The sequence below is a fragment of the Spinacia oleracea genome, chromosome 4 (genome assembly GCF_020520425.1).
Source record: "Spinacia oleracea cultivar Varoflay chromosome 4, BTI_SOV_V1, whole genome shotgun sequence".
Taxonomy (NCBI): domain Eukaryota; kingdom Viridiplantae; phylum Streptophyta; class Magnoliopsida; order Caryophyllales; family Amaranthaceae; genus Spinacia; species Spinacia oleracea.
In genome coordinates this window covers 161,442,674-161,586,852 of record NC_079490.1, presented here as the reverse complement: position 1 = coordinate 161,586,852, position 144,179 = coordinate 161,442,674, and the positions used below count along the sequence as shown (strand labels likewise).

General features: G+C 36.1%; 7 protein-coding genes and 1 long non-coding RNA gene across 13 annotated transcripts; 2 read left to right on the top strand and 6 right to left on the bottom strand.

Moving 5' to 3' along the window:
- Positions 1–8,427: 8,427 nt before the first annotated feature.
- LOC130460001 (uncharacterized) lies at positions 8,428–9,692 on the bottom strand. Its single transcript, XR_008919797.1, has 2 exons — positions 9,651–9,692; positions 8,428–8,656 (listed from the first exon to the last, which is right to left on the bottom strand). It is a non-coding gene; the product is annotated as an uncharacterized lncRNA (long non-coding RNA).
- A 21,622-nt stretch (positions 9,693–31,314) lies between these two features.
- On the top strand, positions 31,315–32,352 carry LOC110799634 (uncharacterized). Its single transcript, XM_022004917.2, has one exon. The coding sequence runs from the start codon at positions 31,315–31,317 to the stop codon at positions 32,350–32,352; it is 1,038 nt and encodes a 345-aa protein (XP_021860609.2).
- A 4,417-nt stretch (positions 32,353–36,769) lies between these two features.
- LOC110793684 (uncharacterized) lies at positions 36,770–47,473 on the bottom strand. Of its 4 annotated transcripts, none has more exons than XM_056841468.1 (8): positions 47,318–47,473; positions 46,639–47,122; positions 45,081–45,426; positions 39,709–41,291; positions 39,436–39,546; positions 39,088–39,239; positions 38,122–38,247; positions 36,770–37,060 (listed from the first exon to the last, which is right to left on the bottom strand). In XM_056841468.1, the coding sequence occupies exons 2-7, from the start codon at positions 47,083–47,085 to the stop codon at positions 38,199–38,201; spliced, it is 2,688 nt and encodes an 895-aa protein (XP_056697446.1). In that variant the 5' UTR covers positions 47,086–47,122; positions 47,318–47,473; the 3' UTR covers positions 36,770–37,060; positions 38,122–38,198. The 4 variants fall into 4 exon arrangements, with proteins under 4 accessions (XP_056697446.1, XP_021854278.2, XP_056697445.1 ...); XM_021998586.2 differs by having other exon boundaries at positions 45,081–45,456; positions 47,318–47,472; XM_056841467.1 differs by having other exon boundaries at positions 45,081–45,456; positions 46,639–47,327.
- A 7,016-nt stretch (positions 47,474–54,489) lies between these two features.
- On the bottom strand, positions 54,490–60,940 carry LOC110793683 (putative BPI/LBP family protein At1g04970). The gene is made up of 6 exons (XM_021998585.2): positions 60,395–60,940; positions 59,184–59,323; positions 58,615–58,966; positions 57,014–57,262; positions 56,322–56,447; positions 54,490–54,855 (listed from the first exon to the last, which is right to left on the bottom strand). Exons 1-6 carry the CDS (start codon positions 60,803–60,805, stop codon positions 54,625–54,627), a joined length of 1,509 nt encoding a protein of 502 aa, XP_021854277.2. The 5' UTR covers positions 60,806–60,940; the 3' UTR covers positions 54,490–54,624.
- A 3,110-nt stretch (positions 60,941–64,050) lies between these two features.
- Positions 64,051–75,017, top strand: LOC110793681 (uncharacterized). Its single transcript, XM_021998581.2, has 15 exons — positions 64,051–64,629; positions 65,063–65,239; positions 65,337–65,461; positions 65,550–65,688; positions 66,211–66,360; positions 66,458–66,511; positions 68,022–68,117; positions 68,195–68,254; positions 68,376–68,450; positions 68,685–68,738; positions 70,491–70,592; positions 70,693–71,223; positions 71,386–71,517; positions 73,799–73,906; positions 74,628–75,017. The coding sequence occupies exons 1-15, from the start codon at positions 64,204–64,206 to the stop codon at positions 74,775–74,777; spliced, it is 2,379 nt and encodes a 792-aa protein (XP_021854273.1). The 5' UTR covers positions 64,051–64,203; the 3' UTR covers positions 74,778–75,017.
- Positions 75,018–77,929: 2,912 nt separating this feature from the next.
- Positions 77,930–91,931, bottom strand: LOC110793682 (phosphatidate cytidylyltransferase 4, chloroplastic). Of its 3 annotated transcripts, none has more exons than XR_008932062.1 (8): positions 91,638–91,781; positions 89,727–90,108; positions 86,793–87,094; positions 84,999–85,189; positions 83,047–83,171; positions 82,505–82,638; positions 78,714–78,824; positions 77,930–78,376 (listed from the first exon to the last, which is right to left on the bottom strand). XR_008932062.1 is itself a non-coding variant. In XM_021998583.2 (8 exons), exons 2-8 carry the CDS (start codon positions 89,982–89,984, stop codon positions 78,285–78,287), a joined length of 1,218 nt encoding a protein of 405 aa, XP_021854275.1. In that variant the 5' UTR covers positions 89,985–90,108; positions 91,788–91,931; the 3' UTR covers positions 77,930–78,284. The 3 variants fall into 3 exon arrangements, 2 of the variants coding, with proteins under 2 accessions (XP_021854275.1, XP_021854276.1); XM_021998583.2 differs by lacking the exon at positions 91,638–91,781 and adding an exon at positions 91,788–91,931 and having other exon boundaries at positions 78,714–78,829; XM_021998584.2 differs by having other exon boundaries at positions 78,714–78,829.
- A 1,269-nt stretch (positions 91,932–93,200) lies between these two features.
- LOC110793680 (uncharacterized) lies at positions 93,201–102,367 on the bottom strand. The gene is made up of 6 exons (XM_021998580.2): positions 101,500–102,367; positions 98,612–99,244; positions 96,830–97,435; positions 94,853–95,388; positions 93,744–94,289; positions 93,201–93,655 (listed from the first exon to the last, which is right to left on the bottom strand). The coding sequence occupies exons 1-6, from the start codon at positions 102,152–102,154 to the stop codon at positions 93,581–93,583; spliced, it is 3,051 nt and encodes a 1,016-aa protein (XP_021854272.2). The 5' UTR covers positions 102,155–102,367; the 3' UTR covers positions 93,201–93,580.
- Positions 102,368–109,427: 7,060 nt separating this feature from the next.
- Positions 109,428–115,732, bottom strand: LOC110793685 (ankyrin repeat-containing protein ITN1-like). Its single transcript, XM_056842537.1, has 6 exons — positions 115,546–115,732; positions 112,874–113,263; positions 111,300–111,638; positions 111,147–111,250; positions 109,657–110,202; positions 109,428–109,535 (listed from the first exon to the last, which is right to left on the bottom strand). Exons 1-6 carry the CDS (start codon positions 115,730–115,732, stop codon positions 109,428–109,430), a joined length of 1,674 nt encoding a protein of 557 aa, XP_056698515.1.
- Between the last annotated feature and the right edge of the window lie 28,447 nt (positions 115,733–144,179).

Below are 144,179 nucleotides of genomic sequence, written 5' to 3'. Positions count from 1 at the left end.
TATCGGAATTCGTGTATTAATTAAATCCTAATCCTAATAGATTAAATTTATTATTTAGAGTTCAAATAGGATTCTAATTAATAAATCCACATCCTAGTAGGATTATAATTCCTTTTCCATAACTCTATAAATAGGTGCCTAGGGTCATAATTTATAGATACAATTGAAGTATTCTAAAGGTAAGATTTTGAAGCAAAAATCAGCCAAACACTTGCACCATAATAACCGAAATTCCTAAGCAACCTTAAGGGCGATTCTAGTTGGTCAAGCTTAAGGCGGATCCGGACGTGTTGTGGACTATCTACGGAGGGACGACACTTGTAGTCCTAAAGACTTGTTCTTGTTCGGTTCGGGCGCAGCTAGGGAAGGCACGCTACAAAGTGTATGCATCTAAACTATGCTAAATGATTATGTGTAAATAATATGTTTCCTGGCTTTATGGTTTTTCCGCATGATTTATGTTTTGTCATATGTATCATAACCTAACAGCTGCGACAATGGTGGTTGAGCAGTGGTGGTGGTTCGATATTACAGGAAACAAACGGGTGAAATTGGGTTTTCATTTTTGATTTTGATTTTTGGTGATTGAATTTCACATTCTGAAATCCATTTTGTAGATGAAGAAGAGGAGAAAGAAAACTTGGAGTTTTCCATGTACGTGGATCAATTTCAGGGAAGGAGAGAAGAAGTTAACTTCTTCTTCCTCTGGTTCACGTGAAAAGCAGGAAAAAGGAGAGAAAAAAAAATGGAATTTTGTTCTTGAGGGTAATTTGGTCATTTCATAAGATTAGGTCTAAATTTCCGAAATTTGTTGCTATTTTTGGAAACTACTAAAAATAAAAATGTTTAGCTAAAATAATTCTTTATAAAATGTCGTTATCGAAACCTAAATAAATAAATTTTCGTTTATAAATTTATCGTTTAAAAATAAATCGTAAAAACGTTTAAATTAACGAAATTCGATTATTCGTAATTATTTAAAACAAAATCAAGCTAATAAATATTTTTAATTTTAATAAATCGAGTTTAAAAAAATTCGGGGTATTACAGATTTAATCACATAACCTTGAGATTATGAGGCCAAATCTTTCCCACTGGGCCAAGCCTTGCTTGGTGCTTTTGGGACTAGATGTTGTAGATATATTAGAAGTTGACCAAATAATTAGCCGCAAATCGCAATGGATGTAGTACTATACGTAAAAGACAAGCGGGATAAGATTATATTATGAAAGTAAGAAAGGTACTTATATAAAATTGTCTGCTAAAAATGGTAAAGTGATGATTGTCTATCTTCCTAAAATCCCACTTGTCATGCTTCAAAGGCTTAGACAATCCACTAATTACATATTGTTCTACCCTCTTACCTCTTGGGAGACCATCTTACTATACAACTTTCACTTAGTAAGACACAATCATTTACCCTATTTTACCTCCTAATCCTAGCCATTTCATTGTATCCCTCATACTTTTATCATAACTTATCATTACATGCTTTTTCGACACTATTTGTTAGGATCATAATACCTCTGTTTTGAAATAATGGTTACACTTTTTTATGACTGTTTTCAAGATTCCAACGCATAATAAATTATTTGACCATGAATATCTCAAATTACATACTAGTAAAAACATTTGATATACTTAAAGAAGAATTAAATAAGTTTTGTGAAGGTGATGTAAAACTCATCTTATGACTTGCAGGCCACAAGTTCGTGCCTCAGATGTCAGATCACTGTCTGCTTGTGCGTCGGATGGTGTGAGTAAGAGTTCACTTATCTCCCCCTACCCTCAAAGCGTTGACTTGCGGGCTAGGTGGTTCACCTGTGAAAGGTTTTGATTCAATAAAGTCCTTCTCCTTATCAATTTTAAATATACTCATATTTTGATGTTTGTACAACTGACAATATTTGGCCAAAATTTTCAAACCTTAAACCGAGAAAGTAAATTAAAGTGTAACTATTGGTTAAATAAGATTATTACTTCGTATATATATAAACTAGTCTTATATGCACGCGATGCGTGCGAATATACAAAACATATTTGTGCTATTAAATTTAAATCTGAAATAACATGTAAAAAAAATTATATCAATGCGATGCATGCGAATATAAGAAACATATAAGTTAGATAGAGCCGTACGCATATAAACAGATTGATTAAAATGGTAAGAATTTATTTAAGAGGCTAGATTGGTTAAAATGTTTTTTGAGTTTTTCCTATTGGGTAGGTTGTCATTATATTCTCTATTCTATATGTGTGGAGGGTATTTTAGTAATCCAATAAGAACACCAAAAGTGTATTTACTAAAATAACCTCACCTCTTCACTTATATAATAGTGATAATCTCAGTAAAAAGAATGAGTTATTGATCATTAGCGGAATCATTTGCACAATAGTTGAGCTAATAGAGTGATAATTGACTAAATTTGTTTGGTAATATTGAGTTAATCATACAATAATACTATCGGCAATGTATTTGATTTATTATATCTTCACATAAGTTAAATAAAAAATCATACACGTAAAAAGTAATTAAGCTTAATTTTGCTGCTGCGTTCACTTTGAAAGATCAATAACTTATGGAGTAGATGTATTTTTTCTGAGCAATAATTAGGTAGTTCTAGTAACTACCGAAACTAATTATGAATTAACTTTGTTTAGGCTATGTTATATTCAACATTTTTTGTCTGAACTTATATTAATTTATCTGTATTTATATACCAACCGGGGTTGGGCTGAGTGCTCAAGGGTCTCGAGATCGAGCCTTGAGTATGGAAGAAACCTCATATGAGAGGGATGCTGTCAATCGAGGCACCCATGAAAACTCTCGCGGGAAATTAGTCCACTCGACAAATGCGGTGAGAACTCCCCGTGGTATAACTTAATTTAACTTATCTGAACTTATTTTACCTGAAGAAACAAAAAACTTACTCCGTATTTTGTATGAAAAAACTTATTTTTATGAACTTATCTGAACCTATTTTATCTGAAATAAGTCAAAATAAGTTGAACAGAACAAAGCCTAATATATAGTCTTACACATAATTAGACATATAAGCTAAAAAAAAGTGGTAACCCGCAGACACATGCATTTTAACATCTACCTCGCCAAAATCAACGAAAAAATCTTGACTTTGTGGTCTTTTCACCAATCTTTAGAAGCTAACTAAAACCTGCTGCTGCTACTATAACGGTATATATGTGAGTAGACTCGTAGGTGTAGCTTGTTTTCATTCGCTAAAAACAGAATAATTTAATTAATTAATTCTATACATCATTTGAAGTACTCCGTAATGAATTAATATTTGAGCTTGTAATTTTATAGGTTAATCGTCAACAACTTCCTAGCTAGAGAATAGAGATATTTCTTACACATAATTAAGTTAAAGTAGAAGTCACTCCCTAGCTAGTAATAATGCATTAATTTTGGAACTTATGTCTAAGAAATCAACGTGATCATCATCATGGACTTAATTCAGCTTAATTCTTGGATTGGCTTTATGTCTAGTTTCAATTAAGTTGATCACAACAATAAAACTTGATAAAGATATACGTTGTATTCTAATTTGGCTGATTATAAGCTACTTCCTCTATTCTCACTACAAGAATTTGTATCTTTAATGACAATATAATTACGACGGGTTAAAAATTCCGTCACAAAAGCATTTTGCGACGGGGCTAACCACCAAAAAAAGACGGAAACAACCATCGCAAATGTCTTTTACGACGGGTTAACGACGGTCCCTTTTATGAGGGGTTCGCGATAGAAAATCCCGTCATTAATCAACGATTATTAGCCTTTAGCGACGGGATATCCCGTCGTTAATGGTATAGTTTCTTGTAGTGTCTAGAAACATATTGTTCCTAGTTAATTCGATTAACTAAGAAATTGAATACTTCGTATAATCGTATTATATATAAACAAATATAAGTAGATTTTTTTTTTTTTTTTTACTTTTTAGATAGAAAAAGTCAAAAAGAAATTGTTTAGTTTTCGTACATTCGTATTATTCCGTATTAATGTATAAAGTTGGCCTATATGATCGAAGGTGTAAGATGGAAATGGGACTACGACAACAAAACAATCGATCTCTCATCACAAATTCACAATATGATCGAAGGTGTAAGATGGAAATGCTCACCAAGACACCTTTACACTTCCTAATTCTCACTATGAGATCACATACGAAGTATTACTATAAGTATACATAATGCTTTTAGGTCCCATTACTTAAAAACGAATTTTCAACCATGCATTCCCACTACCCCTTATCTAAGAGTCTTTTACACACAATGGATGCAACGCAAGATCTGGCAAAACGTATATCCACGGTTTGGGTCGTATTTGATTCTGTGTCGATTTCATATTTTTCATCAAATGTATAAAAAATATGTAAAATTTATGTAGAATACTGACATATATAACACGACAAATAATTTTATATTGTTCATAGATTTTATTTTTATTTTTTTATAATTAAATTAATTCATTGATGAAAAAAAAATTATACTAACATCTAAAATAAGATTTAAATCTAATAAATTAAATATACAAAAGTACTACGTTCATGACAAACTGCTCGGTGGGTTTTGGACTCAGGATGCTTGTACACATTGCTTGAGGAAATTGCCAACTAAGATAGGCCTTTAATATTGTTATTATATGCATCAAATTATTTTTAAAGAGGGTAGACATTTGTCTACCCTATTTACACCATAGATACGCCCCTAAATAAATACAAAAGTACTACGTACATGACAATTGAATCAATAAATTTTCCTTTCACTAAAGCTATGATCGATCGTTGTTGCATATCGGACATTCTATATATGTTTTATATCGATGTGATTTACAACCTTCTTCAACAAACCGTGATGAACATGATTCACGGTGATTCATCTGATTATAGTCGAATGATTGATCGACCTCTTTTTTTTTATCCCGCATAAACCTTTAGCAAAGAAACAAATTGTACTAAACTAAACGCACTAAACTTAATTAGAATCAAACTCCAACACATAGAAACTCACTGTACTTAAACTATGTTGTTTTATTAAAATTAACAGTATTAAAGAGAAAATATGTTGTTCACACATACGTTCAGATATATTGAGAAAGCAAAAAAAAAAAAAGTAAAAACCAAACTCATGATATGATGGCATCATAGTCGATCGACCAACAAGCAATTCAAGGCAAGCATTGCAGCCTTTGAATGGTGTATTATTGTATTGCATATTTGCATGTACTCCTTTCATTATTTCCCTGAATTGGTTTGTGACTTGTGAATAGAAGGAACAAATATTATGTTTTCTTTTTTGCTTTAATAATAAAAGCAAAATTAAAGCCTTAATTGTTTTCTATTTTTTTACCATGCAAATATATAACGTATTTATTTAGAAACTTTATGTAAGGGGCATTATTTTGGCCATGAGAATATAATTATTGTTCCTTTTTAATTCACCGCTCTTTTTTGTTTTACCTTTGGTCAATTTTTTTTATTTTTTTTGGAAACATTTGTTAATTTAGTTCTGATGCTGCCGGTTGATACTTTTGTTAGGGCCACCGCTTTTTGTCTGCCCCCCACTCAATTTTTACGGAAAAACTAGTATCTTCAGATATGTCCAATTTGTGCATCACAATTTAAAGAATAACTTATCATGCATATATCATCATTTATAGCCTATTAAAAGAGTTAATTAATAGTATAATTAAGAGTAAAAAAATTAACTTGTCACATATCATTGGATTCGTTTCAATATAAATTTTCTAAATATAATTTTTTTATAAATTTTCTAAATATAAATTTTTTATAAATTTTACTAATGTAAAATTAAAACTGTTAATAGTCAATTAAAGTAGTGTATTGAGACCACGCATAATGGAAAAGTGAAGAATATAATGGAACTGAGGGTGTAGACAATATATGATATTCAGACGATTTTTGTCATAAGAGAATTGCAAATTACAGTTGCATAAGGTAAAGAATCGAAGCTGAAGGATCTATTATACAGACTTTTAGTCTTTACCGTTAGACTAAGATCATACAGACTTTTAGTCCCATTATGATTTACGATATTATAAATTAAAGTTTTACCGGCCCTAAAAATGTGATTTGTAATCCTTATAGAATTGAAGTGGACTTTGAAGAAATATTAGCCATTTTTGTTGAAATATAAGTACTTTCTAAACTTAAATTAACACTTTGAGCCCTAGCTAGAATCCTTGTTCCCCAGTTTCGGTAGCTTCTCCTCAGAAGAGGTCCGTGATAATCGGCCGCTCACGTGAGTCTAGGCCGTGACGTGTGTTTTGGTTTCTAACTTCTTTAACTACCAACTAACCCCAATATTAAAACACTAATTATATACTCAGTTTAATCAGTTGGAGCAAGATTCAATTGTATGCCAATTACGTAGTACTTTATATGGTCAATGTCCAATGAGATTAGTTCCTTTTTGGCTTGCTTAATGATTTCATCTGGTCCAATTTTCAAATCATGTCATTTAATCAATTGACTAACTTTTTTTCCATTGATTTTATTTGTTTTAAATCAAACACGTACTCCATAATCCTCATGCAATTAAGAAGCAAGTTAAATATTAGAGTTCAACAGATTTATCGTTTAGATATGTTGAAGACTATATATTAACCCAAAAAAAATTAAAATCTTTTAGGACCTAAAAGGAAATTGGTCAGTCTTCAAAGGACATAGAAATTATATGAAAAGATTTGAGTATGTATGTAGATTTGTTGTTTAGTATGTGATGTGTATGTAGATTTGTTGTTCAACATATGATGGATGTGGGATATTAACAAATGAAAGAAATAAACAACCTTTTAGAGACAACTTAAAAGAACAATATATGTACGTGTCAACCTTTAAACGACGGAAAGAATAAATGAAAAGCTTGTGACTCGTGAGTTTGTTGTACTTTATTTCATGGTCGGTTGTTCGGCCAAAAATATTGTATAACAGAATCTTTGGAGCGTACAACTCACGTATACTGTAGTACAATTGACTAAATCTGGTGGTAATTGATAGGACTGTTTGACTTACAAGTTAGAAATAGAGTCCTTTAATTGGCTCCTTGAACAAGTGTTAAGTGTCAAAGTAGTGATGGATTTAGAACAAATTCTTAGTGGGAATAGAAAATTAATAAATTTTAGTTGGTACAAGTAATTGATTTTATAACAAATTCTCAAATCTTATAAGAGAATTTCTCGGAACTTCAAATTTAAGTGGAGTCTATTGACTCCGCAATTACCGTGGTAGCTTTGTCCCTGCCAAAGTATTAATAATTTTGTAAAGACATACGAAGTAAAACACTATCCAAAAATATGTTATTTTTTTTATGCAAAGCTTGGAACTAATATCCTACGTATTAGATATGTTAATAGAAAATATGTTACTTTAAAGTTAAAAGATTACTTACTTTTACCTATTGTTTTAATTAGTCTCTTAAAGTTAAAAGATGTTCGCTAGCAAATTCGTTAAGAAAAAGTGGAGCTTGTTATTGACTTTTGATACTAAATTTGCTAAATGTAAGAATAGGGTTTAGTGTTTTGATTTAATAGCAGCGCAAGTGAAGACTGGGTGGACAAGATCGAAGTTCAATTCATACTCGTTTGACAAATAATTAAAAATGTACTCTCTTTGTTCTAGTTTTATAGTCTGTTGGTTTACAGCATTGCCAGCATGTTGCTCCATCATTGCACGTAGGCAATGCAGCCATACATCAGCACATCAACAACAGCAACAACCACAACAAAGCTCTAAAGTCCAAGCAAGCTTCTAGAAGATTTCCTAACTGATTTCCCTTGAAAGCAGGAGGTTGTTAGAGCTGCATATTTATGATTCATGTAATGATATCTTGTGTATAAACTTAGGTGTACAAACCAAGCATTCCTATTGGTTTAAACACATCACTAAATGTAGTTAGCAAAGCTGTATATATACTCATTGATCATTGTAATACATTTCAACATTCAATACAAACGTTTTCATTCTCTCTCTTTCTCTCTTTCTCTTAATCTTTTCTAAAATAGATCCTGCTCAAGTTTTCCGCAAAATCTCTTTCTATTCTCTGATTAAACAGCTAGTTTGATTCAGATTGTTTCAAACAGCTGATTTGCTTGATCAAATTCTTGAAATTGTTCGAGCAATTTTGTTTCAGTTTGATTCAAATTCTTGAAAATTCACTCAAGAATCTTCAATTTCACTATGCCTGATCAAGAAGAACCTTCAATCAATCCTAATTCAGCTTACTACTTAAGCAACAATGATCTTAATGCATCCAAATTAGTCAGCATCTGTAACACCCCGACAATTCTCTCTTTTCTAAAATAACCTTTTCATATAAAACATAGAGAATTATCAAGGCATTATCGCCCGTGTGAAAACGTAACGGCTTATTCAGAATTTTGCAGCGGAAAACATAAAACTAACTTTAGGTTTATAAATAATCGATTACAGGTTTAGTCTCAAAAATCAACCAACGAAAATAAGGAAATATAAATAGTATGACAAGTTTAAAGTCCATTTAAACAAACCCAAGTCAACTTAGCAAATCAAAACTAAATACAAGCTCTCTATTCCCGATCCCAATGATGCAACATCTTCAAACCTGCAGATGGACAATGCTTATTGATCCTTAGAGACTGCTCACCAAAGATTGGGTCATCACAGGATCAATAAGGCATAGCCATGATCAACATGCACAAGCAAAAGCACGTAATCAGCAAAGCTGAGTACTACATACTAAATCAATAATAATCCTAACATGATTCTATTAAACGAACAACCCTAACATGATACTAATGAACACAAACAAGGGCAGACAAAATATGATAGTTTGACGACCATACTTGACCAGACTAGACTAGGCTAGACTTTTAGCAATAATATTATTTTAGTTGAAATAGACAATGGACCGAGTTGACCGTCCAGAAGTCTTCACTAAGGAAGACGAGGTACGGGCGCGACTCCGTAACCTCAGTGACCTGCGATATCGAGGAACGTTTTAATAAAAATAGAACACGGTGATCAATCCGGTCCCAGAAAAGGCCATGGGCTACCACCATGAACCCCAACTCCTGTTTGTCCGTCACTTTAGACGTGCACAGTCTAAAGCTATTGCTACTCAGTTTCACTTTACATGATTTACAAATTTAGACTCTGTTATGACTCAACAACCACATAAGGCATACAATCCACATTTGTTCACAACTGTTTTTATCTTGAAATTAAGTAAGTGATCATAAAGGCATCAATCAAGACTCATTCCAATTTACCCAACCTTTCCTTTAACCATGATCAACCCTGTATATGGGTATAAAGTTTCAACTTACTAAACAAGGTCCACCGCCCTCATAAAGTAGTGAAAAGCTAAGAAGGGAACAATAATCAATCGATCCAAACCAACATATAGAATAATCTAGTGTTCCCAACCAACATGTTTGTATCAATCATCCATACTAACATGTTACAATTCTCATAATGCAATATAAGTTTAATATGTTCATCCCACAGTATCAAACATGCAATTTCAACGTGACTAAGTTCATCAACAACATTAACATAACCAAGTTCATCAACAATTCAACATGGTTTCAACAATTAGCACACATTCCAAGCACACAGGTATGTACGTACCTTGTGTAAACAAACTGATAGGCCACTTTAACGAATTCAAAAGTCACCCACAAGGAATTCTTCGCCTAAAAACAACCAATAAAATTCCCCAATCAATATCCAACAGTTTACAGCAATACTATAGTACTCTAAGTACACCCTAAACATATTTTGAACCATCCCCAATATCGAAACTTAACTAAATAACCTCCAAGCATAATAACTATTAAACTAATGATCCCAAAACGTTCTAAATTTCATTAACACATCCCTTTTAAAATTTTCAGCAATATAAAATAATTTCAAACGTCCACAAAACATAATCAATGTTCTTAAAATCATAAAAATAATAGCTTTAATAATATATAACCATTCTATTATGATTTAAATCATTAAAAATCTTAAAAATTCACACTTTAATAATTAAAATCATTATTTCATTTCAATTACCTAATCTGAAAATTAATAATTTAATTATGCAAACCTAAAATTCTGAAATCCACAATTAAATCATAAAGCTTATAATTTAAATTCAAGAAACGCAATTTAAATTATTAAAACGTTATTAAATTCATTATTTAAACATAATATGTAAATCTGAAAATTCTAGTTAAATCATAAAAACATATAATTTAGATTCAAGAACATAATTTAAATTCAAGAGCATAAATTCAAATTAATAAACTTAATTAAAATATTTAAATAACTTAGGGTTTAAGAAATAACCAAAAGGAGAGGAGGAGGAGGAGAGGGACTGCCGGCGGCTGGTGCAGGCACGGCGACGAGGGAGGCGCGGCTGGTGGCGACGTGACTGGGCGGCGCGACTGGTGTTGGTGGTCGCGGGTAATTGCAGGTGGTTGGGACTGGCTTGCGCAAGGAGTAAACAAGGAGGAGGAGGAGAAGCAAGCGCGGCTTGACTGCAGCGACGCGACGGTCGACGGGAGGTGCAGCAAGGTGGCGCGGCAAGGGCGGCGCAGCACCAGTGATTAGGTGGTGACGACGGTTGTGGTGGCTGAGACAAGAGAGGGCAGGGTTGTGCGTCGTGGATGTTGAAGCAAGAAGAAGGAGGTGTTTGAAGCTGTTTTACGTGAAGTGGAGTAGAGGGTTGAGATGGGTTTCACGTGAAGTTGAAGCAAGGGTAGGGAATTATGGGCTTACTTATTTTGGGCTTTATCAATTTGGGCTTGGCTTAGGATTAAGGTTGTTTGAATCCAAAATGATTAGGATTGTTTTCTAAATTCAATCGATCGTGTTTTCGTAATTCGAATTCGTTTTAACTTAAAATTCTAAAATCATTTTCAATTTCGTAAATCGTTGAAAATATTAAAATGTAATAAATAAGTATACGTGAATTATATATTTATTACTCAAAATTCCTAAATTCTAATTAAATATAAATAATATACGTTAAAATGTATTAATAAAATTTATAAATTTACGGGGGATTACAGCATCATCTTCGATGGAAAATGCTTCAATGACTGGAAAAGGTCTATGATGATAGCACTCTCAGCAAGAAACAAGCTATGTTTTGTTGATGAAAGCCTCAATCAACCAGCTTCAAACTCTGCAAATTTCAGAATATGGAACAGGTGCAATGATTTGGTGATTTCCTGGATTTTAGCTTCACTAGAACCTTCCATAGCAAGAAGTGTGTTGTATCTGAAAACAGCTAGAGAGATATGGTTGGATTTAGGGGAAAGATTCTGTCAATCATTAGGACCACAGCTTTTCTCTGTACAACAGAAGCTATATGACTTGAATCAGGAAGATGATGAACAGATTTCAAGTTTTTTCACTAAGATTAAACTGTTGTGGGACCAACTTGATGGCCTAGATCCTTTACCATCTTGTGTTTGCACAGGTTGTAATTGCACTCTAACTCAGAAACTTCTGAAGTCTCAACAGGATCAAAGACTTATTCAATTCCTGATGAAATTGAATGAAAAGTATGATCACTCCAAAAGCACCATTCTGATGATGACACCTTTTCCAACAATATCAAGAGCTTATGGACTTCTTCTTCAAGAAGATAAACAGAAAGAAGTCAACAGGAGTAGAAGTCATGGTTTAGAGTCTACGATTTTTGCTGCCAGAAAATTCACTGAAAATAAAGCATACAAGCCACAATATACTTCATCTTTTGGTTCACAGAATCTAAGTGGAGGAAATTCATCAAGAAACTTCACCTGCACAAGGAATAGCTTATACTGTGAACACTGCAAAATGAAAAACCACACAGTTGACAAGTGTTGGAAATTACATGGCTATCCTAAAGATTTCAAGGGAAAAGGGAAAAGAGTGGCAGCTGCTGCACACTTAGAAGAATTTGCTGAAAAGGATGCAACAGGAAATGCAGAACAAGGCACTATCCATGCAACTTTTACACAAGAGCAATATGATCAACTGATGAATTTTCTAAGTAATCAGAAGGTTGCTAATCAAGTTGAACATAATGGCTCTGGTTCTCTTGGCTTAGCAACCAGCACTCATTTGAGAGGTACTTTTTGTCTTTTGTCTAATTTCAAAACTAAGTGGATATTGGACAGTGGGGCAAGTGATCACATGTGCTCAGATTTGACTATGTTTAGTAGTATTGAATCAGTAAATGATAAATTGCACACTATTACCATTCCTGATGGCACAGAACTCACAGTTACACATAAGGGAGAAGTTGATCTAGGCACAATCATCCTAAAAGGTGTACTGCATGTCCCAGGGTTCCAGTTCAATTTAATTTCAGTTTCCAAGCTGTGCTGTGATGATCAATGTTCAATATCATTTACAACTAATGAATGTTTTGCACAGGACCTTTCCAAGAACAAGCATACTCTGCTTGGTAGATTGGACAAAGGCCTATACAGTTTCAATAAAGATTTGCTAAATTCTGACAGCAATTCAGTGATCAATAATCAAGCCCTCTCAACTGTATCTGAAGTGGAAGAATCAAAATTATGGCATCTTAGACTTGGACATATGTCATTTGGAAAAATAAAGAACATCAAAGGAGTTGATGTCAAAGGATGTTTAGCTGAGTGTTTTTGTCAGATATGCCCCTTAGCTAAACAGTCCAGATTTCCCTTTTCTGTAAGCAGCATTAAAACAGTCCAACCTTTTGAGTTGTTACATATAGATGTTTGGGGTCCATATTCTGTGTATGATACTGCTAAATGTAACCAATTCCTCACCATTGTGGATGATTACACTAGGATGACCTGGACTCATTTAATGAAAAATAAGACTGATTCTGTCAAGATAATGCATGATTTTCTTTTGTATATATGTTGAGAATCAGTTTGGTTATACAGTTAAGAAAATCAGATCTGATAATGCTCTTGACCTAACTGAAGGAGATATGAGACTTCTGTTTTTAAAAAAGGGCATTGTGCATCAAAAGAGCTGTAGTTACACACCACAGCAAAATGGTGTTGTTGAAAGAAAACACAAACACCTTTTGAAGACTGCAAGGGCTCTTTCCTTTCAATTCAAACTCCCTGACAAATATTGGAGTGATTGTGTTCTCACTGCCACCTATTTGATCAACAGGATGCCATTGAAAAGTATTAATTTCATCACTCCTTATGAAAGATTGTTTCATAAACCACCTGATCTGTCTCATTTGAGGGTGTTTGGATGCCTATGTTTCATCAGCACTCCTACCATTCATAGGTCAAAGTTTGATCCTAGAGCAGTTCCATGTGTGTTGCTTGGCTATCCTCATCAAAAAGCTTATAAGGTTCTTAACCTTGTCACAAAGAAATTTGTTGTGACTAGAGACATTATTTTTCATGAACACCACTTCCCTTTTCATTTTTCAACTACACCTGATCTAGCCTATTCTAATCAGTTTTTCTTACCTGTTGTTACTCCTTGTACTTCAGAATTGTGTTCAACAGACATCTCTCAACCCCATCCACATACTCATACAGATTCTTCTTCACAAAATCTTTCAGAAACCAATCAACACTCTTCCAGTACACCCTTATCTTCTACACCAGATACATACAATTCTGTCTCACCATCAAACCATGTTTCACCAACACATAGTCCACCAGCACCAAGAAAATCCACTAGATCATCCAAACCACCATCTCACTTGAAAGATTTTGTTTGTCAAAAGCCTACCAGACACTGGTGCAATTTAGTTGCTTATGACAGTTTACCTATGCATCACAAAATGTTAATTGCTGCTCATATGGAGTTAATTGAACCAACTACTTATTCTGAAGCTGCAAAGAATTCTCAGTGGATTGAAGCTATGGACAAGGAGATCACAGCTCTCCAAAACAATAAAAACATGGGACTTTGTTCTGCTTCCTAAAGGAAAGAAGGCAATTGGTTCTAAATGGGTCTACAGGATAAAGAAAAATGCTGATGGATCAGTTGAAAGATATAAGGCTAGGTTGGTTGCTAAGGGTTTCACCCAAAAATATGGCATAGATTACCATGAGACTTTCTCTCCTGTGGTAAAAATGTCTACTGTCAGGTGTTTGATTAGTCTTGCTGCTAGCAGAAACTGGAAATTGTTTCAGCTGGACATAAACAATGCTTTTCTCCATGGCACACTTGATGAAGAGGTTTACATGAAGGTGCCTGAAGGTGTGACAGCTCCTCCTGGTTTTGTTTGCAAGCTTAATAAATCCTTATATGGTCTTAAGCAAGCATCAAGACAGTGGTTTGCTAGACTCCACCAAGAACTCAAGTCTCAAGGTTTTCACCAATCCAAGAATGACTATTCATTGTTTATTAAGAATACTTCATCAGATATCACTGTGGTTGCAGTTTATGTTGATGATATTATCATCACTGGGTCCAATGAATCTGTCATTACTGATCTAAAGAACTATCTTCACCTTACTTTTAGCATCAAAGACCTTGGTGTTCTCAATTTCTTCCTTGGGATTGAAGTTAGTCATACAACTGAAGGCTACATTCTCACACAGAAGAAGTATACCAAAGTGTTACTTCAAGATTGTGAGTTGGATATATCCAAGTCTGCTGTCACCCCCTTTCCACTCAATCTTAAGCTTTCTAATGAAGGTGAAGATTATCCTAATGCTGAACTCTACAGATGCTATGTAGGCAAATTGAACTTCCTAACTCATACTAGACCTGATATCTCTTTTGCTGTTCAAACTCTCAGTCAATTCATGCATTCTCCCAAGTACCAGCATATTGATGCTCTCTCTCACACTCTTAGATACATTAATAGCACTGCTGGTCAAGGGATTTTGTTGAAAGCAACTGATAAGCTTACACTCCAAGCATTTTCTGATTCAGACTGGGCTGCTTGCCCTACTACAAGAAGATCTGTCACAGGGTATGTTCTTCTTCTAGGCAACTCACCTATTAGTTGGAAATCCAAGAAGCAATCTACTATTTCTAAGAGTTCCCCTGAGGCTGAGTATAGAGCAATGTCTCATGCTGCTGGTGAAGTGACTTGGATTATTCGTTTACTTGAAGAACTAGGTGTTACTGATCTCAAGCCTGTTGTTCTACACTGTGACAACCAATCTTCCATACACATAGCTACCAATCTCATCTTTCATGAAAGGACAAAACACATTGAAGTGGATTGTCATTTCACTAGGGATAAGGTCTTGGATGGTTTACTTCAACTAAGTTATCTTGCCACTCAAAATCAACTTGCTGATCTCTTTACTAAAGTTCTCCCTGGTGCTCAACACAGAAACCTATCTAGCAAACTAGGCATGGTTCATACTTTCCCTATGTCTAGTTTGAGGGGGGGGGGTGTTGGTTTACAGCATTGCCAGCATGTTGCTCCATCATTGCACGTAGGCAATGCAGCCATACATCAGCACAGCAACAACCACAACAAAGCTCTAAAGTCCAAGCAAGCTTCTAGAAGATTTCCTAACTGATTTCCCTTGAAATCAGGAGGTTGTTAGAGCTGCATATTTATGATTCAAGTAATGATATCTTGTGTATAAACTGAGGTGTACAAACCAAGCATTCCTATTGGTTTAAACACATCACTAAATGTAGTTAGCAAAGCTGTATATATACTCATTGATCATTGTAATACATTTCAACATTCAATACAAACGTTTTCATTCTCTCTCTTTCTCTCTTTCTCTTAATCTTTTCTAAAACAGAATTCATCCTGGAAGGAGAATTCTGACATAGTCCTATACTCCTATTTGATTGAAAAACACGAGTTTTAAGAAAAGTAAATCTAGTATATAAGAAATTGGAATATACTCCCTCCGTTCCTAAATACGTGTCCACTTTGGACATGTACACGGTAATTAATAAAATTGAATGGTGTGTAAGAGGTAATGATTGAGAATGTTTTTTTTTTGGGAAAGGAAAAAATAGATAATTGTTTATTGATAAAGTATAAATAAAAGTGGAGGTGGTGATTGAAAAGTGGGAAAAATGTAGAATCACTACAAGAATTTGTATCTTTAACGACAACCTAATTTCGACGAGTCAAAAATCCCGTCGCAAAAGCCTTTTGCGACGGGGTTAACAACCAAACAATGACGGGAATAACCGTCGCAAATGTCTTTTACGACGGGTTTACGACGGATTTACGACGGGATTTTCTATTAACGACGGTCCCCTTTTATGACGGGTTCACGACAGAAAATCTCGTCGTTAATCAACGATTATTGGCCTTTCGCGGCGGGATTTCCCGTCGTTAATAGTACATTTTCTTGTAGTGAATGTGTAAGAAAAGGTAATAATGATGTATAGAAAAGTGGGAAAAGTGTATGGAAAAGTGGGAAAAGTGTATAGAAAAGTGGGAAAGGTGTATGTCTAAAAACAGAAAGTGGACACATAAAAGGGAACGCCATAAATGAAAACTGGACACGTATTTAGGAACGGAGGGAGTAGTACATAATCACTAATGATTGAATTGTATGAAAAAGAAGAATACAGTACTTGTAAAAAGGAATAATACACAGGAAAGTGGAATATAATACATGGGGAAAGGTTTTCAATGCATTTTTAATTATTATAGTACAAGAGAAAGTGAGAAACTTTATGGCCAAAAATAGAAACATGACTAAAGATTTTGGGACGCCTAATTTAAAAAACAGTATTATTATAAATATAGGAAGGAGGGAGTAATAGTTAGGTAATTAAAATGGTCAATAAAGTGGTTAATTATGTAGACATCACAAAAATCCTTAAATATATAATTAGATCAAAGGTCAAAAATGATTTTATGATCCTTGGGCCCTCTCTTTTGTTTAAGATTTTTAATGGAATTCCGTGGAAATTTGGCAATTTAAAATAGGGCTAAACTTCTTCCAAATCATGGATATTAAGGAAAGGACCATTCAATTTATTCATTTTATTCAAATTTAACACCATATCCAAAAGGAAAGCAATAACTTAATGATATTTGGTAAAAAGGAAGAGAAAAATATGGTGGGGTAAGCCGGTAAGGTATCATAATTCATAACCTTTTTACCTTTCCTTTTGCTCTTTGTCTAATTCTATTGGGAGATAGTTGAATAACGTGAGAAGAAAATGTTATCGCGTACAATTTACTTATGAGAGTATATCATGAAAAAAGTTCACCGCGTCTCACCATATGCACAATAAAAATAATAATCGGCTAAATATATGCAAAGTTTAGAGCAACATCAGCATCATGTCTTAAGATTTGAATTTTGTTAAAATGACATATGTTTCGCCTAATTTTAAGAATAGACATATCAGTTTATAGTATTAAAGTAATTTTTTTTTTTGTGCAAATGAGCCACAAGGGCAATATAAATTACAAATGGGGACGAGGGGATTCGAACCTGAGACCTATTGCACACAGGCCCTCAGTCTTAACCACTAGGCCAAGACATCATTGGTAAAATAAAATAAAATAAGTTCTTATATTGTTTAAGATTTTTTAAATGAGTTTGAGGTTTGATGAGTCTGAAGGAGTCTTACTAAATTTAATTAATAAAATATTAGTAAAAAGCTGACATGGTATATAAGAAAAGTTTAAGATAAAACCCTCTTGAGGTTGCTCTTGGAGTTGTACTTCGTATATAAGTATTGAATAATTTTGATGAATTGGTATCAATTTAGTAGTGCAAATACTTCATCCGTTCTTACATATTAGTCATATTTTGAATTCTCAACATATTCCAACTCAATATTTAAATGTAAATATATCACCTGTATTAAAAATTTATAAAAAATTGAGATTGTAAAACTACAGATTGAGACGAATAAATCAAGATCTTAAATTGTAAATAATGTCGAAGATTCCAAATAAGACTTATAATCTTATATTCAAGAACAGATGAAGTATTGATTGATGCAATTAAAATTAAATTTAATATTTAATATCTCCAATTTTATTTTATTTTTAATTTATAAACATTCCCTGAATTGGTATATTTTTTAGTGATAAGACTCATTGTACATTGTAATCGACATGACTATTGAAGAAAATTGACACATGCAAACAAAAATCAACACGAAATGGATTAATTTTATTTGTTCACACCAATCAAGTCAAATTTTCTTTCTTAACTTAGACCCTTAATATTAGGGAAAGCAATTAGCTTTAAGCTAAATGTTTATGATGAATGGACTTGAAGATTTGACATATCCATATAAGTCCATATAATGATATATAGCATAAATATCCACAAATTTCAACTTGCAGACAATATAATAACGACAGCTTTTTTGTAAGACCGTCTTACTAAAAATACAACTTTGGTTGCAACTAATTGGTTTTATTGCTTAACTAATTGGTTTCAGTATTTAACTAATTAGTTTCATTGCTTAACTAATTGATTTCAGTGCTTAACTAATTAATTTCAGTGTTTAACTAAGTGATTTAATTGCTTAACTTATATGACACCAATGTGACAATGTGGTCTTTTATGTAAGACCGCCTTACATAAAAATTTGTAATATAATTTTCAGTTATGAATTGCATGAATAATTTATTTTAGAAAATAAGAGAATACTGATTCCTTCGAGATGGCCATTGTTCATGATCAAACTGGCTCTGGATTCCATCAGTTGAAAATATGACTTATCATAGGCCATATGTTTATGTAGGGAACCAAGAATATTAAGTAACTTGACAACAATTGATGAAATGTCTCAAACATGCACAACCATCCAGCCCTAATTTGAGTTAAGGTTTTTATTTTTAATAACTCACAAGGAACAAGCTAGTCAGTCTCGATGGAAAACAAAGAAAACCAAGAAAATCAACGCAACCCTGAAGAACAAGATCAACTTGCGAGATCAAACAAAAAACACAAACGCAAAATCACAAACTACATCTTCGACAAGTACACGGTCCATGATGATCAAGTGGTGGATGCAAGTCCAACAGAAGTAGACCACCAGAAGGATGTCCAACCAGTTATCGATACTCCCCCCATGTCCTTTCGAGATATGGTTCTTGGGACCCAACCCGCCCACCAAGTCATATCACCCTCCTTCATCGATGAGGAGGAAGACGATGACATCTCGGATGATGATGAGGCTCCTGACGAGATCGCTAACGATGAGCGTTGCCCTGCTATCCTTCTGACCAAAGATGAAAAACGAAGAATGCGCCATCCTTGGAAAAATTCACTCATCATCAAGATGTTTGATGGAAACATCGGTTATATTGTTAGGTTATGATACATATGACAATTCATAAATCATGCGGAAACAACCATTAAGCCAGGAATACATATTATTTACACATAATCATTTAGCATAGTTTAGATGCATACTCTTTGTTGCGTGCCTTCCCTAGCTGCGCCCGAACCGAACAAGAACAAGTCTTTTAGGACTCCAAGTGTCGTCCCTCCGTAGATAGTCCACAGCACGTCCGGATCCGCCTTAAGATTGACCAACTAGAATCGCCCTTAAGGTACTATAAATTTTCGGCACTTTTGAGCAAGATGTGTGACTGAATTTTTCTCTCAAAAACTCACTTTGAATACTTGAATAACTCGTTATAAATTGTGAACCCAGGCCACATATTTATAGGGGTATGGAAAGAGAATTGGAATCCTATTAGGATACGAATTAATTAAATTAGAATTATAATAAAACTCTTATTTAATTAATTTATCAAATAGAATTAGGAATTTAATCATTAAACGAATTCTGCACGTTTTAGGTTTCGTATGAGAACACAAACACTTACGCGAGCATGACCCGCAAGCGTGCAGGCCATGCCCGCGCACAGCCCACACGGCCGCATGGCCCACGCGAGCTACAAGCCCACGCGAGCTGCAGCAATGCTCGCAACCCACTGCTCGCAGCTGCGCGCGCTGCGCGCGCTGTGCCCGCTGCCACGGCCTGCTGGGCCTGGCCTTGCGCTGGGCCTGGCGTGGCCTTGGCTGTTCGTGTGGCGCGCTTGGCTTGCTGGGCGATGGCCTGGCTTCGTGCTGGGCCCTCGTCCGGCAAGCCTCGTCCGATGCTTATTCGTGATACGCTTCCGATTAAATTCCCGATTCCGGAATTTATTTCCGATACGAACAATATTTAATATTTTCGATTCCGGAATTAATTTCCGTTTCGAACAAATATTTAATATTTCCGTTTCCGGAATTATTTTCCGATTCCGATAATATTTCCGATTCAGACAATATTTCCGTTTCCGGCAATATTTCCGATTCCGGCAATATTTCCATTTCCGATACGTACCATGTTTCCGTTTCCGGCAACATCTACGACTTGGATAATATTTATATTTCCGATACGATCCATATTTCCGTTTCCGGCAATATCATCGTTTCCGGAGTATTCATTTCTTGCCTGTGACGATCTCAGCTCCCACTGAAACCAAGATCCGTCGATTCCGAATATCCATAGTTGGAGTATTTAATGCCATTAAATACTTGATCCGTTTACGTACTATTTGTGTGACCCTACGGGTTCAGTCAAGAGTAAGCTGTGGATTAATATCATTAATTCCACTTGAACTGAAGCGGCCTCTAGCTAGGCATTCAGCTCACTTGATCTCACTGAATTATTAACTTGTTAATTAATACTGAACCGCATTTATTAGACTTAACATTGAATGCATACTTGGACCAAGGGCATTATTTCCTTCAGTCTCCCACTTGTCCTTAGGGACAAGTGTGCATTTCCTAATTCCTTTGTCGCTCGATGCTTGCTCTTGAACATAAGGTAAGAGTTGTCATCCTTATTATGTCCAGAGGTGTTCCTCGGTTTCAGAGTTCAACTGATCAAATAAACAGATAATCATAGCCTATGATTCATCCGAGCACGGCCATGCATTTCACAGTTTCTAGCTCTCCGAGTGGCCTTGTACAACTTTTAAGCATCTCATCCCGATTTATGGGAGGACAATCCCAATCTTGTGATCTTGAGATTAGACTTCGTTTGATAGGTGATTACCTGAGCGTTGCCTTTATAGCCTCCTTTTACGGTGCGACGGTTGGTCAACGTCAAAGCAACCAGTTCTCAAACAAGTAATCCCAAATCACTCAGGTATTGAGGATTTAGTGTCTAATAATTTTAATGAAATTTACTTATGACAGATTTTCATCTCTTACAGTAAAGTTTCATAGGTCTTTTCCGATACTAGTCTTCCCAAAGTAAGTATCTATGCAAATGATTATGACATTGCCATGTCCACATAGTTCAAGAAACAGAACTACTAGTCATCTTGCATTCTAATCGTCTAACGTTTTCTATGCGTCCAATTTTATAGAAAACTCCGACTAGGGACCATTTTCAACCTTTGACATTCAAGTTCACTTGATAGACATTTCTTAGTCACAGGACTGGTCCTGACAGTCTATCTTGAATATATTATCAAATTGAAGGGACTCATCATTTAATAAACCACAAATTAAATGGAAAAATGAATTCTTTTCATTTATTGTGAATGATTAACCAATAATGTTTTACAAAGATTTAAACTCTAAAACTTTAAAACATTAAACAGAGACATCAAAGCCATTCTCCAATATGCTTGATTCCCATAGCTGCAGTGTGCGAGTTGTGCTTCGCCTGCGGCAGAGGTTTAGTTAATGGATCTGATATGTTGTCATCAGTACCAATTTTGCTTATCTCGACTTCTTTTCTTTCAACGAACTCTCGTAGAAGGTGAAATCTACGAAGTACATGCTTGACTCTCTGGTGGTGTCTAGGCTCCTTTGCCTGTGCAATAGCTCCGTTATTATCACAATACAGGGCTATTGGTCCTTTAATGGAGGGGACTACACCGAGTTCACCTATGAACTTCCTTAGCCATATAGCTTCCTTTGCTGCTTCATGTGCAGCAATGTACTCCGCTTCAGTTGTAGAATTCGCAATGGTGCTTTGCTTAGCACTTTTCCAGCTTACTGCTCCTCCGTTGAGGCAGAAGACAAACCCAGACTGTGATCTGAAATCATCTTTGTCGGTTTGGAAACTTGCGTCCGTATAGCCTTTAACAATTAATTCATCATCTCCACCATAGACCAGGAAGTCATCTTTGTGCCTTTTCAGGTACTTCATAATGTTCTTGGCAGCAGTCCAATGCGCCTCTCCTGGGTCTGACTGGTATCTGCTCGTAGCACTGAGTGCGTACGCAACATCCGGGCGTGTACATATCATAGCATACATTATTGAACCAATCAATGATGCATATGGAATCCCATTCATTCGTCTACGCTCATCAAGTGTTTTTGGGCACTGAGTCTTGCTTAGAGTCATTCCATGAGACATGGGTAGGTAGCCTCGCTTGGAGTCCGCCATCTTGAACCTATCAAGCACCTTATTGATATAAGTGCTTTGACTAAGTCCAATCATCTTTTTAGATCTATCTCTGTAAATCTTGATGCCCAATATGTACTGTGCTTCTCCTAGATCTTTCATCAAAAAACATTTCCCAAGCCAAATCTTGACAGAGTTCAACATAGGAATGTCATTTCCGATAAGTAATATGTCGTCGACATATAATACTAGGAAAGCAATTTTTCTCCCACTGACCTTCTTGTATACACAAGACTCGTCCGTGTTCTTGATGAAACCAAAGTCACTGACTGCTTCATCAAAACGTATATTCCAGCTCCTGGATGCCTGCTTCAATCCGTAGATTGACTTCTTTAGCTTGCATACCTTTTTAGCATTCTTTGGATCCTCAAAACCTTCAGGCTGTGTCATAAACACAGTTTCTGTTAAAACGCCATTTAAGAAAGCAGTTTTGACATCCATCTGCCATATTTCGTAATCGTAATATGCAGCGATTGCTAACATTATCCGAATAGACTTTAGCATTGCAACTGGTGAAAAGGTTTCATCGTAATCCACACCGTGGACTTGCCTGTAACCTTTTACAACCAATCTAGCTTTGAAAACTTCAAGTTTCCCATCCTTGTCCTTTTTCAGTTTGAAAACCCATTTGCTTCCAATGGCTTGATAGCCATCTGGCAAATCGACCAAATCCCATACTTGGTTTTCAGACATGGAGTCTAATTCAGATTGCATGGCTTCTTGCCACTGCTTGGAGCTAGGGCTCGTCATAGCTTGTTTGTAAGTCGCAGGTTCATCACTTTCAAGTAATAGAACGTCATAGCTCTCGTTCGTCAAAATACCTAAGTACCTTTCCGGTTGAGATCTATATCTTTGCGATCTACGCGGGGTAACATTTCTAGATTGACCATGATTCTCACCAGATTCTTCTAAAGATCTCTGAGTTTCATCCTGAATGTCATTTTGAGCATTCTCTAGAGTTTGTTGTTCGACTCGAATTTCTTCGAGGTCTACTTTTCTCCCACTTGTCATTTTGGAAATGTGATCTTTCTCCAAAAAGACACCATCTCGAGCAACAAACACCTTGTTCTCAGATGTATTGTAGAAGTAATACCCCTTTGTTTCCTTTGGATAGCCCACAAGGATACATTTGTCAGATTTTGGATGAAGTTTGTCTGAAATTAATCGTTTGACGTATACTTCACATCCCCAAATCTTAAGAAAAGACACATTTGGAGGCTTTCCAAACCATAATTCGTATGGAGTCTTTTCGACAGCTTTAGACAGAGCTCTATTTATAGTGAGTGCAGCTGTATTTAGTGCATGTCCCCAAAATTCTAATGGAAGTTCGGCCTGGCCCATCATTGACCTGACCATGTCTAGCAAGGTTCTGTTCCTTCGTTCCGACACACCGTTCCATTGTGGTGTTCCAGGAGGAGTCAATTCTGATAGAATTCCACATTCTTTCAGATGGTCATCAAATTCATAGCTCAGATATTCACCGCCTCTATCAGACCGCAGTGCCTTAATCTTCTTGCCTAATTGATTCTCTACTTCACTCTGAAATTCCTTGAATTTGTCAAAGGATTCAGACTTATGCTTCATTAGGTAGACATAACCATATCTACTGAAGTCATCAGTGAAAGTGATAAAGTAGCTGAAACCACCTCTAGCATTTGTACTCATTAGTCCACATACATCTGTATGGATTAAACCCAATAGTTCATTTGCTCTTTCTCCAACTTTAGAGAAAGGTTTCTTTGACATTTTGCCAAGTAAACATGATTCGCATTTACCATAATCCTCTAAGTCAAATGGTTCTAGAATTCCTTCCTTTTGAAGTCTTTCTAAGCGTTTCAAGTTTATATGGCCTAATCGACAATGCCACAGATAGGTGAGATCTGAATCATCCTTTTTGGCCTTTTTGGTATTTATGTTATATACTTGTTTGTCGTGATCTAATAAATAAAGTCCATTGACTAATCTAGCAGATCCATAAAACATCTCTTTAAAATAAAACGAACAACTATTTTCTTTTATTAAAAAGGAAAATCCCTTAGCATCTAAGCAAGAAACTGAAATGATGTTTTTAGTAAGACTTGGAACATGGAAACATTCTTCCAGTTCCAAAACTAGCCCGGAGGGCAATGACAAAAAGTAAGTTCCTACAGCTAATGCAGCAATCCGTGCTCCATTTCCCACTCGTAGGTCGACTTCACCCTTGCTTAACTTTCTACTTCTTCTTAGTCCCTGTGGATTGGAACATAAGTGTGAGCCACAACCTGTATCTAATACCCAAGAAGTTGAATTAGCAAGTATACAGTCTATAACGAAAATACCTGAAGATGGAACGACTGTTCCGTTCTTCTGATCTTCCTTTAGCTTCAAGCAATCTCTCTTCCAATGCCCCTTCTTCTTGCAGTAGAAGCATTCGGATTCAGAAGTGGGTTGACTGACCTTCCTCTTTACAGATTTGGCGCCAGTTTACTTAGTTGGGCTGGCCTTGTTGCCACCTTTCTTAGCATTCCTCTTCTTTCCAGATTTCTTGAACTTGCCCCCACGCACCATAAGCACATCCTGCTTATCACTTTTGAGCGTCTTTTCAGCGGTCTTCAGCATACCGTGAAGCTCAGTGAGCGTTTTGTCCAAACTATTCATACTGTAGTTCAGTTTGAACTGATCATACCCGCTATGAAGAGAATGGAGGATGGTGTCTATAGCCATTTCCTGAGAAAATTGCTGATCCAGCCGACTCATATTCTCAATGAGTCCAATCATTTTGAGAACATGTGGACTTACGGGCTCGCCTTTCTTAAGCTTGGTCTCAAGAATTTGCCTATGAGTCTCGAATCTTTCGACTCGAGCCAGATCTTGGAACATGTTCTTCAACTCACTGATGATTGTGAAAGCATCTGAGTTGATGAACATTTTCTGCAGATCCGCACTCATGGTGGCGAGCATTAGACATTTCACATCCTTGTTGGCATCAATCCAACGATTGAGGGCTGCCTGAGTGACCCCGTCGCCTGCGGCTTCGGGCATCGCCTCATCTAGGACATACTCCTTTTCTTCCTGCATAAGAACTATTTGCAAGTTCCTTTGCCAGTCAAGGAAGTTTTTCCCGTTCAACTTCTCTTTTTCGAGAATTGATCGAATGTTGAATGAATTGTTGTTTGCCATATTAAAAACTACAATTGAAAAAAATAAACAAATAAATAACCATTCACAGTTTCTCTTAATAAACTTAAATTCTAGCATACATGCATAATTCAATGTTTATTAAGCATTTTATTCAAGTTATGTGTTCCGGCAGGTGTGAATAAAATGATTCCAAGATCCTAAAATCATTGAAGAACTAAGCACAGTTTGTCGACTTAATCCTAAAACATCTTAGGTAAGCAAAAGCCTTTTGCTAATAGTCTAGAAACTATTCTTGGTTGATAGGTACGTCTAAGAACTTATTAGGTAAAACTATCGATTTTGCCACGACATAAAAGGACTCCTTACTTATATCGTTGAGTTTCACCAAAACTAACATGTACTCACAATTATTTGTGTACCTTGCCCCTTTAGGACCAATAAGTAACACCTCGCTGAGCGAAAACTATTACTAGATTGATGTAAAGGATATCCAAGCAAGTATATATTTTGGCATGGCACCTTTTAACTCAATTTTTAAGTTAGGAACTTAAGGCTCTTACTATGTTGGTTAGATGTTAAGTGAACTAAAATCCTTAATCATGCAACATAATCAAGCCACAATCTTATGCATAATTAAGACATATTTAAAGCAATAAATAACTTAAAGCATGCATAAGATAAATATGATCTAGTATGGCCCGACTTCATCTTGAAGCTTTGACTTCAAAGTCCGTCTTGAAAATCTCTGTGGGAGGCACCATTTTCTTCAAATAGGATAAGCTATAATTAAAACTAATTACAACTATTTGATGGTACGCAGACCATATTTGAATTGAAAAACAACTTTGGTACTTTAGACCAATTACATTCAAATTAATGGTACGCAGACCATATTTTCTATCCTATTTGGGCCATACTAGTCACTTCATAACCTGCAAAACAGTACATATACAATATATACCATTCACCCATTCATTATCATGAATGGCCCACATAGCTGGTTAGTAAAACACATTATGCATCACGTAAACATTTGCAGCAATTAATCAAGGGCACCAATAATCTACCAATTATTCAGTCCTTATTAATTCTAATCAAGTTGTTTTAACCTTAAGGATTCGTAGACCTAATCAAGAGTTTATGACTAAAAAGCGCTCCCACTTAAACCAATAAATTCATATGCTTTACTAATTTTAAACATAAAAATGTATTTCAAGTCTAACCGGAAACATACAAATTTAATTAAAATTTAAAGCCCATATAAATTTATAATTGAATCCAAAAATTTTAATTTGATTTCAGTCGTATTTAAATTAATTCATGATTTTAATTTTAGTAAAATAATTAGAATAAATAAAATTTATTATAATTACAATATTCAAAATTAAAATCCAAGAAAATAATTTAAATTATTAATTTTAAAATTAATTAAAATTACGTAAACTGAAAATTTCAAATTAAACATTCAAAACGATCTAATCGCAACGCAAACACCCTACGCATCGCACGCCCATGGGCCACACGCACACAGCCATCGCTGGCCATGTGCGCGCAGCCCATGCGCTCGTCGCATAGCTGCTGCATCTACCCATCGCAAGCCATCGCACAAGTTGGTGCTCGCTGCGCGCGCGCCAGCGCTCGATGCACGCAAGCCATCGCTCGCTGTGCGCGCTCGCCAGCGCTTGCTGCGCGCGCTCCAGCGCTCGATGCACGCGAGCCATCGCTCGCTGTGCGCGAGCAATTGCTCGCTACGCGCGATCGACGCTGGGCGCAGCGCTCGTGGCACGCGAGCTTGCGCTCGCTGCGCGCGAGGCTGCGCGCGCTTGCGCGAGGTAGTGCGCGTTGTGGCGCAACTCGCTTGCTGCCCACACGCGACTGTCGTGCCTTGCCTTCGCCCATGCCCATTCGTCCATAGCTCATAGCCCACGACACAAGGCAGGGCTGCTGCCTTGTGCTCGTGCACCATGCCCTTGCTCATTGCATTCGTGCCGCACGGGCGACGAGCTCCCTTGCTCGTCGTCGCATGCCCGCACTATACAACACCCCTTAAGGGTAACACGAAGCGTCCATTGCTTTGTGCGTGCAAGTTATATGAACGAATCGCATAAAAATTTAAAATTTATATTTAAAATTAATGACAAATTAATAAATTAATATTAATTTCATAATTTTAGGGCGAAAAAATCGAAAATTTATTATTCAATTGATTTCCGATTATCATGGATTCAAGCCTAGGTCATAAAAATTTAAAATTTATCATAAATTTACAATTTTTATGGTGGTTTTTAATCATAGGTTTCTAATTAAATTATAATTAATTATGAAAATCAAATTAATTCTAAATTATTCTAATTTTCAACTAATTAATCATAATTACAAATTAGATTGCATAATTAACAAGGCTAGGCATTCAAACTTGTTAAACATATACAGTAGGTCAATCAAAAATTCAAGATTTATCAACAAGAATCGCAAATATTTAATTTAACATCTTAAATTTACGAAATTTTGCATTCGAAAAACTAAAACCTTCGAAAAGTCATAGTTAGGCTTCGAATTTGAGAATTCTGGGTTCGGCAGAAAAATAATATTTTTGTCAAAATTTTAGAATGCCTTTTACATGCGGAATTGACACAAAAATCACTCGATTTAGATGAGTAACGAAGAAACTGCCGAAAAACTGCGTACGTATAATTAAATAAACGCAATTTGCAATTAATTAACAATTACGAAAATTAATCACCCCTTTTAATTCTTGCAAATTTGTAATATTTAACCATGTTCATGCAATTTAGATTATGAAAATAATAAGAGGCTCTGATACCACTGTTAGGTTATGATACATATGACAATTTATAAATCATGCGGAAACAACCATTAAGCCAGGAATACATATTATTTACACATAATCATTTAGCATAGTTTAGATGCATACTCTTTGTTGCGTGCCTTCCCTAGCTGCGCCCGAACCGAACAAGAACAAGTCTTTTAGGACTCCAAGTGTCGTCCCTCCGTAGATAGTCCACAGCACGTCCGGATCCGCCTTAAGATTGACCAACTAGAATCGCCCTTAAGGTACTATAAATTTTCGGCACTTTTGAGCAAGATGTGTGACTGAATTTTTCTCTCAAAAACTCACTTTGAATACTTGAATAACTCGTTATAAATTGTGAACCCAGGCCACATATTTATAGGGGTATGGAAAGAGAATTGGAATCCTATTAGGATACGAATTAATTAAATTAGAATTATAATAAAACTCTTATTTAATTAATTTATCAAATAGAATTAGGAATTTAATCATTAAACGAATTCTGCACGTTTTAGGTTTCGTATGCGAACACAAACACTTACGCGAGCATGACCCGCAAGCGTGCAGGCCATGCCCGCGCACAGCCCACACGGCCGCACGGCCCACGCGAGCTACAAGCCCACGCGAGCTGCAGCAATGCTCGCAGCCCACTGCTCGCAGCTGCGCGCGCTGTGCGCGCTGCCACGGCCTGCTGGGCCTGGCCTTGCGCTGGGCCTGGCGTGGCCTTGGCTGTTCGTGTGGCGCGCTTGGCTTGCTGGGCGATGGCCTGGCTTCGTGCTGGGCCCTCGTCCGGCAGGCCTCGTCCGATGCTTATTCGTACGATACGCTTCCGATTAAATTCCCGATTCCGGAATTTATTTCCGATACGAACAATATTTAATATTTTCGATTCCGGAATTAATTTCCGTTTCGAACAAATATTTAATATTTCCGTTTCCGGAATTATTTTCCGATTCCGATAATATTTCCGATTCAGACAATATTTCCGTTTCCGGCAATATTTCCGATTCCGGCAATATTTCCATTTCCGATAATATTTTCCGATACGTACCATGTTTCCGTTTCCGGCAACATCTACGACTTGGATAATATTTATATTTCCGATACGATCCATATTTCCGTTTCCGGCAATATCATCGTTTCCGGAGTATTCATTTCTTGCCTGTGACGATCTCAGCTCCCACTGAAACCAAGATCCGTCGATTCCGAATATCCATAGTTGGAGTATTTAATGCCATTAAATACTTGATCCGTTTACGTACTATTTGTGTGACCCTACGGGTTCAGTCAAGAGTAAGCTGTGGATTAATATCATTAATTCCACTTGAACTAAAGCGGCCTCTAGCTAGGCATTCAGCTCACTTGATCTCACTGAATTATTAACTTGTTAATTAATACTGAACCGCATTTATTAGACTTAACATTGAATGCATACTTGGACCAAGGGCATTATTTCCTTCATATATGGGATTAATGAGACGTCTAAAAAAGAAATGGGGGATAAAGGGTGAACTAGCTCTTACTGATATTGGGTGTAGATACTTCATTGCACGATTCACTAACTCTGCGGATTATCAGTATGTCCTCACACAGGGGCCATGGATGATAGACGACAACTACCTAATAATTCGCAAATGGGTGTCGAATTTCGTACCAGATGAATCCCCTATTCGTATCCTCACTGCATGGGTGCGCATTCCTAACATCTCTGTGGAGTATTTTGATATAAACTTCCTCAACAAAATAGGGTCGAAAATTGGTAAGGTCCTACGAGTTGATAAGAATACTGCAATGGCAGAACGAGGACAATTCACTCGACTCAGTGTTGAGATTGACCTGTCTAAACCACTCTTATCCAAATTTTGGCTAAAAGGAAGGATATGGCTTGTCCAATATGTGGGAATACGCATGGTCTGCTACAAATGTGGACGTCTAGGTCATAATGATTCAGAGTGCAATGCATCGAACGAGAATACAGAGCAGGGTGATCTCGAAGTTGGGCTACAAGGCCAACACAACGTCACGAATCCTCCCCCAAAACAGAAACCGGAAGAAATAGAAGATTTCGGCTCATGGATGCTTGTCAAAAAACCAATCCGAAAACGCAGCCCAAGACTGGAGAAGACTAATGGAGCTACTGGAAAAAACACCACTAATGGTGCTTCCAAGGCGGCGGGGGGCGTTCACCAATCGGCTTCGAATATGGCTGCTCCAAACCCTAACGCCAATTCAGGCGAAAAGGGGGGATAGGGTCAAGATTTTCTGTCTTGATTGACAATAATTTGGAAGGAAATCCTCTAGAGAATAATGAAGCACAAAATAATGTTGAGATCCCTACAAATATGGAGGGAAGTTATTGTGAAACGGTGGAGTTAGGTATAGAATCACAACCAAATCCTAACCTTCCTAAACCACCTCCGTTTAACTTGAGAAAAGATTCTTCCAACAGCCATAATCCTAGTACGAATAAAAGTGCTTGGAAAGCTACACAAGGAAAAAAGAAGACCATTGACCAAGCCAACAAACAAGCCCTAACCGAAGTAAACACAAACTCCATCCCGAAGCCCAATTCAATTAGTATTCTTAATGCAAACCAAGGGAAGGAAAACACTTTATTAGGGTTTCAAGCCACGTTCTGTGCAACAAAATTCTCAATAGAAGATCATGGAGGACAATCGAGACTGTCTCATCAGGCAATCGACGTTCCAACTTCCACTCCATCCACCGAATGTAATCAAGTTGGAAGTACCCCTGGAAAAAACCTTGTGTGTGGGGCAACCAATGGAACTCCCATACCTTATTGTGGCGACCCCCCTGACCCACGTCTTGGAGGTTCGAATGGAAACTTGGATGGCTCCAACCCCGGAGCCGCCGGAGCTGGTGGTAACAATGAAGTTACCCAATGAGATCCAACGTGCTATGCGGTTCATAAGCCAAGCTTACATGTCCTCGTTACCCTCTATTCCAAATTTAATGGTAGACAGACAACCTAATTTGGTTCCCGATCAATTTCCCATCACATAGATGGTATGGAACGTGCAAGGGGCAGGAAGTCGCACCTTTATCTCATCTCTTAGGGAAACAATCCGGCATAACAGACCTGATGTTCTTGCCCTGGTTGAGACGCATATGGGGGGAGCGCAAGCAATGAAAATTGCGAATCTTCTTGGCTACTCAGGACACACTAGGGTGGATGCTATGGGATTCAGTGGAGGTATCTGGATCTATTGGAAACAAGAGTCAGTAACTGTCGAACCCATCCTCAAACACAACCAACATATCACAATGGATATCACAAGGGTTGGAGCCACTCCATGGTATTTTACCGCCGTCTATGCAAGCCCGGATCCTACAAAGCGGCAAGAATTATGGCAAGAACTAAAATCTTTTGCTTCTACCCATAATAAGCCCTGGCTGATTGCCGGAGATTTTAATGACACTAGATTTAGCTCGGAAAGAAATAGTTCGTGCAATGAGACAAATCGGAGATCTGCAAGATTTAATAACTGGATTGAAGAAATGCATTTGATCGAGGTTGAATTCGCGGGAGCTGCGCATACTTGGGCTAGGGGACTCACTCCGGAAACACGTCAGAGTGGACGTCTAGATAGGGCATTGTGTAATGTAGAGTGGGGATTACGCTTTGAAAACGCAAAAGTAAAGCATCTCCCAGCAATTGGTTCGGACCACTGTCCGATTTTAATCTCCCCAAATGGCTTTGCACCCCTCCAGTCAATTAATCGCCCATTCAAATTCCAAGCGGCTTGGCTCACACATGAACAATTTGATAAATTTGTGAATGATAAATGGGATTCCAATGGCCCACTAATTCCAGCTTTAGCCAAGCTATCTTCTGACTTGCAAGTTTGGAATAGAGAAATTTTTGGGAATATTTTTCACCAAAAAAAGCACCTCATGGCCCGTATAGCTGGTGTGCAACAACGCCTCTCGACGGCTACTGATCGAGGTCTTCTTAAACTGGAATCGAAATTACGGAGAGAGCTGGATGATATATTGCAACGTGAGGAGACGTTATGGTACCAAAAATCTAGGGTGGATTAGATAAAGGATGGGGACCGAAACACTACGTTCTTTCACCTTAGTACGATAGTACGACGCTGGAAAAATAAGATAGTGGCGATTAGAGGGCCGAATGACGACTGGATCTTCGACAAAAACTTGGTTAAAGCCCACTTCGTAGATTACTTTACAAAGTTGTTCACTGAGGAAGGAGGTGGTAACTTATTTGCAGTCCCCCAGGACGTATTCCAAGAACTCCCTCTTCGAGATTGGGAAACCATTCAGCGACCATATAAGACAATGGAAATTGATCAGGTAATTAAGAACATGAAAGCCCACAAAGCTCCGGGGCCGGATGGGTTCCAAGCTTTGTTCTATAAAAAGAATTGGGCCTTAGTGTCGAAGAATGTCTACACACTTGTCCTTGACGTGCTCGAAGGCAGGGGAATTCCGGAAAACTTGAACGATACTCATATTACTCTCGTACCAAAGGTGGAGCATCCAGAAGCAGCTTCCCAATTTCGCCCGATCGGTCTTTGTAATGTAATATACAAGATCATCACCAAAGTTATCGTCAACAGGCTTAAACCAGTCTTACCCTTCCTCATCTCGAACACACAATCGAGCTTTGTCCCGGGTCGCCAGATTACAGATAATATAGTCATCATGCAGGAAGTTCTACATACTATGAAGAAAAAGCAAGGTACAAAGGGATATATGGCGATCAAAATTGATTTCGAAAAAGCATATGATAGACTCCGTTGGGCTTTCATTAGGGACACGCTGCTCCAAATGCAAATCCCGTATCTGCTAGTGAACGTCATTATGCAATGCATCTCTACGGCCTCTCTACAAGTCCTATGGAATGGTGAGCCGACACAGCCTTTCTATCCTAGTAGAGGGATACGCCAGGGTGATCCGCTTTCACCCTATTTGTTCGTTATGTGCATGGAAAGGTTATATCAGACTATTGAGGAGGCTATTGTAAATAATAAGTGGAGACCTATTCGAGCTAGTAGAAACGGCCCATTGCTCTCCAACTTGTTCTTTGCGGACGACATCGTTCTTTTTGCGGAGGCCGATATTGATCAAGCCAATGTCATCAATGATTGTCTCACCCGGTTTTGTCTTGCTTCGGGACATAAAATAAGTTGCTCAAAGTCACGGGTTTATTTCTCCAGTAATGTCAGTAATGAGGAGAAGGCTGCAGTGAGTGAGGCGTTAAACATCGAGTCCACAAATGATCTTGGAATGTATCTTGGCATGCCAACGTTAACAAGTCGAGTGACGAAAGATACATTCCAACATCTCTGCGAAAAGATCGACAGAAGACTCACAGGATGGAAAACCAAGTACTTGTCGCTTGCTGGCAGAATTACGTTGGCAAAGTCCACACTCTCGACGGTATCTTACTTCTCTATGCAAATAGCAAAACTACCACGGGCTATATGTGATGAGGTAGATAAAAACGAGGAGATTCATTTGGGGTGGAAACGAGGACAAGCGAGGTACGCATCTGCTCTCGTGGGAGACCTTGCAATGGCCCAAAGAACAGGGTGGCATAGCCATCACTTCGGCTAAACAAGCGAATGCGGCTTTCCTCACCAAACTTGGATGGAGAGTGATCACAGAACCGGATGCTCTTTGGTCCCGGGTTTTAAGGCAAAAGTACTGTAAAGGACGGTGTGACGTGGATATGTTCACGCCAAAACCAGGGAGCTCCAATGTATGGAGAGGAATCACCGAAAATGCGAAAGTTTTAGGTGAAGGTATGAGCACAGCAGTGGGCAACGGCACTCGCACCTTGTTTTGGGACCACAAATGGGCCACTTCGGAACCTCTAAGCAGGCTTGTTACAACGCCAATTCCTGTCGAACTTGAGGGAGCAACAGTTGAGGAGATGTGGGAACATTCACAAGGCTGGAAATGGGAGGTTTTTAGTCCTTATTTACCCCAAGAGACCCTCAAACTAATCCAAGCCCATGAGCTGCACAACGACCCCAATATTGGAGACTTAATCTACTGGAAAAAAGGCGCAAAGGGGAAGTTCACTATCCGATCAGCTTTGAGTATTATGAGAAATGAAAGTGACAATCTGGATGATGATTTCTGGGAACTCGTATGGACTGCTCCGGTGCAACAACGCATTCGAGCATTTCTCTGGATCATAAGCCACGACAGGTTAATGGGCAATGCGAATAGATACAAACGTCACATGACAGATGATCCTAAATGTTATATTTGTGGTTGGAATGAGGAAACTACGCTGCACATTATCCGTGACTGCCCCGCTGCGAAGCTAATTTGGAGAAGACTAGGGGGACCAGCTCGTAATGATCACTTTTATGATGGACACCTACGCCAGTGGCTGACAAACAATCTAAGCCATGTAAATTCAGGTAACGGACCAATATGGCCAACGTACTTTGGCATCACCCTGTGGTGGATATGGAGATGGAGAAACAATTTTGTTTTTAATCGACGAGACCAAGCTCCAGTTGATGTTGGTGCCTTCTTACAAGTGAGATACAATGAAGCTCGAAGGGGGTTCGAGGAAGGAGTAGATGGAGAAGCTAGCAACAATGCCTCAAATGAAATCCTCATAAACTGGAAGTACCCTCCCCTACATTGGTATGCGCTCAACTCGGATGGAGCTGCTAAAGGCTGCCCTGGCCCGGCTGAAGGTGGGGCAATTATTAGAGATAGTGCGGGTTTGTTCGTGTCTGCCCTTATTGCAAATTTTGGCCATTGCTCTGCTTTCAAAGCTGAGTTATTGGCCTTGTGCCGAGGACTAGAATTGGCTAAAAATCTTAGAATTACAAAGCTACTAGTCCAAATGGACAACAAAGCATGTGTACAAGCCATAACAAGGACAGATACAACAAGAGGTGAATGCACCCACCTTATTGAGCAATGTAGAAAGCTGATCCTCGAGCAACATTGGGAGGTTGAGGTAATTCATGTCTACAGAGAAGGAAATCGCGCGGCAGATTGGTTAGCCAATGAGGGTGCCGCTCAACCGAGTCAACTAAAGGTGCTAGGCTGCGCACCAAGGGAACTGGCAAGGATTGTGGAAGAGGACAAGTTGGGGGTAGCATGGCCAAGGCTTGTTCCTCCGTAGACCCCCTTCTGGTCCTGTGCTTTTATTTTTTAGTATTTGCATTTCTTTTCTCTTAGTTTAATTCCTGTTGCGTATTTTTTCTTTTATTTGGAATTTCTTTCCTCAGTTGAATCAAAAAAAAAAATCCAGCCCTAATTTAGGGTCCTTGCCTAGAAGATTGGGGAATGAAGCTTTTTAATTTGTTGCTTGATCAAATCACAAGCAATTACTTTACTATAAATGCTAGTGTGTTTAGTTTCCAAGATTGAAACCATTACTAATTGATTATACTACCTTTAGTCTGTGTTATATACACGATCATATGTTTTAATCCAATATGTATAATGGTGTATGTGGATATAGAAGTTGAAGGGATAATAGACTCATCAATTTATTCTACCAATAATGAATTATGATGTTATGAATGTACATATATAACATCAATGAAAACTATAGAAAGTCAATAGTATTTTTATTTATATAAAGTAAAATTGGGATTTCAAAGGTTCAAGGAGTGAACACTTGCAATAAAACATTATGTTTTAAAAGATTAGTGTAGATAAATTTAGTTCAGTAAAATAATGGGAATATAACACACCTTAGATATGAATTTTTAGATATGCCTTAAATAAGTTAGAATCCTAAAATTATATGATTGTCAATAAGAACTCATGGTAATCACATGTCAATCAAAGAGATCGCGGTACTAATTTTTACTTTTTACTGTTAGCCCTTATACGACAATAATTTAAATAATCAACTTACGAATATGTATGAAAATATATTTTGGATCAACTTTTTAAAAAGATTATTCATATTAAAGTGTAGAAGCAACAATTTTAAAAATCTTAAAGTATCGAAGTTATGTTAAATACTTTGTTTATGTGATTTACCTACTGTGTATGATGTGGTTTAATTGATCAAATTCGTTTTCAATTGCCATAGTTGTCAATTATATTTAAATCTTGTTCAATTCGATTAAGATTAGATTTCGATCACTTAAGACTTACAACAACAAATATTCTAGAAATCTAATCTTACGTACAATAAAAAGCATCAGAAAAAGGGAAGAGACATAAAGAACCTGTATTAATGTTAAATAGACATTCAAAATTCACATGTTCAATGATTTTAGCCATTGCTATAGGATATAAGTCATCTCAGATTCGTTGGGACTAGCTATGCATGAAAACCATGGCGATGGATTGAAAAACAAGTATTTACTCGTATTTTAAATTACATTATGATTTCGGATCATAAATACAGTCACATATACGATTGATACTTCGTAGAAATAGAGTACATTTCAAGCATTCACCCACACAATCCACAAAAGGAGTTCATTTTCGAGTACAAAAATCAATCGAAAGTAAAAGATCAATTATGACTGAGAAACAAAAATGTTCATATACATTGGAAGGTCTAAACTTAATTCAGCACAATTTATAGGAAAAAAAAAGAAGGCTTGAATATTATTTTCAATAAATGCTTGGGCACCCAAAAATAAGGGCAAACCCTGTACAAATTTTACCTAGATGGCTACGAAAGAAATGTTATACAACGATTACAAACGCGTTAATGCTACATATTGTACAAAGGTGAAAGAAAAAGACTACCTATAGGCTGTGAACTCGGTCTGCATTATATTACCTGCAGACGGGAAGAAAATATTATAAGAAAACCTAAGATAAAAGAAACTCAACATCATAAATAGTAGAAACAACATAAGGATAATCTCATGTATTCTATCCTTAATAACCTAATTTTATACAGAAATTTCTGGGATTGCTTTATTTTAACCAGCAATATCTGAGTTATACGGAGTATATAACTTCGCAGTGTTTCCATGACTTAACCAGAAAATAACATTAAATCATCATCATGAAAACATAAAAATTGAAGATATACCCTCAAATTCAGCCCTAAAATATGAAATACCGACTTCTTAAGGCATCTAACGTCGTTATAACACCTAGTCAATTTCTCATTCTCCAATTCTAACAAATTGACAAAATCAACCACTTCAGACACTCAGTTCCTTTTTTTGCTGGTTCTTGAATGTCTTTACCAACACTGTACAGTGGAACTTGCAGCTTTATGTAAGGAATTTTGACACTACGCGAAACCAGTAGGACAAAAAGTAGGAGCCAAAGGGGAGAAACAATTCCCTAACAAACATGTTTCTTCCCTTCCAAACAAAACAATGCATCTCCCGCCTTTCTTTCGCTTTCTATCTCTCTCCTAGTGTATACCATTCTAGTCTTTTACCAGCTTGGTCACCCTCTATAGCCGGTTAACAGTACCACAAAACCTCTCTTACTAACCTAGAAGTATACTACCTTGGAAAAGCTTCAGTAGCATGCCAACAAGTAGGGTGGGGGGGAGAAGAGAGGCTACAGTGAAGATGACTGTTTGCACCCTAAACCCTAACTTAGAATGAAAATGAGTTTATCGGACCTGATAATGTGCTTCCAGATTATAGCAGTGTTTCTGTCCAAATTCAATACACATAAACTCATTCATGACGTCATTTTTGCTGCAATTAAAAAATCAGGTTCCCCCGCCCCCCACCCTTTTGAATTCTTTCTAGCACTTCCCTATTTTCATGTTTCCATTTCCTATCAAAGTAAAACATAAACGTAAGATTCCACAACCATCTCTAATAAAACACATATACAGCTACAGTAAAAGGAGATTACTACAAAGCATACCAGAGTAGCTGAAGACATATGAGTTGTATGCCAATATAAGTTTCAAAGCATCATACAGCATTTATCCACATCCAAGATCAGCTAGCATTGGGGCAGAAAGCCCGTCTTGTCTCATCATAGAACCAACTGCAAAGCATAGTGACATAATTACATGTGTAGCATAACACTGCAAAAGAATCTCAAACAAACATATATAGGGGGGGGGGGGGGGGGAACAACTCCACTCGATGTTTTGAATTTTTATTTTATTTTGGGGGTAAATTCATGCTGTGGACTAGATGTTTTTATCCACGAGTTCACCAATATTTGTGTCGTTCTTTTCCTTCTGCATAGATTTCTTTTGTTCTCAGTTTGTCTTGAGAATATGTATGATGCAGAAAACAACTATCATGACATTAACAGATGTAATCATGTACCACCAATCCAACAGTGGGTATATACTAAGTTTGATAAGGTTTTGCTAAATACAACACCATCATGGCTTCATTAATTTCTAATTTTCTTTCTTATGCTTGCTTAATGTCTCTTCCACATATACCTCATATGATGAAATAGACAAATACTTAGCTAGTAATTTTTAGAAAATATTGAATGTCTAAAACTAGGAAAGGCTACGAACGTAATTATGTTATTCAATGCATACAACAGGATCATTCAACTGATACTTGTTTAGCTAAGTTGCACAAAATCAGTAAAAATTACAACCAACCCTGGGGAAATCAAATCACAGCTAACATCAAGACTGACATCCAATATGACCTCACTCCACCTCCCCCTCTATGTCCTAGTACCTCATCCCAAGGTCCCCAGCATCATGGAAAAGAAATTGAATAAAAGAGGAAGACGGGTCTTCTTTTTATTATACAGATATAACAGGTCATACAAGACTGTAAAGTCAAATAAACAATTTACATACATCAATATTTTTATATTGCCTCGAATTTATCATTAGCAAAAGAAACATACTTGCGTATAAAGACTGGCTGCCTCCTGTCTTTCGCTGGAGAGCCTTGATCGCTTTTCTCAGCTTCATCCCCAAACTTTCGGAATGGAAGCACTTCACATGGTCCTTGAACAAAACCCGCCAACACAGTGCTATCATGAGTAGACTCATAGACCTACCAGAAACCAACAGGACTAATACACTGTCACCATCCAGATTTCACACTTGCAATGGCTAATATCAATAAATTCAACATCACAGATTTCGCACTTACAATGGCTAATATCAATATATACAATGGCCTTTAACAGTCAAGAAAGAGACCATGCTGACAACAAAAATTATAAATAGAAATGTATAAAGAAAAGCACCTCATTGTTTTGAGGAGCACCCGGGCGGCCAACCTCGTTTGGCAAGTCATCAGGAAAGTAACACTTATGGACAACAAGCCATTTTAAACTAGTTTGATCCTCCCACATATCCTGAAGCATGCGTAGCAGAAACATCAATATAAAGCTGAAACATAAAAATAACTACATAGGTGTATGAAAATTATGGATCACATAAAACAAACTTTTGATACGAACAAATATCAGTGTACAAGTTCTAGACAGGGATAAAGTGTTGATCTGGAAAACACATACCTGAAGCTTAACAGGTAAAATTTTGCCATTTCCAGCACGGAGAAGGGCATAATCGTGCAATTGATATACTATTTCATTGATGCGACAAGATCGAAAAAACTTCTTTTCGTCCACAACTCTATCTGTGTCACCAACCCAGTCAACACTATGCAAGCAAATCTCTGAAGCGTCAGTAAGCTCCTCAGTTTGATCACCGACTCTCTCCATCTCAACAAGATTTTTTGGAACATCTTTTTCATCATTTTTGTCATCCTTGCATTGATGGGTTTCAATAACTCCATTGCTGTCACTGTGTTGGTGAGCTGGGATTTCAACATTATCTAACACCTTTTGATCAACATCGTTTTGATTGCTTGATATCGGCAAGTCATTGCTGTCACAGTGTTGGTGAGCTGGGATTTCAACATTATCTAACACCTTTTGATCAACATCGTTTTGATTGCTTGATATCGGCAAGCCATCAAGTTTGTTATTTGCATGAGATATCTCTGGAGTTTCAGGCTCTGTCTCAGACATTAACCTATCTTCAGAAGGAGATATTTCAGATTTCACCTGCAGAGAAGGCTTATCACTAGAAGGTTCATTTGATGTTGATAAAGAGGGCTCTACTGCAGCTGCTGTCATGTTGCTTGAGCAATTTTCTAACTTAGACTCATCTTCCTTTATGCCTATGGATACGTCATTTCTATTCATCTCACTTTCGTGTGGCAGGTTTGACTCAGACGATGGTTCAGCAACTTTTGCAGCATGAGAGTGCACTTTAGAATCCTGGCTTCCATTTGTAGTTGCGTTTGGCGGACTCACTTGAGAGTGTGTTTTAAAATCCTGGATTCTGTCTATCATGGCATTTGGCTGATTAACCTTAGAGTGTGTTTTGAAATCTTGGAATCTTTCAATAATTGCATTTGACTGATTCATCTTCTCATCCATGGTTTCCGCCTTTCTCTCTGAAGGCAACTGAACTCCAATTGTGTTTGAAAGGACTTTTGGAACATTCATATTTCTGGTAACACGGCCATATTTTGGAGGAAACGGTTTCCCATTGCTCATTGAGATACACCTAGGACAATGCCACTCAACTCTCGGTATGCTTTTTGCATTGTGTGATTGTAGACATCCCAAATGAAAACCCTTCTCACAAGCATCACAAACCACCATATTTTCAACCTCGTTAATAACCAGCTTGCAGAACTGACACGATGTTGCTCTATTCATATAATCCCTCGAAGGAGGAGTCCACACAGGACGTGGAGGGACCTTTGGGGTAAGAAATTTCTGTACTATCCTAGATACCTCAAGGTGGTGATTGACAGCTGGAGCATGAACAAATGGCATACCCTGAATAGGATGATGCATAGTAGGCCTCATTCCAGGAACTGTGTGACTGGTGACAAGTCCTGGCGTTGGAGCAACAGCTGATTGTGATGTCATTTGTGGAGCACTTAAACTAGCATTACTTTCAGATTTCACTTGCAGTTGACCAGGCACCATATTCTTTGTTCCGAGATTAACCTGCATTGGAGTCTGAGGCCGTAGATGCACAGGAGTAGTCCGCACCATATGTTGATTAGCTGCAGAACTCACTGAGAAACAGAAGGTATAAGTTTGTAGCTATTCTACATGAATTGAGGTACCAAAATGACAGCATTAGTGCATTGAGGTTCACATAATTTATAACAATGGTATCTGAACAATTAAGCAATAAGATGAGAGCCTGGAGAAAAAGATATCTCAATCCAAAATTTCTAGAGTACAGACCTAATAATGTGAGCTTCAGCATATTTAGGACAGCTAATAAAAAAGCAGGGTAACAGGCACAACTTAGTGTATTTTTAAAATAATAGGGAAGAAAAACTATGTTAGGCCCCTGAAAGTGGGCAACCTGACACAAATTACTGTATCCATGTATGGTAATACAGTATTGCATGAGAAAAATAAAAATGAGGTTTAACAATAGAAAAAGGAAGCCTCTTTCCTAAGTCCACTCCAGTCACAGGAAGAAACCCACGTTAGCTTGTTGTTCTGGTACTACTGATGTACCCCATAATTAACTTCAATCATACGCGTACATAAGCTCTTTTACAGTAACATAACAGCAGAAATATTTGGGTACACTCATAAAGCATATAAATCATTGATGTATATCTCGCATTTATGACTGCACTGTACTGTAATCGTGCCAAAAGCTTTTGATACAACCTTGGACTATAATCAGATGAACCAAGGTACAAGAAAGAATCCTTGGTGGAGAATTATTGAGCAAGAGAAAGAAAAACACACTAAGACAGCGCTTGGAACTGAGATGGCTAACGCCATAGTCATGCTTATGTGCACCTTTGCACAGTTATGAGTAAACCCCCATATGCAAATTGCTTGTTTCAGTGTCCACACAAGCACACACTTAACCAAAAAACACATCTTCAGCTTATTTTTATGGAGAAAAGCATATCTAGTACTACTTCCTTCTCCCTCCCCTTAGGATATCTTCTTTGAAGCATCATTTCCGATTAGGTAAATTCTCTCCAAGATCAAAAGGAAATTAGAGTTAACTAGATTAAGTCTCGTGCATGCATAGATATTCTAAAATCATTTTGACCCATTTTTTAATAAAATATTTAGCTAACATTTCTTCCCTAAAGCTAATCATTCATTATCATTACCCCATTGCCTCATTATCCCTAAAGCTAATGAATAATTTAAAAATCTTGAACATACTCATTAAATCATCTAATATGCAATTACCGTCTTACTACATATTACATATTTTATATGCTAATTTGACCAAAATATTCGATATGTTTAAGGCGTTGATTGATCAAAATATTGAGTAAATATATTTTCTATTATTGATGTACCGATATGAATAAAATATTTCCAAAATCAATTTTAGAAAATTAGCATTACGTGTATCTGTTGTTGTCATATTCTACAATCCAATATTTTTTCCGTACATAAACATTTAATAAAAAAAGGATAGAAAATAATTAAAAAATAAAGCAATATATTTTTTAGGAATTAGGAAAAGGATTTTTGGCGGGAAAATTATTCTGGGTGTCTATTTTATTATAAAGCTATATTAGGTCTCATGCACGCACAGAATTCTAAAATTATTTGACCAATTTTGTACAATATATTTGACCAAAATATTTCTCTCCGTAAAGTTACTATATAATTATTAAATCTAGAACATACTCTTTTAATCATATGCGGAGTAATATGCGATTTTCGTCCTACTATTACGTACTTATTACACATTTTATACGCTTAATACGCTAATTTGACCAAAATATTCGATATACTAGTATGATACTTTGACTAAAATATCGAGTAAATATATTTTTCATTATTAATATACCGATTTGACTAAAATATCACCAAAACCCATTTTTAGCAAGTTATTATGTGGCATCTATTATTTCCATAATCTATAAACAAATATTGTTTTTTTTCCATAAAAAATTACTCCCTCAGTCCAGATTAGTTTTTACATTTTCCATTTTCCATTTTCATCCGTTCCAAATTAGTTTTTACACTTCTATTTTGGAAAAGATCTCACAACTAGTTTATTACTTCTCTCTTTTCACTACCAAAAAGTTAGTATCCCACTCTCTCACACATTTCATCAAAATAAACACTCCACTATCTACTTTTCAATAAATTAACACCCCACTATCTACTTCCTCATCTACTTTTCAATAAAATAATACTTGACTATCTACTTTCTCATCTACTTTTCTAAAATAATAATAATTTGATAACCAAACAACAACTTATCTCCTAAAACTATGTGCCCTGATAAGTGTCAAAACTAATCATGGACGGAGGAAGTAATAAAAGGGGACAGAAAATTAAGTAGATACTTTTTTCAGATAATGGTGCTTGTCATAATTTTTTTTTTTTTGCAACAGAAAGTGGACATGAGTCATTCCTGGTATTTGTTTTAGTATAAAGTAAAATATTTGATTACCTGAGTAAAAATTACAATGAATTAACTATGGATTTCAAGGTTTGAAGTTGTAATTTAAGCACTTTGTACCATGTGGAAAATTTGAAGTTCCATCAAGTAATAGTGTAATGCCCTTATTGTACTCTACATTTCCTTCTTCCATTACTTCTTTTTGTTTGTGTTTAATGCCTTTCATTACAGCCTCTTGTTGAGTTCTCGATAGGGGCTTTAGCTTCTATAGTTCTAGAATTAAGTTTTGACAGTTGATGTCGCAAATAAATTGGCTCCATTTGCCAATTGCCTAGTCGATATTGCTTGTAACAAATTACAAATTACTGCAAACCTGAAATGGTTCGCATTTTCCTACGATGAGTTGCAAGATGACTGTTACTTATGAGTGGATTAATGACTCTAGTGAGATTAGCAAAAGCCATAAGTCTTCTCATCTATGAGTGGATTAATTACTCTAGTGAGATTTTCCGTTTCTAAGAAAAGCTAGCAATAAATGGAAAACCCTGACTAAAATGATTTTGCTTCTTGCTTCATTTTCTGCCTTATATGGGCATTTCTAGCTCTCTAGTGTATCACATGGTGGACTTAAATTGGTTAACTACCTACTGGAAGGGCAGAAACGTATCAGCAACCTATTACTCTTCCCATCATATAGAAGTCCCGTTGATCTACATTTCCTATATCAATTTCAATGACAATAAAATCATTACACCTCAATATTTCAAGTCTCTCCTTTTAGAAAAACAGCCTTCTGCTACAATTTTTGACAGTTTTGATTCTCACTAACATATGTTGAATGTACCGTTTTATGGAAGTATAAGTATAAAGTATAACAACACTTAAATTCGTAGTAGGATTCGGGTTCACATAGCAGATTGAGGCAGTTGCAATTCAAACACATATTATTATTACCAGATATATACTTTCAGTCTATGCTCATCCTGAATTCCTGACCCATAGATATTGAAAAAAGAAAGCCTTCTGATATCAATAGTCCTTCTATTTCACATTTACCTACATGCACACTGATTCAATCACAGTATGTTCTACATTTCCATATTCTATACAAGCACTTAATAATTCCTACACGCCGTTCAGTTTTTTTTCTTAATCGATAATTTGATTCATTTTAACATGAAAACAGGTGACAGATGCTTCAAGAAAATAAACATTGTTCATACACGAAATTCTAGGCAGTAAATTCCACACACTAATTAATAAGATAACGCATTTTTAAATTTGTACTTACTAACCAAAAAAATTGAAATGAAAAGCAAGTAATTGAAACCATTCAAAAACATCAGCATAAACAGCTCATCATGCAATCATGACTCAACATAGTTATCAAAATAGGAAGCAAGTGTAAACACAGTCAAATGCTCCCAGAGTAAATGGGCTTTTGCGAATAACAAACCTGGGACATGAGGCAAAGCTTTCCCATTTGGTCTTACATCAGGTCTTATATTTGCTCTATCAAGTCTAGGAGGCATCACAGAGGTAGAATCCCTTCCCATATTATTCAATACAGCAGAAGATAAAGCTGGTGGGCGAACTTCGGTGCTAGGAGGATGAAACCGCATGGGTGCAGAAGCTGCTGAAGAAGGATTAGCAACAGGAATAGGAGGTTGAAAAGTTCCTGTGGATACAGGCATTTGGCCCACTTTATCAGATGGGACTACACGGACTGTAGGAGGTGGCCCACGGTTCTCACTAACAGCCCCACTGGCAGTTTGCACTCTCTGAGATGGATATGAAGCAGGCTGCACAGCAAACACCTTAGATTCTTCCATCTACAATATATATCCATCAAAGAACAAAAGGTAGTCAGACAAAGACTGGTGGGCTTTAAACCTTGCATGGTGATTGATTTAACTACATCCACTGAGCAATCTCAAACAACTAAAACATTAACAGCAAAAATCTACAAAAGAAGCCAAACAGAAATCCCAACAGTCATACAATATGAAAATATATTTACCAGCACAGTCTAATACGGAGTACTAATCATGAGAATGCTCATCTAGACAAAAGATTATTTAATTTTGAAAGTGTAAATACACATCTCTATCAGCCGTGAACATCAGAAATTTATACTGAGACAAGAGAGGACATTTTCAATAGAGATTGGAATACTGAGATATCAAATATTAGAACCAATCTTCAAACAGACCCAGGTGACAGAAACAACATGGCAAGATTGTTCTTGGTTGTTGCCAATTGGACCTCAATATATATACTCCGTATCATTTAGAAGGAGAAAAAACACAGTTGCATTTAATCATGACCTGGAAAAAAGTTATACATTGACCAATTAACCTGCAAGGTTAAAAGAACCAAATAGACAAGTAATGACCTCTATAGATTAATTACCTCAATACTAACCTCAATCCAAGAAAACATAGTCATCTAGATTTAAATCAAGTTAACCAACTACTCCCAAACATGCCCGGTTACCTAATACTACGGTTGATAAACATCTACCACACCTCATTGTCCTACTGAGAAACACTAATGGCCTGTTTAGTACAAGGTCATAATTAGATGTAACAACAATGTGTTGCTTCTAATATTACCATAAACATAAGCATAAAAACTACACACGAATGTCCTACTACACTCTATCAAGCGAGCCGTAATTGTATCTAAATTAATGATACAGCTTACGCTTGCATCAATAGAACCTAAAAGTATATGAAACCAGCAAAACCCTTAAAGTAGCAAATTGATTCTCAACAGACAATTGCTCCCATTCAAAGCCCGAGTCACATGGCTTAGATAGTTAGATTCAATCAAAAGATAGTCCTAATCATTTGCATTGATCAATATTGTCAACCTCTGACTTCCTAACCAAAATACACAACATAAAACAAACATGAATTCAATTGCAAACTTAACTTAAAAACATTAGCAAATGTTAAAAGGACAAGTATTAATGTTGAATTCAAAGCAATTATCTATAATAAAAAGCTCACCCTGCGTTTAGAGAGAGCAATCTTATCCGAAATCGAGATCTTTGTTGGGCGAAACCCTCCAACTCGCTCCTTCAAACGATTAAGCCCTAAATCTTCAATCACAACACCAAAAGCCTCAGTAGGAAGAATATCCTTAGGAGCCAACTCCTGACACAAAGTCACAACCTTTTCCCTAGCTTCCGCCATCATCGCCTTCTCCGCAACTGTTGGATCTCTCCCGGCTCTCATCCTTCCTAAAGCGGACAATACGAGCACAATCTCCGCCACTCTCTTCATCTCCACCACCTCCTCCTTCTTCCTCCTCTTCGCTGTCACTGTCTCACCACCATCAATCTCCATTCCTCCTCCCCCACCACCACCTCCTCCGCTGTCAATTGCAACCTCAATTTCCATCATTCGCTTCGTACCACCTCCGCAGCCGCCAGAATTCACCGAATCGTCATCCATAAGACAAAGAAAGAGAAAGAAACAAAGCTTTAAGTACCTGCAATTGTGGAGACAAGTGAAGAGATGGATTAGCCGCCATTGAAGGAGGAGGAGAGAGAAAGTGAGAGGGGATGAGAGAGAACGATATAGGGAGAAAGGAGGAGGGAGAAGAAGGAAGAAGACGTTGGGCAAGGAATTTAAAACGGGGGGAAATTAGTGAAATTAAAATACAAAAATTCGATAAAAATTAAACCTTTTGGCGCGATTGAGAGATTGTCACGACTGATTGATTAACTGAAGCAAAACGAAGAAGAGAGAGAAAAAGGGAGGTTTGGGGATTTTTTTAGAGAGAGAAAACTAATTTAGGGGTTTTTATTTCTTCTCGGTTTTTTTTTTTGGCTTTTTTGGTTGCAGGTGGTTTTAGTTTAACCCGCTTTTCGAGTTAGGGATGGTTGGTATTTGACCCATATAGTGCAAGCCCAAGTTTGGAGTGCCCTTATTTGTTTGGGCATGGATCACTATTTGTATTTTCTATTGTAAACTTCCCTAGTTCTTTTTCAGTTTCCCAAAAATAAAAAACACTTTCTCCGTCCTTTTTAGGGGTTATTTTTCTATTTTTACATTATTGGAAAAATATAGTCACGTGAAATTTTGTTAGATTTGTATCAATGAATCTAATCTAATATATATATATAAAGGGGAGTTTTTTGGAGAACATTTAGAGCGTCCACGTAGGATTTCCACGTCATCACATGTTATTAACTTATTAATTAATTAAATAAAGAATATTAGAGTCTTGCCATGATTGACCACTTAATAAGATAAGATGATAGATAATATGATAAGATAGATTCCAACTAAAATTTATCCTACTTCTCTTCAATCTTTTTATATATATACATATAAGCTTTTGATGGGAATTTATCCTACTTCCTTTCTACGTTTTTGTGATAAAATATGCAATGTGACGCAATGTGGTGTTAATTATACCCCGGGGACAGATGAGATTATTATCCAGTGTTGTTATTTTTGGGTGTCTGTTTATTGTTTCAGAACATGAGAGGATGAAGCTTAAGGTGTGAATTCTGATTCGTGGGAAACAGTTGATATGTTGTGTTGTTTCTTTGATGGTTTTTCTGTGACACATCTTGCTAACCATGTCGTCTAAGTTTATATGCTTTGTTCTCATAAATCTCTTTATGGGCTATTGGCATATCACACATTTTTGGCCAATCATGATTTTGCTATGTCTATAAACTTAAATGCCTATGTCTTGAGTAGTTATCGTATTTGTGTTTTGTATTAGGTTCATATGTATTAGAAAGCGTTGTTTAGTTTTGATACGTAGTATAGCGGACTATTTTGGATGGGCATGCGTTATTTCCATGTCATCAAATCTCTGAATAATATATTTCAGATTATTAAAATAAAAATAGATAAATAAGCACCTAATAAAAGATAATAAGAGATAAATTTTACTAAGAATAAAAAAGATAAATAAGTACTAAGTAAATAACAGAAAAAAATACAATTATCCTATTTAAAAAAATAAGATAGAATTACAAATTTTGAATTTTCACAAAGACAAAATACCATTGAGAGTGGATAGAATAGTCAACGAAGAAAAGTAGATATAATTACAATTCTTCATTCTATACAATTGCATACGTATGCATATCCTTAATAGAGTTTATGTGACCATTCTATACAATTCTTCATTCTATACCATTACATACTTATGCATATTCGTTATAGAGATTATGCATATTCGTAATACTATAAAACACTCTATGCCTAGATAATTATCAAATATGTAATAGAGTTTTATTTATATTAAACCTTCAATATTTGGATTAATTCATATCATAAATTTAAATCATAATAACTATTATTAAGCATACAATAGAATTCTACTTTCTATTATACTTATAATTTATAAAATACCTATTTCTATACGATGATATGTATGAAAATTGACAAACCCGTGCATCGCACGGGCTTCAATACTAGTATATCTCTATTGTAAACTTAGTGATAACTTCAGATATTATCGAATAAAGTAAAAGAACAATTACAACGTGATGTCGTCGCAAATCCGTCAGAAAGGGGGCGGGATTTGCAGTGGCGGATAGTTTTACGAGAGGGGCCGGTTGAAAAAATAAGCAATATAGTATGAAATTATACAATTATACACAAACTAGATTTTAGCCTGTGCGGTGCACATATCCTACTTAACTTTTAAGTTAATATAAAACTCATATGCATACCAACAACTATATTTTAGACTTCTAGATTAGATTAGCTTTTGATTTTGATTTTGGATTAAATTTCATTTTAGATTTATTTTTTAATTATTAGAGTGTTTGATTTTGAATGCGTAATATTAATAATTAATTAATAAAAAATATTTACGTAACACCTAATTATTTATTTACGTGATACTCGACTTTTTTAATTCAAAAATATTTTCGAAATATTATTTTTCATTGGCCGAAACCATTAGATTTCCTAAATGGCGCTCTAATATTGAATTAGTGTTTGATATTGGATTGAATTTTATTCTAGATTAGTGTTTGATTTTGGATGAATTTTATTTTAGATTTATTTTTTTAATTATTAGAGTGTTTGATTTTGGATGGAGTTGTATATATTAGTAATTAACTAGTATAATGCCCGTGCGATGCACGGTTTATTATCCTAATATTAAATTTGCATGAAATCTAAGTTGCAGTTGCAGACAATCTATAATAAAAAACAGAGCTTATAAATATTTTTCTATTTAAAAATTAATGATGAATAAAATATAATAAAATATGTTGTTGCCCCATTCGTACAATGTCTTATTTATTAAAAAAAAAATTAAAAATAAGGGTACAAAGATATGTTTGTTTTCGTCCCCTCTCATCACCTGTGTCAAATAAAAAATTATTCTCATTCTCCCTATACTTCGGTAGTCATACTCCTCTAACACTCCCACCGTCCATCTATTTTATTCGACTATAAATGACTTTGAAGCGGGTGAAGCCTCCACAACCGTACAAGGGTAATTTTTTATCCCCTCCACCAACTGTAGGTATAGTACCAAATCCAATCCCGTTCCTGCTCGTATTAATTATGAGATACGAAATAAAATTCATCCTTATTAACTACCTCATTATCCGATCACTTAACACATACCCCCACCATTTACTTTATTCAGATATAGATGACTTTGAGGCGGGGAGGGGCCTCCACACTCGTAACCACCTAAGATCTTATCCCCCTCCTTGCCACCCACGATAGGAACAATAGTACCAATCGGGCCACCCCACCCAATCCCTTTCCTGAAGGGTAAACAATAAAATTCATCCCCGTTCAATCACCCTCCCGTGTATCTACACCGGCCTCAAACCCACCCCTAAAATCAACATTTTTTGTTTAGGTAAGAGAACTTTGAATTTTAAAACTCTATTCTAGAGACTTCTACAATTTGGTTGTCTGGTTAGAGTAATTGAGTAAATAAACAACACATTATAATATGTAGGTTAGTATTATTTTTTTTTAAAAGATTCACAATAAATTAGTTGAAGGATAAGAGAAGCGGGCGGGGCTAATAAAAATTCATGCATCCTCTTCCCGTCACCCGCGGCGAGTACAACTTTTTAACCCCGTCACACCAAATTTCCTCCACCCTTCCCACCAAGTGCGGATGCGCGGGCTTATCTCCCAAAAAAAACTTGCCCCATTGACAATCTTTCGTCCCTATATTCGTTAAATAAGTCACTTTGTCTTTCATCTATCTTTTGAATATATTGGCATAAGTTTATTATTAAAATTATTTTTATTCGCTATAATATTGATGAAAATATCTGACATACATATTAATAATAATTTTGTTATAATTTACGATACTACTACGTACAATATAAACCCTTAATTATAAAATATAACCATTATAAAGTCTATGTTGACTTATGGAGTTAGTAATTTCAAAATCATATTTGCCCCTTTACCCCAAGTATGATATAACATGATATATTATTAGTAGATCAAATATGTTACATTATAATGCTCACTCACTTTATTCGACCAAATATTCATTAAAAAATGTCATACTCCACCCTCTTAACTCAATTGACCAATTTAAAAATTTATCTTATTCATCAACTTTAAATTGAACTTAATATAATAAAATACAAAATTAGAGTTTTACTAAGTTATATGTATGTATATTCTGACCTATCTTATCTTGTTATATCACAAATTAATGTTTTTGTAATATCTAGTTTTGCATGTACAATTGCATGGACATAATATGAAGCAGATCAGTTGCGTTGACATATAATCTGTATGTCATAGTAATACCATTTCATGTTTACTAATTTACTAATATATAAATTATAAAAGATATTTTTTAGTTTAGCAACAATATCTTTTAAAAATATACTTTGTATGTAATAAGGTATTGAACTGAAGTATATCCTCCGTATAATTGATTTGTTTAATTAGGAAGGGGAAAAGAGCTGGAAAATATTTTTAATATGTTTATTATCAACATAATATTGAAGATTTATAATGAAAATCAATAATATTTTTTCCTTAATTTAAGTATTTTAATTATTTTTGTTTAATAAAGAGAGGCGAATCAATGAGTGACATTTGTCATCACTACATTGATTTCCTCTCTTTCAGTATAATATATAGATATAGATTATGTGAAAAGTTAACACGTTTGGAGTATTACTGTATGAGTTATAAACTTTCTATCATGTTATGATTTCTAATTTTGTAATCTACAGAGTATTGCATTTTTATTATCTTTTATAGCTTTGTTAGAGTTTCTAATTATGTTAAAATTAAATATCAACATATATGACTTAAATATTATTTGACATATTTGGTCGAAATTTAGTTTAATGAATTCTAATTATGTAAGTTAATCTCTTATGAAAGAGCTTACATGGCCACAATAAATATAATTTTAAGAACAATTATAAATTACCCTAGTAAAAAATGTGATGTATTAATTATTTTATATTAAAAGAGAGGGAAATCAAAGAGTGGAAGTTGTCAGCTCCACATTAATCCTCTCTATTAAGCTATGTTCTATTCGATTTATTTGGTTTGAACTTATGTTATCTGAATTTATCTGAACTTATCCGAATTTAACCGAACTTATCTTAACTTATCTAAGCTTATTTTATCCGGGAAATAACTTATTTTTGTGTGAAAAAAATGTTTGGAAAAAACTTAATTTTCTTAACTTATATTATCTAAATTAAACCTAACTGAATCTTTCTAAACTTATTTTGTCTGAAATAAGTCAAACAGCACAAAACCTTAATATAATCAAATATCTTCCAAATAATTTAGCCACAGCATGATTGTTTGCAAATTGCAAAAGTAATTTTGTGGACAAACAAATACTACGTAACTTCCAAATAATATATTCCAAATATTTGGAAGATAATAACTGAGAAACTTTCCATATTATTTATTCATATAATATCTTCAAAATGATACATGTTTTGTAAATAGTAATATCATCGCACATTATGGGAAATATACAGTAATATAGATTGTGCGATTTTTCCTAATTCATTATTGTTACAATAAATAAAGTAACTTAAATATGACAAAAATGTTATCTTATTAATTAATTTATATTAAAAGAGAGGACCAATCATGTGGTGACATTTGTCATCACCACATTGAGTTCCTCTCTTTTAGTATAGTATATAGATTAATTAAAATATCTATGTGACACCTAATTAATTATCTACGTGACTGCAGGCACGGAAAATTTGTCAATGTTCCACGTTGGATATTGTTCGGGTCAAAAAGTCAAAATATTGACTCGGTATATATTTGATGGTCAATTAAATTTAATTAATCACGACCATCAAAATAATTTAGCCCATATTAGTTACTTTTATTGAACTCATTTATTTTAATGGGTTAAAACTATTTAATGGGTCATGACTACCAAGTCCAAACCAAAAGGCCCAATGTTACTCAAAACCCTAAATCCATTCACCTTATAAAAGGAGTATTCCCTTTCATTCCCAGGGAGGAGGGGGGAGAAACATACGGCAAAACCTAAAACTCTCAAATCTCTCCCTGCCAGTCAAGTCGATCACAACTCTCTCCCTAGAAGAAGAACATCAAGGATTCAAATCAACGTGCAGTTCCATTCTAGAAGATCAACCTTAGACGAGATCAAGCCCGAAGGCCCTTATTCATGAAGATCAAAACCCGCTCGTGAGCAACACCAAATCGACATCAAATCAACCCAGTGGAAGAAGAACAACAAGCATACAAAACTGACGTGCCGTTCTATTCTACATCAACATCCTTGAACGAGATCAAGCCCGAAGGCCCTCATTCGAGTACAAATCAAATCAGTTCGTGAGACAAGTCAAATTCAAAGTGGAGATCGAATCAGTGGATAAACACATTAGAGATTGTACCCAAACACAAAAAAAAAATCAATAAAATTATTTTGTTCACATTATTTTGATTCTGTTATTTTTGCAGACTCGTAAGTTTGTGTTTACAGTGATGCTTGATTTTTTTAATTCATAAATAAATCAAAAATCTTATTTTTAATTGACCGAAACCATTAGATATCCTACGGGCTAAAATAGGTAAAAAATAGGTATCCAAGCAATAATTTATTTATTTTCTTCATTTATACTTCGTATAAAACAAGTGTTAAATAAGTGGGTTAAAAGAAATAACATATGAACCCGAAATCCAGTTAGGAAAATGAGGTACTTTAATCGGTATGTTTATCAGATCATATACCATATCCGAAAATTTGGATAGCGGGTACGGGTATGGTTACGGCTATGTATATCATTCAATTCTAAAAGAAATGGGTACCTGATAAAGGTGTGATGATTTTCTTTTCTCAACTTAAGTATTCTCGTCGAAACCATAAACTCCTGACTTCACCAAGTACTACTCCGTAATTACTTTACAATTCAAATAATTACTAATTCGAAAATGATAAAGGTCACAACATGCGACATTTAAGTCGTGTCACAATGATGACATAACATGCTTATGTGTCATGATTTAAATTGGAAACTAAAATATTTAACTATAACCTATTATACATGGTACAAAAAAAAAGGTAGAAAATCTTAATACTCTAATTTGTTTCATTCTTTATATCGACTACTCTGTACCTTATTTACATATTTTTCATAGTAAAAATATTACGATGACGCATAACCTACGTGACACTTATATGTACCAATTAAACTTCGTCACGTAAAATTGCGACAACTAAATGTTGTCACAACTTGCGACCTTTATCATCACTCATATTAATTTTCTCTAATTTTCCAACAACTGATGATAAAACTTGTTTTATTAATATAGTTGTATGAATAAAGTTGTAAAGGAAAGAGGAAGAGTGTTAGGGAGAGAGACGAACTGTTAAAAGAAAGAAGCTTAGTACAACCTTTTTTTATTATTTACTGATTTACATTGCAGAAATATCTGACCAGAAGACAAATACAGATGCAAAAAGTTACAGTACAGACAACAATGCCATGGATACTACATCGTATTTTACATGAAGGAAAGGAAAGAGAAGATATCACTGATGCTTTGATATTTCGCAAGAAGGTGATTATCTTCAGTAAATGACACATCGCTGCAAACTGTAATCATGGAATCAGAGTACACAATCTCAGCATCCTTAAGGGTGAAGCCATGGATTAGCGGCAAAGGAAATCCTTTTATGAGGAACAGATTCAAATGTGGCAACAGGACATCTTTCAGAACCTCCGATATTATTGGCTGCAACAAAGTTTTGCCCATTATTATACTTGGAAGTTTATAAATTGCAGATTTTAATTAAGAACAAGGTCCTTAATTTTGTCTTCTTTGGTATCAATCTTCACATAAAACTCACACTGAAAGGAGTTACTTTTGATCAAACAAATTACCACCACAAAAAAGAGTTTAGCATAATCAAGTCCTTGATATGATACTTGATTCATCTCGTGGGTGTAAATTCTATTACTCCGTATTAATGACTAGAATTATTCATTTCTGTGCATTTCTTGCCTTTTAGGAGAAAATTAAGGTGGTGAGCTCTGGCAAGTGGACCTGTCAAAAGGCTCGGTCGGGTCGGGTCGGGTCGGGTTCTTAAAAAAATCGGGTTCGGGTTGATTCGGGTCGGTCACTTTCGGGTTCGGGTTTACAAATGCTTGTTCAAAACCTAGAACTTTCGGGTTCGGGTTTACAAATGCTTGTTCAAGGCCCAGGACTTTCGGGTTCGGGTCAACCCAACGGGTTGAGAGATTTTAAAACGCATATTATATATTCCTTAATTCAGGTAATAAATATACAAAATTGGTCACAAATTTTCCTACACAAGTTTATATTTAGTCAAATTCAACCATAAAATGGCGTATAATTCAAAATAAAATCACATTACACCCAACGATTGTACCAACAACGTGTTTACTATGCTTAAAGTTCCTCACAATCCAATTTATTACTATAAATTTAATGATTCTTAATCGGTTGGGTCAGAAACGGGTTTGGTCCGACCCAGTACTTTTCGGGTTGCTCGGGTTCGGATAAAATCGGGTTAGGGGTCACAAAATCTTGTTCAAGACCCAATTTTTTCGGGTTGGTTTTCGGGGTCGGGTTGGTTTTTAACAGGTCTACTGGCAAGCCTATAATCGTTTGGCGTGGACCCTGACATATGTGAAAGAGGGAAGGGAGTGGGGGCAAATATCTTCATATATACCCTAGTGTTGGGTTGAACTTGGGACCTCAAGGTTCCCAAACCAATTGCCCTGTACCAAACCAACCTTTGTAACTTTCTGTGATTATGCACCAAATTAGTGTTTTTCAAGAAAAAAAAGACATTATTTTGAAGATTCTCTTATACTTCCTCAAGTAGTTCAACATTTGTTTTTGTTTTTTTTTTTTGTTTTGGGGGGGGGGGGGGGGTTTGGAGGCGTAATTTCTCCTCTAAAGGGTCCATTACTGGAACAACCCCATTTAGGACAAATGGAGTGACTAGAAACAAAAATCATCTTCCATTACGAAATTTGATGCTTCGCATTAAAAATTGAAGTCCTAACAACATCCATCACCATGGGGATGGATGATTCCTCCTTCTACCCTCAATTCTCAATTTCTCAGTCACAATACTATTGGTAAAAGCCATCTACATAAGAATATCACATCCTATTATGTTTTCATGCATGTCCTGGTTCTTAAGAGATTAACGGGAGCAGATGTCTTACCTCAATCATATCAGTTTCCAAATTACCAATTTTACTCCATTTCACTGACAAATCAAACTTATTCAGTTCAATGCCGCCAGTCAGGTTATTCCCTGAGATTTCGACAGAACCTGAAGCACTGACTACCTGCATTAACAAAACACTCCAGGTTAATAAATCGAAGGTAGGTTTGGAAAACATGTTATGGCATTTAAGGAAGGAGGGACAAGTAGTGTATGTTTCCAGCAGAAAATTCAAACTTTTCCTCCGTTTTACTTACTACCTGTTTGGTAGGTGGTAATAAATGGTGGTAGTGGTAAAAACTTCTACGTATGCGCCAACGATTTATTACCCCGCTTTCATAGAAATGTCATGCAAGGAAAGTCTGATGCCAATGTTCATGGTAATGCAACTCTATCCCCAAGTATTTCCCATGCAGGTGTTTTTCCTTATAAATTTCTATTAACCACCTTCAGAGGAGGTATTGAGTAGTCATGGAAATTATGAAGAAAAGGCGAAAAACCAAGGTGGGAAAGCATAATGCATAACCATGGACAAATTCATGAGATTTTTTTATTTTTATTTTTTTGGCAAAATTACATATAAACACATTATCCTTGCTGTCATTTATTAGGTATTACCATATGTTAATATTGGCAAAACACACGAGTAATCTCAGGCACCATATTAAATGGTTGGCTACTTAGACTTACCACAGATCCACAAGCAACTGGTATCACTTCTCCATCTTTAACAACATCTACTGTTACATCTGTGTTGATGGTTGCTTCCATTCCACCGTCAAAAACATGCACAGAAGGAGGGGAATCCACCAATATGTCTAAAACCATTCTGGCATCAGGAAACTGTTCGTATAGTTGAGGTACAACTTCTTTCCACTCAGTAGTATTCAGAAGAGATTGATCTGGTATCTTGTTAACTCTCCACTGCATAAGCCCAGCCTAACTACAGAAGAAAGTCGTTAATTTTCGGTCCTACATTCCAAGATGTAAGGGAGTAGATCAAGTAAGTTCAAGCCAAAATAATTAGATAATAGAAAAGAGCTTAATCTTATTTCTGCAATGCCAAGTCTGATGAGTGATGACAACCGACTTCCGTTTGGTTGGGTGTAAAACATTTTCAGTGTAAAATGATTTTCATGGAAAACAATTTACAACGGAAAACACAATTCCAAAGTTAATTTTCCGTTGTTTGGTTCCATGTAAGAAAAATGATGAAATGGAAGGAAAATGAAAGGGAAAGTAAGGCTCCGTTTGGTAGGGCGTAAAACGTTTTCAACGTAAAATGATTTTCCATGGAAAACAATTTTCAAGGGAAAACACAATTCCAAACTAGTTTTCCTTTGTTTGGTAACTTAAAGGAAAATGGGAGAAAATGGTGAAGATTGAGGGGAAGAAAGGAGAAGGGGGTAGGGAGGAAAGAAGGAAAAGTGGTTTCCCTCCCTTTCAAATGGAAAAGGGTTTTCCACATTTGAGGGAGTCGTGTAAAATTGTTTTACATCCCTTACCCAACCAAACAACGTAAAATGATTGAAAAGGGGAAAATCGTTTTCCATGAAAACGTTTTACGCCCTACCAAACGGAGCCTAAGCAGGTAGTGAGAGGAGTATACAAGAGATATAAGGAAAAGGAAGGAAAACGGTTTTCCCTTCATTTTGAAGGGAAACTGATTTTCCATCATTCGGAGAGCAATTTTACTCCTAGGAAAATTGTTTTACACTCCTTTGCAAACCAAACAATGTAAAATTGAAAATAGAGGAAAATTGTTTTCTAGAAAAATGTTTTACGCCCTACCAAACGGAGCCTTAGGATCTATTGTAACTTTGCCTTCTAAATATGCGTAATACACAAAGGGATATGAGTACAGTTATTAAATAAAGTACTACACTCTTGGTTCCTCATATAGTTTCCATTTATGTTTTTGTATGGAAATTAAGAAAACATACAAAACCCTTCTTTAACTAATACTTCGTATAATTTAGTGATGGCAGCATTACATTTGAGGGCTTGAGGCACACTGTATGCATGACAGTAAAGTTAAAAAAAAAAAACAATCACTTTTGCATTGAAAATATAAAACCACACATACAGGATAATTTAATACTAAAAATAATTATTTGGAGAGAAGTTTATTCCTCGTGTATTTTCTCTCCTTCGGTCGACTGAATCTAAGAGGTTAATTTGAACACCATGCATTTCTAAGAACATATGTCAAGATTATTCCGCAATAGGTCCCAGAAAAAAACATTATTGATGAGTAGACGAATAACATAATGCAAGACAAATAGACTTACATTGAAATACACTGAAGATGCAGAATTAAACACATCTTCGTGCAATGACATTGCAATCATCTTTGCAGGAGTATAGCACGGAACTGAAGCATGTGATATCCGGTGTTGATAAGTGGCGGAAAGAGCTCTATTACTTGGAATAAATAACCCATTTATCACGAGACCAATGGAAGAATCACTTAAAATGGGATCTCCAACAAAGGTAACATTTAATACAGAAGTGTCATCCACTTGTATTTCTGTAGGAAGAGACTGCAACAAGGAACCAATCTTCGAGATCCCTTCATTGAGTTTCTTCACAATAGCATTTTCAACTGCAGATTCAATATGGTCACTGAAAGCATCCACAACCCTGCGTGTGAAGCATCATATGCACATTGTTGAAAGCAAACTACAAGACGTTAACCAACTTAATAACTTTCAGCCACAAAATTGGAGAAATATCGTTTTTTGGGAAGTAATAGCTTATGAATTATAAAGTAAGAAAATTAACACACGACTAATTGCAGGTCTTAAGCACAATAGGAAGCTCAAATCGATTGCGCATAATTAAATTTTAACAGCCATACCCTTGATAAAGCCAAGATGCTCCACCATCCATCTTTATATCGACGTCTTGTACGTCACATTTGCTATCCAGGAGGGACAACTTAAGACCACCGTGTTGGTTCTCCAAGCTTACCTTCAAGCCCACTTCCATATCTTCAACCTTTGGACAAGAAGCATTCATCAATTTCTTTTCACGAGAACTGATAAAAGATCAGATAATTAATAATTTTTGAAGCTGTCAAATGAAAGTCAACATTTCCTGGTAACAACTAACTAATAGAGGTAGGTAATGAATGATGATTACTCTATTCCTTTTTCCTCCTCATCGATCATGACTTGAATTTTCAGATACTGACTAGTTCTATGTACTATGACCTATACTTATCTTGCTTCTATCTCTTTGGACTATAATACAAAATTTCATCATCACATATCATCCATTAAGGTTTTACTATTCAACATCTCAATCAGTCAAACAGAAAAGATAATTAGGAGAAACTCTAAAATTTTCTGCTTCCGTCTATCTCACACGAATTCATACAAGAACATGGAGAAATAAACAGATAACACTCAATCATTTGAAAGCTCATAAATATGGTATACCGATCAAACGTTATCAAACTTATCGGTTATCACCATTACAATTATAATTCGTCCCTCTTGGCCAACATATTCACAGAATGCCCTGCCTTGTAACTAGTCGAAGCAACTATGTCCACATACAAGAAGTACCACAGCACCAACAACAATCTAACATGGCTAAATAAGTCCACAAACAGGATTATCGCAGAAACAGGTTACACCATACTACCTCCAAACAGCCTAGACAGCGAGAGACGGCTTTCTGGAAGCTTTCAGATAACAACAACAGTCAATTACAATTTCCTCAGTTCAGCAAACCTGACTGTGGCTACTAAACCAAGCCTTTGTCTGCTTAAAAATCCAGCTAAATCAAACGACCCTTCTACTACAAAAGAGTCTAGCAATCCATAAATACAACATTTCGATCAAGATTTATGTTTTCTGTTTAATTATTATATAATACATCACTATCCAGTATTCCAGTTCAACAACTCCCTCCCATAAGAGGAAACTGCAGATGAGACCAAGGCTTCTACTCTCTACTGTTCACTCAACCTCAGTACAATCATAACCGTTATGAAATCGACAACCCTCGTGCATAGTTTAAAAGAGGACGGAGAAAACATAAAAAGGGTGATTAAATTAGTACCTCAACAGAAGCCTTTCCTTGATCAGAAACTTCAACAAACCAATTCTGGTAAGTATACTTCCAATCCATGCTCAAATTAGCAGTTGCCTTTGAAGCAGTAATCTTAATCTCATCATCATCCACTTCGACATTTGAGGAAAGAACATCAATATGATAAATTACTATATTGGAAAGAACGATTTTGACTCTACCCACAAGCAGAATCCTAACAGTTCTTTCAATCGGTGGAAGTTCAAGTGGGGTTAGTGAAGAAATTGCCTTGTCAGTCAATAAATCTTTGAGAAAATCAAGACCCTTTTCTGAAATTGATACAGAAATGAAACCATCTTGTTTAGATTGTAATTGGGCATTTGAAATTATGCAAATTAGTGACAAAAAGCTGAAGAATTTGAACAACGTTTGAGCTTCCATTGAAGCTAAAACATTCGATTTTGAGATTGATTTTTGTTTTGGGTGTGGGATTATTAATGTAGAGAGGAGCTTTGGATTTATCAGCAGGAATCTGAATTTGTTTATGTCAGAATCGTAATCAATACGTTTTCTGGGTTTGAGTTACAGTATTAATTAACTTATTATTATTAACTATGGTGGATTAGTGACGGCAGGGCTTCGTTATTTACTGAGTACTTCCTCCATTTCTAAATGATCTTCCTATTTGGTATTTGAGGTAGAAAATAAGAAAATGGAATCTTGTAATGATTGGATATAAGAGAAAATAATAAATAAATGAAGAAAAGTAATAAAGAAATGAAGGAGAGAGAAGATATTTTTATTAAAGTAATAAAAAATCATAAAAGTGAGGTTGGGTGGGTGAATGGGAAAATGTGAATGAATTAAATAAGGGATGGTGGAGAATTTTATGGTAAAAAGTCATGTCCAAAAATAGAAACAGGAAGATCAAATAGGAACAACATTTATAGAAACAGGAAGATAAAAAAGGAATGGAGGGAGTAGTTGTTTTTAACTAATAACCGTTTTGGTATTGCCACACAATAAATAATGTAGTTAATTTTGTCGTTTAAGATATTGTTTATACTTTTTATAGGTACATGTGCAATAGTACGGGAACAAACTAAGTGTTCTCTTCATCTGAATTTCACTTATCTTATCTTATCCTATTAGCCCTGAACTTATCTTATTTTATTGACCTTTATCTTATTTATCTGAACGTATTGACCATTATCTTATTTATCATATAGAATGACCTTATGTAATTTACCTTATTGGTCGGAAACTTATCTTATCTTGTTGGTCTGGGACTTATCTTGTCTTATTGACCTTAAGTTTATTTTATCTGAACTTATTGACCCTTTATTAAACCTAAAATAAGTGAAAATAAGGTGAAGAGAACATAGCTAACTCGTTCTTCTATTTTACCATTTTTTAAAATAGTTCTTTCTTTTTAAGTTAGAAAACATACAAATCACTATGCATATATGTATGAGGTTTAATTAGATTTAGTAATAGATTATATAATACAAAGTACTAAATTATAACGGAGTACTGCATATGAATTAATTCGTTACAAAGGGGTATGATTTAATTCCTTTGATTATTTTTAGTTGCAACACTTTGCTTTACATGCTTGCCAATGTATATCTTAAACAATAAATATATTTAATGACCGATAAATAAAAATTATAAAAAATTAATTTTCGCAAAATATACATTAAGACGAATCTAACAAGATCTCACATGAATATGTTTTCCTTAAAGTATAGATCAACAAAAATAAACAAAGTACATTATGTGAATAGTGCAAAAAATAAAGTGTTGCAACTATTTTGAATCGGAGGATTTTTTTGTCCTAGGGTACATAAATTATCAGGAATGAGACTGCTTTTTTGAAAATTATAAGATGTACCTGGTTGCACCGTACACGTACCAATGGGCATAAACCAAAGGCTATTTTTATGCCCATTGGTGATTTCTCTCACATTTCCTCCTTATATGTTCACCCGGTACACCTAATATGTTCTACAACTTCTCAATACCAATATCAAAATCCCCAAAAGATCAAGAGCTCAGTAAAATCAATCTCCATGATTGGCGAGTAAAAATATATCAAGGGGTAATTTCGTAAATAAATGGTCAAAATATACAATCTAAATATTAAATATATAATATCTTTATATATTAAAATTATTTTCTTTTATTTTTATCTTTCTTAAGTATCAAATAAATTGTACTCCCTCCGTATTTATTTAAGAGATACACTTGCCTTTTCCGGCCGTATTTATTTAAGAGATACACTTGCCATTTTTAGTAATTTATTGACCCCACCCTGTAATTAAATTATACATCTAATTTACCCACCTCACCTCCTACCCCACAAAATGACATGATCCCCACTTGTTTACTTATTAAAATATCTACCCAACTCCACTTGCTTTATTATTTTAATTCATTATATTCTTCTTCTTAATACACGTAGGGGTGTGCAAAAATTGGTCCGGACAAAAAATGGACCGGACTGAACCGACCCAGACCGGACCGGACCGAACAAAATCGGTCCGGTCTCTGGGTCGAGAAATACCAATTTTCGGTCTTCGGTCCGGTCCGGTCCGGTCCAAAACCCGATTTTGGACCGGACCGAATTTTCCTTAAAAAAATATAATATAAACTATTTAAAAATATAATTCTCTCCTTTAATATGTTGTAAATATTACTATATTATGACATAATTTTAGTTTAGCTTCTAAAAAAAGACTTAAACAATTGATTTTTTTATATATAATTTTTATTTTTTACCATAATTTTTAGAAAAATAGAAAAATATATAGAAATAGGTCTACAACCGGTCCAAACCGTTCCGGTCCGAGTTTTGGACCGATTTTTTCGGTCCGATCCGGGTTTGGTCCAAGCATAATCGGTCCCGCCTTTGGGTCTTGAATTATCAAAATTCGGTCTTCGGTTCGGTTCGGGTCGGTCCGGTCCGGGCTTGGACCGATGAACACCCCTAAATACACGTGCCCTCCCAAGTGTATCTCTTAAATAAATACGTAGGGAGTACATTGAAAATTTTAGATTACATATTTATCAATCATCAATCAATCAATCATCAATACTTACTACATACTAAAAGACACACCAGAAATTACACATGTCATCTCCTGGTGTGTCCTTAGTTTTTTTGTTTTTTTTTTTAAATTTTTTTTTTATATAAAATTTAAATTAAAGAATCTTTTGAAATATCTAATTTCTTGATAATTTTTTCTTTTTTTTTTCTTTTCAAAATTACGATTTCATGTGTATTATGACAAGAATCTAACATAATATAATAATACTAATTTGAAAAATATATGTCAGTAATGGATTAATCACAATTTTTATGATAGTTTTTTTTTAAAAAAGTATGTGTTAATATATGTCCATACCCAATTTTTTTTTTTATTATTATTTTCTTTCATTTTCTGAAGCATGTACGAGTATGGTTACAGTTATGAATATCATTCAATTTTAAAAGAAACAGTTACTTGATAAAGATATGATAATTTTTTTTTTCCAACTTAAGTATTTTAAATAAATTAGTAAGAATAGAAAAAACAAATTATTTAATCGCATCCGCGTGTTGTATGAGATTTAACCTAGTTCATTATAATTATGCGAATTCCACTTGATATACCAATCAAGGGAATTGTTTTGAAATTTGTGAAAAGACCAAACCCTACTTCGCCTCTACTCTCATCTCGTCGATCTCGACCTCTCTACGGGGGTTTATCAAACAGGGTTTATCCTCCCTCTCAAACATCATAATCCCTCTTAACACACCCCCTCCCAAACAGAGGAGAGATAAAGTCATCAGAAAAATGCTTCCCACCAACGGCATGTCGATTCTCGCAGCGGAGTTGGCAGCAGAGGGCTTCTCCGCCGCCGGGCTCTCAGCCGACAAATTGACCCTCCAAACCCTACAATCAAAAATGAAATGCGATCCAGAAAGCTATGAGTCCGAATTGCAGTATCTTTACAATCAATTCAAATCCTTACTCAAGCTTTTCGAGGATCAAGCGGCTCTCAGCTTCAATTCAGTTAGCGGTATTGCCCCTGACACTTCCATCGCCAAAGACCTCGGTGATAAGGCCATGTTCTTGGCTCACATGACTCCGTTTTACCCTAAATATCTGTCTCTTTACCCTAAGGAGCTCGCCGGTCTTCTCCGAACTTCCGGGAAGTCGTTGCCGTCTTCTCTTCGCAGCCAACTTACTCAGGCGCTCATCCTTTTGGTCAATCGTAAGGTATCACACTTCTCATATCAATTTTAGTAGATGATTTCCGGTTTTGCTTTCCATTTATTAATTTCATGATATACAATGTGTTCACCAGCTAGGATATTCCCAAAATTTTTGTGAAAACTGAAACTTTACTACCATAATCTCACAATATACCCCGAAAAAATGCGTTTTATGATCAGTTGGTAAGTGTATATATGCCTGCTTGCTGAATCCTTAATTCAATTAAGGATGCGATAGTTATGGTTGTTGTAGAAGTAAAACTTGCAAGTGTCCTGAGGTATGAGAGTAAAACTGTTTATTTCAGTTCCCGAATGGACTATTCGTTAAGTTAACGAACAATTACAATGTAATATGATTTGTTTATATTTCATTGTAGTATTACCGAGGTATATTTCTTCACTTGTGTCCGGTTGTGTGACATGTTATTGGTTTGCAGATTGTTTCTATTGGTGAGACAATGGAGTTGTTCATGGAGCTTCAGACTTTTGATGATAGGAATTTGAGGAAATTGGCATACTCACATGTCATTCGTTATATTCAGCGTATGAATAAACAGCACAAGGATGAGTCTAAGAATAAGCCTCTTCAAAATGTCCTTTTCAAAATGCTAAAGGTGTGTATCCGTTTTAAGTTAATTGTATATACAAAATCCTGAAGTACTTGATAATTCATTTTTCTTCGTGTGTGAATTTACTTGCATATTCTTACAGCGTGAGGAAGAGTCATTTGCAAAGAGGTCCCTTGTCACACTTTGTGATCTTCACCGCAGAAAAGTTTGGTGTGATGAAAGAACAATAAATGCAATTTGCATGGCGTGCTTCCATCCTTCGTCACGGTAACCACCTTTTGTGTCCTTCAACTTTGTACGATGCTTTTATGTGAACGTAGTAGTATAGACTGAGTCATGTTTCTAATTATTTCAGGATCATGATCGCTGCTCTTTCCTTCCTTCTTGATTATGAAAAAATTCAAGACGATGACGACAGTGATGCATCAAGCAGTGAAGACGAGGGATGTACTCCACACCAACAAGTTGTTCATGATAGAGAAGATGTGTATAAGGTATCTTCAATTTATCCTGTACCAGCGAATTTAAAACATTTAGGATGAAGGCTTATTTCAATTCAAACTTGTAGGATTATTAATGAAAATAGAGATGTTCAGTGTATTGCTTAACTGCATCGTAGAAGAACATTGGGAGCTTTGAATTGCTTATATGGTTTGAGAAAAGGAAGGTATGTGGTAACTGGTAACCCACAAATGTAATTAAAAAGGAATATGCCGCTTTGCCTGCTCTTAGTATCTCCTGTAGATGAAGCAAGCTAAAAACATGTCATGTTTGATAAAATTTCTCCTGATTGGATGATACTCTTCCCAAGTTTGATCTGTCAACACTTTTAAATTCCCCCCGTGTCTATAACTTTAGATGGATTTGGACTTGTGACTTTGATTATAGTTCGACTTTTGTCCTATAGAAGTGTTATTTTCAGAGTGATGGGAATGTTTGTAGAAAGATCAAATTCTGTCATTTATATTTCCTATTAGCTGGATAAATTGGTAATCCATTCTTTCCGGTCCCTTCAGGCTCACCATAAGGGCACAACAGCGAGCAAAAAGAAAAAGAAGGCTAAGTTGCAACGTGTGATGCGTAGCATGAAAAAGCAGCAGCGTTTGAGTTCAGAGAAAACTAGTCCAAACTACTATTCACCACTTCTACAATTGAATGATGCACAGGTCTGTAGTGTTTGATGTGACTTTGTTGCTTTCCTCTTTGGCCTGAATTTCACTATCCTGATTACACTTTAATCGGTTGGCACTTTATTTTATTAAGGGATTTGCAGAGAAGCTATTTTCTCGCCTTCAAAGCTGCAATGAGCGCTTCGAGGTTAGTATAAGTTCCCTCTTGGATATTTTTGAGTGTCCGAAAATTTGTTAAATCAGCTTGTTTCTTGTTTTTGATTGATTGCCTTTTTAATCCGGTATGGAACACACTAATTAGAACGTATATAATGTGGATAACCATGATGTAGAGAAAAGTTTAAAGGAGCTGAGATGAGTTCCCTTGCAGAGTTGCTGGTGGTTGGATCTTTTGGGTTAAAAGGGGCATATTATAGGCATTTTTAAGATGTTTCCTTACAAGACCCTTCTTTTGATAATATCTATAAACTATCGTCTTGAAACAAATTTGTTAAGAACTAAGAAGTGTATTTCTTGTTTAGACTTTGCAGAGTCTAGATGATGAGGTTTCACCATAATGTGCTGACATTATGTTAATAGATTTTCCGTGCAATCTGTCTTCTTTGTGTTTGGATTCTGTAATATGTCCGCAATCAACACTTCCTTGAGTCTCTTCACGTCGAAATAAGGAAAAGTCTCCATTAGGGGTACCAAGGGGACAGAGGTCAGTAAATGCGAAGTTGCAATTTTTTTTGAAATGCTAAGCAAGGTTGACCCTTATGACTTTCGTAAAGGAACCGTGTAATTCTTTGTTATATATATGCAAGGTGTTCATTTTACGACTGGTTGTACTATGCATGGTACAACATCACTATTTCTTTTTGCTTTTTCTGGACTTCCTCAAATGAGCAAATGAACAAAAAATAACCTTGGTTGAACCACAGAAATGGAACCTGTTGTACACTATAAGTTGCCTTGTATATGAGTTAAGTCTAAGAAAGCATTCTAGCTGCTCAGTGAAGGTCCGAGCAACACCAATGAAATGAATGGGAAAACACGCATGGAATTTGTCAAAAATAAAACTGTGTTTATGCAATATCTCACTAGTTTTGCAGCCATAATTGAGTGACATTAATGTATTAGCAAAAAAAAATAACAATTGACAAATTACAGGTCTCTCTGTTGTATTACTGCAAGGTTAGCGATACTAGGCTGGCTACTTGTGTTGGTGCTCATTAGCCAATAAACTTTCAGCTACACACTAAAACATGACCATATCCGCAAATTTCTCTCTAATGGGATTCTTGCAGTAATTGAACATGAAATCTATTTGTGTGCTGCTTGCTCAAATTCTTCTTAACAAATGCGGCTTGTTCACATCCTTTCTGGTCTTCTTCCCTTCATTTGTTGTATGTTTCTTCTCTTTGCACCAATGTGTGAATATGGATTTTGCCTAAAACCGCACATTTTTAGGTGGGTATTTGGGGACTCATTACTGAATTACTGGATTATAAGCCTTATAGAGTTATGTCTTGGTGAAATGCATTATAAGATTCGAATTAAAGAGAATTCCTTTTTAAGAAGCGCATGTTCTATGCTATCTTTACCTTTGATTTTTTTTTGTAGTTCTGTTATTCCCATGGAGGGTTGACATTTTCATGTTGATAATGAAAAAAATTACTTGAAATTCATTCGGTTTTGCTTGTTTCTATCTTTAGATAAAGATGATGATGTTGAAAGTGATTGCTCGAACAATTGGTCTTCACCGACTGATTTTGCTGAACTTTTATCCTTTCCTTCAAAAATATGTGCAGGTTAGTGTTCATATTATGGCTTTGTAAGGTTTTTCTAAAATGGTAATCTGATTTGCAGTTTCCAATGACTTCTGCAGCCTCATCAACGTGATATAACGAATCTACTTGCTGCTGCGGCTCAAGCCTGCCATGATATGGTGTGTTTGTGTTGTCTTGATTGCATCCCCTTTTAATATTAACTTTCCTTTCTGGATGTTGGTACTACTCATACTGGTTTGTTTTGTGGATCTGATCTGTTTTGGCTCTTGTCTCAATTAGGTGCCACCTGATGCTGTCGAACCTTTATTTAAACAGATAGTAAATCAGTTTGTGCATGATCGTTCGCGAACAGAGGTATTGGTTGTGTTAAATGCTAGATCTAGAAATCTAGGGATCCTAAGAGCTATAGCTGTGTTCTGAAATCTGAATTGTGCCATCTGTTATTTATTTAAATATTTGTGTTCCGAAATCTGAAATTTGTAGGCATTTTGTAGCTCTTTGGATGTCAATGTTTGTGTCTCTAGCTTTTTCTGCTGTTCTTTAGGTTAGTTGAAGTAACATTTTCTTTGGATCACTAATGATGTACAGGCAATATCTGTTGGACTGAATGTTGTCAGAGAGATATGTCTCCGCATGCCTCTGGTAATTTTCTTTATTTCTGATTTCAATTGTTTGTTAAGAAGCCCATCTTGAATCTCTGAATTGTGCAATTGTAACCTGTGTTGCAGCCCTGCGTGTGTTAGTTGGTGGTTCGGGGAGGGGGGGGGGTGAGTGGATGGAGGGTATATCCCAATGTATAAAAAGGCTCAAGGCGCAACAAGGCGATTTGGAGTTCCCAGCACCGAGGCGCGCCTCATTGAAGTGAGGCGCCCTAATAAAAAGTGAAAAAAAAAGTGAAAAAATGGTGTGTCTCTTGGTAGGTGCGCCTTTTTTGCGCCTCAAAGTGCGCCTTCGTGCGCCTTTTTGCGCCTTAGGTGCGCCTCATTGAAGTCGCCTCGCCTAGACAATAAAAGGCGCTGGCTCCAATCGCCTTGCGCCTCAGAGCCTCCTTTTTATACACTGGTATATCCGTATAAATAGTCGCACTCACATCTTTATATGATCCTGTGATATGTTTATTTGCATATATAGTTTCTAATGTGATTGTTTCCATTTGCGGATACATGTGACGTTCCCTGCCATTTCCCCCAAAAATAATACTTCCTCCATTTTTTTAATAATTGTACCCTTTTGACTTTTCACTATTTACAACTCTCTGTTGTGGTTTGTACACAAGGAAATATTAGTCGTTTGGGATCTCGTTAGAATAGTCTCAATATATTAACAAAACAAGAACATTTTACAATATTTACTAAAACAGAAAGAGAAGTAAAGATAGTAAAGGTTAAAGTTGTGCATTCGCAAGCGTGAACTCCAGATGGTACAATTTTAATAACACAGAGGATGTCAGATATAAACCAATTCGTACTAAAAAATACTGAAGTAGTTGGTTGATTTAATGGTAGTGGACCTCCACATGGAGCTTTTCTCTAACTCAGCAGGTCTTGGATTCGAGTCCCACTATGCATGCTATGTATTGTTTTATTTTTGCTCTTTTTTCCTTATCTACTCCCTGAAATAATGTTGTGAACATAAAACTCTAGTTATACCACCTACATATAATGCCATTTCAGAGTAAGTTTTTCATTGACTACAATTTGTAGGTGCAAATTTTGATTAAAAATATGAACCCACATTGGAAGTTTGGAACTATGACTGAAGTGACATTGCAAAATTATAAATTGTCTCCACAAATGTGAACATCAGATTGTTTTATACCATCAAAGATAATTTAGAATTCCTCTATACATTTTCGTTTGTAACTACAAGCTCTTCACTCTCCCCACCAAATTCTATCCCCTAACACAGCTACACAAGCCACGTTTTAAACCATCTCTGTAAAAACACCCACCACTTCTACCATCCTCATCAAATACGAGCCACAAAATCGCAGTCGATTATTGTATTTAATTACAATGTAATAGCACCTCCAAGTTATTGGTTGTAATTTGGAATTTGGACTGAACTTTATGCAAGTAAGTACGTAATCAATTTAGTTATCTTGGGTTCTTTCGAATGCGCATGTTAATATTTCTGAATTACTGCTCATTACAATAGTAAGTTTGAGGTTATTTTATATAAACCAACATTAAGGGGACAAGTTGCCGACATTCAAAGTATTGTATTGGATAGTGCCCTACCAAATTCGAAAATCCTGGACCAGCTACTGTCTATTTCATGGTCATAATTTATAAAGTCAAGAACTGTATCCCACTTTCCCCTAATGCACATTAGTGATATGCTTAATATTAATTCATTTTATGGTAACCTTTTCTCTTGTTCTCTGTATTTTAGTTGATGAATGAAGATTTGCTGCAAGACCTTGTGTTGTATAAGAAATCAAATGAAAAAGCAATTTCAAGTGCTGCTCGCTCCCTTGTCACTTTATTTAAAGAGGTAATCATTGCCTTATTTCCTTCCAGTTGTCATGAGCCATCCCCCCCCCCCCCCCCCCCCCCCCCCGAAACACATGTATAACAAGGTTGTCTATCCTTAGATTTGCCCTTCACTACTTGTCAAAAAAGACCGTGGAAGATCTGCTGATCTGAAGGCCAGACCGAAGGAATATGGAGAGGTGAATGTCGAAATTGGTGTCCCTGGTGCAGAACTATTGCAATCAGACGAAGATAGAGACTTGGAGGAAAATACTCTCAGTGGTTCTGAAGAAGTTGAGAAAGATGGTGCTGATTCAACGGTCTACTCTGGCAGTGAGGATGATGTAAAAGATGAAGATGGCGCTGAGTCCGAGGACGAGGATGAAGACATGATTGGTAGTGAAGATGAAGTTAGTGATGAGGATGACTTGGAAGATGAGGAAGGATCATATAGCTCTGGTGAATCTGATGATAGTGATGATAAAAAAGGAACAAGGAAGAGGAAATACGCTGATTTTGACCAACAACTGGATTCTGCTAAGTCTAGTCTTAGAGCTTTGAAAAAGTTGACAGCAGCTAAGATGGAACACCCACCAGAAGCAGATGATCACATTTATTCTAACGAAGATTTCAAGCGAATCAGGGAATTACAGGTACGCCAATGGTTCATTGTCGGTACAAGGCCGAGCCTGCAAATGCGCTATGAACTCAATCAAGACTTTGTCGTTTTACAATTAGAGAACTGTGTACATGTCATAATCCATTGGCTTTTTTTGTTGTCTTATGTCTTGCTTTTTGTGTGTGCATATAATTAGGCAAAGAAGAAAGCCAGATCTGCTCTGGCACAGCACGGCTTTTTAAAGGGCTCAAATTCCAAGTCAGCAACTATTAAGATCCCAAGTTCAGACCAATTAAGTCTCAAGCCGCTTGATCCTTCAAAACTTGAAGTAAGTACTTTTTCACTAGCTAGCCATTATTTTCAAGAAATAAAATAAAATATAGTAATTGCTTCCTTTACGTGTTAGCTATTACCAATTCATCACAACTTGGGTACTAGACTACTAGTTTAGCAGTTTTTATTGAAGTCTAGTAGTCTACTCTTGTTCCGGTCCTTCCGGAAAAAAAACTTGAGGTTTATATGGCTGGTCAGGGTTGTATCTAAATAGATCTCTTTCGCTCTTTTCGTCATAATAAACCTCAGTTGCCAAGTTTCTTATGGATTTTTTTTGTTATACCACAAATTGATTTTGTGTATCATAGGTGATAAAGTCTGGTGGGTTCTTTTACTGCACTGTTTGCATGTTATGCTGCTAGTATGATGCTTCTGTCTTCACCAATTTTCCTTATTGCTCCCATATAGAAATAAATACTCCATCCGGTTTTTTTAGGTTCTACTCTGTTACAAATGGCTCCTGTTTCTAGGAGTTAGAAAAAGATGAATAGGTGTAAGAAAAAAGTTGATAAAGTAAGAGAAATGGAGTAAAAAGGGAAAATGTTATTTATGTACCCGAATGCATTGTGTTTTTAAATGAATGTATAGTTAAAATCCAAAGAAAATAACGTTCATACCAAAAGAACATATTATTCAATTTCCGGAGAACATATAGTATAATGTTCCACTCGTACGTGTACATTGACGTCCTTCTCGATTTTCATTAGGTGCTTAATATTCTGTTCATCGAGGTGCACAGTGAGCACTGTGCATCAGGGGGTATAATCCAAATTGCGGTATAAAGGTAGGTGAGTGTGAAAAAAGGTGGATAAAGTAAGAGAGTGTGAGTGCAAAAGCATGTTTATGACACTAGTTGCCATTTGATACCAATGTATGGTTCTGGTGCAAATGATCACAAGTGCTTGTTTTACCCTTTTTATGGCACTGCTTTTTATTCTATTCTTCAAAAGCATCACTGGTTAGATTGGAATTTTATTAATGCAATTCAAAAATACCCTTCTCCATTGAGTGGATAAAAGTCATGATAATATTTCAACGAAGTTGATAGAGATGACTAGATGAGGGGAGGTGGTACTTCTTTGTTTTTAATTTTTCCCTCGCGGGGTAGGGGATTTCTTTGTTCTTTTTTTTCTTTAAGGGAAATATGGGAAGAAAAGGGAAAAAAAAGAGAACGTGTGTACACTTTGGTCGAAAATCTTCGTTTAAAAAGGAGAGTAAAACCCGCTGTTGCAGTGAGGAGTTGAAGTCGGGAAGCGTGGCAGATATGTGGAGGTTAAATGTCAAATGAGACGATCTATTGCCCAACTCCAACGTCATATGAGTAATTTTATTAAAGCCTCAATTATCTGGATGGGAAATTGGGAATTGGGTAAAAAAGAATGAGGCTGAGCAAGAGTTGTTACCACCTGTACGGTTATAACCCATGCTCATCCCTATTTGACCAGAACTCCACACAGGTTAACCGAACCAGATTAACAGGCTAGACCTCTTTGGAGTCACGTGGAAGGAAAAGGGAATTGCTACCTCTGAAGTTCCCCTAGTGGGGTTTTAACCCACGAACCTTACCGCGAATCCCACAATATAACTAGTTAGAAATTATAACCCTACTAGGCACCTACCACTTCTTTATAAATTTCATAATACTTTTGAGATACATGTTCTATTGAAACTGTTAGTTTTTTCTTGAAGCTTTGTTTCCCCACTTGATGATCTATGTCGTAGGCTTTATTTAGTTCACCTTATTTCCACTTATTTCAGAAAAACAAAGTTTAGATAAGTCCAGTTAACTTCATATAAGTTCAGATAAAATAAGTTCAGGAAAAATAAGGGCTTCCCAAGTACAATTTGTAACTAAAATAAGTTTTGATACTCCGTAAGTTCTAACAAGTTCAGTTAAGTTCAGAAAAAATAAGTTAAAATCAAGTGAATAGATCGCACCTGTAAAGAAACCATGAATTAAAATATGAGAACAAATAATCCGAGAGAAGCCGAGGATGCAAGAGTTAAAGCCTCATTAGTCATAAACTGAACATCTTACTTGGCATGTCCTGTTCGTATTTAATCATTAGCATCTTAGATATCATTTTACATGAGAAGAATTCTTGACATAATAAGATGCTGGCAACAATTGATCTTGCAATTGGGAAATAGCGGATCTATTATATAGACAGAATAAAATTACATCTTCCCCTATATTTTGAATTTTGGGGGAGAATAAAGAAGCTACCTGTTATCTGATGTTTAGCTAATTATATTCGTTTTTGATGTGATTATAGGCAAATATCCGAAGAAAGATGGACAAGGCGGAAAGAGTGGCATCAATGAAGGCCGGAAGAGAGAATGGGGCGGAATACGCGTCCCGAACTTCTGTGAAACAGAAGAAGGTTTATCCTTCCATCTTGTCCAATTTTCCGGTTTCCTGTTACATTGTGCATCTGTCATGGCTATTTACTTGTTTTGGAAGTAAGCTTCCACTGCTCCATGGGGCGTATGACGTCAATGATCTGTTTTGCATTTAGGCAAATTCTTATACATAACTGGTGTGTGCTATGCCACGACTCTGGTCACTGCATGTGTGGATAGAAGTCATTGTTTGAGTAGTCACTCATCTCTAATAAGGTCATCCATATCCTATATATAGTAACTCTAGTTCGCTAGGGTCTAGACACCCTTGTCCAGACGCACTTGTGGAGTTGTGGGTGTCTTGCTTATAACATGACAATAGGATTTTGATAGACTCTCTTTTTGTGATATTTTTCATGTTACGGTTACTCTTGTTCTATAATCTATAGTCTAGAACTGTAGAATTTGAACATAATACCATACTATCATATCTTCAATGCTGCCTTGTTTTGGATGCGCCCACTTTGAGTTCAGGCTTAGTGATGATGGATGCATTGTAAAAGCTGAATTCATGTTTTACGGGAAATACATATCTCATGCTAATAGTTTTCGTTTATGTCATTAGTATAGGAGAATAGATAGGTAATGTCAGCTGAATGATGCTGAAAAGTTTGGGGCTTCCATTTGTTCCTCTTTTTTTATTGGTATTGCGGATTTCAGTCTATTTTCTGCTAATGATGTTAATTTGATTATGGTCAACAGAAGGGTGGTCTAAGCAACCGACAGAAGGAGCATAAAAAGTTTATGCCAATTGCTGCAAAGAGAGGCAAGATAGCAAGAACGAGAGAGGAGAAGAAGAGAAAGAAGAATGTCGCTAGTAAACAGTTCAGAGGGAAGAAGGCATGGAAGTGATTTTTGTTCACAGATTTTTTGCAGTGAAGCGTTTTATGTTGAAAGAATGTCTTCTTTTTCTATCCTTTTCAACTTATTCTTTTTCATCCCCTTTCCCTCCCCAAACTCTCGAAATGTCACTCAAACTGGCTTAAATTCCCTTCGTTCCCCCCCCCCCCCCCCCCAAAGTTCTATTTTTCTGATGTCAAACAATCAAACGCTTTTTCCATTATTATAGTAGAATATTTTTATTTTCTGTCATTTATTTTCCTGTCAACTATTAGTAGCAAGTAATGCTAGACAATATTTTCTGTTATTTGATGCTTATGTTAGTGTACTAATGTAGTAATTTTGGTTGAAATTTTCCCTCATTTGTTAGATCCTTGATCCTTATGTTGATGATATCACAAATTCTTATGTTTACACCGGAGTAAAAGTTAACCCATAATGCTTAAAATGTTACCTTTATATATGTACATTTATCTATTTTTAAATGATAAATTTTTGGATAAATTGTTTTTACTACCTATAAAAATCAAAAAATTATCTTTTACCACCTAAAAAACTAAAAACAAAAGATCTTGTGCGCACAAGGTGCACAATAAATTTATTGTACATCAATATAACCTTTACTCATTTTCTTGTAACTTTAACCTAGTTTTGATTAACTTTTATATTAGTAAAAAACGTTGATAGATAAACATTTTAAAGGTTATATGATTAATTTTATACATTATTAGTGATTTTGAAGAAATAAGTTTTATTAAAAATGAAAAAAAATCACTAAAAAATAGATAATTTTTACATATATAAGCTTGACTTTTAAGCATTTTGAGTTAACTTTTACTCTAGTGTACAATGTTTATTGTACAACCTTTGTAAATAAGAATTTGTGAACTAAAAATTGTATAAAATAAAATAAACTTGTTTTTTATCACCCGATAAGGAAAAAATAGATAAAATTATTACGTGGAGCCCACTAATTCAATTTCCCTCCATTTTTTACACTCTTTCTATGATTTTCTTTATCTCCTTCACCCTCCTCTCTTTATTGTCATCGAATTTTGTCAATTAATGAGAGGAGAAATTATGTGAATTCATGGAAAATGAGGAAGCATAGGAAGAGAATGAAGTTAAATACATATGAAATTGTGGAAGAAGAGAAAATATTAGAAATACTGCAATTGTCCCTACCCACATAATATTTTCATTTTATTTTTCCATTTTCAGGTGGTAAAAAACTAGTTTAAATATTTTTAGGGGTGAGCAAAACCGGATATTCGGTCCGGTTTTATAAACCGGATCGGATACCCGATTTTTCGGATTACAAAAGTCATAATCCGAATCCGACCTGATTTCGAAATTACAATTTGTAAAATCATGACCCATTTGCGGACGTTGTTTACATATTGTCAATTACATGACCCAGGAGCCCCTTTCACTCAAAACTCGGGCATATGGTATATTTAGCCCCTCCAACCTATGAAATTCGGATCACTATCTACGAGAACTTGGTAAATTAAATGCAAAAAATTAGGGCCGTCAAATCTCAATCCGAACCGTTGAACTCGCTGGGTTAATCCGATTCGTTAAGAACCCGAACCGTTAATAACCCGTTAGTTGAAACCCGAAAACTAACCGAACCGATAACAATCAACCCGAACCGTCTCGAAAATATTAAACCGATTAAGACCCGATAACAAACCGTCATGCGTCAACCCGAAACTGTTTCTACCCGAACCGAATGGACCCGAAAACCGTTAATGACCCGATTTATTTCAACCCGAACTGTTTCAACCCAGGGAAAACCCGTTCACAACCCGAACTGTTTCAACCCGAACCGTTTACACTCCCGAACTGTTTCAACCCGAACCGTTTACAACTCGTAACCCGTTTACACCCAGTTTAATTCAAACTTCATAACCCGCCTCAAAAATAAGTTTTTACTTGAAATATTTTTTGTCAAACTAAACAGAGCCGAAATGCTAAGATATCAAATGATATAATTCGTAGTAATTGTACTTCTTAAACCTTTATAAACCAAAGATATAATTCAATGTGCGTTGTTCAACCGAGTATTCGAACTGTTGTTTATCAACCAACTAAGTAACTAAACATGTTATCATTTAACATATTGTTCTTTATTAGATGTATTTCCAATATAGCTATATTACTGTATAGTTATAGTCTTGTAGAATTGAATGTGCACACTTTTATTGACTCATATTCAACTGACTAATCGTCTAATCGATCATTAAACTAAATTGATCTAATTCAATACTTTATAAGCTTATAAGCTTGTAACCTAAGAACTAATCGAAAAACTATGCTATTTTAATTGAACTTGTTTGTCTCGTTTCGTTAATGAACGTGTTAGTCTCGTTGTTGTTTAAACCAATATGAATATATGACAAACTTGTATTTACAAACTTTACAAATTCATTACGTATTAATTCAACATTATCGATTATTAATTACTACGTTATTATTATTTAGTTCATCAATACATGTTTCTTAATACTCTGGCATGGTGGGGGAGGACATAGATGATTTTGATTCCATTTGAATGGTAAATATTACATGACATAATAAAAGACATTGACTAACTTTTCTTAATTAAGTTTATGAAATTAATTGGATAGTGAACATTACTAAATTAGTTGTTCGTCAATAAAGAAAATAACATTAGTTATAAATCACGTAATCAAATTATATGGCCTCTTTTACCTGTCACTTTGCTTTAATAATGTAGTTATTACAGTATAAACATATTGAAAATTGTGATTTTAGTAATAACTCGACATTGTTTGTGATTTGTATCCGAATTGATCTGACTAAACATGAACCCGCACCGATATGAACCCGACCCAATTACAATCCGGCTAAACCCCTTAACAAACGAACCGAATTGACCCGACCCGACTACAAACCGACCCATTACGAACCCAACCCGATATGAACCCGACTTAACCCGTTTATGACCCGACCAAATACGAACCGACCCGATATGAACCCGTACCACATAACCCGAACCGAACCGTTAGTTTTTCAACCCGACCCGAACCGATAGCAAAATGCACCGGTTTCAACCCGAACCGATGAACCCGAACCGAAACCGAACCGAAACCGAACCGATGACCCGATTTGACACCCCTATGAAAAAACCCAAAATATGATAATAAACAAGTATCCAGGCATTATTTTGATTCCCACACAAATTACCGAGTACATAAACTTGTGAAACTGAAACTGTTATTGCCCTAAAAGCTTACCCTGAATGAATACGAAGTTTGCGATAAAGATAAACTGTAGGGAGTAATATGGACATATAAAGAAAAATTACTTAATTATGGGCCTTAATCTAAGGACTGAAAAGAATCTGTACAAACAAAACTGGGCAAGTATGGGACTAAACTACTCATACTTTGCAATAAGTTACTGACCACTTCTCTGTAAGCTTCGCCTATGAAAAGCTTGTCTGCACCGAAAACTCTTCCTCAATTTCACACGCCGATGGCAATAAGTGAATCAAACACCAGAAAGTGGCAGGAAAGTTTTAACAAAAGAATACGCGAGCGCGCCAGTAAATATGTAACTGTCTACCCTGTCTAGTATTCCACCTGCGGATAAAATTACAAAGCATAAACTTACAATAAGAAACTTGATCATGGTAATCCATTATGTTTTCCTTTATTATATGCAAGGTTTTGCTGTACATCTCTCTTACATACTCGTAAAAGCTATGTATAAGCATTAATTTCCGATAATGATATTTACCCGTGTCATCTGATGCTATTAAATGCTTAACTGTTTTTTCTTTTAGCTTATTATACTTGGCACTTTGCAATCCAGTTTCTTAAGCACAAGAATTATGAGGTGAAAAAACAAATGTACAGTTTATCTTTTTGCTTTCCCCCAACCTGAATAAAAAAGAACAGTAAAAAAATCATGGCATACCATGTCCTGGTATAAGAGAACCAGAATCCTTAACACCTGCATCTCGTTTTATCATTGACTCAGTCAGGTCACCAAACAACGACCCGAAGAAATTCAGAAACCCCAATGCAACTGCACTGCAAAGGGTGAACAAAGAGATCTTAAGTCATATTCAAACGACGACAATTGGATAGAAAAATTCTGATCAGTTTGACAACTACAAATCTACATTGTAATAATGATATTATGATTGTCGAATAGAATATACATACATCTTATACAAAGAGATAAAGTTGAATCCTGAACACATAGGAAACTGACTCCTGTTAACTACATAAAGTCTAGAGAACAAAACTCTCTCCAGTAACAAGTACAAGTGTACAACATGATAACGGAAACACCAAAGCAAGTGGCGAGGAATTACAGACCTCACAACTAAATGCAGGATCTCACTGAAAGATGTAATCCAAATACCAGCATAACTAAAAGCAGCAATAGCATAGATGCAAACTTTTTACAGAGAATATTGAATTAAATCAAACTAACAAAATTTCTCTGTTTTCAACATGTTCACACGGGACAAGTTTGGCGGAGAGGCATAAGATATTGCTAAATCAAACAACAATAACACCCGCACTTCTCAAACAACCATAAGAACATTCCTCTTTATCAGCTACTACTTATGTGCTCTTTCAAAAGGAGCATCATTCATTTGATATTTCACACCAAATAGAGATGTGGATAATCCAGTTGGCAACCTTATAATTGCAAACATCAATTTCATGCGCAGACAGAGGCTACATAACCAAACAGAATGACAAACAACTCAAAAGCTGTGAGTCCTGCGACTATAAGCACGAAGTTCAAATTTCTTTCAAACTCCAGATAAAAGACCACTTTCTACACAATTCACAAGGTTATTTGTTTAATTGACCAATCAAGAGGCATCTGGTAGCTACTACACTATGACACAATCAAGAGGCAGTGTCACTTATCTTTGACAGGCATAATCACCATGGGCACAAACTCACAACCTCCTCCCCTCTCCCAATCATTTCATACTTTTCTCTCAAAATAATCCCCATAACAGAAACAATCTCTTCCTTTCCTCCCTGTCATTACCCTTATCCTTTCAAAAAACTGCCAATACTGCCTCAATTTGGCATTGAATTGCAAAAATATTCTTCTGGTGGCCAAATTCAGTTTGGGGTTTAGCGGTAACAATTTCCCTTGTCTATGTGTTTCTTGTTTGTTAAGTTATATTTACTGCAATCTACTTTGTGTCTCTCATTCTCGCATTACCTTGTTGGCCTGTTGTGGCAGGAATTGCATCGAGGCAAAGAACCAAAGACACTATTCTATATTGACGGGGACAATGGAGGACAACAGAATGATAAGGACTAAGGGTGATTATACGAAGTGAGCTAAGGTTGAAATGGGATGCTGGTGGTTGTGACTGCGGATGTAAATGTGAATGTGACGTGAACAAAATGGTGGGCCAGAGTCTAGGAAGTTGGTGTTGGATTGTAGAAGAAATACGGGTGTGCCAGTTGGTTGAGGGCTTGAGACTGTGGTGGCGAGGGGGCTAGTCACTAGTGGTAGTGGGGGTTCAATCACAAATACTTAAGGCAGGGAAATCCAAAAAGTTAGGGGGGAATGCTGAGGAAAAACTTCACAAGTTATGGCTGAAATATTCAAGCGAAGCAAACAATCCCTTTACTTTTTTGTTTACTAACCTGTCATAAAAATATTTCCTCTCATTAGATTGCGATGTAGCACTAGCATTACGGACACATTTACCAAGTGTCTATATTAATGATAAGGGCATGGAGGCAGGACACTTGATATCTCACTATGAACCTTTTTCAAGATAAAACAGCAAACTGAAATACATGCAAACAATATCTAATTATGAAAAATATAGCAAATGTAAAACATAAATGCAAAACCTGCCTCTTTTGTTCTGTCCTAAGGCAATTAAGTTGGGGGTAATATAAGGAAAAACAAAGTAAACGAAGTTGGATGGAGGTAATGCTAGATAAAGTGAGGTTATGATTGCTTCAGGAGGAAGGAGAACAGTTACCCCTCATTTTGGAAGTAGTAGTTACCCACCATCCTCCTGGGGAAATGTATACCCCAGAATGAGTGTATAGTTCCCCTTCCCTCCTCCTTGCATTATAACTACAACATCTCTTCTACCACCACCTGAACTCGTCTTCATCATTCTTCTATATTTGTCTTCCAATCCAAGCATGCCTTTAAGGCCTTAACCTGTCAACTCATCTACAGCACCTTTTGCTCTCCTTTGTAGGTGAAAGTTTACAAGTACTTTCACTCCAACCAATAACTTATTTAACTACCGTATAGTACTGCCAACATTTCTACAAGGATCAAAATCCTAAAGTCTCACTATTCACTCTAGTGAATTGATGGCTCAATTTTCACCAGAATGAAGAGTGAGACTTTAGGATTTTCACTGCAAATCTTAGATATTACATGATTGGGGAGTTTTGGCCAGCCTGACAGATTGCGTGGATGGGCAGCAGGGTTGTTTGGGATTAACAGAAAGGTACATCTATTTACTGATCAATTGACGCGTCCACCTTTTCCTCGCGAGTCAGGCCAACATTTCCTCTCCGTACCAGGGGCATATACAGTAGGGTGAAGTGGTGACTGTCAAGGCTGAACATCTAGCATAGTCGTAAATGCGGTGATTGAAACTGGAATCTGCTACCACTATAACACTTAGTACAATCAAGTCCCAAACTGAGACCTACAATTCTGAACTGACATCTTCCTGGTGCCCTTTCCCCTATCAAGTGTAGGGTTCAGAGTCAGACAAAATGGTATAATCAGCCAGTCATGCCTAGAAGGCTAGAAACCTGGAAGCCATGCACCCACTGAATCTATCTGAAGTCAGTTCTTTTGGAAAACTGAACGGAGTGCAATAAAATTACAGCCTAGTAATTTATGCAACCATAAAAAGCAGGGCAGTTTGAGTTTATGGAGATGACATTCTCCAGCGTAGACATTGTTCGCACAGCTTGAACCTGTGAGCAGTGTATAAAAAAGCGCGAAGCGCACTAAAGCGATACGAGTACTAGAGCTTAAGCGCAAGGCGCGCGCTTCATCGAAGTAAAGCGCACTTTTTAAGAATTGAAGGTTCTTTTACTATTATGCATATATATCTTACTAAAATAACCACAAAAATATATAAACACCAGATTTGCTTCCAAAAATATATTACCCTTTGTTTTAACAAAAACAAAGCATATAACATAGTGTTTATCCAGAAGCTAGGGTCGGCTGTTAGGGTCGGCTGTTGTGACTGTTGTCTTCTTCTTTTCTTCTTTTTCCTTTTCTTTTGGACTCTTGGTCTACTTTCTATTGTTAAGGATTAATAGGGAGTGGTCCAAAACACAATAACAACATATAAAAAAAGCTTTCAACGTAAAATAATAAAAAAAAAAACAAAAGAATTTCAATGAAGCGCCAAAAGCGCGCTTTTTGCGCTTTGCGGGCTTCATGCGCTTAAGCGCGCACAAGAGATTCGCTCAGACCTAATTAAGCGCTTTGCCCTGGAGCTTCGAGCTTCAGGGCTTAAAGCGCGCTTTTTTAAATACTGCTTGTGAGTTCCAACTTCCGAGTGAGAATGGGACAATTTACTCCGACTACTTTATGCAGATGACCACTTATACTTAACAGTCTTATCAGGGAGTGCAATCTACACCAGAATTATTGGGGTAGGCTAAACAAATCATGATATTCAGATCATGACAAATTGTTACGAGTGGGAAAACAGGAAAAAGTACCTTGGCAACGACTTTGGCCAGCAAAGTATCTTCGATAATATGACAGAAGTTGCAACACATCCAGCCAAACCTACAAAAGCTCCTTCCCATGTCTTCTTAGGGCTAATATTAATAAGCGGAGTCCGGCCAAATGCCTGCATAAGTAATAGAAATAACAAAATATAAGCATAAAATTGAATAATGATATCAGTTGTGCAAACACGTATGACCATCACCCCTTGAATCAAAGAAGAAATGAGAGCCTCATATCCCTTATTTACACAAAATATAAGGCTAAGCCATGCTTTTTTTTTTTTCCCTGAATGATCTACTTCTAATTAAGATTGAACAAGCAATTGTACGCTTTAAATACTCCCTCCATCCCAACTCAAGGTTAACATGTACCAAAACAAAAGTTGTCCCACACGTTTTAAATAGCACTGCATGAGATAATCCAATAAACCTGACTAGAGGCCTAATGAAGTTTCAAGTTCAAGTATGAAATCTGTGTCATCATATAACCCAATTTGCATCAACCAGTCAATTTCAAAATCAGAACTTACCTTGCCTCCAAGAAAAGCAAATGTATCTGCGGCAATAATGCTGCTTATAGATAATAAGGTTGCCACAAGACCTACAGTCCAATGTGTAGGGCCACCAAGTAGAACAGGCCAGGAATATCCAATATCTGCCAATCATTGAAAATTTATGCAAAGGTTAAATTAAATTATCAGGCCAATTAATAGTCTCTATAAAATTTAAATGAGTAAATTAAACATCATCTTTCAAAACAGAAATCATTGCTAATAACATATACTCCATAGCACTTTACTTTTAATACTGAAAGGGGTTTATTTGCACTTGATGATACAAGAACAGTAAAAGAGAGTGCGAAGAACGTAATTGAAGGGGGAAAAAAATATAATCCATCTTCAAATCTTCATATTCAATTCTCAAGAAAAGATAGTTTAAATACAACAACAATAGACGATACAAAGATATACTATCTCTGTTTCAAAATGTGTGTCCTGGTGACTTGTGAGCAGTGATTTTTCATGTATAAGGGAAAGTAATAACGAAAGAATAAGAATAAAAAGTGGAGTAATGAAATATCCCAGAACAGGAAAAAACAATAAGCACCCTTTTTTTGAGTACAATCCATGATTTGGCCCAATTACAGGTGAATACCCCCACCATAGATCAAGCTTCACCTTTTTTTTTTTACAGAGGAGATCAAGCTTCTCCCAACCCAAGCCTGGAGTTGTAATAAATTCTGTATTACGAAGATACCCCCAGCTAATCACATAATGTCATTCATTACCTACTATAAAATATGAGGCCAACTTCACAAATACAGATATCTAAAAAGTCTTTCCCTCTAGAAAGTACATTTGTGACTTGAGGGTCAGAGGGGTGTTCCAGGGATCACCCCTTGGGTCAATAACCACTATTTCGGTGCCACAAAAAAGAAGTTGAAGGCCGCTTGCCTCCAAAATTACTGTAAGGATTGTTAGCTAGACAAACTCCCCAAATTATCTTTACACTACTTTCCAAATCGTATACAACTTTGATAAGGTCAGATACTTGAGGTAGTAGTTGGAATCCAATTTCCAAAATTACATGACCTATTCTTTTCGGTATCAGCATTCGTACTCCCTTTTCACGTGAGGATTTCATCTTTTCGGGGATAATGATGAGAGATCGCAAGGACCCTACCTCAAAACATGATTCATACCACACAGGCACACATCACTCATACAAGTGATTGCAAAAAGAATAGAAAGTGGTACAGCCGATTTCCATGGCTCTTTTGGTATTGGTAAAAAGTAAAAGGAGTATTTGGCCACTTGCAGTAAATCGATAGTCCCTACTACATAGATGTATATGGAGCTCTAAAGAGATACTCCCTCCGTATTTGTTTGGGAGTTACAATTACTACTTCCGGCAGTATTTTATTAGGAGTTACAAGTCCGTAACTTTTACAACCACTCACCAATTGTTTATTATTTCTCACTTTCCTATGGGCCACTAAAATCATAAACAATTCCATTTTTGGTAAGTTTTACACCGCAATTGCTTTTTTCTATTTCTTTATTTGTTAACTACCCCACAAGCTTCATTATTATATAACATTCAACTATGTTTTCTTAATGCTTGCGCTGATCAACTTGTAACCCCTAAAAAGTACGGAGGGAGTAGATGCGCAATTGCAGACAGACAGGGATAAATGTAAAACATTTCCCAAAAACCAACCGTTATCCTTGGGGTTCTAAGACAGACGACTACCTTCTACAAATAGTTGTAGTACTCGTAGTCTCGTCGATACACAATTACTCCCTCCCTTATTTCATATTCTCAGACAAAAAACCACCATTTAATTCTGTACAAGGTATTACACTATTACTGATTTTATCAGATAAATATTATAAAAACCAACTCTGATTGAAACAACTTCATCTTAAAAATAAATAAAATTGCATCGTTTAGTGTATCAAGACAGAGTTCAGAACTATACTCGTGTTCAGGGCTGGAAGTGATAAACCACATCGAAGCTTGACCCAGAAACAAGGCAGATAGCCACAATAAAACAACCCGAACACGGCACTACTAAGCTGTGCAAAGCGAGGATTTCCTCTCTGTAAAAGCAAAGCTGTTGCAACAATGAAAGCTGCAGATGTTACCGAGATGTCAATGTGACCAGCATATCTGTGAACAAAAGAGGAGAAAGAAGTAAGCAATTGAATAATATTCCTTGACATAAGCAATTTCATCAACTCAAACAATGGTAGAATGCTATACTCTCTCAAAAATATATCAGTCAACTAGTATTCTACTCAATCAACAGCAAAAACAGTATTATCAGGATTCCAGAAGCATTATTGTTGAACGCATACAGAAGTGTAAAACTGTTTTGGTTTCTGTGTGTCCAAGTTTTACTAGTGTCATAGAGTAATCTGTACAAGCATCCACGAGTCGAACCAGAATACTTAGGTTCTAATGAAGAGGAATGATATTTAAAATTGGGCAATGACTTAAAACCCAGATACCTGATTTGCGCATGGCGAATTTTGTCACCAACTACACTAACTCAATCTGAACAAAATCAGAGAATCATCTTGCTATGTAGATTAATTCTATGCAAGCTGTGAGGGGGGGGGGGGGGGGGGGGGGGGTATAAAGGTGAATCAATCCGTGAGTACTTCTAAGTATCAATTGGTAATAAAGATCTTCTAAAACTAGAATTCAAGTTAACCTTCAGTCTTTACAATATATCATTGAAAGTTGGACATGTATTTAAGCTTCTTTAGGCTCAAAACTTTCCACCACCTTGGATTGTTCAATAAAATGATATAGATTTCTATTCGTTACGATCAATGAGACTCAATGGAGAAAATCATGACTCAAGAACCTAAGATCTAACAGGGCATTATGGGACGATACTTTAAAGCTGAATCGATCAGTGAGTACTTCCAAGCATCAAATGGCTAAACAAACTAGAATTCAAGTTATATCTTTAGTCTTTACATAATATCATCTGAAAGTTTACTCAAAAACTTTCCACCAGGTTTGACTGTTCAATAAAATGATACAGACAAGATACATAATGTTTTCTATATGTTACAATCATGTGCTTAATGAGATTCCAAGGAGAAATATGGGAGAAAATCATGACTGAATAACCTTAATACCTATTGAAACCAGTCATAATCAACTATACCCCTCCGCCCCAAGCTCCATAGTCTAACAATGCCTTGCTTGGCAAGTGTTTATCTAAAGCAAGAACAAATGCCTCGAAAAGGCGTTGCGGATGTGACAACAAGACTGCTATAGGAAGCTGCATCTGCTAAGCAATACTCCCTCCGCGCCTCTAAAGATTATTATATATGCCCTTAGCAGTTAGCAAAAACATTATGCATAGAAGTATGACCTAAAAGAAAATAATAAGATAAAGAGTCACAATAGAGAGAAAAAATGGGTGATGTGACGGAGAGAGAAAAAAAAAGTCTACTTGAAATGAAATTTATGGGACAGCCCATACGGGAGAGTGTGAAAAGTATTAAGGGATCAAGGGAGTAATAAAATTTTATCCAGAATTTTTTAGTCCCAAATGTTGAACAAGCTCACAATAACCACTAAATGGACAAGCATACAGCCACAAATGGCACAAACAGAAAAGCATGTTATTGTTGACTTGGTACATTTGTTTCATTAACTCAGATCCCACAACTGCAGCCGGTGAAAATATCATGAGAGAATTATGAAACAACACCCAGAAACAGAAATTCAAAGGTGATAGAGCAGATCTTACAAGGTCCAAATAGGCAAGAGAGCACAAATTACAGAACAAACTCTTGACACATATCGAGGCGGCGGTGTCATTCCCACAGCGATCCCATCACTCCTTACCAATCCAAAGTACTCTTTTGCGGCGATAAAAACTGCAGCAGCAACACCAATGGTAAACACCCATCCTCCAGCAAGTATGATGCCTCCTACTGAAATGCCAATCACAAATCCAAATATTACTCGGTTCTTCAACTGACTAGCTTTATGTTGCTCTTCTATATGTATCTCCTCCTTTTCCAATAGACTGCTGCCTTCGTCAACTTCCTACAACATACCCTTTCAATACCAGCAACAGACAAGAATTGTGATCAAAAGAAAAGAAAATGCATCCTAGGATTCCTATCCATAACAACCCCCACTTGTTCAGATACAATATTCAAAAAATCAGTTTTTAGAGTCTTGTTTTACTTTATTTCTCCTCTAGAGGCTTAGCATAACTTTTTCTAATACCCATGAATTTGTATAATAATTTGCTAGAACCATCCAATTTAGAAGAGACACCCATATGGAAGCTCTATGAAAGGCTAACATAAAACCAATACATGGAGTATTAATAACTAGTGCCTAGTGCTAGTTCAGTTTGTACCCTCCCCACAAAAAAAAATTGACATAAAAACCTCTTTGTCCTTTGTGTTCACCTTCGCCCTGGGACCTTTTAATATCCATTTACCACACACTTTATCTACACATGCCAGTCAGCCCACAAATCTCAGCTAAAGGAACCTAAATCTTCAAACTACTGGGTTACTATTATACTACATCTTCCAATAGGTAGCACAAGAGATACAGCCACCAATGGCGGACCTAGGATTTTGGGTCAGGGGTGGCACAAAAGTAGACAAGTACTTCGTAGTTATAGAATATATACTCCGTACAAAAAAAAGAGCTGTTGTAGGTTTTGAAATAGAGTAGAGTTACGAAAAGTGGGTAACTTGTAGCTACAAGTCGAAGATATTTTTCACGATGTTAATTTTGTATCAATATATATATGGTAGATTGCGCAAAGTTCAAATTGATTGAGATTTTTTTTTTTGTAAGTATCTCACCTATAAGTTAAAAAAAATATATAAGAATCAAAACGACGTTTTTCAGGGATATTATTATCATAGAGTAGTAATTGATTGATTTTATTTTGTTCTGGTCAGAGTGAAACTTTAATCTAAGTGTAGTCCAACTCAATATGAAGGTGAGAAAAAAAAAAATGCTTTAACTTGTGTAGAAATTTAAGAAGATTTTTTTTTTTTGGAAACACAAACAATGTATTTATTAGGAAAAATGATTAAAAAATTTAATCCAGAAAAAACAATTAACAGAAAAAAGAGGCAGACAAATAAGATGTGCGTGCAAATGGATTGAGGAGAAACAAAAATGAGCTTTTAAGGGATTCGATTTTTTTTTTATCAATCTCTCACTATAAGTTAAAAAAATATAAGAATCAAAACGACATTCTTTAGGGAATGTTGTTATCATAGAATAGTAATTGATTGATTTTATTTTGTTCTGGTCGGAGTGATTTTTTTTTTTTAAGTGTAATCCAACTGAATATAAAGGTGAGAAAAAATGCTTTAATTTGTGTAGAAATTTAAGAAGATTAAAAAAAATTGAAAATACAATAAATGAATTTATTAGGAAAAACGTATAAAAAGAATTCCATCCATAAAAAACGATTAAAAAGGAAAAAAAAGAGACAAACCACCTTGAAGAGATTCGAACCGAGATCCCTCAACCAAGATACTCTAACTAATATTTACTTTGCTGACCACTACAACAACACCGATTTCTGTGCCTTATGCGTGAGGTTATTGTATATATCAGTTTTTATTGCTTTTATTAATTTTCAGTTTTTTTTTCCCGGTGGTGGCACGTGCCCCCCTTGGCCCCAACGTGGGTCCGCCACTGACAGCCACACAGTAACAGCAATGATCAAACCCACTCAACTCCAGTTGCAAAAACAACCACTATCTTCAAGCTCAAGCGTGCACCTCTGACCACCATTAGTGCAAATATTTGCTACTTTCACTGGTCATAGGCACTTAGGCAGTATCAGTGTTCCTTTCATTTTCCAGCAGTTGTGTGAGTGATTAAGGGAAGTATCAGAAAGATTTATTTCCTTCATTAAATAGAATCTTCTTAATAGTAAATAATTACATTATCTGAGCCTAGCCATTCCCCAAATCAATCAAGAGACAAATAGTGAAGTGAACAACCATTTCCAAATATTTTGCCAAGCTTCAAGGTTAAAAATTAAAAATCACTAGTTGCACCGACAATTCTGCACTTCTAATCAAATATCATAGTATGACTACACTACTTCCTAATTTTTCTGTTTAGATCCAACTCACCTAAAATCCAATCACGGTATAAGATTATAATAGTATCATCTTACTTAGGAACGAAATTCTCTATAAAATAACAATCGATTTGTAACGATGTTACAAAAGGAGTATAAATGCAGATGAAAGTTCTATACCCTAATTTTGGCCAACAATCCTCAGGGATACTGAACTTACATTTTGAACAGCATGACTGTTTTTTGAAGCTAAAGAATATGAAGTCAGATTTGCCTTTATATTTAAAGTGAGAGGAGAAAAAAAGAAAATCGACATCATAACAGAAAAATTAGACTGAAACTAACAAATTTCTTCCTCCAATCTACTATGACCATTTTGTTACAAGTAACTGAAAGTTTGTTACAGAGTAGTATCTTTCATATTGGGTTGTTCAAGATTACAAAACAACTAAATAAACTATGCACAAATTGTCATGGTATTACAAATATTTAGATAAAGTGTCAAGTTACTGCCACCCAAGTGATGTTTGAGGTAACTCAACGTAAATACATCACACGCATACAAAAATGAGCTAATACCAGTAAAAAAAAATCAGAAATACCAACCTCTTTGGCTTCTCCTTCATCAAGTCGATCTGGTTCAGCTCTTGCCACAGCCATAACTGTTCGATGTCTTGTCAGGATAGTTACTGGAATCCCGTACATATCATCCGAAACCATCCTAGTTAATCTAATGTTCAATTTTGTTGAAGCGGATGGAAATTCAAGGGGTTTCAAAAAAGGACGAGCCCGCGAGCATGGACACAAGGAGGCTACAGAAATTGGGACAAAATTACTGCGTCCTAAGCCAACTTGCACAGCCATGGAAACTAGTATTTTCAGCTCAAGTATATCCTCAAATTACAGGTAAATAGAAGACATGTAGTTGATAGACCTCTCCACACTTCTCATATGCTGTATGCAACATTCATTTGACCTCCATATCCGCCTGAAACCAAATAAACCAGATAAAACACCAAAAAAACAAACTAAGCATGTGGGAAAGGGGGAGAAAAGGGAATATAGAGGTATATTGTTTTAATGGTACAGCCCCTATGAAGCTGCTCTCAGTGCAGCTGCTCTTTGAGGGACATTAATGGAGTATGAAAAGAAGGAATCACACTGACATTCTACTGCTCTAACCCCTATTAAGCAGAGTTGATGGCAATCCTTGAATATCTTAAATATGCCCAACAAAGAGGACGGAGCAATTGCACCATTAGCACAGATTTCAAAAGAGCTGTGCAAGAGATTCAGGATCCTGGAACAGTTGACACAAGACTAACAACTTTGGTACTCGAGTGCAGGGAATATATCCGTTATACGAAACGATCTACACTTCCTTTTGAAGGTAGAGCGATGAACAAGGTAGCAGACACCATGACAAGAGCAGCAAGGCAGGCGAACTTTTGTAATCTAATGCCCACGTAATTTAACCACCCCTCCCAAAAATTGTTCCAAGTATTAAGCAGCTTCAACTAGACAGTAATCTAGCTAACATTAAGCCCAGTGATATGGGGCTAAACCTGGTAGCTGAAACTTTTATAACTGTTGAAATTCTTAATTAGAGCATGTTTGGTATAGAGTGTCTAAGTGATGGAATCACTTAACTATTTCCATTACCCAATGTTTAGTATGAGAGGTGTAGTGAAACGATCTATTTCCTAAGGGTAACACCATTATCAATTTATCACCATTTGTTACCTCTGTTAACCCTATGGTAACAAAAATATTACTCTCCTCAATCTCAAATTTGTTACAAGCAATTCATTCCTAAGGAATACCAAACAACTAATAATGGTAATGGCTAACATGACCCTTTCCCCTTCTTATTTATTTCCTTTCCATTTTCTTTCCTAAATTTATACCAAACATGCCCTTAATTGATCCTGCTACTTCAGACCCAAATAAGAGGTCTCTTGTTTTGGCATCAAACTAAAATAATACGGGTTTTATCATTTCACAAAATGTGGTTTGTCTAACTACAGAGCTTAATATCTAACATCGAATGACATCCACATTACTTCCTTTTGTATCACCCCCGAAAATAAAAACAGTGATGTAACAGCTAACCAGCAAACTTCCTAAATTCCCAATTTCAAGGACATTAAAAAAAATGCATCTACTGCTATATAAAAGCCAAAACAATCCACAATAACAGAAAATTCGCAACGGGTAAACTAGAACCACAAAATGCACTTCCATTCTAATAAATGTTCATGCCTGGCAATTATGAAATGTAAATTGAATAAAAACCCCAAAATACAGTAATGTCAATTAGAAACTTGATATCTTAACAAATTTTACAATTCCCAATCAACAACCCCCGTTAATTCGCTGAAAGTCCAAAGTTGAGCCATTATTCTTCATAATTTGAAAATGAAACAGAATTAAACAACCCAAATTTCTATAAACCAATTGGATTTAGAGGTAAATACAAACAAATTGTAAGAATGTAACCTAAAATAGAAAAATTACCAGCAATTTTCTCAAGGAAATGAGAGTCCCGGAAGAGAGAGAAATACAAAAAGAGTGTGTGGGGGTGAAGAAGAGGAAGTTAAGATTGATATTATCGAATAAATCCCAAAATGCAAATTGCAATGAGAAGACAAATGAATAGATACTTACCCCTAATATTCAATCGGTGAACGATGAACACAGTCGTCAAACCGCGAAGGTAGAAAGTAGAAAGTAGAAAGTAGAAACCAGACGTAAGAAGATAACCGTGGAAAGTAACGACACTGGTGCGAATTTATCTGAAAATTATTGAGTTATTACGGTAATTGACATTTCAGTGTTCTTTTATTTATTTATTTTTATTTTAAAAAAAGATACAATAAAAGTTAGGATAGTCTTCTCTTAATACTATATTAATCTTATATACACTTTATGCGTGTGAGATTATATAAAATTTAAAAATTACGTTATTGTAAATTTGTAACTAATCACAGTAAATAATATGCAAAAAAAGTTGTTTAAAAAGTAATCTCTAATTGAAAGCATCTAGATAGTGATTTCACTTTTTATTTTATTTTTAGATAGTGATTTCACTTTTTATTGTATTTTAAATTAGTATTAATTAATATGAGTTAGTATTAATGCCCCAACTAACTCATATTTTTTTTTCTTCCAAAAATATGAGTTAGTTGGGGCATTTTAGTCTTTTTGCTTGGGACACCAAAAGTGATGTTATCAAAATGTCCCTCCCCTCTTGGCTTATACTTCCTCCGTCTTTTAATACTCGCAACGTTTGGACTTTTGCCACTATTTATACAATCTACTTTGACTATTCTTGGTGCTTTTTTAATAAGATAAAACATAGTCATGTAGAATTTTGTTAGATTCGTCTCAATGTGTATTTTCAAAATATTAACTTTTTATAATTTTTGCATAAAGAGAATTTAAGATATAAATGATCAAAGTTGTGCATTGGCATGCGTGAAACTAACAAACGTTCCGAGTATTAAAAGACGGAGGAAGTATAATAGAGATAGAGATTCTACTTCATCAAAATATATAAAATAAGAAAATTTACTATCTATGTATAGGTCAATTTCTTGGTGTGTCTGTATGAGATGATCTAAGGCGGCAACATAGTCATCTGTGTGATTGACTTCCCTATAAACGTGGTGAGAACAAATTTTATCGAAATTATTTAGTAGTTGGTTGACATCATTCATTAATACCTGTATCTTCCACGGGCATTGAGTTTTTCCCTGCAAAATATTTATGATTAATAAATTATCATCCTCAATGAAAATATGTCGTATATTTTTTTTCGATGGCTAATAGAAGACCATTACGAAGACCTATTGCTTCAGCAAGAAATGGAGAGGAGGTTCCAAAATTGTAAGTTCGACTAACAACTTTATATCCAAGGTGGTCTCTAAGTACTACATCAGTTGTTCCAGAGTTATTACGAACTGATCCATCAAAATTAATTTTCACATTATCCACTTACAATTAATTTATTAAATTCAACTCAAACTTCCCGGTACCTTGCGCTAATTAAGGTATAACTGATATTAAAACATGGAGAAGTAAAAACACGAATAGTCACAATCTTTATTGGAAAAAGGCACAGCACACGAGTGTCACATTTACAATAAAAATAGTAAGCTAGCATGAGTTAACGATCAACATTCACCAACAAGTCAAATAGAAAAGCACAAAAAGTTGATATGACTTCATAGACAAAGTGACAAACAAGTTTAGCATAAACATGATTGTTAACAATAACTAATCAGTCTCCATGAGAGTGATGGATAGCTCAGTTGGTTAGAGCTTCCATCCCGGTTCCAGGTGATCCTGAGATCGATTCTCATCCCCACCCTTGTGGCTCATTTGCACCAAAAAGAAAAACTAATCAATCTCCATTTTTAGAAAGTAATTATATTGAATTGATCCTCAGACTGCATTCTTTACACTATCGCGTCTAAGTTCTCGTTCTGCCCACGATTATTAAGCAATTGATCCTGCTCATTATTAGAGATGCCCTACAATCCATATATAAATAAAATTGATTAGTATTTTAACTCAGAATGGATTTCAAATATGCTTTAGAAGTTGAATTAAAGAGCATACCGATTTCTGCTTTCGGATTAGATCTATGCCCTTCTTTTTTGGAGAGGGGATTAACTTATCTAGCACATTATACAAGATATTCTTGTCCACCGAAATTCCGATGAGACCGCTGATGATGATAATAATAAGGATTGCTGCCCACAATGACATTGGAGCAATAACAATATAAACTCCGGTCATGAACGCCAATAAGGTGCAGTTTAGTGCTAAACGGAGTAACACCATACTTCGATCAATCAATACCAATGATTTACTGGCATCGAAAACCATGGACCATGTCAGACAAATCAACACCAACATCGAAAAAAACAAGGCCAATGCATTAGATATCAAAAACACTAGAAAAGCTGGCTTCTTTCCCAACAATGCTGCTCCACTTTCTTGATTGAATCCACCAGGGATAGTGAATCCAGCCGTGAACGTTATGGTTGCTAGTAAAGCAGCTACAATGAATAGTGAGCTTCGCACTTCTAGTAAATTCGTCTTACTTTTGAAGTATGTCGTATTTATCTTTGGATCAAGTCCAAATCTTTTGCACATTCGATCCTGTAATGATTTACAATTCATGGTTTTATTATGCAATGATAATTGAAAATCAATTAAAAAATAACTCACTCGGATAGATTTATTTTCTTAGTTGTGTGAACATTATGGTAGGTTAAGGAGTCTTTCTACTTAAGATGGTTTATGTAATACTACCTCCGTTTTAAAATGATCTTTACACTTTTCGTTTTAGTTCATTTCATAATGTTTGTTTTGCTATATTCTATTTTTGGACATTAAAATTTACTACTTTCGAATCAAAATGATATTTATTTTAATTTTCCGTTTTAATCCGTTTCATAATGTTCTTTAAACTTTTTTTTTCTATTTTAGGGCATGAAAATTTACTATCTTACCTTTCTTACTCCATAATATTTACAATTTTTCATTCACTTCCCTTACTTTATTCATTTTTTCTTACTCCACCCATCTTTTTACATATTTATCTTACTTTATCAATATTTTATTACATTTTATCATGTATTCCGTATTTTCATTAAGCTTACCAATGTCAAACCAACGAGTGCATCTATTGTAATCTAGAAAAGTTGGGAAAGGAATCGTACCCATGTGTTCTTGTCCTCAGACGACTCGTCACATTTTGCAGCCAACAGATCCATGGCGGATATATTATCATCATCCTCGATATCATATATTATCTTCTCCATGTTTAGTAATGTTTCTGTCAACAACAAGTCTCCACTTCGTATAGCTTTGTGTAATGGTGTTATCCCTTTAGAGTCTTGAAGATTGATTAGATCTTTCATGTGCGGAATCTGGAGAAACTTTTCATACTCAGTTAAACTTTCATCAAGCTTTATATGATGCAAAGGAGAATCTTTATGTTTGATACAAAGATCTCTAAACTTTCCCGGATTATGGTCGACGAAGGCGCTAAGAGCTAACACGTGACCTTTCTCACATGCTTTCGTCCAAACCAAGGGTGCACTACTAAACACAGACGGTTTCTTTTTCAGAACTGCGTTAATAAACCATGCAGGACCAATTTCATATGCTTTATCCCAAGGTGATTGTTCGTTGTTGTCTTTGTCGGTGATGAACTCTGGTGCCTCATCAACTAGCCATGTCCCGAACTTTGTATCTGCTTTCATATTTTACCAATAGTTAGTAAGTTTTATTTTTAATACTTCCTCTTTTTTTTATGACACAATTATTTAGCTACGTTTGTCCATGCACGATTTCAAACATATATTAATATTTGGATAAGAAAATTTTATTAAAAGTTGATATTTTAAAAAAATTTATAGAGACGAATCTAATAAGATCCCACATAAATATGTTTTTTCTTAAGTACAAATCCCAAAAGAAAGTCATGAGAAACTTTGTGAATAGTGTCTAAAAATCAATTATGTCATGTAAATAATTAAGAACGGAAGAAGTATATATTATTATATACTGTATATTCTAACAAATCTTAACTTTACTTTTGGTCAAACAAAAAAATCAGTATGTTCCTTCTGAAATTCAACATAACTTCATGATGGATACATCAAATTGGTTTTTGAAAAGCTACTCACCTTTAATTAGTAAGTGGGTAAATTCAAAATAACTTCAACGTATGGCCACATGATTTTTTTTTTTTTTTTTATCGTTGTAAAGCCTTAACAATTCTCCAGTTCGTTTTTACTTGTAATTTTGATCACATTTACGCATATCAATACACAAATTTGATGATTAATATTTTTAATTCTCTTTAAATTTTTTATTAAAAGTTAATGTTTTAAAAATATACATTGTGACGAATCTAACAAGTTCTCACATCACTTTGGAAAGTTGGATAACATTGGCCATATTTTACAAGTATAGGGTTGGCTATAAAAGTTACGAAGTAGTTTGTAGTGTTATGTCAATCAAACTTGTGTAGATATTAGATATAACAGTGAGTCTGTTATGTACACAAGTTTGCCATTAATCATTATGTACGACTTACTACACCGACTTACTAAATAGATAAATTACAATTATATAAAATTCCTAAAACTACTTCAATTAAAACCCCTAATAGACACTACTTTAATTAAAATCCCTAATATTCCGTAAATTTGAATTACTTTAAGACACAGAAAGTCAACTAATAAACCCAGGGTCAAGATCAAAACCTAAATAATCAACAAATGTTAATATATAATGATGTTTGATTTTTTATATATTTCTTATTAGTTAATTTAATCACACAAATTCTTATTTACATGGGGTGTACGATAAATATTGTATACCGAAGTTAAAGTTGACGTAAAATGCTTAAAAGCCACCATTATATAGGTAAAAGTTATCTACTTTTTAGTAATAAAATTTTTCATTTTAATAAAAAATATTTCTTCAAAATCACTAATAATGTATAAAATTAATCATTTAACACTTTAAAATGTTTATCTATTAACTTTTTTTTTAATAGTATAAAAGTTAGAGAAAACTGAGTAAAAGTTAGAGAAAACTAATAAATTTATTGTACAACTTGTGCACGCAAGAACTTTTGATTTAATCAAAGGTAATGTATGTATGAAAAAGTAAAATGATGATACCTTCCAAAGTTGGAGCGAGATGCAATATATTTCGGCCATCAGAGGGATCCTTTAGATATTTGGTCCAAGTTTCCTTATCCAATCTAGACATTATTTTTTTGGCTACTTGAGGGCACTTGTTCTGTATAGCAAGAAACAAAAGAGAGTGTTCTGGTTCGTAATAACCTAGAAGATTATCAATATCATCATCTTCATGCAGTGACAATAAGTACAATGAAAGTTGTTCATGTTTATTGCTTATGGCCAATTGCAGAGATCCTTCATCCTTTTTATTTGTTGCAGACCATGGCAATAATTGCATACTATTCACAGACCAATTAATATTTTCTTCTTTATAAGCTTCTACAAGAAGCTTTATAACTTTGATTGTATCGTTATCTGGGGTAGTTTCAAGACTAGCAACAATGTGAAAAGGGTTGTTTCTATCACCGTAATCTGCAACATCAATCAGTTTTATGAAAGGAATTCTCCATTTGCTCTTCAATATAAATTCAAATAACCATAATTCTGGGTTGCTAATCCATGTGTGTAGTACTGTCAATCCTGCCTTGTCAACTCCTTTTAGCAATCCAGGATTCTCTTCAATTAGTCGTGTACAAAACTCTTCTGTTTTTAGAGAAACAAGTTTGTCAAATAATAAAGTTCTAGTAAGTATAAATATAAATTAACCAATTTAATTAAGGAAATTTCCAAACAGCAAATACATTGCAAAAAATTAAGACATTGAGATAGAAAAAAATACAGCAGGTTTTGATTTTCAAAACATACAACTAATTATACATAGGAAGGCCAAATTTTAACATATAATTTTTATAACAATGATAAATAAAAAAATAAAATCAAGTATAAAATTGAGGGAGCTAAGATCGAACCTTGTAACCTCCAAGGAACTCTAATTTTTAAGGAAAATAACCTCCTAAGGCCCTAAGCTATACAAAACATGTGCTTTTGTAGTGCATATTTAATATTTAAACACTCCTAATTTCGAGATTGGAGAGACGGATATAGGATATGTGTGGCAACACACATATCACCCACAATATGACAAAATAGGAAAAAGGGTAAAAGATAAAGACAAAACACTAAATGATAAAACACAACAATTAGAACAGAAAAATAAGAGAGTGAAAGAGAAAAAAAAGTAGAGAGAGAATGAGAAAAAATAATAGAAAGAGAAGGAGACGATATTAAAGAGAGAAAGTGACAAAGTGGAGAGAGAATGTACCATTTTAAAATCATTCATTTAAAATAAGTACCATTTTTAAAAAAACAGTATCATTTCTTTTAAAATCAGTACCATTCATTTGAAAACAAGTACCATATTTTTTAAAAAGTACTATTTCTTCATTTTTTCGTATTCATAATCAGTTTCAAAAAATAAATGGCCAGCAATTTTTTTTTTAATTTTTTGCTTTGATATGTGTTTTGCCACATATCAGATATGTATTTGTATTTTGTAGTTCCTTCCCTAATTCCACCCCTGCATGAGTACTTTATTGCCAATGATCCTTTAAAACTACATGAAAGATGAACATATATTTTATATATTTTAATGTTATGAAACTAGATTTCACATGACTACAAGTTTACAAGAACCATGAATATATTATTGCCAATGATCATGTTTCGTGTAGCTAGTACGCAATAATATACCACGCCTTTTGCCTTTTGCCTTTTGCCTTTTGCCTTTTGTAGTAGTGTATGGATAATATATGTTTGAATGTTATGTAACGAGGGAAAAGAAAGAAAAGTAGTACTACGTACGTAGTTAGAAAGACTCACTTGTGCATAGTGGTGCAATATGCAAGATATTATGCTGATCATTAGTGAGAAGTTGAGTCCATCCTTTGTTAATCACTATCTCATAAATCTTTTCCGTAAGTTGATGACATTTGTTCTCAATAGCCAAGAACAAAAGATTCTTCTGACATTTAATTACTGCATTGTCATCCACTGACAATATGTACATTGCAAAATTTTCATATTTAGGAGATATGGCCAAAGACAACGGTGTATCTCCACCATTGTCATGCACAAACCAGGGAAGTTCATCTTCATCTTCATCTTCATCTTCATCTCCATCTTCTTCTTCTTCTTCCTCGACGTTCGATGCTTCCTTATTCTTGTAAGTATCTATGAGCAATTCTGCTATTTTAATGGCATCATTTTCACTAGCTGTATATTGAACCAGATTATGTAGAGGGTTTTCACCATATATGTTTGTGGTAGAGACCAAGTCTGTGAAAACCGTCTTAATATCTGGGATAATGTCACTGCTTTCTAGAATACATTCGAATGGCCACATTTTACCATCACTTGCCCATAAATGGAATGCCGAATTTCCATTGTCATCTTGTTGTTTAATTAAGTCTGGCTTTCTTCGAAGCAATTGCCGACATATTTCTTCTGCTTCGTCTGTAATCAACAAATGTTAGGCATGTAATCAATTGGTGACGCATGCAGTTCATTTTAAAACTTACTACCCTGTTTCAAAAAGATCTTTACTCTTACTATTTGCACATACTCCGATGCAATATTTGATTGTTCATATATCCAATTCTGTACGATAAAAAAATATAAAAATTTGATATTTATAAAATACCTTTTGAGAGGAATCTAACAAGATATCTCATGATAATTTCTGATAGATATAATAGTGAGAATTTATGGTTAAAATTTGATTATTTGACACATTTTTTAAAGCGTAAAAAACTTAATGAAACAGGGTATTAATAGCCTATTTTTAAAGTTGTAAACTCCAAAAAAAACCGTGTTGTTTTTTTACCCAACTACTCCCTCCGTATTTATTTAAGGGATACACTTGCCTTTTCCGGCCGTATTTATTTAAGAGATACACTTGCCATTTTTAGTAACTCATCAACCCCACCATCTAATTAAATAATACATCTAATATACCCTATCACCCACCATCCTATTAAACAAATAATTTCATAAACCCACCCCACCCTTTATCCACCAAAATGACATGGTCCCCACATATTTAATTATTAAAATATCTATCCAACCCCACTTGATTTATTACTTTATTTCATTCAATTATTCTTCTTAATACCCGTGCCCGGACAAGTGTATCTTTTAAAAAAATACGGAGGGAGTATCATTATCTAATTTATCTTCTACATCCCACATAGAAGTAAAATATTGAAAATTTACATTTCACGTGTAAAGTAGAAAAGGTTAAAAATAAAATCATGCCCAAATATCTAGGTCCAAAACCATGTGGATATGAGGAATCCGATTCTAAACCTACTTCAAAAATCTACTTTGTCCTTGGGCCATTATAATTTAAAATTTCTTATCTTTTGATCCAACCTTATCTAGCCTAGGAGTGCAGGCCGATCTGTGCGCGCCCAACGTACTCTACCCACCTTCTAGCCCAAATGTCCAATAGATACTACTCAATCTGTCTCTTTTTGTCTTTTACGTTTTTTCTTTTTGGATATACTAAAATGTTCTATCAAATTAAAATTTGTGTTCATTGATTATTTTAACCAATTAAATTCATTGGATCATTTAATTTTCACACTTTCCATTGAGAGATTAAATCTTTCTCATTATCCCATTATCAGAATTTTGATAAAAGTGAAAACATAAAAAAGATTATGTTTTTACTTTTATTAAAATTCTGATAATGGGAAAATCTAAAAATGTTTTCACTTTTTAGATTTGGAGTGGGAAATTCACCTAATCTAAATACTCTATATGGCATGACATAAAAAAAATATCATGTAACAATTATTTTTCAACGGGAATTTGTTTATATTTCTGATTCATAAAAAATAAAATAAAATTACCATTATTCATAAAAATTCAAGATCTACAAATAGACATCCACTTAGACATATTTTAACACATTTTTTTTCATTTCTCTCTCTAATTTGCTTATAGGTAACTTTTGTGTAAGACCGTCTTACGGAAAAGACCATTTTGGTTACTTAACTAATTGGTTTCATTACTTAACTAATTAGTTTGATTTCTTAACTAATTGATTTCAATGCTTAACTAATTACTTTCTGTGTTTAATTAACTAAGTGATTTTATTGCTTGACTTATATGACACCAATGTGGTATTTTATGTAAGACCGTCTTACATAAAAGTTAGTATTTGCATATTTACAACTGCATGTACCAAAAACTTAATTACTCTTTTTCTAATTTATTTATTATTATTATTATTATTATTGGAGAGAGAAGTAGGGGTAGAGAAAGAGGGGTAAAGAGTTTTTCTTTTGCTCATCGATAAGTGAGGGATGAGAGATTTTTTTTAGTAATTGAAAAAATGAAAAAAGATGAGTGAGAAAGTGGGTAGAGAGAGGGAGGGTGATGACTTTCCCCCCATGATTAACAATGAACATTTATGTGGTAAGATAATATATTTTCATGAATTATGAACGTTAAATCAAAAATCCGGGATATAATGCATGACATACACCTAGTAAAGTCAACTCTGAAATATTTGAATCAATGTATATAATATGGGCAAAGGTATTATCTTACAACATAAAAACTTTATTAGGCAATTAATATATTACAAAAAAAATAGTTTTATCACAAAAGTCAAATTTGTAAGGTAATTTTGACAAATATGTTTTGACTTTTGAGTTATGGATAAGTAAAAATGATTTTTAGAAGCGTAAATGAATATATACCTGATTTATTTGAATAATGTAGAGAGTGGAAGGGAGTGGTTTCTTGGAAGCCGGTACAACCAATAGGATGGGGTGACCTCAAGATCTCCGCCGCAAATCTGACTAATTTACGATTTACAGCATCGTAAAGTATGTTGGCGTCACTTGAACCAAGCTTATTGCAAAGCAACTCTATATCCATTTTCACGATTTCCAAAGCACATTCCTCGTGACATTGATTTACAGCCGTGTTACATGGATTATCTCCCTCTGTATTCTCCACTAACCAAGGTCGTTTGGTAAGATCAGATGGTAAAGATGGTAAACATTTGTACACATCTAGGAATATGTTTACTATTTCAACATTGCCGAGTTGAGCTGCTACATGAAGAGGGTTTCCGTTAATTGGTTCCCGTGGTTGTATAAGGAGTTGTTGTGTGTTTTCTGAAGGTAAGATTTCAATGGCTTCTCTGATAAAATCTGCGTTGTTATTGTACGCCGCCATATGGAAGATATTTCCATGGCGACGGTCACCTTTATCACTGTTTTTGGGGAAATAAGTCATGTAGTATTCTATCGGTTTATTGGATTCAACACACTCTGCAAGGAAATCCACATCTCCATTCAGGGCTGCACTCCCCAACTCCACATCCATTATTTCTATTATGGATGCCATATATGTTTAATGTTTTGAGAATTCAGAATTCAGATGGAGTTTAATTTTGGGTTTAGGTACGTTATAAGGGGTATGGTATTGCAATTGGTAGCACCTTCTTCCGCTTTGTATATGCCCCTTTTAAATGTCTGATTAAGTTTCAATGTTATATTATTTAATTTCATGTTATATTATAATTATTTAGTAATTAATTACAGATTATTAATTATTTATTTTCTCTGTTCATAAATACCCACAACGTTTGATATTTTTACACTACTCACATGTTCTACTTTGACTATTATTGGTGATTTATAAGTCAAAAGAAACATAGTCATGTGAACGGAGGAAGTATTATTTAGTTATTAATTATTCTTTAGTTATTATTATGATTTAGTAATTAATTACTGATTACTGATTACTAATTATTAATAATTAATAATTATTTTATTTATTTCAGTAATATTTAGTTAAGTTAAGTTAAGTTAAATTCAATTCAGTTCAGTTCAGTTCAGGAGCATTTAATTCAGTTCAGTTCAATTCAGCTTTAAAGAACAGGGCCTTTTTATCATTATTGTCAACATGCTTATCAAGTTTCTTTGGGTGTTTGTTTCGTTTGGGTTAGGATCAAATCAATATCAGGTTGTGTCATTTACTTAGTATTAGGTATATTGTCATTATCAATCACAAATAGACTATTTATTTTGAGACGTGGTCAATGGTCTTAAAGAATGGAATTCAATTTGTTTCGTGCTAGTTACATTTTGAGACCAGGGTTATACACTCAGAGTTCAGATCGATTAATTGTGTCGTTTGGGTTGAGATTACATTTAACTATATCCAGACTTAATACGTTAACAATGATCTTCTATCATTAAGGGAGCGTTTCGTTTGATGTAAACAGAGAAATAATTTATTTTTGGTTTTTAACTCAAGACAATATATTGTGCAATTCCACTAAGAGACCAAATCTCTTCGGTCTAGTTTAATCAAAGATAAGACAAGTTCATCATGAGTCATAATCATTAATGATCACCACTCTTCCTTCATTAGTAAATGATTAACTGTTAATTAAATAAATCTTCCACGCAAATGAGCTTGCAATCTTGCATTATGTATATATGTCAACTCAATACAGGCTATACAACTTCACTAATAACGATGTCATAATCAATATTGATCACCACTCCTCTATTTGTCATTATTTATGACTACTAATCTTCTGATATCATCCCTAACTACGGAGTATTTTTTATCCCTCGTAATACACGACTTATAATTATTCTTCGTATTGTACCATGAAATATATACAAGTTGAATTTTATTGAAATGATAATGGACTAATTAATCTCGTTGCTGATCCGATGGTTTCCTTTATTGTAATGGATAATTTGTGTCGCAACTATTTTTTAAAATTACATACAAATATGTTATTAGATTGTAATTTCTATTTTTTTAATTTATCATTTACAAAATAAATGGAATATATATTTACTATAACCATTATAAAATTATTTCTTTTTTTTAATGGATTTTACCTTATTTTAATATTTTCATAATAAACGGCTAATAATTTGATGAGTTGCGGTCTACATGACATCCTTATGGTATCTTTAAAAGTGTTTGTCGCAACTTACGACGTATTTTATTTGTCGCAACTTGTGACCTTTTATCATCGCCCAACAAAGTTTCCTTCATTTTGTTTTTGGAGTAACTAAGACAATATCAACATAAAAATAAGTGGATTGTAGTAGCATAGTTAAACATCCACCATCCAGAAGTGGATAAAAATCTTCCATAACTATGACTAAAGTAATAACCGTTGATGTTATTATGGTCGACATGACAACCTTACAAGAAAAAATTTCCATCCAAAATCTAAAGATGATGTCATTAATAGGCTTTTGAATTAAATTAACTAAAGATCCTGTGCATGAACGGATGTTCTAAATTATTTTATCATTATTTTTTTAATATACTATGTAATATATATTTGACGAAAATATTTCCCTAAAATTACTGTATAATCAATAATTTTTGAACATACTGATCATTTAATCATCATACAACCTATGCAATACTGTCTCTACTACATATTACATGTTTTAAATGTTTGATACACTAGTTTGACCAAAATAATCCGATATACTAATATGCTGGTTTGACCAAAATATTGAGTAACTATATTTTCCATTATTAATATAAGTATATAACCATATGACTAAAGTATTAGCAAAAATCAGTTTGAGCAAATTACTAGATTAGGACCCGTGTACGCACGGATATTTAAAAATTATCATTTGACCATCTTCTTTATAAAATATTTAAGTGAATATTTTTCCCTTAAAGTTAATGTGTAACTAATATATCTTGTGCGTACTTTTTTAAATTGTCTAATACAAAAAAAATCTCCCTACTACATATTATGTATTTTATATGTTGAATATGATAATTTGATCAAAATATTTGATATGTTTAATATGTTAATTTGACCAAAATATTAAGTAAATACATTTGATTAAAATATTACCAAAATTATTTAATAGTGTAATATTTTATAATCTTATACTTTTTTTCCCAAAAATAACTGTTTATACAAAAGGAGAGAAAATAAAATAATAAATAAAGTAGATTTTTGTGGGGACAAAGTTTTTTGGTGAATTTTTTTTACACCAGGAAATGACATGTGTCATTCCTGGTGTCTGTTTTAGTATAATGTAATAATAGATTATTAGGCGGTATATATTATTTCCATAATCTAACAAATATATTTTTACATATATTAACAGTTGAAAAAAAGGATAGAAAACAATTAAACAAATTTTTTTAAGGAAAAATATTTTTTGCGGAAATATTTTGTACCAGGAAGCGACACGTGTCACTCTTGGTGCCTGTTTTAGTATAACTAGTTCTTTGGCCCGTTCGATGAACGGGCTATTTATATACATAGGCATGTAGAACATGTTCCACCAACACTAACATGTTTACACCGAAAAAGGGAACTCCTTAAGCCTCAAGGTTAAATTCCACTAATACAGAGTGGTCTTTGCAGTTTATACACGTTACTTGCCAAAGCTAAACAATGTAAATATGTAGTAGCATATATAAATACATATATTGTACATTATGAGGACTTTGTAGTAGCTATAAGATTTGATGCTATTGCGGCATTTCCCAACTTGAATGGATTAGAAACAAAAATTGATTATGAGGATTTAGCTCAGAAGAAAAATGGGTAAAAATTTTATGATATGAATTAACATATCCAATTTAATTTATAAGACGAATAAATTAATAAATGAAATTTAAACTGGCGTCTGGAAAAAACATCATCTTGCAATGAGACAATGAATGCAGAAGTACCCAATGCCCATAATGTAGCTATAGTGGAGTTAGTACCTAATCAACAATATTGCACAACAACGGCAACAGAGGAAGTTAGCTAATAAAATCATATCAATTAAATAGGAAGTTAGCCATCATAGAAAGTGAGAAGCCCCTACAACTCAGATAAAATAAATCACTAATCCAGCCGCTACGAGTTCAGAAAGTCATCGATGGTTTGTGCCATTCTTATTCACCGTATACCCTATTATTGATTCATCATAAACCCATTCCAGATACAAAACTTGGCATGTTAGCCAAATTTTAAATAAAATTCTAAAAGCCACCAAATAACTAATATATACAAGAACCTCATTTTAATAAAGATACGAAGTATAATATCCGAAACAATAAATCAACAAAAAATACATTGTTCATCATATATTCACCTGAAGTTGCAAATTTCCCTTAAAATATACTAAAATAAAAAGTTGAACCTGATATAGAAGTTAGTGGAGAATTGAAATTAAAGAAGGTTTGAAGCACAAATTGGCGAAAATATTGGTATGTGTTGAGCTAGCTGCACCTTTTCAAATTCATATAATTGCCTGAAAAACAATCCAATAGAAGAATTAAAATCAATTGTGGCAACAAATGAAAGCAAAGAAATGTACCTAATCAAAATTGAATGTACAAAATCGGATTTAAATGGCTAAAAATAAAGAATTGGAAGAAACCGTCAAAATGCTAAGGGTTTCTAATTCATTTCCCTTAATGAATCAATTAATAGTTCCAATTCAATTATGAAAACGGTTAAGTTGTACTCAATAGACAAAGAAATGAGAACTGAATTAAATAAATTGTGTAGAGAGATTAATTTGATTGTTGAAGGAATATTAGAATTGAATGGGGAATTGATTTTGAAGGTTGAAGGAGCTAGAAGATGGAAGGGGTGGGAGATGGATAGATGATACGGCTAGGAAGTGGCATCACAGGAAGGGAAAGAGTTTACGGGGAAAACGAAAAAAATGGTGAACAAAGAGAATGACACGTGTCAATATGCACTACAAGAAAACGGTGATTTAGCGACTGAATTTTCCGACCGTAAGAAAAGTAGTCGGTAAAAAATAATTTTACCGACTAATAAAATAGTAGTCGTAAATATTATTTTTTACCGACTAACATTAAGTGGTCGGTAATTTACGACCACTTTGCAGATAAATTACGACTACTTAATATTCGTGAATTAAGCCGACCAAAACTAATATTCAAAAAAACTTACCGACTACTTTTACCGACTAAATATTTTACCGACTACTTAAATGTAGTCGGAATTTACCGACCACTTTTAAGGTTCGTCGTTAAAATAAGTTTTACCGACTACTTTGATGTTGGTCGTTAATTTAACGACTTCAAAAGTAGTCGATAAAATATCGGCCAAAAAAAAGTTCCAACCTTTTTCAAAATAAAAAAAAAGTTATTACCGACTACTAAATTAGTCGGAAATTTCAATAAATACCGACTAATTTAGTTGTCGGTATTGTTTTAAAAATAATAAAATTTATTACCGACTACTATAGTAGGCGGAAATTTCAATTAATACCGACTAATATAGTAGTCGGTATTTTTTTTTAAATTAAAAACAAATGGGCTTGGGCTTTCACGTATAACACAAAACACTAACCCACCTAACCCTACTTCATTCAGCCGTTTCTTCCTTCTCTCTCCTCCCTCTTCATTTCTAATTCTCTCTCATTCCTCTCTTCATCATCATCACCGTAGATGATCATCACCATCAGTCATCACCGTAGATAATCTTCGAAGATCTTCATCATCATCGATCTCTCAACTTGTAGATCTTCATCATCGACGAAAATTGGTAGGTTTTTTTTTATTTGTGTTTTTTCTTAATCTTTTCTCCTCAAATTTGTCTAGGTTTTATTTGTTTTTGTCATAAAATTTGGTTTTTTAATCTCTTCTCCTCAAATTTTCGTCATAAAAGTTCCTCAAATTTTCGTCATAAAATTTGTAATTTCTTTGGCTTTAAATTGATTTGGGGATTTATTTTCGTTTTTCATTTTGATTTCGTTTTTTATTTTGATTTTGGGATTTTAATCTGATTTTCGGTTTTTGTTTTGATTTTCGTTTTCGTTTTCGTTTTTGATTTTGATTTTCGTTTTTTATTTTTATTTTCGGATTTTAATCTGATTTTCAGGTTTTGTTTTGATTTTCATTTTTTAATTTGATTTTCATATTTTATTTTTATTTCGTATTTTATTTTATTTTCGATTTCCGATTTTCGGTTTTGATTTTGATTTTCGTTTTTTTATTTTGATTTTCGGTTTATAATTTGACAAAATATTTTTTATTTTGATTTTTGTTTTCGTTTTTGATTTTGATTTTTGTTTTTTAATTTGACAAAATCTTTTTGATTTTTATTTTTTAATTTGATTTTCGTTTTTTAATCTGATTTCGTGTTTCTTATGTAATTTTCGTTTTTTTTATCTATTTTCGTTGTAGTTATTTAATTTATTTATTTTAATTTGATATTTCTGAATTTTATTTTTAATGTGGTGCAGGCGAACGAAGATCTCAAACAAGGAGCTCCAACAAAATCTTGACTTATAATTTTTGGTTTAGATTTGATCAAGTATTATAGTTTTTTTTTTATTATTATTAGATCTAAGTTGTTGGAATAAGTATTCGTAGTTTTGTAATCCTTATACTCCTTTCTTTTTGGATTAATAATATGAAAAGGGTTATTTTTTTTATTTAATTAAAGTATTTGCTTTTTTGTTCCATTAAAAAATAATGGAAACCAGTAACTGGACATTCCAGTTACTGGTTTCATTTTTTTTGATTTTTAAAAAAGTATACCGACTACTTTTGTAGTCGAAAAATTGCCGACTAACAAAGTAGTCGGTATTTACCGACTAAAGAAGTAGTCGGTAATTAGCGACTACTTTAGTAGTCGTTAATTTGCCGACTACTAAAGTAGTCGTTGAATTCGCGACTACATTGGTAGTCGGAAAATTAACGACTACTTTTGTAGTCGTTAATTTATCGACTTTTTTTAGTCGGTTAAGTAGTCGGTAAAAGTTACCGACAACTTCTTAGTCGCTAATTTTCCAAATTCCGACCAGGGTTGCACCGACCACCCTTTGGCGACTACTTTCGGTCGGAAAAGTTTTTACCGACTATTTTGCCCATTTTACCGACTAATGTTACCGGTCGGAAAAACGAAGTTTTCTTGTAGTGATGGTGTACAATGACACGTGGAAATATGGTGTAGATGGTTTAGGTTTTAAAATACTAGGTATAGATATAGATGTAATAGATAGATTATTATTAAGATGGGTTAAAATTTAATTTAACGCTTTCCAAATTCCAAAATAAATCTTGCACAATCACTCTACATCTCTCTTTTTTCCTTATTATTGGAAATTAGAATTAACATTACTATCCTCCGGCTTTCTGTCTTCCATTTTTCTTGCTCTTTTTGATAAACTACAGAGAATAATATTGATGGGTGATAATATGACTGAAAGGCTTAATCATAACTTGGTTACATCATTGGTTTATATAGGAAAGCATAACATAACTCTATTAGGTTTAGGACTCTATTAAATTCCTAAACTAACACAACTCTAGTTTCCTAAACATATTAGAACCCTAGATATACCATAACTCCAACACTTTTCAAAATGAATAATCGACATTTATCTATTCCCCGTTAAAGATGACACATTTTTCATTATGTAATTTTATTATTCGTAATTTTCGTTGCATTAATCTATTATCTATTAAAGAACGGAGTAAAGTACAAATACAAAACTGAGCAAAAGATTTCAATACACCGTGCATTGTACGAGTGCTAACCTAGTGTAAAGTAAATTAAACTAGAGTTTAACCATGTTAACATCATCCCAGTTTCAAGTTTCAAAAAGGACTGGATTTGAACGTGCATTCTTTACACTACCGCGTCTAAGTCTTCCTTTCTCTGGCTAGCATTTTGTGAGTCTTCGTTTGAGTTTTCCCCACGAGTATTAAGCAAGTGAATCTGGTCACTAGAGATACCCTGAAATCCATACATACCTCTCATGAGTCTCATCAATATGTTTCATATTTTAAGATAATTAAGTCGCTAATTTAAACATAAAGTGTAATTAATAAAGTTATTCGATAATTAAAGAACATACTAATTCCACCTGACGGATTCGATCTCTGGGCTTCTTATGTGGAGAAGGGATTAACTTATCCAGAACATCATACAAAAGATTCTTATTCACTGAAATTCCAATGAGAGCACCGATGATGACAATAATGACGATAGCTGCCCACAGTGACTTTGGGGCTACAACAATATACACGCCCGTCATAAACGCCAACAAAGTGCAGTTAAGTGCTACACGGAGTAACACCATACTTTTATCAATCAATACCAGTGATTTACTAGAATCGTACACCATGGACCATATCAGACATATTAACACCAACATTGAGAAAAATAAGGCCAATGTATCAGATATTAGAAACACCAAAAACGCTGCCTCCTTAGCCAAAAGTGCCTCCCCAGTATCTTGATTGAATCCACCAGGGAGAGTGAATCCAGCAGTAAATGTGATGGTGGCTAATAAAGCCGCCACCACAAACAAAGAATTTCGTACATCTAATAAGTTTGTCTTACTTTGAAAGTATGTTGTTTTTATCCTCGGATCAAGTCCAATTCTTTTGCACATCCGATCCTGTAACGTACAATTCACAATTGATATTCATATCGGCCAGCAATAAATGACAAGCTCGCAATTATGATTTACCACATGCATCAATTATTAATGACAAGTCTTATTCAAGTAAAATGGTGTTCGTAAACTTGTTACTTAAAGCCAATGGAAAATTTTTGTTGATAAATTAGAAGTCAATCATATTCATATCGACCCTGCCTAATTGTTGAAAGCAATCTTGAAACTTAGTGGATGAATAATAGTCCTTAATTCTAAGGAACATGATTAGTTTATATATTGTTAACGTGTTAGTGGGTTAATTAGTTTGTGCCATTTATTTATTTGCTACTCCCTCCGTTCCTAAATAATTAAGTGTCACTTTTGGGTTTCGGCACGCTGCTTAAGAAAATTGTAAAGTGTGTAAGAGTTAATGATTGTGAATGTTTTTTTTTGGGAAAGGATAAAGTAGATAATTGTTTAATTGAATAAAGTACAAATAAAAATGTATGTGGGGATTGAAAAGTGGAAAAGTGTAAAATGTGTAAGTAAAAGTAATTATGATTATTAGAAAAGTGGGAAAAGTGTATGGAAAAGTGTGAAAAGTATATGGAAAAGTGGAAAAGGTACATGTTCAAAAATAGAAATGTGACACTTATAAGGAAATGCCAAAAATGGAAAAATGACACTTATTTAGGAACGGAGGGAGTAATTTACAATGTGGTGGAAGTATTGTTAAAGTATAAAATATTAGCTTCATATTTACCGATTTTACGTAGACACTAGAAAAGGAAATTTGTTTTAGACAAGCACTAGATTGAGAATTTCTTTTATTTTCAACACTACTTTGAGAAACAGTTCCAGCTTTTGTGTTCCAAAAGAGAAAAAATAACAAATTCTTCATTTTTGGTTGCTACATCATATTTTAATAGAACATCGGCTAATTAAGTTTTAGAAAGAAATCATACCCATGACTGCTTGTCGTCGCATTCTTGAGCCAACAAATCTATGGCAGATACATTTCCATCATCCTCGATGTCATATATTATCTTATCCAAACTGAGTAACGTTTCTGTCAAGAATAAGTCTCCATTTTGTATTGCTTTGTGTAAAGGTGTTACCCCTTTGGAATCTTGAAGATTGATTAGATCCTTCATTCGTTAAATTTGGAAGTCGTATATGGTGTAAAGGTGAATCCTTATGTTCAATACAAAGATCTCTAAACGCTCCAGGATTATGGTTGATGAAGGCACAAAGGGCTGAAACATGACCTTTCTCACATGCTTTGGTCCAAACCAATGGTGCACTATTGAATACTGTCGGATCCTTTTCCAAAACAGCTTTTATGAACCATGCAGGACCAATTTCATACGCTTTATCCCAAGCTGATTGTCCATTAACGTCTTTTTGAGTGATGAATTCTGGAACTTCATTTACAAGCCATGTCCCAAATTTTTCATCTGCACGAGTTAGTAAAAGGAGAGTGTTGTTAAACTAATTTTGAGAATTGCAAATAAAATAAAATATTGTTTTTTAGATGTTATAGTGACAAAAAAGTTATTATTGACCATGAATAGTAAGTGTGTAGAGCGAATCAGGAAATGAAAATGGATGGAGAATTACCTTATACTTCGTACTTTTATCTTGTTTTTAGAGGAATAATTAACACTTCCTCCATTTTTTTAATACGCGCAACGTTTGTTAGTTTCACGCATGCCAATGCACAACTTTGATCATTTATATCATAAATTCTCTTCATGCAAAAATTATAAAAAGTTGATATTTTGAAAATACAAACTAAGACGAATCTAACAAGATCACACATGACTATGTTTTATCTTATATAAAAAACACTACGAATAATCAAAGTAGATTATTTGAATAGTGGCAAAAGTCCAAACGTTGCGAGTATTAAAAAACGGAGGAAGGAATATATTTTATCTATGTAGTTTCATAAAGTTCCTCAAATTTACTACTCATGTGGTTAAAGTTTTTAAACTCTGATCATAATTTGTGGTTAAGATATTACTCTCTCTGTTTTTTATTTGTATCACTTTGATCAATACATTTTTTTGTCTGGTAAGCAAGAGAAAATATATTTCAAAATAAAAAGGATAAATTATTTTTTACCACCTAAAAAAATCGTAAAATTATTTTTTACGATCTAAGTAACTAAAATTTATATTTTACCACCTAAAAAACTTAAATCTTGTTTTTACAACTCGAAAAATGGAAAAATAGATGAAAATGTTATGTGGGGGCCACAATAACAGTAATATTTCTAATATGTACTCTTCTTCCATGATTTCATTTATTTAACCCTCTTCTCTTCCCCCGCTTCCTTATCTTCTATGAATTTTCATAACTTTTCACCACCGTTAATTCATAAAATTAACAAAAAATATTAATGGAAATAAAGAGAGAAGGGTGAAAGAGTTAAAGAAAATCACACAGGAAGTGTAAAAAATTAGAGGAAAATTGAATTAGGTAGCCACACATGCATAAAGGTTTCATCTATTTTTTCGTTTTCAGGTGGTAAAAACAAGTTTTAATTTTTTTAGGTGGTAAATACAAGTTTTAGGTAGTAAAAACAAAGAAATTTTGTGAAAAACTACCTTTAAGTTTGGTGGTTTTGTGAATTGCTACCTTTTAACTAGATGAAGCTATGTAAAATAGAGTAGAAATCGAATCTTACTTGTCAACATCGGAACTAGATGCATTATATTCCGGCCGTCAAAGGAATCCTTAAGATATTTACTCCAAGTATCCTCATCCAATCTTGATAATATATGTTCAGCTACTTGAGGGCAGTTATTCTCTATAGCTTGAAACAAAGTAGTGTGTTCCGGGACATAATAATCTAGTAGTTCATTAATATCATCAGCCTGATGAAGTTTCAATAAGTCTAATGCAAGCTCTTCATGTTGGTTTTGTATGGCCAAGTGCAGAGGCCCTTCATTTGCTTTATTCTTTGCAAACCATGGCAACGCGAAAATGTCACTCACATCCCAGTTTGGAAACTCTTCTTTGTAAGCTTCTACTAAGAGCTTAACAACTTGGTTTGTTGATTCATGGTTGGTAGTGGCTGCAACGTGAAAAGGGTTGTTCCGTTCATTGTAATCTGTAGCACCAATGAGTTTAACAAAAGGACTCCTCCACTTGCTGTTTAAAATGTATTCAAAGAGCCATACTTCGCCCTTTTTCATTATCCAATTGTGCAACACCGTAATACCCCTTTGTCTACTCTTGTAAATAACTCAGGATGTCTTTCAATAAGCCGTGTACAAAAGTCTTCTGCTTTGAAAGTAAGATCGTTAAATATATTATTTATAACTTTTGAACATAATAAGTAATGATAGCAAATAGATAAATTAGGGTGCCATTTGAAAAAAAAAAATTAAAACTTTATATGTAGAAGCACCTAAAATATGTTCTTTACACCTAGAGGAAAAATTCCCTAAAAATTCCCTAAATCACCTAAAGTGTGTTCTTTACACCTAAAACTCTCTCCGTCTCTTTTTGTTCTTTACGTTTGGTATTTTGCATGCGTTTTAACGTTGAATTAATGTGCATTGAGATTCTTCTATTTTTTAAAAAACAAGGTAAATTATGTTTATTTATAATATTTTCATTTTTATCAAAACTCTGATATTGGAAACATGAGAAAAATTTAATGTCCCAATTAAAAAGTGTGAGAGATTAAACGATTCAATGAATTTAATTGGTTAAAATAATAAGTGGATATAATTTTGGTAGAATATTAAACTATTTAATTATGTGACAATATAAAAAGAAATGTAAAAACTATTTTGAGACATCCAAAAAAAGAACGTAGAGAACCAAAAGAGTCGCAGGGAGTAATATATTTTTGAAAGCCCTTAATTCAACGTATCTCATTTAGTAACCACATTTTTAGGGCTCGCTTACTCTATGCAAGCCACAAAAAATGTCTATGTTTAAAATCAAAATATTTTCTTTCGTAATAGAAAAATAAGGTTTTTCTATGATACAGTCACTACAAAAATTTGTATCTTTTATGACAATCTAATTACGACGGGTAAATATCCCGTCGTAAAAGGGCTTTTGCGACGGGGATAACAACCCAACAAAGACGGGAACAACCGTCGCAAATGTCTTTTACGACGGGTTAACGACGGAATTTTCCATTAACGACGGCCCCCTTTTATGACGGGTTCGCGACGGAAAATCCCGTCGTTAATCAACAATTATTGGCCTTTAGCGACGGGATTTCCCGTCGTTAATATTACAATTTCTTGTAGTGAGTCTTGTAAATATGGAAAATCCATGGAGATATTACTAATTTGATTAAATTAGTAATAAGGTCTTATATATATATGATATACTCTATGATATTACTAATTTGACTAAATCACCATAAATCATACTACCTCCGTTTCAGAAAGTTCATTACACTTTGGGAAATGTGTCCAAAGTATGAAAACTTTGACCGTAAATTCCCACTATTATATACATCAAAATGTTAAATGTAAGATCTTGTTAGATTGGTCTCGTTATTCATTTTCAGAATATTAACTTTTTATAATTTTTTTCATACAAAATTGGATATATTCGAATTCCGTGCAAATAGTAAGTGTAAAGATCTTTTTGAAACGGAGGAAATATACGTTTAGAAAATTATTATTACGTTTTATCCATTATTTACATAATCTATATATAAACTAATATATTTGTTTCTACATAAACAGTTTATTAAAAATGATATAAATTAAATAAAAATAATAAATAAGTTGAGATATGTTTTACACTACAAGAATTTGTTTTATTAATGACAACCCAATAATGACGAGTTAAAAATTCCGCCGCAAAATCCTTTTGCCACGGGTTTAACAACCAAATAAAGACAGGAACAACTGTCGCAAATGTCTTTTACGACGGGCTAATAACGAGATTTTCTATCAACCACAACTCATTTATGATGGGTTCGCGACGGAAAATCCCACCACTATTGGCCTTTAGCGACGAGATTTCATGTTGTTAATGATACAATTTCTTGTAAGATTAGGAAAAGTGTTTTTTTTTTGGGTGGGTGGATTTTGGACTAGGAAATGACATGGATCATTGTAATAGGTATATACTAAACGTAATAGTATTCTGTATTAATTAGTTGTAATATTTACATAAAATTTCACGCACGCATCACTGTATAAACACTATTATATTTTAAAGAAATCAAAATTATAAATTAAATAGAACGGGTTGTAATATCAACTATATACATCAGTCTGAATTAGCCCTAAGGATGAACCGGGTGCTAACACCAAAAATAATATGCATCAGTAGAAAATTCAATTGATTAAAAGGGTAAGTGAAGAAAAATAGACTCACTTGTGCATAATGGTGCCAAATGCAAGATATTCTGGTAATGATTAGTGAGAAGTTGATTCCAACCGTTGTTATCTATTATCTCCAAAATCTTTTCGGCAACTTTATGACATCCTTTCTCGATAGCTAAAAACAAACCATTTTTCTGACTCTTAATAGCTGTATTTTCATCCATTGACAATATATACATTGCTAACTTTTCATGTTGATTTGCTAGAGCCAATGTTAAAGTCGTATAACCATCATTATCCTCCACTAACCATGGAAGTAGATTTTCTGAAATGTCCGATGATTCTTATTTGTAAATATCTATGAGCAATTTTGCTATTTCAATAGCAACTTCTTCATTTGAGGTATATTTAGCCAAATGATGTAGAGGGTTGTCACCATACATGTTCGTTGAAGAGACCAAGTCTGCGAAAATCGCCTTCACATTTGGAATAATGGCATGGCTTTCTAGGAGACATCTAAACGGCCACATCTTACCATCATATACCCATAAATGGAATGCTGAATATCCATCGTCAGTTTTTTGTTTAATTAAATCTGGCTCTCTTTGAAGCAATAGTCGAAAGATTTCTTCAGCTTCTTCTGTAATCAAGAAACATTTACAGTAGATGCACCTTCAATCCGGGAAAAAATTACACTACAAGAAATTATATTGTACCATTAACGACGGAAAATCCTGTCGTTAAAGGCAAATAATCGTTGATTAAATTAACGACGGGATTTTCTGTCGTAAACCCGTCATAAAATGGGGCCGTCGTCAATGAAAAATCCCGTCGTTAACCCTTCATAAAAGACATTTGCAACGGTTGTTTCCGTCTTTGTTGGGTTGTTAGCCCGTCGCAAAATTCTTTTGCGACGGAATTTTAAACCCGTCGTTATTATGTTGTCATAAAAGATACAAATTCTTGTAGTGAAAAAATGAAGAATAACAAAAGAGAGATAAGGAGAAATATAATGGAGGGGAAAATAAAAATTCTGTTGGAGGGGCGTCCACATAATTAATTAACGTCTGATGTTAGATGATAATGCTAGTCAAACAACCAAAACTTAGTTATTTTTCAAAAATATTTAAAAGATAACAATTCACAAAACCACCAAATTTCAGAAGTAGTTTTTTACAAAATTTTCCTTATTTCAAACTACAACCTTACAAAATACAAAGGGTCCACCTTAATTCACAAAATCAATTTTTTAATTTCTACGTAGTACTCCCTCCGTTTCTTTTTATTTGTTACGTTTGGACTTTTGCACGTTTATTAACGTATAATAAAGATTCTTTTTCTTTTTTACTAAAAATAAACCCAAGTAAAACTTCAATCCACTAATCATTATAACAACCAATAAGATTGTTTTATTAGCACAAAGATTGCTAACTTAACATACTTGGAAATTGTAAAGAAATTTAATGAGTTGATAAAATTGGACCAATTAAAATCAAAAGATGGCACAAAAAATGAAAGCATAATAAGTTTATAAAAGGAAAGATTCTCCCACGTAACAAACATTGTGAAACACCCTAAAAGGAATACGTGACAAACAAAAAGAAACAGAGGGAGTACCATTTAGTCAACAACTAGTTCCAGGCTCCGCCATAAAGGACCCCTAATTAAGGTGGTCTATGGATTTCCTTCAGAAAAAAATGAAAAAGTTTATCCATGGATTCACTACAAAAAATTATACCATTAATGATGGAAAATACCGTCGTTAAAGGCCAATAATCATTGATCAATGACGGGATTTTCTGTCGCGAACCCGTCATAAAATGATCGTCGTTAATGGAAAATCTCGTGGTTAACCCGTCGTAAAAGACATTTACGACGGTTGTTCCCGTCTTTGTTTGGTTATTAGCTCCGTCGCAAAAGACTTTTACGATGGAACTTTTATCCCATCATAATTAGATTGTGGTTAAATTTTACAAATTCTTGATTAGTGTTACTAAACTTATGTTTGTTTGCAGACGTTGTAATCACCTTTTATTTTTATTTTTATTTTTATTTTCTGACCAGATGTTGACTTGTGCTTAAGCCAATGAAAATTTATGAATTAGCACTACTAAAACAAAAGGTAAATGAAGCTAATTAATAACATAACGTACCTGAGAAATTAAATAACTGTATTGAGTGGAACGGAGTGTAGCCGCCGTTCCCGGTACAAGCAATAGAAAAGGGGCACCTCAAAATCTCCAAAGCCAATTTACTGAACTTATTATTAATAGCTTCATAAACTATGTATGAGTCACGATTACTAGGCATATTACAAAGCAACTCCATATCCATTTTCAACAATTCCAACGCGCATTCATCATGATCATTCCAAACAGCCGTTTGACAAGGGGTATCTCCCATTGTATTCTTGAGTAACCATGGTCGTTTTGAATGATCAGATGGTATTGATGGTAATGCTTTGTACACGTCTAGGAATAACTCGACTATCTCTATATCTCCGACATAGGCTGCCTGATGAAGAGGGTCCCACCCATGTTGTTGGTTCCATGGTTGGAGGAGGAGTTGTTGTGTATCTTCGGGGGTTAATATCTGTTTATGCCAAATTTCGTCCAGGGGCGACTTTCGGCTAGGGTCGACACTAACTAAGTATTGAACGAATAAAGCAAATAAAAGAGACACGACACAGAGAAGTGTTGACGCGGAAAACCCAGGAATAAGGTAAAAAACCGCGGATAGCTATGAGGCTATCAATCCACTAAGTATCTTTTGTAGTTTCTATGATCGTTTATGCTTAATTGAAATAGCTAATACAAGGAATTCCTCTAGAATATGAATGTAAATGATGCTTGAGTATTGAGAGCTTCTGTTAACTTGTGTCTTCTGATGCGCTGTCGCCATGCTTTTATACGCAGAACACAACAGCTTCGTTGGTTAGGAGAATCCCTAGAAGGTGGGGATTTCCTATAGGCCGTTGCCCCTTATCTTCTCTAGTCTCCAACAAATTCCGTATTCTTTGGTAAATCCTTGGACTCCTTCCGCTCACATAACGGCGCAATCTATCTTGGGCTTTGGGCTTGGTTTTTGACCTATCTCCGCTTGTTGGCCTGTCGATCGTCGTTACTTCCTTGTCGCTAGTGCTTCGTCGCTGGTCCTGTGTCGCCTGAGCCTCGTCGCCTGTCGTTTCACTTGACGCGTCTGCTTGGCGCGATGTTACCTGCAACACGACAATACTTGGGTGACACGACATGATCAAACGTCAAAGCAGTTATGTCGTTAGTCCAAAAAGTGGGATACCAGTTTGCCCCCAATTGTGATTTTGCGAAGTCGTGCTGAGCAAAAGAAGCAATTTAAATTTCAAAAAATAAACTGACGGTAACCACCTCGATCGTGGGAAAACCGCTCCGGAAATCTAAAGGCAATAAATAGAAGTTAGAGACATGCAGTAAATTTCCGGCCACAAGAATTTTTCAAAAGAAACTTTTCAGATCTAGAGCATAAGAGAGGGAAAAGGGAGAGGAATCGTTTCCTTTGCTTCGAGTTAGCCAAACCCAGGTAATTTCCGATTATTTTCTTCGATTTTCTTGTAGAAATAAGTAGAACGATGGTCAAAGCGAAGTCGGTTGCGGTGAAGGATAAGGGGGAGGCTGGAGTTGATCGGGTTAAGTCGCTCAACCCGATCTACTCTATTGTGGAAGATCCGATGGCTTTCATCACTCTTGCCGGTCTGCCGCCGTCGGCCGAAGTAAGAATTCCCGGCCCGGAAGACGAGGCCTTGAATTGTCCAAAAGGCTATGTAGTTATGTATAAGTACCCGTTTACACTGGGGTTTTTGTTTCCTTTTACGCCTTTAGCTAGGTCTTTTGTCGAGGTGTTCCATTTGAGTCCAGGTCAATTGATGCCTCAGATCTGGCGTATTTTCACTGTGGTGCATAGGTTACTTCGGGTTGGCGAGTGCCGTTCGATTTGGCCGATCTGATGCATACTTATGATTTATCGTTGAAAGATTGTAGTCGCTATACTTTGGTGACAAAGAAAGGGAAAAAGAACTTGGGTATCGGGTTGGCTGTGAATGATAGAGGCTGGCAGAGTCGTTTTGTTTATGTTAACAAGGCATCTTTGGGAGAAGTAGGGAGTTTCTTAGTTGAAGGGTGGACGACGGAAGGTAATTTACTTTTTCTTTTTCTGGGCTTCTGATATTTTACTGAACGTTGTCTTACTTGGCTTTGTTTTGCAGTTGTCGACACATCGTTGGCTGGTTTGAACTCGGATTCTCGCGACAAGTATTTAAGGTTTTTGGGTTACTCTGTTGAGGATTTTTTTGAAGGAAATAATGCCCTTGGTCCAAGTATGCATTCTATGATAAGTCTAATAAATGCGGTTCAGTATTAATTAACAAGTTAATAATTCAGTGAGATCAAGTGAGCTGAATGCCTAGCTAGAGGCCGCTTCAGTTCAAGTGGAATTAATGATATTAATCCACAGCTTACTCTTGACTGAACCCGTAGGGTCACACAAATAGTACGTAAACGGATCAAGTATTTAATAGCATTAAATACTCCATCTATGAATATTCGGAACCGACGGATCTTGGTTTCAGTGGGAGCTAAGATCGTCACAGGCAAGGAATGAATACTCCGGAAACGATGATATTGCCGGAAACGGAAATATGGATCGTATCGGAAATATAAATATTATCCAAGTCGTAGATGTTGCCGGAAACGGAAACATGGTACGTGTCGGAAAATATTATCGGAAATGGAAATATTGCCAGAATCGGAAATATTGCCGGAAACGGAAATATTGTCAGAATCGGAAATATTACCGGAATCGGAAAATAATTCTCGAAACGGAAATATTAAATATTTGTTCGAAACGGAAATTAATTCCGGAATCGGAAATATTAAATATTGTTCGTATCGGAAATGAATTCCGGAATCGGAAAATTTAATCGGAAGCGCATCGTACGAATAAGCATCGGACGAGGCCTGCCGGACGAGGCCCAGCACGAAGCCAGGCCATCGCCCAGCAAGCCAAGCGCGCCGCACAAACAGCCACGCCAGGCCCAGCGCAAGGCCAGGCCCAGCAGGCTGCGCGCAGCGCGCAGCGCGCACAGCGCGCACAGCACGCGCAGCGCACAGCGCGCGCAGCGCACAGCGCGCACAGCACGCGCAGCGCGCAGCGCGCGCGGGCGCTGAGTGGGCTGCTGCTCGCGCGCACGCATGGGGCCCATCGTGGCTGCCGTGCGTGTGTGTGCAAGTGTTTGTGTTCGTGCACGTTTCCTAAAACATGCAGAGTTCGGTTAATGATTAAATTCCTAATTCTATTTGATAAATTAATTAAATTAGAGTTCTTGTAGGATTCTAGGTTTAATTAATTTGTATCTGAATAGGATTTCGATTCCCTTTCCATACCGCTATAAATATGAGGCTAGGGCTCACAATTTATAACACAAGTTTCAAAGTATTCAAAGTGAGTTTTTGAGAGAAAAATTCAGTCACACATTTGCCTATAAAGTGCCGAAAATAATAGTACCTTAAGGGCGATTCTAGTTGGTCAATCTTAAGGCGGATCCGGACGTGCTGTGGACTATCTACGGAGGGACGACACTTGGAGTCCTAAAGACTTGTTCTTGTTCGGTTCGTGCGCAGCTAGGGAAGGCACGCAACAAAGAGTATGCATCTAATCTATGCTAAATGATTATGTGTAAATAATATGTTTTCCTGGGTTTATGGTTTTTCCGCATGATTTATGAATTGTCATATGTATCATAACCTAACAGTGGTATCACGAGCCCCTTATTATTTTCATAATCTAAATTGCATGAACATGGTTAAATATTACAAATTTGCAAGAATTAAAAGGGGTGATTAATTTTCGTAATTGTTAATTAATTGCAAATTGCGTTTATTTAATTATACGTACGCAGTTTTTCGGCAGTTTCTTCGTTACTCATCCGATTGAGTGATTTTTGTGTCAATTCCGCATGTAAAAGGCATTCTAAAATTTTGACAAAAATAGTATTTTTCTGCCGAACCCAGAATTCTCAAATTCGAAGCCTAACTATGACTTTTCGAAGGTTTTAGTTTTTCGAATGCAAAATTTCGTAAATTTAAGATGTTAAATTAAATATTTGCGATTCTTGTTGATAAATCTTGAATTTTTGATTGACCTACTGCATATGTTTAACAAGTTTGAATGCCTAGTCTTGTTAATTATGCAATCTAATTATTAATTATGATTAATTTGTTGAAAATTAGAATAATTTAGAATTAATTTGATTTTCATAATTAATTGTAATTTAATTAGAAACCTATGATTAAAAACCACCATAAAAATTGTAAATTTACGATAAATTTTAAATTTTTATGACCTAGACTTGAATCCATAACAATCGAAAATCAATTGGATAATAAATTTTCGATTTTTCGCCCTAAAATTATGAAATTAATATTATTTATTAATTTGTCATTAATTTTAAATATAAATTTTAAATTTTTATGCGATTCGTTCATATAACTTGCACGCACGAAGCAATGGACGCTTCGTGTTACCCTTAAGGGGTGTTGTATAATGCGGGCATGCGACGACGAGCAAGGGAGCTCGTCGCCCGTGCGGCACGAATGCAATGAGCAAGGGCGTAGTGCACGAGCACAAGGCAGCAGCCCTGCCTTGTGTCGTGTGCCACGACCAATGGACGAATGGGCATGGGCGTAGGGCGAGCCAAGGCAGTCGCGTGTGGGCAGCAAGCGAGCTGCGCCACAACGCGCGCTGCCTCGCACAAGAGCGCGCAGCCTCGCGCGCAGCGAGCGCAAGCTCGCGTGCCACGAGCGCTGCGCCTAGCATTGCTCGCGCGCACAGCGAGCGATGTCGCCCGCCCAGCGAGCGATGTCGCGCGCCCAGCGAGCGATGGCTCGCGCGCCCAGCGAGCGATGGCTCGCGCGCCCAGCGAGCGATGTCGCGCGCCCAGCGAGCGATGTCGCGCGCCCAGCGAGCGATGTCGCGCGCCCAGCGAGAGATGTCGCGCGCGCACTGCGAGCGATAGCCCGCGTGCGATGAGCGCTGGCGCGCGCAGCGAGCACCAATGCGTGCGGAGGCTTGCGATAGGGATGCAGCAGCTATGCGACGAGCGCATGGGCTGCGCGCGCATGGCCAGCGATGGCTGTGTGCGTGCGGCCCATGGGCGTGCTACGCGTAGGGTGTTTGCGTTACGATTAGATCGTTTTGAATGTTTAATTTGAAAATTTCAGTTCACGTAATTTTAATTAATTTTAAAATTAATAATTTAAATTATTTTCTTGGGATTTTAATTTTGAATATTATAATTATAATAAATGTTATTTATTCTAATTATTTTACTAAAATTAAAATCATGAATTAATTTAAATGCGACTGAAATTAAATTAAACTTTTTGGATTCAATTATAAATTTATATGAGCTTTAAATTTTAATTAAATTTGTATGTTTCCGGTTAGACTAGAAATACATTTTTATGTTTAAAATTGGTAAAGCATATGAATTTATTGGTTTAAGTGGGAGCGCTTTTTAGTCATAAACTCTTGATTAGGTCTACAAATCCTTAAGGTTAAAACAACTTGATTAGAATTAATAAGGACTGAATAATTGGTAGATTATTGGTGCCCTTGATTAATTGCTGCAAATGTTTACGTGATGCATAATGTGTTTTACTAACCAGCTATGTGGGCCATTCATGATAATGAATGGGTGAATGGTATATATTGTATATGTACTGTTTTGCAGGTTATGAAGTGACTAGTATGGCCCAAATAGGATAGAAAATATGGTCTGCGTACCATTAATTTGAATGTAATTGGTCTAAAGTACCAAAGTTATTTTTCAATTCAAATATGGTCTGCGAACCATCAAATAGTTGTAATTAGTTATAGCTTATCCTATTTGAAGAAAATGGTGCCTCCCACGGAGATTTTCAAGACGGACTTTGAAGTCAAAGCTTCAAGATGAAGTCGGGCCATACTAGATCACAAATATCTTATGCATGTTTTAAGTTATTTATTGTTTTAAATATGTCTTAAAATGCATGAGATCAAAAGCTTGATTATGTTGCATGATTAAGGATTTTAGTTCACTTAAAATCTAACCAACATAGTAAGAGCCTTAAGTTCCAAACTTAAAAATTGAGTTAAAAGGTGCCATGCCAAAATATACACTTGCTTGGATATCCTTTACATCAATCTAGTAATAGTTTTCGCTCAGCGAGGTGTTACTTATTGGTCCTAAAGGGGCAAGGTACACAAATAATTGTGAGTACATGTTAGTTTTGGTGAAACTCAACGATATAAGTAAGGAGTCCTTTTATGTCGTGGCAAATTCGATAGGTTTACCTAATAAGTTCTTAGACGTACCTATCAACCAAGAATAGTTTCTAGACTATTAGCAAAAGGCTTTTGCTTACCTAAGATGTTCTAGGATTAAGTCGACAAACTGTGCTTAGTTCTTCAATGATTTTAGGATCTTGGAATCATTTTATTCACACCTGCCGGAACACATAATTTGAATAAAATGCTTAATAAACATTGAATTATGCATGTATGCTAGAATTTAAGTTTATTAAAAGAAACTGTGAATGGTTATTTATTTGTTTATTCTTTTCAATTGTAGTTTTTAATATGGCAAACAACAATTCATTCAACATTCGATCAATTCTCGAAAAGGAGAAGTTGAACGGGAAAAACTTCCTTGACTGGCAAAGGAACTTGCAAATAGTTCTTATGCAGGAAGAAAAGGAGTATGTCCTAGATGAGGCGATGCCCGAAGCTGCAGGCGACGGGGTCACTCAGGCAGCCCTCAATCGTTGGATTGATGCCAACAAGGATGTGAAATGTCTAATGCTCGCCACCATGAGTGCGGATCTGCAGAAAACGTTCATCAACTCAGATGCTTTCACAATCATTAGTGAGTTGAAGAACATGTTCCAAGATCTGGCTCGAGTCGAAAGATTCGAGACTCATAGGCAAATTCTTGAGACCAAGCTTAAGAAAGGCGAGCCCGTAAGTCCACATGTTCTCAAAATGATTGGACTCATTGAGAATATGAGTCGGCTGGATCAGCAATTTTCTCAGGAAATGGCTATAGACACCATCCTCCATTCTCTTCATAGCGGGTATGATCAGTTCAAACTGAACTACAGTATGAATAGTCTGGACAAAACGCTCACTGAGCTTCACGGTATGCTGAAGACCGCTGAAAAGACGCTCAAAAGTGATAAGCAGGATGTGCTTATGGTGCGTGGGGGCAAGTTCAAGAAATCTGGAAAGAAGAGGAATGCTAAGAAAGGTGGCAACAAAGCCAGCCCAACTAAGCAAACTGGCGCCAAATCTGCAAAGAGAAAGGTCAGTCAACCCACTTCTGAATCCGAATGCTTCTACTGCAAGAAGAAGGGGCATTGGAAGAGAGATTGCTTGAAGCTAAAGGAAGATCAGAAGAACGGAACAGTCGTTCCATCTTCAGGTATTTTCGTTATAGACTGTATACTTGCTAATTCAACTTCTTGGGTATTAGATACAGGTTGTGGCTCACACTTATGTTCCAATCCACAGGGACTAAGAAGAAGTAGAAAGTTAAGCAAGGGTGAAGTCGACCTACGAGTGGGAAATGGAGCACGGATTGCTGCATTAGCTGTAGGAACTTACTATTTGTCGTTGCCCTCCGGGCTAGTTTTGGAACTGGAAGAATGTTTCCATGTTCCAAGTCTTACTAAAAACATCATTTCAGTTTCTTGCTTAGATGCTAAGGGATTTTCCTTTATAATAAAAGACAATAGTTGTTCGTTTTATTTTAAAGAGATGTTTTATGGATCTGCTAGATTAGTCAATGGACTTTATTTATTAGATCACGACAAACAAGTATATAACATAAATACCAAAAAGGCCAAAAAGGATGATTCAGATCTCACCTATCTGTGGCATTGTCGATTAGGCCATATAAACTTGAAACGCTTAGAAAGACTTCAAAGGGAAGGAATTCTAGAACCATTTGACTTAGAGGATTATGGTAAATGCGAATCATGTTTACTTGGCAAAATGACAAAGCAACCTTTCTCTAAAGTTGGAGAAAGAGCAAATGAACTATTGGGTTTAATCCATACAAATGTATGTGGACCAATGAGTACAAATGCTAGAGGTGGTTTCAGCTACTTTATCACTTTCACTGATGACTTCAGTAGGTATGGTTATGTCTACCTAATGAAGCATAAGTCTGAATCCTTTGACAAATTCAAGGAATTTCAGAGTGAAGTAGAGAATCAATTAGGCAAGAAGATTAAGGCACTGCGGTCTGATAGAGGCGGTGAATATCTGAGCTATGAATTTGATGACCATCTGAAAGAATGTGGAATTCTATCAGAATTGACTCCTCCTGGAACACCACAATGGAACGGTGTGTCAGAACGGAGGAACAGAACCTTGCTAGACATGGTCAGGTCAATGATGGGTCAGGCCGAACTTCCATTAGAATTTTGGGGACATGCACTAAATACAGCTGCACTCACTATAAATAGAGCTCCGTCTAAAGCTGTCGAAAAGACTCCATACGAATTATGGTTTGGAAAGCCTCCAAATGTGTCTTTTCTTAAGATTTGGGGATGTGAAGTATACGTCAAACGATTAATTTCAGACAAACTTCATCCAAAATCTGACAAATGTATCCTTGTGGGCTATCCAAAGGAAACAAAGGGGTATTACTTCTACAATACATCTGAGAACAAAGTGTTTGTTGCTCGAGATGGTGTCTTTTTGGAGAAGGATCACATTTCCAAAATGACAAGTGGGAGAAAAGTAGACCTCGAAGAAATTCGAGTCGAACAACAAACTCTAGAGAATGCTCAAGATGACATTCAGGATGAAACTCAGAGATCTTTAGAAGAATCTGGTGAGAATCATGGTCAATCTAGAAATGTTACCCCGCGTAGATCGCAAAGATATAGATCTCAACCGGAAAGGTACTTAGGTATTTTGACGAACGAGAGCTATGACGTTCTATTACTTGAAAGTGATGAACCTGCGACTTACAAGCAAGCTATGACGAGCCCTAGCTCCAAGCAATGGCAAGATGCCATGCAATCTGAATTAGACTCCATGTCTGAAAACCAAGTATGGGATTTGGTCGATTTGCCAGATGGCTACCAAGCCATTGGAAGCAAATGGGTTTTCAAACTGAAAAAGGACAAGGATGGGAAACTTGAAGTTTTCAAAGCTAGATTGGTTGCAAAAGGTTACAGGCAAGTCCACGGTGTGGATTACGATGAAACCTTTTCACCAGTTGCAATGCTAAAGTCTATTCGAATAATGTTAGCAATCGCTGCATATTACGATTACGAAATATGGCAGATGGATGTCAAAACTGCTTTCTTAAACGGCGTTTTAACAGAAACTGTGTTTATGACACAGCCTGAAGGTTTTGAGGATCCAAAGAATGCTAAAAAGGTATGCAAGCTAAAGAAGTCAATCTACGGATTGAAGCAGGCATCCAGGAGCTGGAATATACGTTTTGATGAAGCAGTCAGTGACTTTGGTTTCATCAAGAACGCGGACGAATCTTGTGTATACAAGAAGGTCAGTGGGAGCAAAATTGCTTTCCTAGTATTATATGTCGACGACATATTGCTTATCGGAAATGACATTCCTATGTTGAACTCTGTCAAGATTTGGCTTGGGAAATGTTTTTCGATGAAGGATCTAGGAGAAGCACAGTACATATTGGGCATCAAGATTTACAGAGATAGATCTAAAAAGATGATTGGACTTAGTCAAAGCACTTATATCAATAAGGTGCTTGATAGGTTCAAGATGGCGGACTCCAAGCGAGGCTACCTACCCATGTCTCATGGAATGACTCTAAGCAAGACTCAGTGCCCAAAAACACTTGATGAGCGTAGACGAATGAATGGGATTCCATATGCATCATTGATTGGTTCAATAATGTATGCTATGATATGTACACGCCCGGATGTTGCGTACGCACTCAGTGCTACGAGCAGATACCAGTCAGACCCAGGAGAGGCGCATTGGACTGCTGCCAAGAATATTCTGAAGTACCTGAAAAGGCGCAAAGATGACTTCCTGGTCTATGGTGGAGATGATGAATTAATTGTTAAAGGCTATACGGACGCAAGTTTCCAAACCGACAAAGATGATTTCAGATCACAGTCTGGGTTTGTCTTCTGCCTCAACGGAGGAGCAGTAAGCTGGAAAAGTGCTAAGCAAAGCACCATTGCGGATTCTACAACTGAAGCGGAGTACATTGCTGCACATGAAGCAGCAAAGGAAGCTATATGGCTAAGGAAGTTCATAGGAGAACTTGGTGTAGTCCCCTCCATTAAAGGACCAATAGCCCTGTATTGTGATAATAACGGAGCTATTGCACAGGCAAAAGAGCCTAGACACCACCAGAGAGTCAAGCATGTACTTCGTAGATTTCACCTTCTACGAGAGTTCGTTGAAAGAAAAGAAGTCGAGATAAGCAAAATTGGAACTGATGACAACATATCAGATCCATTAACTAAACCTCTGCCGCAGGCGAAGCACAACTCGCACACTGCAGCTATGGGAATCAAGCATAATGGAGAATGGCTTTGATGTCTCTGTTTAATGTTTTAAAGTTTTAGAGTTTAAATCTTTGTAAAACATTATCGGTTAATCATTCACAATAAATGAAAAGAATTCATTTTTCCATTTAATTTGTGGTTTATTAAATGATGAGTCCCTTCAATTTGACGATATATTCAAGATAGACTGTCAGGACCAGTCCTGTGACTAAGAAATGTCTATCAAGTGAACTTGAATGTCAAAGGTTGAAAATGGTCCCTAATCGGAGTTTTCTATAAAATTGGACGCATAGAAAACGTTAGACGATTAGAATGCAAGATGACTAGTAGTTCTGTTTCTTGAACTATGTGGACATGGCAATGTCATAATCATTTGCATAGATACTTACTTTGGGAAGACTAGTATCGGACGAGACCTATGAAACTTTACTGTAAGAGATGAAAGTCTGTCATAAGTAAATTTCATTAAATTATTAGACACTAAATCCTCAATACCTGAGTGATTTGAAGATTACTTGTTTGAAAACTGGTTGCTTTGACGTTGACCAACCGTCGCACCGTAAAAGGAGGCTATAAAGGCAACGCTCAGGTAATCACCTATCAAACGAAGTCTAATCTCAAGATCGCAAGATTGGGATTGTCCTCCCATAAATCGGGATGAGATGCTTAAAAGTTGTACAAGGCCACTCGGAGAGCTAGAAACTGTGAAATGCATGGCCGTGCTCGGATGAATCATAGGCTATGATTATCTGTTTATTTGATCAGTTGAACTCTGAAACCGAGGAACACCTCTGGACATAATAAGGATGACAACTCTTACCTTATGTTCAAGAGCAAGCATCGAGCGACAAAGGAATTAGGAAATGCACACTTGTCCCTAAGGACAAGTGGGAGACTGAAGGAAATAATGCCCTTGGTCCAAGTATGCATTCTATGTTAAGTCTAATAAATGCGGTTCAGTATTAATTAACAAGTTAATAATTTAGTGAGATCAAGTGAGCTGAATGCCTAGCTAGAGGCCGCTTTAGTTCAAGTGGAATTAATGATATTAATCCACAGCTTACTCTTGACTGAACCCGTAGGGTCACACAAATAGTACGTAAACGGATCAAGTATTTAATAGCATTAAATACTCCATCTATGAATATTCGGAACCGACGGATCTTGGTTTCAGTGGGAGCTAAGATCGTCACAGGCAAGGAATGAATACTCCGGAAACGATGATATTGCCGGAAACGGAAATATGGATCGTATCGGAAATATAAATATTATCCACGTCGTAGATGTTGCCGGAAACGGAAACATGGTACGTGTCGGAAAATATTATCGGAAATGGAAATATTGCCAGAATCGGAAATATTGCCGGAAACAGAAATATTGTCAGAATCGGAAATATTACCGGAATCGGAAAATAATTCCGGAAACGGAAATATTAAATATTTGTTCGAAACGGAAATTAATTCCGGAATCGGAAATATTAAATATTGTTCGTATCGGAAATGAATTCCGGAATCGGAAAATTTAATCGGAAGCGCATCGTACGAATAAGCATCGGACGAGGCCTGCCGGACGAGGCCCAGCACGAAGCCAGGCCATCGCCCAGCAAGCCAAGCGCGCCGCACAAACAGCCACGCCAGGCCCAGCGCAAGGCCAGGCCCAGCAGGCTGCGCGTAGCGCGCAGCGCGCACAGCGCGCACAGCACGCGCAGCGCGCAGCGCGCGCGGGCGCTGAGTGGGCTGCTGCTCGCGCGCACGCATGGGGCCCATCGTGGCTGCCGTGCGTGTGTGTGCAAGTGTTTGTGTTCGTGCACGTTTCCTAAAACATGCAGAGTTCGGTTAATGATTAAATTCCTAAATTCTATTTGATAAATTAATTAAATTAGAGTTCTTGTAGGATTCTAGGTTTAATTAATTTGTATCTGAATAGGATTTCGATTCCCTTTCCATACCGCTATAAATATGAGGCTAGGGCTCACAATTTATAACACAAGTTTCAAAGTATTCAAAGTGAGTTTTTGAGAGAAAAATTCAGTCACACATTTGCCTATAAAGTGCCGAAAATAATAGTACCTTAAGGGCGATTCTAGTTGGTCAATCTTAAGGCGGATCCGGACGTGCTGTGGACTATCTACGGAGGGACGACACTTGGAGTCCTAAAGACTTGTTCTTGTTCGGTTCTGGCGCAGCTAGGGAAGGCACGCAACAAAGAGTATGCATCTAATCTATGCTAAATGATTATGTGTAAATAATATGTTTTCCTGGGTTTATGGTTTTTCCGCATGATTTATGAATTGTCATATGTATCATAACCCAACACCTCCCTCCCTTGATCTACGGAAGGAACGTCCGCAACCAGAGGAGTAACATCAACGACGGCTACGCTTGTGCCAGCAGTGTCAGCTTCCATTGCCAGCTCGTCCGCATCCACTACCGGCACCGACAGCTCATCGAGGGTACCACCGTTGGCCAGATAGTCATCCACTTCCTTTTGGCATGGCCAAACACTGGTTTCCCCCTTCAAACATGAGAACATCATCTGTGCTCTCGTCCTCCACACAGCCAATGCCTCGCAATCCTTGAACTCCTCTTGCAAAGCATCATACAAGACCCTCAGCCCTTCCATCTTCTCCACGGTCGAGGCCAATTCCCCCTTCACTTTCTCTAACTCCTTCGTCGTATCAGCAATCTGCGCGTCCTTGCCCTTTAGATGCTCATTTTTTGACTTGACCACCATAGCGAGGTCGGTCGACTTCTTTTCGGAAGCCTTCCACTTAGCTTCCCAAGAAGCCGCCGCCTTTTTTGCCAGCGCCGCCTGGTTCACAGAGCTGGTAAGCTCATCGCACAGCAGAGAACACTGCCTATGCACGGCCAAAGCGTCCTGAGACGCCTGAAAAAATAAACATGTCATAAGACAACAAATGACACACGACCAACATACAGATATCACGCACTAAATAAAATAACACGCAAAGCAAACAAACGTACCCGCAGACTAAGTTTAGCAGCGTCCGACGCGACAAAGAGAGGCACGACCTCGTGATAGCGCTGATACGTCGAAGGCAAAATCAATCGATCAGCATACGGCCAGACGACGGCACCTTCGCCATCGCCCAAGAAGTTCGGGGGCAGAGTGACAACCGTATCCTCGACAAAGCTCTTGTCCGCAGGACACGTCTTGGCCGACGCAGCAGAAGGCCTAGTTGCAGCGACAGCAGTCGACGACACCTTAAACGGTTTTGGAGGCGACGACGAAGCAAGAGGATGAAAACCTTCACCCCCTTTGACAACAGGCGTCTTAAACGACGCACCTATCTGAGAGTAACGAGGCACAATAGGCATCGCCTGACTACCAGACGCAGCCGACAAACCTTGCCCACCAACAGCACTGTTCGACCTCAACCGTTTCCTCGCCCGTTCCATCATCTCGCTTTGCGACATCCTCGACACCGGCTTGGACGAAAGCGTATGTTCTTTGACAAGCAAAAATCGAAACCATTAGGAACCTACCCCAAACATAAAAATGTTAGGTTATGATACATATGACAATTCATAAATCATGCGGAAAAACCATAAACCCAGGAAAACATATTATTTACACATAATCATTTAGCATAGATTAGATGCATACTCTTTGTTGCGTGCCTTCCCTAGCTGCGCACGAACCGAACAAGAACAAGTCTTTAGGACTCCAAGTGTCGTCCCTCCGTAGATAGTCCACAGCACGTCCGGATCCGCCTTAAGATTGACCAACTAGAATCGCCCTTAAGGTACTATTATTTTCGGCACTTTATAGGCAAATGTGTGACTGAATTTTTCTCTCAAAAACTCACTTTGAATACTTTGAAACTTGTGTTATAAATTGTGAGCCCTAGCCTCATATTTATAGCGGTATGGAAAGGGAATCGATATCCTATTCAGATACAAATTAATTAAACCTAGAATCCTACAAGAACTCTAATTTAATTAATTTATCAAATAGAATTAGGAATTTAATCATTAACCGAACTCTGCATGTTTTAGGAAACGTGCACGAACACAAACACTTGCACACACACGCACGGCAGCCACGATGGGCCCCATGCGTGCGCGCGAGCAGCAGCCCACTCAGCGCCCGCGCGCGCTGCGCGCTGCGCGTGCTGTGCGCGCTGTGCGCTGCGCGTGCTGTGCGCGCTGTGCGCGCTGCGCGCAGCCTGCTGGGCCTGGCCTTGCGCTGGGCCTGGTGTGGCTGTTTGTGCGGCGCGCTTGGCTTGCTGGGCGATGGCCTGGCTTCGTGCTGGGCCTCGTCCGGCAGGCCTCGTCCGATGCTTATTCGTACGATGCGCTTCCGATTAAATTTTCCGATTCCGGAATTCATTTCCGATACGAACAATATTTAATATTTCCGATTCCGGAATTAATTTCCGTTTCGAACAAATATTTAATATTTCCGTTTCGAGAATTATTTTCCGATTCCGGTAATATTTCCGATTCTGACAATATTTCCGTTTCCGGCAATATTTCCGATTCTGGCAATATTTCCATTTCCGATAATATTTTCCGACACGTACCATGTTTCCGTTTCCGGCAACATCTACGACTTGGATAATATTTATATTTCCGATACGATCCATATTTCCGTTTCCGGCAATATCATCGTTTCCGGAGTATTCATTCCTTGCCTGTGACGATCTTAGCTCCCACTGAAACCAAGATCCGTCGGTTCCGAATATTCATAGATGGAGTATTTAATGCTATTAAATACTTGATCCGTTTACGTACTATTTGTGTGACCCTACGGGTTCAGTCAAGAGTAAGCTGTGGATTAATATCATTAATTCCACTTGAACTGAAGCGGCCTCTAGCTAGGCATTCAGCTCACTTGATCTCACTGAATTATTAACTTGTTAATTAATACTGAACCGCATTTATTAGACTTATCATAGAATGCATACTTGGACCAAGGGCATTATTTCCTTCAGTCTCCCACTTGTCCTTAGGGACAAGTGTGCATTTCCTAATTCCTTTGTCGCTCGATGCTTGCTCTTGAACATAAGGTAAGAGTTGTCATCCTTATTATGTCCAGAGGTGTTCCTCGGTTTCAGAGTTCAACTGATCAAATAAACAGATAATCATAGCCTATGATTCATCCGAGCACGGCCATGCATTTCACAGTTTCTAGCTCTCCGAGTGGCCTTGTACAACTTTTAAGCATCTCATCCCGATTTATGGGAGGACAATCCCAATCTTGCGATCTTGAGATTAGACTTCGTTTGATAGGTGATTACCTGAGCGTTGCCTTTATAGCCTCCTTTTACGGTGCGACGGTTGGTCAACGTCAAAGCAACCAGTTCTCAAACAAGTAATCTTCAAATCACTCAGGTATTGAGGATTTAGTGTCTAATAATTTAATGAAATTTACTTATGACAGACTTTCATCTCTTACAGTAAAGTTTCATAGGTCTCGTCCGATACTAGTCTTCCCAAAGTAAGTATCTATGCAAATGATTATGACATTGCCATGTCCACATAGTTCAAGAAACAGAACTACTAGTCATCTTGCATTCTAATCGTCTAACATTTTCTATGCGTCCAATTTTATAGAAAACTCCGATTAGGGACCATTTTCAACCTTTGACATTCAAGTTCACTTGATAGACATTTCTTAGTCACAGGACTGGTCCTGACAGTCTATCTTGAATATATCGTCAAATTGAAGGGACTCATCATTTAATAAACCACAAATTAAATGGAAAAATGAATTCTTTTCATTTATTGTGAATGATTAACCGATAATGTTTTACAAAGATTTAAACTCTAAAACTTTAAAACATTAAACAGAGACATCAAAGCCATTCTCCATTATGCTTGATTCCCATAGCTGCAGTGTGCGAGTTGTGCTTCGCCTGCGGCAGAGGTTTAGTTAATGGATCTGATATGTTGTCATCAGTTCCAATTTTGCTTATCTCGACTTCTTTTCTTTCAACGAACTCTCGTAGAAGGTGAAATCTACGAAGTACATGCTTGACTCTCTGGTGGTGTCTAGGCTCTTTTGCCTGTGCAATAGCTCCGTTATTATCACAATACAGGGCTATTGGTCCTTTAATGGAGGGGACTACACCAAGTTCTCCTATGAACTTCCTTAGCCATATAGCTTCCTTTGCTGCTTCATGTGCAGCAATGTACTCCGCTTCAGTTGTAGAATCCGCAATGGTGCTTTGCTTAGCACTTTTCCAGCTTACTGCTCCTCCGTTGAGGCAGAAGACAAACCCAGACTGTGATCTGAAATCATCTTTGTCGGTTTGGAAACTTGCGTCCGTATAGCCTTTAACAATTAATTCATCATCTCCACCATAGACCAGGAAGTCATCTTTGCGCCTTTTCAGGTACTTCAGAATATTCTTGGCAGCAGTCCAATGCGCCTCTCCTGGGTCTGACTGGTATCTGCTCGTAGCACTGAGTGCGTACGCAACATCCGGGCGTGTACATATCATAGCATACATTATTGAACCAATCAATGATGCATATGGAATCCCATTCATTCGTCTACGCTCATCAAGTGTTTTTGGGCACTGAGTCTTGCTTAGAGTCATTCCATGAGACATGGGTAGGTAGCCTCGCTTGGAGTCCGCCATCTTGAACCTATCAAGCACCTTATTGATATAAGTGCTTTGACTAAGTCCAATCATCTTTTTAGATCTATCTCTGTAAATCTTGATGCCCAATATGTACTGTGCTTCTCCTAGATCCTTCATCGAAAAACATTTCCCAAGCCAAATCTTGACAGAGTTCAACATAGGAATGTCATTTCCGATAAGCAATATGTCGTCGACATATAATACTAGGAAAGCAATTTTGCTCCCACTGACCTTCTTGTATACACAAGATTCGTCCGCGTTCTTGATGAAACCAAAGTCACTGACTGCTTCATCAAAACGTATATTCCAGCTCCTGGATGCCTGCTTCAATCCGTAGATTGACTTCTTTAGCTTGCATACCTTTTTAGCATTCTTTGGATCCTCAAAACCTTCAGGCTGTGTCATAAACACAGTTTCTGTTAAAACGCCGTTTAAGAAAGCAGTTTTGACATCCATCTGCCATATTTCGTAATCGTAATATGCAGCGATTGCTAACATTATTCGAATAGACTTTAGCATTGCAACTGGTGAAAAGGTTTCATCGTAATCCACACCGTGGACTTGCCTGTAACCTTTTGCAACCAATCTAGCTTTGAAAACTTCAAGTTTCCCATCCTTGTCCTTTTTCAGTTTGAAAACCCATTTGCTTCCAATGGCTTGGTAGCCATCTGGCAAATCGACCAAATCCCATACTTGGTTTTCAGACATGGAGTCTAATTCAGATTGCATGGCATCTTGCCATTGCTTGGAGCTAGGGCTCGTCATAGCTTGCTTGTAAGTCGCAGGTTCATCACTTTCAAGTAATAGAACGTCATAGCTCTCGTTCGTCAAAATACCTAAGTACCTTTCCGGTTGAGATCTATATCTTTGCGATCTACGCGGGGTAACATTTCTAGATTGACCATGATTCTCACCAGATTCTTCTAAAGATCTCTGAGTTTCATCCTGAATGTCATCTTGAGCATTCTCTAGAGTTTGTTGTTCGACTCGAATTTCTTCGAGGTCTACTTTTCTCCCACTTGTCATTTTGGAAATGTGATCCTTCTCCAAAAAGACACCATCTCGAGCAACAAACACTTTGTTCTCAGATGTATTGTAGAAGTAATACCCCTTTGTTTCCTTTGGATAGCCCACAAGGATACATTTGTCAGATTTTGGATGAAGTTTGTCTGAAATTAATCGTTTGACGTATACTTCACATCCCCAAATCTTAAGAAAAGACACATTTGGAGGCTTTCCAAACCATAATTCGTATGGAGTCTTTTCGACAGCTTTAGACGGAGCTCTATTTATAGTGAGTGCAGCTGTATTTAGTGCATGTCCCCAAAATTCTAATGGAAGTTCGGCCTGACCCATCATTGACCTGACCATGTCTAGCAAGGTTCTGTTCCTCCGTTCTGACACACCGTTCCATTGTGGTGTTCCAGGAGGAGTCAATTCTGATAGAATTCCACATTCTTTCAGATGGTCATCAAATTCATAGCTCAGATATTCACCGCCTCTATCAGACCGCAGTGCCTTAATCTTCTTGCCTAATTGATTCTCTACTTCACTCTGAAATTCCTTGAATTTGTCAAAGGATTCAGACTTATGCTTCATTAGGTAGACATAACCATACCTACTGAAGTCATCAGTGAAAGTGATAAAGTAGCTGAAACCACCTCTAGCATTTGTACTCATTGGTCCACATACATTTGTATGGATTAAACCCAATAGTTCATTTGCTCTTTCTCCAACTTTAGAGAAAGGTTGCTTTGTCATTTTGCCAAGTAAACATGATTCGCATTTACCATAATCCTCTAAGTCAAATGGTTCTAGAATTCCTTCCCTTTGAAGTCTTTCTAAGCGTTTCAAGTTTATATGGCCTAATCGACAATGCCACAGATAGGTGAGATCTGAATCATCCTTTTTGGCCTTTTTGGTATTTATGTTATATACTTGTTTGTCGTGATCTAATAAATAAAGTCCATTGACTAATCTAGCAGATCCATAAAACATCTCTTTAAAATAAAACGAACAACTATTGTCTTTTATTATAAAGGAAAATCCCTTAGCATCTAAGCAAGAAACTGAAATGATGTTTTTAGTAAGACTTGGAACATGGAAACATTCTTCCAGTTCCAAAACTAGCCCGGAGGGCAACGACAAATAGTAAGTTCCTACAGCTAATGCAGCAATCCGTGCTCCATTTCCCACTCGTAGGTCGACTTCACCCTTGCTTAACTTTCTACTTCTTCTTAGTCCCTGTGGATTGGAACATAAGTGTGAGCCACAACCTGTATCTAATACCCAAGAAGTTGAATTAGCAAGTATACAGTCTATAACGAAAATACCTGAAGATGGAACGACTGTTCCGTTCTTCTGATCTTCCTTTAGCTTCAAGCAATCTCTCTTCCAATGCCCCTTCTTCTTGCAGTAGAAGCATTCGGATTCAGAAGTGGGTTGACTGACCTTTCTCTTTGCAGATTTGGCGCCAGTTTGCTTAGTTGGGCTGGCTTTGTTGCCACCTTTCTTAGCATTCCTCTTCTTTCCAGATTTCTTGAACTTGCCCCCACGCACCATAAGCACATCCTGCTTATCACTTTTGAGCGTCTTTTCAGCGGTCTTCAGCATACCGTGAAGCTCAGTGAGCGTTTTGTCCAGACTATTCATACTGTAGTTCAGTTTGAACTGATCATACCCGCTATGAAGAGAATGGAGGATGGTGTCTATAGCCATTTCCTGAGAAAATTGCTGATCCAGCCGACTCATATTCTCAATGAGTCCAATCATTTTGAGAACATGTGGACTTACGGGCTCGCCTTTCTTAAGCTTGGTCTCAAGAATTTGCCTATGAGTCTCGAATCTTTCGACTCGAGCCAGATCTTGGAACATGTTCTTCAACTCACTAATGATTGTGAAAGCATCTGAGTTGATGAACGTTTTCTGCAGATCCGCACTCATGGTGGCGAGCATTAGACATTTCACATCCTTGTTGGCATCAATCCAACGATTGAGGGCTGCCTGAGTGACCCCGTCGCCTGCAGCTTCGGGCATCGCCTCATCTAGGACATACTCCTTTTCTTCCTGCATAAGAACTATTTGCAAGTTCCTTTGCCAGTCAAGGAAGTTTTTCCCGTTCAACTTCTCCTTTTCGAGAATTGATCGAATGTTGAATGAATTGTTGTTTGCCATATTAAAAACTACAATTGAAAAGAATAAACAAATAAATAACCATTCACAGTTTCTCTTAATAAACTTTAAATTCTAGCATACATGCATAATTCAATGTTTATTAAGCATTTTATTCAAATTATGTGTTCCGGCAGGTGTGAATAAAATGATTCCAAGATCCTAAAATCATTGAAGAACTAAGCACAGTTTGTCGACTTAATCCTAGAACATCTTAGGTAAGCAAAAGCCTTTTGCTAATAGTCTAGAAACTATTCTTGGTTGATAGGTACGTCTAAGAACTTATTAGGTAAACCTATCGAATTTGCCACGACATAAAAGGACTCCTTACTTATATCGTTGAGTTTCACCAAAACTAACATGTACTCACAATTATTTGTGTACCTTGCCCCTTTAGGACCAATAAGTAACACCTCGCTGAGCGAAAACTATTACTAGATTGATGTAAAGGATATCCAAGCAAGTGTATATTTTGGCATGGCACCTTTTAACTCAATTTTTAAGTTTGGAACTTAAGGCTCTTACTATGTTGGTTAGATTTTAAGTGAACTAAAATCCTTAATCATGCAACATAATCAAGCTTTTGATCTCATGCATTTTAAGACATATTTAAAACAATAAATAACTTAAAACATGCATAAGATATTTGTGATCTAGTATGGCCCGACTTCATCTTGAAGCTTTGACTTCAAAGTCCGTCTTGAAAATCTCCGTGGGAGGCACCATTTTCTTCAAATAGGATAAGCTATAACTAATTACAACTATTTGATGGTTCGCAGACCATATTTGAATTGAAAAATAACTTTGGTACTTTAGACCAATTACATTCAAATTAATGGTACGCAGACCATATTTTCTATCCTATTTGGCCATACTAGTCACTTCATAACCTGCAAAACAGTACATATACAATATATACCATTCACCCATTCATTATCATGAATGGCCCACATAGCTGGTTAGTAAAACACATTATGCATCACGTAAACATTTGCAGCAATTAATCAAGGGCACCAATAATCTACCAATTATTCAGTCCTTATTAATTCTAATCAAGTTGTTTTAACCTTAAGGATTTGTAGACCTAATCAAGAGTTTATGACTAAAAAGCGCTCCCACTTAAACCAATAAATTCATATGCTTTACCAATTTTAAACATAAAAATGTATTTCTAGTCTAACCGGAAACATACAAATTTAATTAAAATTTAAAGCTCATATAAATTTATAATTGAATCCAAAAAGTTTAATTTAATTTCAGTCGCATTTAAATTAATTCATGATTTTAATTTTAGTAAAATAATTAGAATAAATAACATTTATTATAATTATAATATTCAAAATTAAAATCCAAGAAAATAATTTAAATTATTAATTTTAAAATTAATTAAAATTACGTGAACTGAAATTTTCAAATTAAACATTCAAAACGATCTAATCGTAACGCAAACACCCTACGCGTAGCACGCCCATGGTCCGCACGCACACAGCCATCGCTGGCCATGCGCGCGCAGCCCATGCGCTCGTCGCATAGCTGCTGCATCCCTATCGCAAGCCTCCGCACGCATTGGTGCTCGCTGCGCGCGCCAGCGCTCATCGCACGCGGGCTATCGCTCGCAGTGCGCGCGCGACATCGCTCGCTGGGCGCGCGACATCGCTCGCTGGGCGCGCGACATCGCTCGCTGGGCGCGCGACATCGCTCGCTGGGCGCGCGACATCGCTCGCTGGGCGCGCGAGCCATCGCTCGCTGGGCGCGTGACATCGCTCGCTGGGCGGGCGACATCGCTCGCTGTGCGCGCGAGCAATGCTAGGCGCAGCGCTCGTGGCACGCGAGCTTGCGCTCGCTGCGCCCGAGGCTGCGCGCTCTTGTGCGAGGCAGCGCGCGTTGTGGCGCAGCTCGCTTGCTGCCCACACGCGACTGCCTTGGCTCGCCCTACGCCCATGCCCATTCGTCCATTGGTCGTGGCACACGACACAAGGCAGGGCTGCTGCCTTGTGCTCGTGCACTACGCCCTTGCTCATTGCATTCGTGCCGCACGGGCGACGAGCTCCCTTGCTCGTCGTCGCATGCCCGCATTATACAACACCCCTTAAGGGTAACACGAAGCGTCCATTGCTTCGTGCGTGCAAGTTATATGAACGAATCGCATAAAAATTTAAAATTTATATTTAAAATTAATGACAAATTAATAAATAATATTAATTTCATAATTTTAGGGCGAAAAATCGAAAATTTATTATCCAATTGATTTCCGATTGTTATGGATTCAAGTCTAGGTCATAAAAATTTAAAATTTATCGTAAATTTACAATTTTTATGGTGGTTTTTAATCATAGGTTTCTAATTAAATTACAATTAATTATGAAAATCAAATTAATTCTAAATTATTCTAATTTTCAACAAATTAATCATAATTACAAATTAGATTGCATAATTAACAAGACTAGGCATTCAAACTTGTTAAACATATGCAGTAGGTCAATCAAAAATTCAAGATTTATCAACAAGAATCGCAAATATTTAATTTAACATCTTAAATTTACGAAATTTTGTATTCGAAAAACTAAAACCTTCGAAAAGTCATAGTTAGGCTTCGAATTTGAGAATTCTGGGTTCGGCAGAAAACTACTATTTTTGTCAAAATTTTAGAATGCCTTTTACATGCGGAATTGACACAAAAATCACTCAATTCGGATGAGTAACGAAGAAACTGCCGAAAAACTGCGTACGTATAATTAAATAAACGCAATTTGCAATTAATTAACAATTACGAAAATTAATCACCCCTTTTAATTCTTGCAAATTTGTAATATTTAACCATGTTCATGCAATTTAGATTATGAAAATAATAAGGGGCTCGTGATACCACTGTTGGGTTATGATACATATGAAAATTCATAAATCATGCGGAAAAACCATAAACCCAGGAAAACATATTATTTACACATAATCATTTAGCATAGATTAGATGCATACTCTTTGTTGCGTGCCTTCCCTAGCTGCGCCCGAACCGAACAAGAACAAGTCTTTAGGACTCCAAGTGTCGTCCCTCCGTAGATAGTCCACAGCACGTCCGGATCCGCCTTAAGATTGACCAACTAGAATCGCCCTTAAGGTACTATTATTTTCGGCACTTTATAGGCAAATGTGTGACTGAATTTTTCTCTCAAAAACTCACTTTGAATACTTTGAAACTTGTGTTATAAATTGTGAGCCCTAGCCTCATATTTATAGCGGTATGGAAAGGGAATCGAAATCCTATTCAGATACAAATTAATTAAACCTAGAATCCTACAAGAACTCTAATTTAATTAATTTATCAAATAGAATTTAGGAATTTAATCATTAACCGAACTCTGCATGTTTTAGGAAACGTACACGAACACAAACACTTGCACACACACGCACGGCAGCCACGATGGGCCCCATGCGTGCGCGCGAGCAGCAGCCCACTCAGCGCCCGCGCGCGCTGCGCGCTGCGCGTGCTGTGCGCGCTGTGCGCTGCGCGCAGCCTGCTGGGCCTGGCCTTGCGCTGGGCCTGGCGTGGCTGTTTGTGCGGCGCGCTTGGCTTGCTGGGCGATGGCCTGGCTTCGTGCTGGGCCTCGTCCGGCAGGCCTCGTCCGATGCTTATTCGTACGATGCGCTTCCGATTAAATTTTCCGATTCCGGAATTCATTTCCGATACGAACAATATTTAATATTTCCGATTCCGGAATTAATTTCCGTTTCGAACAAATATTTAATATTTTCGTTTCCGGAATTATTTTCCGATTCCGGTAATATTTCCGATTCTGACAATATTTCCGTTTCCGGCAATATTTCCGATTCTGGCAATATTTCCATTTCCGATAATATTTTCCGACACGTACCATGTTTCCGTTTCCGGCAACATCTACGACTTGGATAATATTTATATTTCCGATACGATCCATATTTCCGTTTCCGGCAATATCATCGTTTCCGGAGTATTCATTCCTTGCCTGTGACGATCTTAGCTCCCACTGAAACCAAGATCCGTCGGTTCCGAATATTCATAGATGGAGTATTTAATGCTATTAAATACTTGATCCGTTTACGTACTATTTGTGTGACCCTACGGGTTCAGTCAAGAGTAAGCTGTGGATTAATATCATTAATTCCACTTGAACTAAAGCGGCCTCTAGCTAGGCATTCAGCTCACTTGATCTCACTGAATTATTAACTTGTTAATTAATACTGAACCGCATTTATTAGACTTAACATAGAATGCATACTTGGACCAAGGGCATTATTTCCTTCAGGAGGTTCTTATGGAGCGACGCGAGGAGGACATTCCTATTGTCGTTCCTCAAGAGGTGGGTTTGGCAGGCGCGACGGTCGTGGCTGATGTTGTCGTGCCCCCAATTCAGGAGCAAGAAATTTCGGTTCTCGCTCAAGAAGAGCTGAAGGAAATAATGCCCTTGGTCCAAGTATGCATTCTATGTTAAGTCTAATAAGTGCGGTTCAGTATTAATTAACAAGTTAATAATTCAGTGAGATCAAGTGAGCTGAATGCCTAGCTAGAGGCCGCTTCAGTTCAAGTGGAATTAATTATATTAATCCACAGCTTACTCTTGACTGAACCCGTAGGGTCACACAAATAGTACGTAAACGGATCAAGTATTTAATGGCATTAAATACTCCATCTATGGATATTCGGAATCGACGGATCTTGGTTTTAGTGGGAGCTGAGATCGTCACAGGCAAGAAATGAATACTCCGGAAACGATGATATTGCCGGAAACGGAAATATGGATCGTATCGGAAATATAAATATTATCCAAGTCGTAGATGTTGCCGGAAACGGAAACATGGTACGTATCGGAAAATATTATCGGAAATGGAAATATTGCCGGAATCGGAAATATTGCCGGAAACGGAAATATTGTCAGAATCGGAAATATTATCGGAATCGGAAAATAATTCCGGAAACGGAAATATTAAATATTTGTTCGAAACGGAAATTAATTCCGTAATCGGAAATATTAAATATTGTTCGTATCGAAAATGAATTCCGGAACCGGGAATTTAATCGGAAGCGTATCGTACGAATAAGCATCGGACGAGGCCTGCTGGACGAGGGCCCAGCACGAAGCCAGGCCATCGCCCAGCAAGCCAAGCGCGCCACACGAACAGCCAAGGCCACGCCAGGCCCAGCGCAAGGCCAGGCCCAGCAGGCCATGGCAGCGCGCGCAGCAATGGGCTGCGAGCATTGCTGCAGCTCGCGTGGGCTTGTAGCTCGCGTGGGCCGAGCGGCCGTGTGGGCTGTGCGCGGTCATGGCCTACACGCTTGCGGGTCATACTCGTGTAGAGTTTGTGTTCACATACGAAACCTAAAGAGTATAGGATTTGTTTAATGATTAAAATTCCTAATCCTAAAAGATAAATGAATTAAATAAGAATTCTACTAGGATTCTAATTTAATTAATTCGTATCCTAGTAGGATTCGATTACTTATTCCATGGTCTATAAATATGAGTTAAGGGCTCATAATTTACATGGAGTATTCAAGTATTCAAAGTGATTTTTGAGAGCAAAAATTCAGTCATATAATTGCCTACAACAGCCGAAAATTCAAAGTACCTTAAGGGCGATCCTAGTTGGTCAAGCTTAAGGCGGATCCGGACGTGCTGTGGACTATCTACGGAGGGACGACACTTGGAGTCCTAAAGACTTGTTCTTGTTCGGTTCGGGCGCAGCTAGGGAGGGCACGCAACAAAGCGTATGCATCTAAACTATGCTAAATGATTATGTGTAAATAATATGCTTTCCTGGCTTTATGGTTTTTCCGCATGATTTATGATTTATGTTTTGTCATAATTTGATTTTCATAATTAGTTATAATTTAATTAGATACCTATGATTAAAAACCACCATAAAATTGTAAATTTATGTTAAATTTTAATTTTTATGACCTAGACTTGAATCCATGTTAATCGGAAATCAATTAAATAATAAATTTTCGATTTTTCGCCCTAAAATTATGAAATTAATATTATTTTTTAATTTGTCATTAATTTTGAATATAAATTTTTAATTTTTATGCGACTCGCTCATATAACTTGCACGCACAAAGCAATGGACGCTACGTGTAAACCTTAAGGGGTGTTGTATAGTGCGGGCATGCGACGACGAGCAAGGGAGCTCGTCGCCCATGCGGTACGAATGCAGCGAGCAAGGGCATGGTGCACGAGCACAAGGCAGTAGCCCTGCCTTGTGTCGTGGGCTGTGAGCAATGGGCGTGTGGGCAGGGGCGAGAGCAAGGCACGAGCAGTCGCGTGTGGGCAGCAAGCGTGCTGC

Bases quoted from the DNA above. Each gene is read 5' to 3' on its own strand.
- LOC110799634 (XM_022004917.2), top strand. From the start codon at position 31,315: ATGGTATGGAACGTGCAAGGGGCAGGAAGTCGCACCTTTATCTCATCT.
- LOC110793684 (XM_021998586.2), bottom strand. From the start codon at position 47,085: ATGGATGACGATTCGGTGAATTCTGGCGGCTGCGGAGGTGGTACGAAG. The intron at 41,292-45,080 runs GTTTGTTATTCG...TCTGTTTCTCAG, and splicing joins AGCTTTGCCTCATGTCCCAG to TGAGTTCTGCAGCTAATCAA. The intron at 38,248-39,087 runs GTATGTTTCTTT...TATGCTTTGCAG, and splicing joins CAGCCAGTCTTTATACGCAA to TTGGTTCTATGATGAGACAA.
- LOC110793683 (XM_021998585.2), bottom strand. From the start codon at position 60,805: ATGGAAGCTCAAACGTTGTTCAAATTCTTCAGCTTTTTGTCACTAATT. The intron at 58,967-59,183 runs GTATGGCTGTTA...CTTCACACGCAG, and splicing joins GCATCTTGGCTTTATCAAGG to GGTTGTGGATGCTTTCAGTG. The intron at 57,263-58,614 runs GTAAGTCTATTT...TTCTGTAGTTAG, and splicing joins CATCTTCAGTGTATTTCAAT to GCTGGGCTTATGCAGTGGAG.
- LOC110793681 (XM_021998581.2), top strand. From the start codon at position 64,204: ATGCTTCCCACCAACGGCATGTCGATTCTCGCAGCGGAGTTGGCAGCA. The intron at 65,462-65,549 runs GTAACCACCTTT...TAATTATTTCAG, and splicing joins TGCTTCCATCCTTCGTCACG to GATCATGATCGCTGCTCTTT. The intron at 71,224-71,385 runs GTACGCCAATGG...GCATATAATTAG, and splicing joins AGCGAATCAGGGAATTACAG to GCAAAGAAGAAAGCCAGATC.
- LOC110793682 (XM_021998583.2), bottom strand. From the start codon at position 89,984: ATGGCTGTGCAAGTTGGCTTAGGACGCAGTAATTTTGTCCCAATTTCT. The intron at 83,172-84,998 runs GTATAGTTCTGA...AATGATTGGCAG, and splicing joins ACTTCCAGCCCTGAACACGA to ATATTGGATATTCCTGGCCT. The intron at 82,639-83,046 runs GTAAGTTCTGAT...TTACTTATGCAG, and splicing joins TTGCTTTTCTTGGAGGCAAG to GCATTTGGCCGGACTCCGCT.
- LOC110793680 (XM_021998580.2), bottom strand. From the start codon at position 102,154: ATGGCATCCATAATAGAAATAATGGATGTGGAGTTGGGGAGTGCAGCC. The intron at 99,245-101,499 runs GTATATATTCAT...TGTTGATTACAG, and splicing joins ACATTATTCAAATAAATCAG to ACGAAGCAGAAGAAATATGT. The intron at 94,290-94,852 runs GTACGATTCCTT...AAATCATTACAG, and splicing joins CTGAGGACAAGAACACATGG to GATCGAATGTGCAAAAGATT.
- LOC110793685 (XM_056842537.1), bottom strand. From the start codon at position 115,732: ATGTATATATTGTCAATGGATGAAAATACAGCTATTAAGAGTCAGAAA. The intron at 111,639-112,873 runs GTAAGATTCGAT...TAACTCGTGCAG, and splicing joins TCTAGTTCCGATGTTGACAA to ATGAAAAATTTGGGACATGG. The intron at 109,536-109,656 runs GTATGTTCTTTA...TATGGATTTCAG, and splicing joins GAATCCGTCAGGTGGAATTA to GGTATCTCTAGTGACCAGAT.